The 144179-nt window shown below is 34.9% G+C and overlaps 1 long non-coding RNA gene across 1 annotated transcript; it reads right to left on the bottom strand.

Annotated features, from left to right (window-relative positions):
- Positions 1-16238: 16238 nt before the first annotated feature.
- On the bottom strand, positions 16239-119397 carry LOC123614017 (uncharacterized). The gene is made up of 5 exons (XR_006721485.2): positions 119224-119397; positions 107266-107326; positions 32145-32214; positions 17006-17095; positions 16239-16371 (listed from the first exon to the last, which is right to left on the bottom strand). It is a non-coding gene; the product is annotated as an uncharacterized LOC123614017 (long non-coding RNA).
- Between the last annotated feature and the right edge of the window lie 24782 nt (positions 119398-144179).

The raw sequence follows: 144179 nt of genomic DNA on the forward strand, positions 1-144179 counted from the left end.
TTTTCTCAGAAATAAGAAAAAAAAATATAGACAATGTAGAAAAAAATATTTTACTTAACAAAAGAAGGCAATATAGCCACAGATAGGTTTTGAACTTAATTCTACAGTACATGTTTCACATTAGATCTGTTTGTACTAACAGCAGACAATTTCACATACAGGTGGCAAACCTAGTGGAAGGACCACTGAACACAGCTAATTTTGCTAATGCATCACAATTACACAGACACCTGTGCTGAACAACCTTGTCCTACTTCCATGAAAATGAATGTTGTTCGATAACCCTCAAAATATCTCATTTCATGCTGATTCAGATTTCCTCTAAGCATTTTTCTGTGACATGGCTTCCATAACAACATAGCATGTTTTTGAAAAGCCAATTTCAGTTTGTTTCCATAGGTATATTTCAGATACTCCCTCCTTCATTTTCCTTTCATAATAAAGCCCTGTTTTTTTAAGCTATCATCATAGATATTCTATAGTTTTTTGCCTGCAGACGGCAAAAGGGTATATACTTTGTTTTAAAGAGCCAATCCAAACAACACCACTGTGCTTATATAGGGCATACACATTGTTAAATTGCACATATAGATTATCAGTGATCAAGAATGTCTTGAAATGCAACTTTCTGTTGAATTTTCCAAAAATTACCCATGCCTGATGATATGTCAAATAGCCATAGCTTTCTGATTGGGAGCTAGAAATTAGAGTTTGATTTACCTTTTCATCAGGGTAGTAAAGTACTTTTGTCCTTCTAGAATCTTTATCCACTGAACAGTAAAAACAAGACAAAGCAAAACAAACTCCAAACCTCTAACATACAAGAGCTTTTGATTTCAAATTAAAATCACCATGTGAAACATAATATTAAGAAATTACTTAACAGCTGTTAAACTCGGGTACAAAGTTAGTATAATATGTATTAAAGATGGATAATATATCTAGAGACAGTTGCCTGGTGAGTCAGCCTAGTAAATATCCAGTTGACAGTATTTATTTAAGAGCGGTGTTGACAATTATACTTGATAAGTTGAATGACAGTATTCAACATCAAATTCAAAAGATGAAGTGCATGAAATTATGAAGTGCATGAAATTATCTGGATCGCTCTGCATAACAGATGTGAAAAGCTTGGGCAATATGCAGTAAATATACTGATTTGGATGCTTGACGCACGGGGAGCAGCTAAAAGATGTTTGTTAACCAACTATCTGACAGAATGAGTGAATATATGCTGTAAGCAAACCCCTTTCAGAAATGAAGGAAATTATTTCCTACACTAGTACATCAAATCTTCATTTTGCTTTCCAAGTGTAAACAAAGTTTTCAATTTGGTAGAGTAAGATATAGTTTTTACTTAATTTCTATATTTATCTTGTGTTCTGGTACAGACATTTGCCTGGAAATGCAATATAATTGTCTGCATCCTTGTCATCACAAAATAAGATATCAGTAAATATTCTAGGATTTGAAACTAGAGTATGAAACAAGAAAAGACTGAAAAACTGAATTACATTAAGGTGGTATGAGATGCAGTTATATTCTCAAATTCTAAATGCTTATTATCAAAAAGCATATACAATAACAGTCATCATCCATAAATTAGGATTTTATAAGCAAGATTCACCTATATGTATTACTACATGTAATCCTGACAAACTCTACAATACCAAAATAAGGAAGCATCATTTAGATTTAATATGTATTTTATATAAAGGTGAAATGAAGCACTTATAGGATTGCATTATCTATAAACTTTTCTGACTATAAACATGAAGTTATACTAAACAACAAAATGACAATAAAAACTTAAGTTTCTTATTTTTGAACTAATTTTTGAATTGAATTAATTAAATTGAATTAATAAAAATTTATAAACGTATCAGTTTATCACCTCTTTTTAAAGTAACATATACTCCCCTACAAAAGGAATGCTGTATTCACAATGATGTTTTGAGCCAAAGTCTTAAATCTCTGAGGTGTATTTTACTATGTAAGAGGCAGAGTTTGGGGTTATGCTGCCTGAAGCCAAGGAATGCCAAAGATGGCTGTAAACCACCAGAAGCTCATAAAGAGGCAGGCAAGTAGGAGGTTTTTCCTCAAGAGACTCCAGAGGGAACCAGTCATGCTGGCATCTTGACTTGGGACTCTGGTCTCTTGAACTGTGAGAGAATAAATTCCTATTTTCTTAAGGCACTGAGTTTGTTATCATTTGTAATGGCAGCCTTAGGAAATTAATATAGCAGGCTAAGGGAAAAGAAGAAAACTATGCATAAAATATAATTTTACCTTTAAAATAACTAATGTTGACAGTAAATGCATATTCTTCCAAGATTCATGTACAGAACATATAAGAACAGTTTTGGAGATCCACGAAATGACATCACGAGATCAATAAAATCCTAATATTGACCTGCCAAATGAGTTATTCCTTCTTTTATGGTCCTTTAGAGCTAATAAGTAGAAGCCATGAGCCCTACGAAAGTACAAGAATTCATCTATTGTTGATATCTATGGTCCATTGACAAATTTAGTTTCTTAATTCTTTATCTATGCAAATTGCATTTTCTTACACTCATTTACTTTTACTGCATTACAAATTTTATATTCCTCATCTATCTAATTTAAATTGTTTCTTAAATGTAAACAGTTTTGCATCAGAAGACACTCCAGACTTCAATCTGTGTTCTCATAACGGATTCCTCTATTTAATAAAGACTGATCTCCATTTTTTTCTTTTATAAAGACTCAATAAAATCTGCAGCATTTACGAAGTTCTGTTCCAAAATTTCTATTTGGTGTTATCTATAATGTAACACAAAAATTCCTCTACCTTCTTTTCCTCTCATTCACTAACAATGCACTTTAAAATGAAAAAAAAATTAAAACAAAGCAGAAAAACCCTTTTATGAGCCAGACACAATGACGGGAATTGGAGATTCAGTATCAAACAGGGAAAATATGTTTCTTTTCCTCCTTAAGCATTTTTCCAAAGAAACCAACTGAAATACTTTTAAACAATATCACACTGTGTCCATATGATTATCTATTCACATTTATTCATTTATTAAAAAGAAGAAAATCAAGAGACAGAAGGCAGAACTGAATGCAATGATTTGGCATTTACTAAATTGATATTTAGGATTTATATCAACTGAATGTGATGATTTGAGCAAAACGTAATGCTTTGAGCATTTCCTCATTTCTTCATCTACTACAGATAAACATATTTTCAAGTAAAATGGATATCAAGTAAAATCATTTTCTAATCAGCTCAAGAATGGCCATCCTGTTCACTGACAGTCTCAGCCTTGGAGATGATTTCATAAATGCAATTGGGACGCAGGGAAATACTCTGCTAAATTTCTACTCACTCATGCAAACACAGACACACAGGTCCCTAGACACCCAGAGGGAGGGGGAAAGAATGCATGAAGTTTTCTTCGGTTGAGGGGCTGAATTAAGACAGGCACAGAGTCCTTGAGTCCGACATGCTAGACGTCTGTCACCACAGGACTTCACGCAGAATCACGGTGGGAGGGACCGTGCTATTTTTCAGAGTTTGAAAGAGGAATAAGTATGACTGAAGTTCATTTCCAGAACACGTGTTGCTAAAATGAAACAAATACAACTCACCAAAAGCATACCAAGTTTAGTTTTATTCCAAATGGAAAAATTTCAAATCATGTTCTTATGCTTCAATTCTCAAATATCTTAGACATGAGTTGCCGGTATATGCCTCTTCCCCAGTAAATTTGGAAACATTTGATGCGACATTCGGGTTCCACGTCAAAATCCTTCTTTCTTCCCTAAAGACTTGTTCTTCTAAAGGGAGTGAGACACAGTCAGGAGTGCAGCTGGAGGCCCACCTGGCTGCCAAGCGTGCCCTCTTCTCTGCCAGCCTGCCACCCAGCGCATCCCAACATACAGAAACCCCTGGTGCCTGCATCATCTGCTTGATGCAGGAGGAGAAATGACTTTTTGAAACTATTTTGTGTCTAAAGGTCATCTAAAAGGCATGAATAAATCAGTCACCCTCATTTAAAATCAACCAATCAATCAAAATTTCAATCCATAAAGCTCATTCGAATGAGCCTTTCCCCTTCTTTTCTCAGCCTACAGGAGTCATCCCAGAGACTGTGCCTTCCCTGAGCACAGTGACACAACATATTCCGCTTCAGTTTTTCAGTGCAAAAAAAAAAAAAAAAAAAAAAAATTCAGCCTAACCTGCTGTTGGCAAGATGTCAAAAAGTAAGCAAATGTTGACTGAATTTTTGATTTACACTGCTGGTAAAAATAACATTATGGTGTCAGGCCGTTGTGGTAGCTACCTGCCATTCTATATCATCATTTTTTGAAAAGTCATCCTTCAAAATGCATCCTTACAATAATAATTCCCCTTGTACATGCTGTTAAGTATATTTATAAAAACTAAATGCAAATTTCAAAGCTTTTCATATTGATCTTGAAAATAAAATAAGGATCATTGCTCATTTCTCTTGCTAAACACAGTAATTCTGAACTGCTTGATTTTAAGACACTTATCCTTTTTGAATATACACTTCATCAATTTCCATGAAAAGAGACCATTAACATATCATGCATATGTAATATTATGGCTCAGAAAAAGGATTCTGCAAGGCAAAAAAAATATTGGACTATCAGGCATGTTTGTTTTAGTGAAAGTACATAATCGTAGTATGTCAGCTAACAAGAAGTGTGCTTAAATATTACCAGTTAGGGTTAATCAGGGTATAAGTCCATGTAAATAGTGTTTACCATCACTATCACACAATGTAACACTTCAATTTAGAATGACTTTCATAAGAATAGCATTATCTTGTAAAGCTAGTATAGTTTTATAAATGAGGTTTATAAAAAAATCTACATATAATTTTCTTTACAAAAAATTGTAAAAATTGAGAAGATATTTTAAAGTTTTATGAATGTTTATATCCTTAAGTCTTAAGTCTTATGCTGCTGTTTTTGTTATTTCTAATATTGCTCCACATAAATTTAATTTTGCATAAGAAATTCAGATATTCCTTTTAATGGCTTCCAAAGGAATGTGAAATCTCTTGAAGTTGCTATTTTACAAAAAACTTAGTTTCTAAATGCTACACGGCATTTTTCCCCCCACAAGACTGGGTAAGGATAAGTAGGTACCCCTACATAGTACATTTCTAAAGCTCTATTAGAGAAAAAGTAATGATAGTAAGAGTAACACAGTCATGAGACTATTCATATTAGATTTTCTAAATCACCTTTCTGAATACAGGGATACTCTGTTTATGATGTGACCTAATTGCTTTTACTTTACTTTGTAGGGTAACAAACCCAGATTTCTACTTTGACATGAACTTTGTCTAATAGACAAATTAACTGAACATAAACTGAAGTTTTTTTTTTTTTTAATACTGTAAACTCAATCAGCTACAGCTATAAAAATAGGAGCATGTAGTTCATTTTTGTCAATGACTTTCTGCATGGCCAAGTGTTCCAATGATAGAAAACTCATACGAAAGGAGAGCTAGCTGTATTTTCAGGTTTGCTTGTAGACATTGTGACATTGAGGTGTCAAAGATCTAGGAAAGGAGGAAGAAAGTGGGCCTTCTGAGAAGGTCCATGATCAATATTTAGTACTTGGGACAGAAATATGCAGCTGTTTAACGCAGAAGAGGTATCACATGGCATGTTATTGAAAGTAATGTATCTAAAATAAATAATTCATACTCTGTTTCAGGCTCCGCCCTACAGAAACTTGAGATTTCCTCTAACAGTTACCAGAATAGAACTTGGCAGTTCCATTTCTAGCACTGACATGATGTTTTTCAAATGAGAGTCACATCCTTTGTGTTTAGATGGTTAAGATGAACTTATCAGCACTCTATACATATAATAGCTGAATTGATGTCAAATCAACTGTACAATAAGACCTAGTTTTTACTCATACATTTGCTCACTTAACAACAAATTGAGCTCTTGCCTATGACATAATTGGCACCATGCAAGACTATAAGTAAATAAATATAAATGACAGGGAGTCATTGCTTCAAAGATACCCATAATTAAAGTAATGACAGCATTAATCTTGAGCATCTGATTATAATATCAGTATAATATAATACCATGTAGCATATACAACACGATACAACATGGCATAACATGATGAAACATAATGTAACGTATGACAATATACATGGTATTTGTGGTACATACAAAGTGCTGTCGGGAACATTTCTCTTCAAGTGAATACTTGAAGTAAATAATCTCCAGTCACACTACAGATAGTAAAATCAACAGAACTTGATGAGTTTTTTCCATAAATAATGTGACTTTCCTACAAAAACCACTCTGTTTTAGGGCCGTTGAGATACGTTAAGACAGTCTTCCTGATGGACATCCTTTATACATTTCATACGGGACACTCGTTAATCTGTGGTACTTTATCCTAGTTGTGTGAAATGGAGAAGATGAAGGAGTGAGTTAGGGGACTCTTAGTTCATCCTATCTCTCTGTGGTCATGGCACAACATGACACACAGTCTGAATGTAGAATGGCTCAGGCCATCATTATTTAATAATGCTTTCTCAGGGTCTTGACAAGTTTTTAATTCAAAATCAGTGATAGCACAGGGAACTTATTCTATCTTGTAATAACCTATAATGGAAAAGAATCTGAAAAACCTATAATGGGAAAAAATTACATATATATAAATTAAATATATATTTTTATATAAATCATATAAATATATATATGAATCTCTTGGCTGTCACCTGAAACTAACACATTGGATATCAACTCTACTTCAATAAAAATATTTAAAAAATAATTCCAGTTCTCCATGTGTTGTCACAAAAACTGTAACAATTTTTTATTAGAAAAAGGTTAAAAGAAAGTTCTTCATATGTATTACTAGTAAAAGAACATACAGTAAATTTTCTATCTTTGATAATTTAAGTAAGTTTTTATTTTCAAATCAGACTTGCTTACATTCAGCAGATGAAAACTATTTTCCTTGAAAAAATTTTAAAATTAAAGTAGTTGTACTGATGCCTTATTTTTTTTTTTAACATTTTCCATTTAAGATTTTATGGTTAAAAGGTAGTTTGTCAGATAAAAGAAATAGTGATATGTCATCATTTTAATATATTGTAACTATTAACAATAGGCAATGAAGTAAAAAGCTCTAATTTAGTTAGTGTGAGTGGACAACTGGTTAAAAATAGTAATCACCAAAGATGTCTAAATTAAGACTTTTAAATTAATTAACTGTGTTTTGGATTTCACATGCATTGTTTCTGATGTCATAATCCAAATGCACTATTATAGTATCACAAGACTACTATAGTAAGAGATTTTATTTTATATTTATCTTCATCTTACCATGGAATACACCAAAAGGTGATACACAGAATCCTGTCTGACATCTAAGAAAACATTTATGTTAACAGAAAGTACTTGGAAATTCTAAGAGTAACAGAAGTTGAAAAAAAAGGAATTCATAACTGAGAAGGCATAACAATGCCAATTTAAAAAAATTTGAGTTATCAGCTCTAGCAGCCTCTTTCGTTACTTTCTCCTCATCTTTTCAAACTCTAAATATCACTACCTTGGGGCTAAGGCCTCAGGTTTCTTCTCTGTCTACTCTTACTGCCCATGAAATCTCAGCTAGTCTCTATTTTGTAAGCTGATGATTTCCAAATATGTACCTCTATCGTGGACCTCCTCTGAACTCACCTCGTAACCCAACTGGTTGGTGGATATCCTCACCTCGATGTCTAATGAGGATCCCAAACGATGGATATAGAAATCCAACACCCTGATCTCCACCTACCCATGTCTACTTTCCCAGTCTTCCCTAAACTCAGTAGATGAATTCCATCTTTCCAGTATCTCAGGCCTAAGGCATCTAGCTAGCTAGCTATCTCCATGGACTTGATCACATCTCACCACCACGGAAGTGCAATGTTACCACACTGGACCTAGCCTCATCATCTCCTCCCTGGATTATTACCATCTTCTAACGGATATTCTTGCTTCTATCCTTGTCTTGGTCTGTCTATTCTCAAAGTACTAGCCCAGTGAGTGCTTTTATGTTCTAGAAACATACTGCAACCTACTACCACTGAGCACTTGGTAAATGCACAATTAATGTGTACACTACACACGAGTAAATTAAAAATAAATAAATTATATAAAACTCTCTATCATACTTGATTTAAAAGGTAGTGATGGCATCTACTAGGAATGTGGCTTAAAGTGTGGAGCTATACTCGTTTCACATGCCAAATATACTACATACAAGCAAAGCATTATTCAGAAGGCTGGATTATCCATTTTGGCCCTTGGTTTCTTCTTTGGTGAAGCAGTCTTAACAATAACTCTTTAATAGGAATGCCAAAGTTAAATGAGCTAACATGTAAGAATTTACATAGTGCACCATATAGTCTCTTATGAGTTCTAAATAAAATATATGTATTTTTTTCATTTCCCTTCAATTACTTTTAGTACTTTAGGTACATCATAAAGTCTGTTAGCTATCAGATAGTAAAACACTTGATAACTGTTCTCTGGGCTTCTAGCGCCTGTGTGATATTTAATAGTGTCACTCCGTATTTTTGGCACTGAACAGAAGTAATGAATTTTGAACTTGGACTCTGATCAGGAAGTGACTCTTGCCGTCAAAGCCAGATGCAGAGACAAAGCATTAGGAATGGAGAACACAGGTAGGTAGGTGGCTCGGGAGTTTCTAGGTCTGAACAAGACGAAGCTGCCACAAAACGGAGAAATTCTCATTGACGTATAAACCAAGCAACCAATGTTTTGCCAAAATTAATGGAATGAAGCAAAGCCTTTTGTAGAATCTATTGAAAAAGATTTATTTCTTAATGTGAACTTTGAGCAATTTTATAAGAAAAAAGACTAATGATTTCCCGAAATTAGTCAGGGCTCTAAATCAAGAGGCGGATGTTTCAGAGAGATGATTTGAGACTTTTAAGGGATAATCAGTGGGTCCTAGAACATTAATTCAGAGAATCAGAAGATAGACCATTTCCCTAACTACACTAACTGAAATTTTCACTTGTTTCTAAAAGATTAATTGTTCACTTGTAAAGCTTTCTATGTTTAGCTTTTTTATGTGTAAATCTACGCAGGCAGAGGTATAGTTTCCTTTTAGGATTTCCACTTATGGTTGAGGCTAGACAGCAGTTATCCTTATTATTACCAAACGTGGCAATTCCAGCACTGACCAATGTTCTCCTCCTTAAAACTGAAGGTTCTGGGATCTGTGGAATCAGCAAGACCATCAGCGTGAACACCATTCCCCGGTGCATTTTCTCATTCTCATTCTGCAGACGGCAGACCTCAAGGGACAGAGCCATTTCACTCTCATGTCAAACTCTTCCTGTGAAATACTTCATACTTCCCTCTGCAGTTCCCCAAACATTCTTGGAGAAAAACTGACCCCAAGCACTCAAATATTCTTTTAAAGCCAGTTATTTGTTTCATTACATGTTGTATGTAAAGTTATTGATTATAATCACTCAACCATTTTCTAAAGCTGATCTCCATTATGCTATTAGTAAATCCTGTAGATGAAGGCAAATTATACAAAGTGAGAAATTCAATTAGTTCCAGGTTTGGAAAGAACTTGAGATTTTAAAAATGGCTACAGTTCCTGGGCCTGGAGATCAACTAAAAAAATTCTTGCATAGATTGAGAAAGTGTTTCACTTTCTCTTGAAGTATCCTCAGTGCTACGCAGGCCCAGAAAATTCCAACCCAGCTAGAATCTTGACCATCATACCTACTGACAGCTATCTACAGTCCATGCTGTTTAAATATGAGAGTGAAGGAAACAGTAGCTGTGTTATTTCTCCCCCTAAAACTTTTCCTCCAAAAAGCCTCCTTTCATCTTAGCTGTATCATCCTACTGGTACATGCCTGTGAGCCCTTTGCACAACAAATGTCATAAAATATATGCAGTGAATGACTTAAAAGTATTTTCCCTAACACACACACACAAATTGTTGAATACTTAGTGATTGCAAAAGCAAAAAATTCATAACTGCTTAAAGTATTCACAGAAAAGGGAAAAACGTTTGCCTTTGCACATTAATAACCCAGCCAGATTTGCTATCAAGCTTCAGGGCTATCAACACAAAAAAAAACCTTTTTTTTTTTTTAGTTTTGTTCTATTTACCAATGTTGACACCACTGACAGATGAATTCTGAAAATTTGATTAACTGTGTTCATAATAAATTTATACTTGGTGTGTGTGTTTGTTCATTTATTAAATATTTATGCAACAGTTGGTATTTTAAGGTAATTTTTAAGATGATCAATCAAAAAGGAATCCCCTGACAAAAGGAATAAATTACATATGGCATGCATGCATTTTATGATGCATTTTTCTAAATTGACCAAGAATATTAGGGAGATAAGGTGACATGTTAGAATTCCTATTCATAAATGATTTAATACGTATTAGCTTTCCATGTAAGATATTTCTGCAATGGTATATATTACACAGATGAATAATAATGTATTTTAAAATATCTTTTTTCTTTTCTTTTAAATAAAATTTACTGAGATATAACTTACATCAAAAATTCTACAGACTTTCGATTTCAGACACATAAAAAACATGGAAAGTATCACTCAGGTTCTTAGAACAGCAATAATCTCAAAAAAGAAAGAAAGAAAGAAAATGGCTTTTCTTGTACCCATTAGATGACTGAGGCAAAGAAAACCACCACCATAGAATCTGGAGAGACGGCACAGGAAAGCCCTGTTTTTCCAGAACAGAAGCTGCTGAAGCTAGAGTGGTAGGAGCACAGATGGTAACTGACAAATTGCTGGAGGTGGTGTGAACTAGCCTGCGAGTCAGAAATTCTTAAGCTCTAGTTTGGGGAGTTGCCATGCTGTCTTGAGGTTTGCCTCCAGGAACCTTACCAGGTTCTCATGGTTAAGATTCAAGAAGGACTCACCCCTAGAGAGATGAGTTTCTAGATAGAACATTAGAACAAGATCCATGAAAGAAATCACAGGTAATTTGGAAGTCACTAAAATGAAAAACTTCCAATTCTTAAAAGACAGTGTTAAGAGAATGAAAACTCCAAGCTACAGAATGAAAGCTAGTATTTGCAAAACACACATCGATAAAGAATTCAGACTCAAAGTACACAAAGAATTTTTAAGTCTAAGTTTTTTATAATACTGTATTGGTTTTTACACTTCGGGTCTATTGTCTAGGTCAAGTTAATTTTTATGTATGATGCGAAGTGTGGGCTGAGGAACATTTTTTTAATTGAGATTTTTTTCCCCATAAGTGTCCTAGCTACATTGGTTGAAAAGTAATGCTTTACCCACTGAATTAACTTGAGATCTTTTGGAAAATAAACTGATCATGTATCTCTCACTGTCTCTGGAGTTTCTAACTCATTCTATTATCTGTGTATCTACCTTTATGCAAATAGCAGTCTCTCTTGATTACTAGAGATCTACCTTAGTTCTAAAATTTAGATGATGTAAGTTCTCCTGCTTGTTCTTATTTTTCAAAATTACTTTGATCAATGTAAGTGCTCTGCATTTTCATTTGGATTTTAAAATCAATACATACATTTCATTAAATTAACATATCAATGGGAAGAACTGTAGAATCCTTAGGATTTTGAGGTAAATTATAATGACACCCATGAATAAAGATAATTTTACTTTCTTCTTTTCTGTCATTATGCATGTTTCTTCTTATGTTTTCTCTTTACCTATTCCACTGGCAAAGACCTCCAATAATACGTTGAGTTGAAGTGGTGAGAGGGTACATTCTTACTCTGTTCTTGACTGTAGAGAAAAACATTCCATTTAAAAACATTTTCAACATTAAATATAATGTTACATATAGGAGGGTGTGTGTCCATTCTCAAATTTCTGAAGATCCTGGTTTGTTATATTGCATTTCGCCACTTTTGTCATTTACATTGTCTGCTTCCATTGAAATTTCACAGCAAATTATGTTTTTTCTTCGTAATAATAATTTTGTTATTATTCTGAATTGCATTTCTTCTTTTTCTCATTTTTCCTGAAGTGTAACTTACATTCAGTAAATTTATCCTTTTTAGTTTACAGTCTATTATTTTTGATGAATGACTCCGGTCATCTAACTACCAAATAATCAAAAAAGAGTACTATTACATTACCTAGAATGTCCTCTCAGATTTTTTATCAATGCCTCTCCCAATCCTAGGTCTTGACAAACACTACTGTATTACTGTTACTATAGTTTTTTTCCAGAGATATCATCTAAATGGAAGCATAGAACATGTAGCCATTTGTGACTGGCATCTTTCATTCAGCATGATGCATTTATGATTCATCTGTGTTGCTGTGCATGACAGGTTTTTTTTTTTTATTATTATTACTACTAAGCAGTGGTCCCATTAATGAATATGCCAGAGATTTTTTACTAATTCACCAGTTGAAGGAATTAAGGGTTGTGTCCAGGTTTGTGTGTGTGTGTGTGTACTTACGAATAAAGCCTCCATAAGTAATTTGCGTTCTGTTTTTGTATGAACCTGACTTGTCCTTTCTCTTGGGCATTAGTCTATCCTAGACGCCTAGGAGTCTAATTGCTACTAAGTCTTAGGCTAAGTGTTTCCTAACTTTTCAACAAAGTGCCAAACTGTTTTCCAAAGTCTCCATATCATTTTGAAGTCTAATTAGCATTGTTTGAAAGGTCCAGATGTTCTGCATCCTTGGCAGCACATAGCATTGTCAGGTTTTTGCAGTCTGTTTGCTTGTTTTGTATTCCTTCTAATAGGTACGTGTAGCAGTTTCTCACTGTGTTTTTAATTACTCATGATGAGCATTTTTTCATGTGTTTATTTACTATCTAGGACTCTTTGATGAAGTGTCTAAATTTTTTTTTCACATTTTAGATACAAATCTTATCAGATATATTTTGTAAATATTGTGTCTTGTCTGCTAACAAACTTTTAATTTTCTTAAAGTGTCTTTTGCAGGGGAGACGTTTTAAACTCCAATTTATTATGTTTTGCTTGTATCAACTGTCATTTTGTGTCATTCCTAAGAAATGTTAGCTTAATTCAAGCATATAGGGATTTTCTCCTATGATTTATTCTAGAATATTTATGAAATTAGGTTTCACATTTAAGGTCTATGATCCAATATTGAGTAAATGCTTGCATGTGGTACAAGCTAAGGGTTACAGTGTTATTGCTGGGTTACAGTGTTATGGTTTGGTTTTATGTTTTAGGTGTTTTTTCTTCTTCATTTTCCTTTTTCTTTGCTAATGGATAGCCACGACTTCCAAGACAATCATTAAAGAGACTATTCTCAGTTGAATTGCCTTCACAAATTTGTCAAGAGTCATTTAGCTAAAACTTCTGGTTCAAGTTTGAATAAACAGACTCCATATTTTGGTTCAAAGAGCTACAAAGGTACACAGAACAGCAGTATGCACATAGGAAAAGGAGGAAATTTTGGCTGTTCTGAAACCCTACCATCCAACTATATACATGCATATTTTCATGTGATTTGCATGTGTGTGGGCTTACACTAATGATACATTAGGTCTGTTTGCTTGCTCCTTCAAATGAATGCCTTGTTTATCAAATTGTTAAAACTTAAAAACCTTTTCCTAGACCTTTATGCCACTTTCTAGATATGGAGTTTGCATTAGTTACTTGACAAATTAGTTTAAAAGTTAAACTGAAATGAAATGAAACATCTCTTTCAAATTTAATCTTATATTTTACTCTAATTTTAGCGCTACATATTCTTCATATTATTCAACAATCTTAAACTTAGGAAGATGTAAAATTTTGTAAGACTTTTAAAATAATAAAATTATTTTTGAAACTATAATATTTGGATAGAATGCTTATTCTCTAATAAGTCTATAGATCTGACCCACCGAAAGATTTGTAGCTAACTTAGTAGTTGGTAATGATGACTTTTATTTTGTATTATTAAGTATTTTTTAATATTGAAAAACTCCCATCCAACAAACAAGCTCAAATATATATATATCTATATATATATCTATAGATATATATATAAGAGAGAGAGAGAGATACAAAAATATTACCACTGGTTAAGAAATATAAAGATATCTCAATTTTTTAAGCAACAGCATCCTTAGCCATCTCAGTTAATACCCTGCAACTCTTGTTTCTTATTGCTGTGGTTATCTTAATATCACATTTTAACCAGAATACTGAAAAGCTCTTTATTTACCACTTGCCTTGAAAGCCATTTTAAAGCTTCTGCTGTCAAGAATATTCCAAAAATAAGTTAGCTAAGGCAATTTGGAAAGAAAGCAAGTGAAAATTAGCAGTGTTTTAGGTTTTTTAAACCAAAATGCATACAACAAATAGCTCTTCTAAGCACATTAGAAAAAATTACGCTACATGGATACTGAGAGTATGCATTCATCTACTGAAAATTATGTGTTCTCAAATATATGTGACCAGATAATTATGTAGTGTAATGCTTTTGACTGTAATTTATATTTAAGCAAAAGCTTCTGAATGGCCATATGCTAAGAGGTAGCTATAGCTATAGTTATGAATTCTTACCATGAAACAAGTATTAGAACAGTCACATTCTCACTAAAACGCATTGCCTAAGGAGCATGGTTATGAAAAGGAATTTCATCCTACAAAACAAAGGGAATACTCAGAAATGCTTTACATCACTGAATATTCTAATACTAAGGTCTGGTTTCCAATATATTTAGGAAACACCATACAAAGGGAATTTTACTTCCTGTGCTGTGTTCACTTCTAAATCACAATGCATTTTCTGAAAATAAATTTTAAAATATTTACTTACAGTCTATATAACAGGAATAAGAAATGGTTGAAGCTTTACCAAATGTCCATAAATTAAAGCTAAGTCTCAAATTTGAGGGGGAAAAAGGCTGAATGCGTCATATTCTAAATTTAGAAATACAGTGAAAATTGTGGTTAGCATCCTTTGTCTAGAGTTTACTCTGAGGACTCAATTCAGAGAACCACCCCTCGACAACGCAATCCTTGCCTAAGCTGTTTAAGGAGGCATTTGGGAGAGAAGAAACCAATTTGGAGGAAGTCAGTGACTATAAGGCCATTTCTGGAGGGGCATTTTGTTGGTCTTCTACTTAAAAAGCAGAATTACCTTTAAAGCCAGGGCAGGGGAAAAGAGAGATTCAGATGATTGCATGGTAGAGCCACCATGTTAAGGAGGCCAAAGACTGCTTGCCCTCAGGTCCCCAAGTTCTGAGAAATGCAGAAGTTGGAAGCTACACATGTCTGCAGGCCTGAAAGTAGTTCATGGACAGTGGATGACACTGGTACCAAGATCTGACTAGATGGCAAATTCATGGGGATAAAAAGATACATCTGAAAGAGGAATGCAGATAGTACCAGTGGCTGGTGGTCAGCCAGATGATGTGGTCCACTCTTATCAGAAACTGGGAGTACCTATGATTGCTTCAGGGAAGAGAACCCATCATCAATGAGCATGTTAGACTGACAAACTTTATTCCAGCATCAGTAAGAACTAATACAGAAACTTGTAGATCATTGATTACAATGTTAAGTGATTATAGTAGAAACAGTGGACAATAGGCATGAATCCAAAAGGAATCTCAGTAGAGACGGACACTAATTAAAAAGAATAAAATGGAAATGCTAAGATAAAAAAAAACCCATGAAAACAGACATGGAGATCTTCAGTAGAATTATTGGTAGATTTGACAACTGAAGAAGAAAAAAAGAAAGAAATTTGAAGCCTGGACAATAGAAATTATCTAAAATGAAACATAAAGGGTAAAAAAGATAAAACTGAAAAACAGAATACAGCATCCACTGGTTGGTGGAGAAATACTTACGGAAAATTAAACGGTGCCTATGTACACGTAATTTGAATCTCAGGAGGAGAAGAGTAAATGGAGTTAAAAAAAAACGTTTGGAGGGATAACGACTAAACATTCTCCAAAAGTAAATGAAGTAAACAAAACAAAGAATAATCTCAGGAATCAAGAAGGGTAAATAAAAATGAAACATATCTAGGATCACCACAGTCAAAATTTGGAAAAACAAGTATAAAGAGAAAATCTACAAGGCAATCAGCTAAAAAGAAATACTGTGTAAGAGTGTGTTAGTTTTCTATTGCTGTGTAACAGATCACCATAGACTTACTGGCTTAAAACAACATACATTTATTATAATACTGTTAGGAGTCTGGCACATTTTGCTGGTATTCAGGGTCTTACAAAGCTGAATTTAGTGTCATCCAGGGCTGTTGTTTCATTTGAGGCTGGGAGTCTTCTCCAAGCTCAATGAGCGAGACAGAATTCAGCCCCTGTGGTTACAGAAATGTGGACTCAATTTTTTAGCTGACTGTCAATAAAGAGCTGTTCTCAACTCCCGGGGGCCACACCATCCCATCCCCTGTAGACCTCCCACAATATGGCAGTTCGCTAATTCAAAGTCAGCTGAAGAATCTTTCTCAAGACTTTCTGATCTATTTAAGACTCACTTGATTAGGCCATGACTTTCCAGGATAAATTTTTGATTAACTTAAAGTCAACTATATAGGGGCCTTAATTATATCTGAAAAGTCTCTTCTACTATATAACATTACACAATCGTGGGAGTGATATCTCATCGTAGTTGCAATTTACACACAAGAGTGGAGAGGACTGTACAGGGCATGTATACCAGGGGAGGGGGTCCTGGAAGCAATCTTAAAACTCTACCTACCACAGTCTGCCCTCTGGTCTACAAAGATTTACATTCCTCCCCAATCCAAATACATGTTCATTCCAAATACATTTACTCTTTCTCCAAATACATTTACTCCAAATACATTTACTCTTTCTAGCACATTCCAAGAGTCTCACTATCAGTTCAAAGTTTATCATCTAAATCTTCTCTCCTCAGCTCAAATTTTAAAAATTACCAAAATCACTTAAGCTTAATGTTCAAAATCTTACCTAAATGTTCTAAATCAGGTACAGATGAGTATAAACCACTTAGCGCAGCTCCTGGGGGCACAAATCCTATACGTTTGTGGAACTGTGAACCTAAGAGACAAGTTATTTTTCCAAATAAGCCCAACATACAATAGCAGGACAGGCAAGGGATAACAGTTACATGTATTTGGTTACAAGGGATGCTACGAAAGGGAAGGTAAAGAGGGGTAACTGGCACATGAATAGTTCTGAATTATAGTTAAGCAAATAATGGATTCTTCTTAATTAAACTTCAAAGGCCTTAGAATAATCCCCCATAATCTTTGGCTCCACTCCCTAGGATCTGGGCTCTGCATTCTAAGTTACATTTCCTTTCCGATGAAAGGGTACAGACGTTTGCACCTAAGATATTTTTATTAGCATGCTTCCTCCTAATATAATGTTGGGGGCCTAACATTTTTCTTAAATCAGTACTCAACAAGGACAAAATACTGTCTTATAGTTGGATCGTCAATGAGTACATTCACCTTTTCTAGAAATTTGAGTAAATCATGGTGAAATCTTGGAAAGTTCCATAAATCAAGCATATTTTACATTAAGGATTATGCGGCAATTGGGCTACATATATTTATATACATACTTTAAAATTAGAATTATATTTCATACTGATTTAATTTGCTTTTTTTTTTGCAGTCAAATATGTATTTATCACATGTATTAACTACTCTCATGGTAGATGATTTTGGTAGCAGAAGCCTCTCATGAAGTTCTGTGCTAACAATATTTATTTTTGCATTTATATGACATAATTATTTTGCTGTTGTTACATCACCATAAAGAAAAATTTGTTTTTCTAAGGAAATAATAGAAGTAAAATAACTTTTAAAGAATATGTATTAAAGATATATATATATATATGAATATATAGAAAGATATATATATAAAGATAAAAATATATATTAAAGATAAATATAAAGATACAGAGAAATTTAAAATTAAAGAATAGAAATTAAGGAATCAATTTCACTGAATATCATATATCTGCTTTTATTTGACATCAACTGATGTCTTATAATTGAAATATACATTTAAATAAAATTTATTTTAGAATGTGTTTATTTAAATATATTTTAGAAGTTTGTCTTTTCTTCAGAATACTTTTACCACTCAACCATTAAATAGGTCAAATTAATCACAAATACATTTAGAATAGATATGATGTTTAAAAATCTAATCTTCTTTGAAAAAGATGCTCAAAAACCTAAAGAGGTGAGAGCAATAGCAACAAAATTTCTACAGTTTGAGTTCCTAAAATAGTAATTTTTAATCTTATTGGGTGGTTATTACTTTTACTTGCTATCATTAATCTTTAAGAAGTAAAATATTCTGAGCAGATAAAAAAGACAAGCTTCAAACCCTCTGTAGACCCTCCGTTCCCTGTGAATGCCTATTTGTTATGGTTTCTTTTCTACTCTCCCAGGAATTTTTATTAATTTTGAAATGTGCATATGTTTGTGGTTAATTAGGCTTATATGCCAAATATTTTTCTACAACTTAGAAAATTTTATTTTACTTTATTGAACTTTATTTACTAAATTTCCATATGTATTTGTGTTTTAGAGTAGGATTTAAATCTGTTTATTAGAACTCTGCCTATCCCTGATTTAGCCTAACACTTTAATTACAACAGTTTCATTACAATCTGATATCTTGCCATGATAATATTTTACATGCTTACCAACATGAGTCAACACTTCTTTTTCTTTACCAAATCTTAATTATTAGTTTGATCTTTTTTTTAAAATAGAAGCATTTTTAGGCATTTGAAAAATAACAGTATACTGAACTGTGTTTTCCCTGTATAATTTTTTCCACAAACATTGTAAGAAACTTCCTGTTATTTACATATTAAATTTGGGACTTGGCTTATGTGACTTCAAAACCTTGAGAATGATACATCTTTTTTTTTTTCTTTCTTCCTTTTTTATTTTCCACCATGTCTCCAATCAGTTCCTTGCTCCCTACTTTTGGTAGGGAGTGGCATGAAGATGTCACCTGTCACAAGTGGCTGATTTATCCCATCTGGACCAGAGATGATTGACAGTGTTGTGACTCAGTCTTATATCACTTAATTTGACATTTCAATACTCAAGTTGATCTGTATCTTTTATTACCAACAGTAAATATGGATAAGCAAAATAGTGGACTGATCAAGACTTTAACTGCAGCTGTTCTGGCATATGTGAAGCAAATGCATAATCCTGGAAAACATGCCCATACATCATGTGGGATTTTTATGGAAGGGAAGAAATTGTCAACATTTTATTCCCATGAGAAAAAAAAAATCTCATTTCTATGATTACAGAGTTTTTACTACTCCTTGTAGATGTAAACTCTCAGAGCTTTACTCTCTCTTCCCTGAAAAATGTGATTAAGTGGCTCCTGGTAAAAGAAGAGAGACAATTTCTCATGGTTTTTCATAAATTCCCTGCATTTCCATGTAGCCACACTTCTCAATTCCCGAATTGCTTCTAAAATATTTTCATTTTTACTGTTTTTTGTTAGTTTTAGTACTTTTTTTTGTTAATAATGAAAACATTTCCTCTCATTTTTACATTTGTACCTCACTACTCTCATTTCTTTTCTTATCTAATTGCTGTGTCCACAACTTCTAGAACAATGTCAAATAGTGATATTACACATTCACATCAATCAATTAAGAGTAAGTTACAAATGACAAAACATCAGTAGCCTACATGCTTCCTTCTATTCATGTCCATCTCAGTTGAGCTGAGAATCCTCTCTATGGCTGCTGTGTCCTAGGCTGAAAGCTGACTAAAATTGATCTCAGGGCAGAGGGTACATTAGAATAACAGCCACTGGATAATCCTAAAAACTGTATTCTCCCTGGAAATGGCACAATTATTTCCATTCACATATCATTAACCAAAGCAAGTTATTTGGCCAAGTGGATAGGGAGGGGCATGAAAAAAAGGGTGAGCAAATATTTTGACACAATGTAGTCTGCCACATCATTCTTTCTTCTATATTTAATGAAATTATAGTGTATCTTTCAGTATTGAGAATGATGGCTACTGGTTTCTCACACACAGACACACACACACACACCCCACCCCCATACACATGCATACACATATATTATATATTGATACAAATGGAGAAAACATAAGTATAGCTATTGATATAAATATAAACATGTATTTATATATACATATCATGTGAAAGGATGCTCTGCAGTAAGAGTTCAGATTCTTTTTCATTAAGAGTTTTGATTTTTTCATCTAGAGTACTGAAATAAATTTATTCTAACCTTTAGTTACAATCCAGTGATCTAATAATGCACCTATCATATTTCACATGCAAGTTATATTACTGTATTTCTCAATATTTAAGCATTTGCATTCCTGGAATATACTTCATTGGCTCATTCTTAGTGTTCTTTCTTGTTATTTATTTTTATTAGATTATATTTGTAAATATTTTATTAGAATATTTTATTGATATACTGAGGCTAAACTGAATTTTGAAGCATTTTGTTTTTACAGGAAGTATTTTGCTTTCTTATGCTTTCTCTGACAGATTTTGGTATTTGCTTTTTGCTGACTTGATTAAAGATATTGGAAATTTTCCTAGAAAAGTTAAAATAGCTTTTAAATTATTTTTGAAGTGAAAAGCAATTCACTTTGACTTCATCTAGGTTAACTATTTTTTCTGCAGAAGTGTGCAGACTTCCTGACAATTTTAATGTGGCTCCTACAGTATACAGGAGTATACAGTCTACAGTATATATAACAAATATATTTGTTAATCTTTTTTTGAAAAATTATCTATCCAAGTTTTCCAATATATTTAGAATTAAAGACAATATAACATTGTGATTTATCTAATTTCTTTTGAAACAGCTTTTATATCTCCATTTTCATTTGTGATGTGTTGGGTTATGTCAGTTTTTCTCTACATGAGTTAGTTAGTTATTAAAATTCCAAAAGGGCTAAATTTTTAATTTATTTATCAGGCATTCATCTTTCCAGGTGTTAATCATTAATCATTAATTCTTCATAATTATTAATATTGATATTAATTTGATTATATTGCTAACCAACTGTTGTTCTTCTCAGAGCAACATTCTCTTGGTCCTTCTTTTGTATTTTAGTTTATTTTCACATTAAATGTACTTTTGTAGCTTAGAGTATATTTAGTATATTTGGGATATGAGTCTAATTTCCGGATTCTAGACCTATCAGTTATTAACTGGGATGCTGGGCATTTTTCTGAGCCTTGAGATTGTTTATTATTTATTTTTTAACATTTGAGGAAAAAACTACTTTATTGTAAAGCTTAAATGATATACTGTATAGACATCATTTGATACTACGTCTTTGGAACAAAATAAATACTCATAAATGATTGCTAGTATATTTTATTACCTGTAGAGATTTTTACATAATTATGTAATTTTAGCATTTAAAAATCTTCAATAAACAAATTGGAAAAAAGAGACTCTTCAAATTTCAGTCAAAACTAAGGCCCAAATCACCAAATACAAGAGTTTAGATTTATATGTTTGTAATCACTGTTTCAACTGTTTATTTCCCCTAAGTCAGGAGTATACATTTTGTCCTCAATTCTAGTATCAGCAGGACATTGATAACATATGTATCTAACAGCAAGTCTGAGATTAGCTTTTGATAACATCTTAACCCAATTTGGTATTTCTATGTATGCTTTGGTGTCTATACCAACGTTTCACAATACAAATTCTTCTGATGCTGAAAATGTCCTTTATGAAATATTCTCTATGAAATATGCTAACCACTACCCACATGCGGTTTTTGAGGACTTGAAATATGACTGGTGTGACTGAAAAACTGAATTTTATCTTTGATTTTATTGTGATTAATTTAAATGTTAATGTAAATAGTCACACATGGCCACATGTAAGTTCTGGGAAACAAACACCTAGGCTAATATCATTGGTATTTAGATAGATCAAACAATTCACAGAAGCTTCCCAATTGCTCCCCAATTAATGAATGTCAATCCAGTGGCTCTGCCATTCTATCTCTAAACTTTGAGTTGTCTCTTTTTTCTCACCCTAAAATCTACCTTAGTTGATAACATTACGCCAAAAAAAAAAAAAAAAATCACATAAAGCTAATGGCAAAACACAGTAATTGAAAAGTTTTTCTTAAACTCTTTGATATGGTTCAATAAATAATCATGTTTTTAGTGTAATCTCTGTATCTTGATTTTATTATCTGTAAGATGCTGATAACACTAGAAAAACCTACCCCATATAATTTTGAATTAGCCAGCTGAAGTAACGCATACATCATATCATACCATGCTTTACAAAGCATGAAGTCAGGATAATGAGGTGGTTAAGAGCATGAGCTTGGAGGTCAAACCTGCTTGGGCTCAATGATAGCCCTGCCATTTAATAATTGTACTACACTGAACACACTATTTAACTGCTCCAAGCCTCGGATTCATCATCTGTAAAATATCGGTAATAATGCCTAACTTCAAAGATGTTTGTGTAGATTAAGTAAGACAATGTTGATAAAGCCCTTGGCACAGAGTGCAGAGATGCTGGCGAAACGTAATAGCTCAGAGGAGGAGCTGGGCGAGTGTGGTTGCTGCTGCTGCTGCTGTTACAAAAACATTATAAATACAACTTCTTTTTCTGAGGACTTTTTTAAGTGCTTGTTTCCAAGTTAAAAGAAATATCTCTCAACACAGGAATTAAAAAATAATTTGAGTACATTGTGCTTTAATTCTAAAACAACTACAGACAGAAAAGTGATTGGGTGTCGGAACTGGATCTCTGCCGGTTGACTGGAGGTACACACGTAGTCCATTTTTCAGCAAGCTGCAGGTCCCAAGTCTCCCCTAGACAATAAGGGTAAGGAGTAGAGCCAACTGATCCCAGAAATTGTGATGCGTGGCCTGGCATCACAGTCATTTCTGTTGCCTGCTCTTTGTCCAAATTTAACATGGCAAGTGTCCTAAGCAAGGAAACCGTTGTGAACTCTCTAACGACAATTAATGAAGTGGCTGGCTAAGTCACTTAGAATTTGGGGGTTTGCAGACACACAACAGAAGACTTTTATTTTTAGAGTTGCTCTAAAAATACACAGGAAAGTAAAAGAACAGAACATTTTCTCAGTTCACATAATTTGAATCACTACTTGGCCAGATGTAAAATATTATGGTGTTTCTTAGGAGCTTGAAGGTTATTGGGGGGAAAATGCAGCTTTAGCAAATCTGCAGACGCAAGTCCCCCTTAGCATTCCACAATGAAGCTGATTTAGCCCTCAGCCCTTGAAAGTTCTCCTGACATTTCTATTTATTTTATGGACTCTGATGAGTCATGGTTTCAGCTAACTTTCTTCTCTCCACTTCTACGTTACTGCATCATCTACTTTCTTTCCTGTCTGAGACCTGAACTCCCTTACCTTAGGATTTTTTTAAAAAAACAGTCATTCTCTGTTATAGGGCCCTTTTCTAGTCAAGTTGATACAAGACAGTGATCCAGCCACCTCCCGGCCATAGATCAGCTGCTCAGGTGCCACTTCCTCCCATTGTTCATCCAGCTAAGGTTAGAGCTGCAGGGTTACATGCTACAAAATACAGCAATTTAGGAATAAAGAGACCTCCGGAGCAATACAGTTAGCTAGCATGGCTTTTGCCCTTTCAAGTACAAATACCTTTTTCTTTTGGATAGAACAAAATATGACAGTCTATTTATAGTTTGCTTAGACTCTCATCTGGAAATTTGCTCATTACATGGCTAAAAACATATGAATATTTTAGTCATAAACTCCTCTGGATGTGTTAATGACATGTCAAATATTACATTAAATAAACTTAATTTTTAATCTACTACTTTAAGGTAAGTACACAAAAGTTAATTAGTTTATAAAGAATTAACTAGTACTTATAAATAAGTAAATAGCACCTTATTTTCTAAACAATTAGTTCCATTTTATGATTTTGAAAATTAATTCTCTATTTCAAAACCATATTTTTCTCAAATAAAGTTTAATAAACCAGATTCATGAATAATATCTATTTGTGGGAGACACTGTATTACTTGTCAGTTAGGAAATTAATCAAGGTAGATTATTTAAGATTTTGATACTTAAAGATTATGTAAATGGTATTATTTAATTAATGATATATTAAAAATTACTCATATATATAAATCTAAAGCTGAAATCACATTACCTATGGGTTAGATTTTTGGTGATCTAGATCTGATCAAAGTAAAATTTAGCAATGTTTAAATATGCAATATAATATTAATCATCATCACCATGCTGTACATTACATCCATATGACTTATTTATTTCATAGCTGGAATTTTGTAGCTTTTGACTCCCTTCTCCCATTTTGCCCATCCCTCTCCCACTTCCAGCCCTGCCTCAGGCAACCATCAAACTGTTATTTCTATTTATGAGCTTGTTTTGTTCTTGTTGCTGTTTGTTTGTTTTTTAGATTCCACATGTAAGTGAGATCATACAACATGTCTTCCTTGGTCTGACTTATTTCATTTAGCATAATGCCCTCAAAGTCCCTCTATGTTGTCACAAATGGAAGATGTCACTCATTTTTATGGCTGAATATTATTCCACTGTGTACATATACATATATATACTGCATCTTCCTTATCCATTCATCCATCAATGGACACTTAGGTTATATCCATACCTTGGCTATTGTAAATAACCAAATAAATGCTATGAACACTGGGGTGCACGCATCTTTTCAAATTAGGTTTTTCATTTTCTTCAGATAATTACTCTAAAGCAGAATTGCTGCATCATATGGCAGCTCTATTTTTAATTTTTTGAAGAACTCCCCTACTGTTTACCATATTGCCTGCACCAATTGACATTTCCACCAACCGTGCACAAGAGTTTCCTTGTCTCCACATTCTTGTCCACATTTGCTGTCTCTTATCTTTTTTATAATAGTCTTTCTAACAGCTGTTAGGGGATATCTCATTGTGGTTTTGATTTGCATTTCTCTGGTGATTAGTGACGTAGAGCATCTTTTCCTGTGCCTGTTGGCTGTCTGTATGTTGTCCTTGGAAAAATGTCTATTCAGATGCTCTGCTGATTTTTTAACTGAGTTGTTTGTTTTTTTCTAGAGTTGTATGAGTTTTTTCATGTATTTTGGATTTAACCCCTTTCAGATATATGATTTTCAAATATTTTTTCTCAATCAATAGGTTGCCTTTTCATTTTGTTGATGATTTCCTTTGCTGGGAAGAAGCTTTTTAGTTTGATGCAGTCCCACTTGTATATTTTTGCTTTTGTTGCCTTTGATTTTGAAGTCAGATTCAAAATATCATCACCAATACCTATGTCAAGGAATTTACCACCTATGTCTTCTAGGAGTTTTATGGTTTTAGATATTACAAACATTTTATTCTTAATACAAATACATGCACAGAATCTGTATTGCCAAATTTGAAATCAGTGAATATAGGGTGAATTCTGGCAATATGTCTCTTGAAATTTCTTCATAATTACTTACGGTGTAATCTTTGTTCAAAAGTCAACAGTCATATTGCTCTCTATGGCATCCAATTAGATTAACAATCTGTCTTTTAATAAATATGTCATGTCATCCATCATGAACACAAGTGACAAATTTAAGTAACTATTTTTTACTAAGTACCAAAGACTATGATACACATTCTCCAATGTAATTTTTGTGTGTGCATATATATACATATATATATTTATTGATTGAAGTATATTCGTTTTCATATTCTTTTCACTATAAGTTAATATCCAGTGTAATTTTTAAACTCACTGTCTTCTATCATAAGTTGTTCATATAACCCACTCTTGGATACTGATTTGAGTGTTTTTTTGGCTGCAATTACTTCTAGTACCAGTCAGTCAGTCAGTCTGCCTATCTATCTGTCTATGATCAACTATTTAGTAAGCTCCCATATTCTTCAGGTGCCAGACAGCCAGCGTTCCCAGCAACTCCTGTAGAGACCTGGTACCCAAGCTGAGATTATCTGCCACTCAAACTCAACAGTTTTGGCCTTCCTTTCAAGGTCACTGCCATGCTTGCCCTATAAAGGAAGAGCCCCAGGGTAAAGGGGTCCCTCTGCTGATACACAGTCCTACCCCGTGTTATCTGCAACCCAGTGCCAGCATGTTTCGTGCAAGATGCCTGCAGAATGGAGGACCTGTGCGCATTCGGGCCCTTCTGTACATGCGCTCTAGCCAGCACCAAGCATCACTTGCTGGTGCTCACCCCCCAGGCCTTTTGCTCGATCCTAAGTTTGAGGAGGTAGGATAAACTTAGCCCAAACCTGGAGCATGGAGGAACTATTACAGAAAGGAAAGTAAATAATTCTAGGTAACAACAACTCTCAGCGCCAGGTGGATTCTGGGCCCTCCGTCAGGAGGGCTGTAGGCGATAATGCAAAGATTTGGAATCAGGGCCCAGGAGCTCCCTGGGGGGCTTCCGTAGCTGGAAGGAGACCGCCATCCTTCCCCTAGCTCTGTAGGCACTGGGTGCTTGAGCTTGACTTTAATTTCCTCAGCATTATGCAGAAAGATAGTATCTACCCTTCCTGCAGAGCTATTGTTAGCTGAAGAACAAAAGAAGTGCTGTAAACGTTGACCTCTTGTTGGTTTGAGGAAACTGAGCCACAGAGTTGTTCCCCGAGCTACTCTGCAGAGAAACACGCAGCCCTTGGAATCTAGCAGTAGAGATGGGGCAACTATTTCTAGCACCATTCAACTAATGTTTTGAATCGAATTTGGAAAAATAATTCTATTGCCCAGTATTCCCTCGTATAGTATGCATGTGTACTTAATTTTTATAAATAAAATATACTTTTTTTAAATGTTGTTTTTTATATTCTTTTATCTAGTGTGACTCCAGATACACATATTTTATGCCCTCTGATACAGCCCCAAGCTCTGGTCTTTATTTTTAATTTTTTATTTTCTATTTTTCATATTTGACCATCACTTTTGCCCTATGTTCAGGTTCCCTGGTTAGTTTTTATGTCAGCTCCAGTCCACTGCTAAGCCTGTTCATTAACTTGTGGTTTGATATATTTTCAACTGTATTCCTCTGCTGATATTTCTTACTTTTTCTGTATTGCAAGCATATCTTCCTTTGTGTCACTGAACCTTTTCATCATGGTATCTGTTTTAAAATCCACCCCCTCCTTTTTTAAACTAATTTCAACATTGTTTCTTCTAGGTGATCCAGAAGACAGAGGACCCAAATAGAGAAAATTACTTAACTGAAACCACTGATACATTTTATATAAAGGAAAGAATGTCTCAGACGAAGAAATCAAAAACCAAGAGACAAGAGTCACAGTGAGTCTCAGGCAACAGAATTAATTAAGCCAATATATACCTGCCTAGATTTCAAAATTGATATGAACCAGTGACTTATGCGTACCTCTTGTTAGTTTTCTTTTTCAGTGGAATAATCTCTGGTGTTTTCATTAAGCCTTTTCTCACGCTTATGTGCTGGATGTGTGAAAGGCATTTAACATGTTTCATGGTCACAGGTTTTTCAGATTGGGGTGGGGGGAGTACAGGTAAGGATCTGTCCTTAAGGAATTACAGTCAAGGAGCCTCATATACACTCGGACCTGATCTAGATGATGAGATCTTGATCCTCAAACCTGAGACTGGTGCCAAGATGGGATGAGAATTTGAGATGTCTTGAGAGAGCGATGTTGCACTTTGTTAGTGGGGAGAATGTAAATTGCTGTGATCAGAGGATGAATTGAGCCAGGAAGACTTTTCCAATCACAACCACATAGTATGTATGGTCTTGCATGAACTTCCACAGAGTTGCCACCCACTGTTAGGAGTAGTTTGTGACTTCTGTGTTGATGGGAATGTGGTACGAATTATACTATCTGATTCCCAGGGCTAAGCTATACACAGAGATAACGTTTCTGTGCTGGCTTTCTGTTTTTCACAGCAGTCGACTTTGACCAACCTTTTTGTGAGGAAGCTCAACCCACACGCAAAGGCAAAGACCAGATGTTAATCTAGCCTCAAAATGATTCTAGCCCCTAGTCTTTAAACATCTTTTCTCAACGCTGCCAAAATTTCAGGTTTGTGAACAACCACCAAATTATTGTCATTGTTCTAAGCCTTTCTAAGTTTTGGACTTGTATCATATTCAGCCATAGTAATTGGAAAGAGCTACTTTTGTGGAGGGGAAAACACAGGTAATAGAGGGTAAAAATAAGCTTTAGAATTGTCCATAATATTTTTGCTTTTACCAGAAAAACATATTTATGTATTATGTTTGCAACTCACGTGAAGTAAAAGAGGGGATTTAAAAAGAAATATTTTCAAATGATATAAAAATGTTTACCACACTACTTTTTTAAATTATGAAAGAATTATGTTAAAGTATAGAATTTTAAAATATTATTTAAATTATTCAAATTGTCATTTAGAATGTGAGAATAAAATACTGAGCTGAAAAATCGGCATTAGGCTATATATTCTATGTCCTGCTCTGAGAATAGGTAATTTGATATTAGGAAAGTAAATTAATACCCTTAGTACTTAATTTCCTTAACTATAAATACCATATCCTTTCATTCCATAATTCATTACATATGGTAAATTAATGACCCACACATAGTAAATTAACCAGATGCATCCCTTCAGTATGGCATAACACAAATAATTAGTAAAGTATGTGCTGAGACATATTCAACCCTATTTTACAAACTAAAATTCAAATACATATGGATATATTATCTTTTCTTACAAGGGTCTCTCTATATAGAGACAGAGTCAAAGTTAAAGTTACATTCTACCTTTTACAACGGTATTCGTTGCATGTTTTAATTATGAGAACATTTATATTTATATAGGTCACTTATTTCACAATTAACAAATGGCTTGAAACAAAAAGAAAAAATTAAACTATATATATTAAAATATATTACCTTACAGAAAAATATTTTAACCCCACTGCTGTCTTTTATCAGAATGTATGCTAACGAATTAAATGTTATTTTAAAGGACTTATAAGTGAAGATTAAATATTTTCCAAGTGTAGTTTGTAAAAAAAAAAAAAAAAAAAAAGCCACCCCTTGTTCTTGCTGTTCCTTTCATTTCCTAAATTTATAGCTAATTTTCACGAGTTATAAAGTTCAGGATTACACATCCCCCCACCCACGACACCTCCCAGCTTTTAAAGGAGCTTAACAATTTATTACAGCAATTTAGCAAAAGTACTGCTGCTTCCTGTCAGAATTTACTGGCATCTTTGCTCACAAACTGGACATAAAATATGTCAATGTGACCCTGATTGGTATCCTTGATGCCTGACATTGATTGCACATATTTCCTCTGATTTTATGTGCATGTTTGATAAACCAGGTTAACCTGGAATGCCTTTAAATCTCTGTAATGAAATTCTTGGGTTTGCAAAAAACAAATTCTTATTAGGAAAAAAAACCAAGTTGAAACAAAACAGAAAAACTTAACTAGAGACAATTTATGTAACTTGGTAAAAGACAATAAATATTAAGCTATATTTAATAATCACATCTGACTTTAAACCAAGTAATTTATAATTATACTGAAAGTATACAACCAAATTTATGAGATTCCTTCCTCGAAGAAAAGTGACTTGTGTGATCCTCCTCTAGTCCCTCATATTTCTCTGGCTAAACTGTTCAGGAATAGTAATAGTGCTTTCTCTCCAGCCTCCCTCGCTCACCTTTCTTCTCACCTGCAATGATGTGGACCCCAGTGGAAAATAATATCTAAGGCCACCAACACCTGAATAGTTTGTTCTTATTACTATTAATGAAAACTGTTTTCCAAATGATGTTAATATCTGTCTCTATCACCTCCGTGTCATTATATACGTGATCTTATAAGGTTTAGAAGGACTTGAAGGCTGTTCTTGCTTTTGTTCGCCTGCTAATAGTCTCATGTGACATTAACATTAATAACCTTCACTATTTACATGCCAATAAAACTCCTATATTGGGAAGTTTATGCTCTCAAAAAAATATTGTAGGAAATGAAATTTATTTGATATAATGGGTGCAAAGGTAATGAGGAAATTACCTTAACCATTTATTCTTAATTTTGAAAGTGAAATTTTTTTCAGTAGTTTGATATTTTTATCTGGAAGGCTTTAAAAAAGACCTTTATTAAAGTAAAAGTGTTACGATATTTTTCTTTTATTATTTATTTGTGTAGCCTAATGCCAGAGATGGAAAGCCCAAACTAATATAGAGAAATTCAATTACAAATATGAGAAGAATGCTAGGTTGCCTAAGGGAAGCATTTAGACAACAGAAATACATATATCAGTGCATATATATATATATTTATATATGCACACATACATCCACACTTTTATTCATATTTATTTATATACACATACATATATATGGTGGTGTGTATTGAAATATTTCTCTAAGATACTGATTTTATTTAAAATCTGCAATTATTTTAGTTTTAAATGTAATAAGTTTTAAACCTTATAGAGTGATAATACAATTGCACATGTTATAAAAGGCACACAGTATATTGCATGATAATCCAGTCATTCTGTTTGGAGGCCACCAGCAGTTTGTTTTCTTACTGAGACTTGGAATCTCATTAATAATAATATCCTTCATGCCGAGGGCCATGTCCTGATGAGGTAGCAGGCAGACTGAGGCTGTCCTCAGACTGGGAGGCCCTGTCCACTCCGAGCCACATGAGTTTTCACTCCTCACACGTGCTCTCTTGTGCTTGTTGGTAGCTGATGGAACATCCTCCAAAAGTACCCATGACAAGTACACTTCTCATGCTCTTCCTTTGTTCTCACATAAATACATTAAAAGCAAGTTCAGTTTTTAAAATGTAATTCCACGCTATCTTTTGATTTATATTCCTGTGGAATAATCTTGGTCTATGTGTTTGTGCTATTCCGGGCAGAAAAGGGCACACCCCCCGCTGTGGACTAAGTGCCCACGGCCACTGCTCTTTCACGTGTTATTTTTCTTACGTTATTTTTTTAATTAGAAGCCATCAAACAAACACTAACCACATTTCCTTGCAACTTAGCCATATTTATTTCAAGTGAAAAAGCAAGTATTTGCCTTCTGTTATGAAAGATTATCTGAATGAAAAGCAGTGTATTTCTTAAATTAAAAATTTAATTTTTATCTTAATTAAAGAAATGGAAGAAATTGAATATACCCTTACATTACTACTTTAAAAAAATATACTCTGAGTCATACGGTATTAAAATTTCTTCCAAATTTCATGGAATAGGTATTTAAATTACATCAATTTTAATTCAAAGTTTACAAATTCTTTTGAAGACTCCAATATCAAAATGTACTGTAGTAGAACAAAAATAATGAAGAAACAGGAACAGAATAAAACCAAAAAAAAAAAAAAAAAAAAGATCCTACAGACCAATGTAACCAAGAGCACACACACAAACTCCTGATTCAAAGATCAACAAATCAAATTCAATAACATATGATAAAAACACCCCAGAAAAGTCAAGTAAGATTTATTACACTTGAATGAAATCATGGTTTGAGAGAAGGAAGTCTACAAATTTAACAAATCAAAGGCTGTTTATGAAGAAATTCCACTGCTAATGCTGAATTATCTTGCAAGCCATTTAGTGGAACATAAGGTATTCTAAAAGCAAGAGGTAATACACTTAAAATTTTTATCTTTGAAGTGAATTCACCAAGAAATAACGAGGAAATGAAGAACTGCTGTTAAAAAACATTCAGGGAGACTTGTTTAGATACTGAAGAAGAAAAAGTTAGATTCCACATCACATATATCCAAAATAAGAAATAGAAGATAAGTCTGTCTTTCTTTTGTCCTTTTGAATAAAAGGAGCAGATGTTTCAGTCCTATGCATTTTTTAAAATTTGTGAAATACTTACAGTTTCCCACATTAAAATTTACAGCAGCAGAGCTAATCTAATTAAAAACAGCAAAATCAAAACAAAAAGGATTCTCTAGACTAATCTTTTCTCTTGAATAAAAGATACAACTTTTAAAAGCCTTTAACATACATTCAAAGAAAAAATATTTTAAGTAATTCACTTATTTGAAAATATTTACTGAGCACTTACCACCTGTCAAATGACTTCAACTCCTGGAGATAAAAGCAGGGAAAGCTGTTCACTTTCATGAAGTTCAAGTCTAATGTGGGAAAAAAAAGAATTAAACAAAATAAGAAAAAACAGTAGGAATTGTGAAGATCAAAGAATTAAAAGGGTTTCAAATCCAACAGGGTCTTGTAGGCCAAACTAGGGACTTTGGGTTTTACTTGAGTGAAAAGCCACTGAAGTGGTTTATTTTTATTTGTTTCTTTTTCAGTGTCATGAGATGGCTTAGATTTTTAATTGCCTACTGTAGTTGCTGTAGGGAGACTAATTTCAAAGAAGGGCAATGAGAAAAGCTTGAACCAGGATCGAGTCGGCTATTAGGTAACTTTGAAGATCCCTGAAACAAACTTTTATACTAATGCTTGTTATTTCCCCAGGAAATTTCCACAGTACAGCTCTGCACTTGTGACGGAAGTAGTACAGTTACCGGGTGGTGAGACCGAGGGACAGAGAAAGAGAGCAGTTAACACCAAGAATAATGAGCCAAACAACTAGAAAACGGGAGTCACCATGAAACACGATGGGAAGAGCAGGTCTGGAGAGTGTTGGTGTCATGACCAGTACTCAGGTGACATTAAATACCAGGAAGTTAATGACATAAATCTTAGTCAGTGTAGACAGGAAAGAGAGGAAGTCCAAGTCCGAGCCTAGAGGTTCTCTGCCACTGGGAAAGGAGTCCAGGAGAGAAGCCAGCAGGAGGACAAGGGGGAATTAGCAGAGATGCTGGGACAGTGGGAGAAACAGGGGAAGTGGCGAGTTTTGTGATTCTATCAAAGAAAGTTCAAAAAAAGGAGGGAGGAGTCAACTATATCTAATGCTGCTGCTGATTCCTAAATTAAGGTGAGGGCTGAGAAATTATCCTCAGGTTGATAACGTTAACAATGTGGATGTCCTCTGCATTTTAATAGAAACAATTTTGTGAGACTTGAGCAGGTGAAAAACCTATCGGAGTGGGTGCTTAGACGAATACCCAGTCTCTGGATTCTGAAGGAATCACTTACTGAACAGCAGAGGCACAGATTATTTCTGGCTCAGGACACACTGAACATGTGCCCACACACTCCTTGCTTGTATTAAGCTGCTTAGTCTATTCATTATTTTCAATAATTTCAAAGTCTATTCATTAATTTCAATAATTTTCTAATAATTACCTGTAAAACCACCACACATCTAATTGACAAAGTTTTCTTATAAAGACTGTTACTAGAGATTGCTGGAGAGGATATGGTTCCACATAATTTCTCATGCGTAACAGATGGGCAAGTAAGCTGATAAAATACATTTGGAAAAACTGACAATACCTCCTAGATTTGAATATTCAGATACCAAAGACCCAGGAATTCTATATTTTGGTGTATTTCCAAAAGAAATAATACAGGAGATTTATACTAAAATATCAGTAATATATCTGAAATGACCGTTGGTCACATTTGCAAATAATAATACAAACATTTATTGACTAAAGAGTGGGTGAATAGTCTGTTACAGTCCCAAACTGTAATATTATATATCGGTCAAAGTAAATGAAGAATGGTATCACGGAAAAATCTGTGTAAATCTTAATTTAACATTAAATGAAAAAAGTAATTCTCAGAGGATCATACACACCATAAACTTTTTTCATAAAGTTTAAAAATACTCTTATATACAAATATGTTAACAATATGTTCTCAATATGAATAAAAGATAAAACATATACAATTCAAGCACATTTAACAGAAATACATACAAATAAAATACATTATAAAAAGAAGAAAACATAAGAATGATGATCACAAGAACAGAGTGATAGAGTGGTTGCAGGGGAGGGTGTAGCTCATGTGGTAGAGCGTGTGCTTAGCATGCAAGAGGTCCTGGGTTCAATCCCCAGTAGCTCCTCTAAAAGCAAATAAAAAAATAATCCTAATTACCTCCCCCCATAAAAAAAAACTGAAAAAAAAAAAAAACGGGGTGATAAGAAATAGGGTTTGGGTGGTCGGGGACAAAAGCCTAGTTATTAGTTATTATTAAAGTGTTAGATTTTGTTTTGGAAGTAATGACTTAGCTTTAACACAAAAGAAAAAAAAAGATAATTACCTAACTGTAAGTTAAAGTACCCCTCTTCGAAAAAGTAATTAGTCAACTCAAAATGCAGGTTTTCTCCTCTGTATCTCTACTTCCATGTCTAATATCTGAAAAATAACCTAATAAATTTATCACCGACAAAGCAGAATTTACTATCTCCACCTCCAACTCTGCTCATATATAACTTGAGAACAAAGGAGGATTAACAAAATGGCCACCCTTGGGCTAACAGATTGCTTATTCTCATGCTCGCCCTGAAAACGGTCAACTGACCTGACTGACAGGTTGCTACTGACAGTTCCAGGCCCACTGTTAAAACTAAAGCTATTGATCTTACTGCTTCTACTTTATTCCAGTAATCAAAAGCTATATCATGCTTGGTCTCTGAGTCGATCTCCAAGGAAAAGATCTCAGGACTTTAACCTTACAAAATAGCCTGAATTATCAAGAAGACCACAACTTGGGTGCCTTACAAGATAAAGAGATGGAAAGAGTGACAACCACTAGCCTCTATGGAATCAGTCGCCGCAGGCATCAGGACGCCATTCTAAGTCTTCTGATGAGAAAATGATTCTGTTGACTGTTATCAAAGCTCTATTGTTTGAGCTATGGCTGTATAACCACCCGCCCCATCCCCAAGGCGGGTTCACAGTTTTGAAGGCACCAGCCTGCTGTGAGTCCCCTTTGCCCAGCAAAGCAATAAAATTGCCTCTTTTCTTCTAAGCTCCAAGAGCTTGTCCCTGGGTTATTCGGCTCATCAGGGACGGGGGCGATCTTTCAGCAACAAGAACACAGTTCTGCCACTTAGTCCCGTGCTAGTAAACATTAACGCAATCTTGAAGTCACCCATGACTGTACTCTCTTGCTTGCTTCATATCAAATCCATCCGCAAATACTTGTTCTAAACCATCAACCTCTCTTTTTAGATTATTGTTAACAGCCTTTGCAATTATTTTCTTACTTCTGTCTTTTACCTTCATATTATCTTTTTTCAATAAAGTAGCCACAGTGTTTCTATAAAAACCATTTTAGATTGTTAAATCTGTGTTTAAAAATCTACTTTGGAACAACATCAAAGCCCTTCATAATCCAGCTCCCCACCATGAACTCTGATCACTTAATTTTTCAATCTCTCCCATCGCCTGCTTCCCCAAATTCTCTGCTCATTCTCCTCCAGCCACACTGACCTGCTGGCTCTGCACTGAATTCATTAAGAAACTTCTATTCTCAGGGCATTTACATTCACCATTTTCTCTGTCAAAAACTCTTTTCTTGCAAATAGCCATGGTTTTACTTCATCACTTCAACTCAAATGTCACCTTACTGGCAAGTTCTTTCCAAACCACTACATATAAAATAACCACACTGGAATTCTTGAATTATTTTTATCAGCAGAAGAACCTCAGCCTATATATTATATATACTTTTGTATTAATTCTTAAATTTACCACTCTGAGAGAAGAGACGATATTTTGTATCAATCATGCACCCAGTGCCTAGAATAGAATCCAGCAGATTCCAGAGAATGATTTGTTGAATAAGTAACTGAGTAACTTAAGATACATTATTATTTCAAACATCTATTTATAAATAGTATTTCACCTCAGACACAGTGATAACATTTATTGGTGATCTTCTTAAGAACATGAACCTTAGTTTTTTATTTAATTTTTTAACAGATGGCTTCTTAAGTAAAATATATTTTATGCAATTTTAATACATTAATGAACACTCTCTCAGAGGCAAGGAGCCATCTACTCTACCATCACTAACCTATCCCTTCACCTAAAGCTCACATTGGATTATCACGTGCAAACTAACTGTAAATTTGACCTTGCTATATAGGTAGTACATATAGGTCTGCTTCTGGAAAAAAGTCAGTGCAGAAATTTAACTATGTTAAGTCTCTGGAATTTCTTGAAAAAAGCAGACAAAGAAAATCAGAGTAAATAAAATTGTGTATTCTGATACTGTTTTTTGATGAAACAACTGGATTAATTGCCATGATTAAACCAGAACCACTATGAGCAGCACAAGATTCAAGCATCATCAGAAAGAGGAGGAGGAACGGGAGGATGACTGCCCTCAGCTGGGGAGAGACGCACAGACAAACTCAGGGGAGCCAGGCTTCCTCACAAGGGGGCAGGACCAAGACGACTGTCACCTGAATTAATAAATAGAAATTTGCATAAATGTTTTGATCACATTTAAAACCTAGAAATTTGGATTTCTAGAGTATTTTTGGAATTAACTGAATTTTGAGCTTAGTGATTAACATATATGCTTATTAAAAGTTATTTTTGTAACTAAAGTGAAAATCAGAATAATCTTCAGTTAAAATTTAAAATAAAAGCCAAAAAATTAAATAGCATTATAAAAAAAAAAACAAACCTCATATATCCAGAAGGGGAGGAAGAAAAAAGAAGTCAAATATCTGACATAGATCAGGTTTAGCATCAAATCTGTTCTTTTATAAAACAGTGTTTCAATATGATACAAATGCTGAAGAGGGATAAGGAAGGATATGTAAGAAATGAATAATAATCTGGGTCACTCATGAGTCCTGTTTTTCCTATAAGCTCCAACTATGAGTTATTTTTTGCAATCACTCACGTAGTATTACATATTCCCCATGGTGAAAAATAGGTTTTTATAACTAAAAGGGAAATTCTGAAGATCTAATATTTAGATATGAAGCATTTTCTAAATGATCCCTCTGAATACACAAACTAAAATCTAATTTGTGTAATTAAAGTAATTAATGAACATGTTAATATCTATCTTTCACCTTTCTTATAAACAGTCTTTTAAAATGGAGACCTGTGTTTAAAGGACCATAAACTTGTGTTAAATTTCTTGCCCATTCTTCTATCAAAAATAGCCAAACAAAATGAAAAACAAATTGCTGATTCCACTCATAACATCTGCCAAATTGACAGTAAAACGTAGCGTTGGATACCATCTGTTCTTTTTTTTCCAAGAGATGCTGCTAACAGAAAAACAGTTTTGAATATTTTACTACACAAATGTAGAAGAAATCAGTATTATTTAATTGCAAGTGATAGAAAATGAGAGCCAATACATACAATCCTCTGAAGCAGTCGGATAATAATTTATTTTAACCTCATGCATTAAAATAATGCAACAAAGACAAAAATTTGAACTGTACATAATTATATGCTACATTTTTACATATCTTTATTGAGGTAGAGTTGATGTAGAGTAGGTTTCACGTTAAGTGTATAACGTGATCTTTAGATACATGTACACTCTTGTTAGATCATTATCACAGGTGGGAAAGGCAGCTCATAAAATTCCTCCAAAAGATCTCTGCTCCCTGGATTTACACTCTTGTGTTATCTCTTGCAATGGACTGTGGGCTGGACTTACTGATTTCCTTCTAATTTTTGTGAAACACAGCATAAGTGCTAAGATAGCATTTTTGAGATCTGGTTACCAAAGACGGTGACCTCCATCTTTCTCACACTCTTTCCGGCTTTTCTTGCTTGATCGCTTTGCTGGATGTCAGCTGCCATGTTATGGTCTGATTTTTGGAGAAGCCCACACGGGCAAAAAGTTGAGGACACCCTCCAGCCAACCACCCGCAATGCACGGAGGCCCTCAGCCCAGCCCATCTATTCTATTTCTGCAAGTCACATCCCTGTTCTGCCCTCAAGTGCAGTTGTTACTCTGTATGAATAGTACAATGGAACAGGCAAACCTGTATCGCATATCACAGAAGCAAGCAACTAATACTGTGCATGATATTCCTCAAACCTAAAGGAAAATCGCTTCTTTGGATATTAGTATTGATAATGATCAGTGTTGATTAATTGATTCTCATGTGTTAGGAAACATGCTAGACCTCTACCTCATATTTCCTTTTATCCTATTAAGTTTATGGGACTGTCCATGGCATTTTTCGTTTGGTGTATATATCTTTTCATTTGCATACTATATTTTAACTCAGTTTATGAACTAACACATTGGAATATTTTTAATACTCAGGACTGTATTTCACTGACCTACAATGTCAAAGTCCACATAAATTAAATTAAATTAAATAGTTCATATGTGCTTTCTTTTCCCTAGTTATTAACAGTTACTTGTTTCCAAGCTGATGACACCATAGAGTCAAATAACAAATATCTCAGCAGTAAGACTACTTCATGCCTCGTCTTATATAACATAACCAGACCACGACAGAAGCAGGTCCTTACAGAGAAAGTTACTTGTTTAATAAATTATAGAACATAAAAATAATATATTCAATAGCATTTTGAGTACAGTTTTGTTGGTTTCATAGTTACATTTCTTAAAAACATCTATATTAAAAAGCTTGAAGTGCACGTGGAACTATGCTTATAAGTAATCCTTATTGTATAACTGAAATATATAATTAAAATAAAGATTGTTTGATTTTGTGTCATTTCTGTTATTTTTAAATTTTATACTAACACAGCAAAACCATTTCTAATGGAATGAGTATCTAGGGGGTAAAAAAATGAAAAGCAGAGCTTATTAACAATGGGTTGGCAAAATTCATTCAGAAAAAAAATCAAATCAATGGTGATTGAAATTTGCCAATAAGTTGAAAGTATTTTATAAGATATAAAGGATCATATAAAATGAGTAGTTTTAAATAAATACATTCTATTTTATAGCTTGTTGAATTGTCAGAAATTGCCTAGAATTAGCTAGCTAGTGCATGACCGAGAAGTAATATCTTAAACTCTGATTTCTTATGAGCTGTGTCACACAAGTCACACACATGCACGCACACACACACGCACGCAGACACACGCACGCACACCCTTACCATTTCGTTGAGACTCAGTTACATAAAGGACTCTGAAATGATCAGTCAACAGATTTTGCTTTAGAACTTTACAACTGGAGTAACCACAAAAACTATGGTCAAAGAAAACAACGACAATAAAAAGAAAAACTCAATAAAGATAATTGATGGTGAACGGAGAATTTTTAAGGTTCTCTCTCATTTGCTGGTAACTGTGTATGCACTCATGTAACAGATAAAACATAAAAATGAAATATAAATTTTGAGGTTATAAATACATGCACTTCCTGAAGATATTACCTAAAGCATAAGACTGTTTTCAACCCAAGTACATTTTAGCCTTTTTATTTTCTATTAGTTTCATGGTAGCATGATCTGGTATGGGATAAAATAATTCAGCAAAATAAAAGTCTTCTTTCTTGAAAAATGGCCCTATTCTTGCCTGTTTAACATTATGCAAGAAAAATAAAGTGCACTTTTCTTTTCCATTAAATTAACGCTGGCACTGCACTCTCTGAAAACCTGTATTATTGCTTTTCTTAGAAATATCATTTGTGATTTTTTAGATACAACCAAATATATGTATAAAAATATGCCACTTCCTTTTTCTTTTGTTCTCTTGTTACAAGATGGTAGACAGTTTTCTTTTCTCTCCAATATTTCTGTGTATTTATTTTTCTGTTTCTGCGCAATTCCTATCTTAGTATGGAAACCAAATATGCAGTTGAACTACATATACAGGAAGAATTAAAATATATTCCAATAGTTTTATAAACAACTTCTCAATTTATTTTGTAATTATCTTATGTAATAAAATGTCTCCTAGATATATATTAAAAGACAGTGACACTATACTCCATTTTGTCCTCTTCTATCAGATTCATGCCAAATTCTTGTAATAAATACAGAGAAACTGGCACAAATTCAGACATATGGAATCAAAATTTCCACGAGAAGAAAATTAGGACATGTTGACAATGTCTCCCTCAGGTGATTCTGATACGATACGTGAGGCAAGTATAGGATAGATGGAAGAATTACTCGACTTTCCTCAAAACAAGCGTGGAAAACACCGCAGTCAAAGTGATTGTAAAGAAAGAGTCTGAATAAATGGTTGACAAAAGTGCTAGAATATAAGATTCTGCTAAGACAAGAAAACAAATCAATTTAATAAGGTAGGCAGATGCTGAGAAAACTCCCTTCACTGTAGGTACCCAGCTTCATTTTTATAGTTAGAAGAAATACAAATACAATCACCCTCATTTATCACCTCTCCCAAACTTACATTTTAGAGCTCAGTGCTACTGAGCTACCTTAATTTATTACATTCATGATGTACTTTGGGGTATTCTTCATAATCTCCACATCTGGAATGCCATTTTCAACCTACTATCCTGCTCAACATTTTTGATACTAAAGAACCAGACTGGGTTGGTTACTTTTCTTATAATCCTTCCTGACAAGACAAGCTTACCTATAACTCCTTAACGTCATATCTGCTTTGATATTATAGTTATTAACTTATATTGTTGCTATCTGTTTGCATCTTTCTCTCAATATAAAATAAGGTATAGGTGGCTTCTTTTCCTCTTTGTAGTCCTCATGTAAAATTGAGTATATTGTCTCATGTGTGATAAGTTTCAGCAAATGTTTGCCTAACCACTAAACGACACAAGATAACAGGGACAATTAATTTTCACAGAACATTTCTACTGATAAGAGTTAAAAGAGTAAAGAGACTTAGAGGAAGGTAATTTGAGAGCCAAGAAAACATTATTACCATAGTGAACACTGTTTGTCAAATACTAATAGATTATCCATCAATCTTAATTATTCTGATTGTTTATTTGGCTACTGTTAAGTCATTCACCACTAAACATAAAATCTTTCCCTAGCCAATGCTGTAAATAATAAATATAATAAATGCATTTTTGCCTCTATTTTTCTTGTCTTTATGCAGGTTGGTTTTTTGCTATAAAATTTTATGTTTCAAGTGACGAGATAAACTTTTATCTTGCACTAATTCTATGGCTTCTGAATGTGATTTAAGCTTAGTCTCATGATGAGATTTCTGAATTGCCTTGAATCAGTAACATATTTACATACTATCTCTAGTGGCAGGAAACTTCTACACATAGCTGATCACACTAATCACACATCTTGTGGTGATTTTACCAGCTTTCATTTCAGACCCTGTTTTTACTTTGAAGGCATAAACCATGAAGTGAATTTCACTAGTAAGATACATCATGGCAATATTGAGTAGTTTCAACCTTTGCTTAATAGGATTAAAGGTCAAAAATATCAAAATATAAGTCATCCTAAACTTCATGGACAGAATAAACCTCCAAAAGTAACATCTACCATATCATGAACTTTTCTGGAAATGTTAAAAACTCCCCATTATCTCCATGTACACATTTGATATTTACAGCTGCAAAGGAAATTTGTCTTCAGTTTAACAAAATGGTACTCCTTGCTTACAGCAATGCTTTGATCCAGGGAGATTTCTTCTTCCCACATCCATTCTACTTATACTGTCCTTACTCCTGCCTCCAAGTCTTTGCTCTCCTTGCTTTTCCTTCATGTCCTATCCTATCTCCTTTAATGATCCAAATTAAAAAAAAAAAATTTCACATTCAGTTTTAAATTTCATCATTTCCAAGATGGCGCTACATATATGATGCCAAGACTGAAAAAAAAAAAAAAAAAGAGAAGGGAGAATTAGCACAAAATATAAATATCTGAGTACACTTGGAATGGTCCTTAAACTCCATGCAAAAATCACAACAAATAGTTTAAAATATGATGGATAGAGAATGAGGATTTTAAAACATATTTCTTATTACGAATAAGTTTGGAACTTAATGTTACAAGGGTAATCTGTGTTGTTTATGGAAAATTTAGAAGTCCAGGAAATATGCCATACATGTCTTATTGCTGTGAGATAATCACTGCTGTGGCATGTTTCAGTCCAGCATTAATGCCGTGGAATTTTTTAAACCTAATATTTATTTATTTTACACCATATATAACATTGCATAAGCAAGAGAGTACTGTATCATTCACATCTAAATTATAAAGAATTTGATCGCATGTGGTATAATTTTTTTAAAGTAGAGAAGAGAGAAAGAAGATTTACATAATGCAGGTTTTCCTGCTTCTAATTTTATCAATAATCTTATGCCCTTTGAGTTAGTACAGATGAGAGATACTGTTCTACATTTCTTTAAGGTAGTCTCATGTGCCATGTGCTTACTATTGAATATTATTCTGATGCCAAACTACATGCATTTGTTGTAAAACATATCATTAAAGGAAAAAAAAAACCTCTAATTGATTGTCCAGGAAACAAACAAGAATCTGTTCTAATGCTAAGGGAACACCAGACAGTGTCTTCCATGCATATGAAACTATATGTATGAATACAGTATCTTATGGGCCATTTCAATTTTTTTCAAGGTGATAGTTGACTATATATTGTTTGAATTTAATGCAATGATTTTAAGATTTAACCCTTACAAACCGTATGTTGTAAATGTTTAGAAATATGTGTAAAAATATAAAAAGTGAAGACTATGTTATTTTTAAAGATAACATATATTTTACAGTAAACTAATATTAAAAATGAAATTGTTGGTACATTTCTTTCTAGTATTTATTGCACACATAACACATTTGACCTTTATTTTATTTGGCAAGTAAATTTTGTGTATCCACTAAGTATTAGGTTCTGTGTAAGGAATGGAATTCAGAGAGTGAATAAATTAATGGTTTCAGACCTCTAGAAATGACCATCGGGTCATCTATATGTAAATTTCAGGATGATGATTGTGAAGCCTTTTAGAGGTTCTTAGATGGTTACATCAACAGAAACATGAGGATCATACTGTTTGACAATGGACCAAAACAGAGAAAAAAAGAAGGATTGCTTACTTCATTCATTTAAAGTTGCAGAAAGTTGTCAAGTTCCCTTATAACCAAATACACATTCTTTGCTGCAACAATTTATTTTTTTAGTTCAACAACATCAGAATAGTAATGATAAATCTAATTTAAAAACTAATTCAGAAAGTCAAGGTATTATTTCAGGATACTGAGGTCAAGTATATGATCTACCAAAGGAGGCATAGCTGACAGTACTACTGAGTAAGAAGAGGCCTCAAGGAAGGAACATGTTTTTTATTTCATTGATTCAGCATAATACAGCGTATGCTGACTGTAAAATGCATGGTCTCCAAGTTGGGTGGCTTACAATGTGGAGGAAAAACAAATTTATGCTGCTTTTTATTTCTTGAGTTATCACAAAATAAAAAGTTTATAAAGCAGTTAAAAAACAGCAGTTTTGTATACATCTCAGAGAGGTTTCCTTAGAGTTCAGGGCATTCATGGTTTTCCATCCTGGTGGATGGTAGCAGTAGACATCTACTGATGACAGGATGTTTACGATTTTGATTTGAATTAAATCCTCCACAGTTCTTGCAGATGATCACAGCTATCTTCATTTTTTAAAATGAACATAATTAAAAGGAGCTTAAGTAGCCTGCTAGGTGCCACACAGTTAACTGCAACACAAGTAGTTAAGTCCGAATGCATCTGGAATCAAATTCAGACTCGCCTTACTACACAGAAATGTCAATGTTTTTTAAGGAAAGACATTTTTACTCTCTTATTAATACCATGTTAGCAGTACTTATTTCCTCTAGAAATAATATACGAATAAAAACATAGATAGGTGGGTAATTAGCTTAATTTCTTAAAAAAAATTAATGAAGCCACAGACTAGTGATGTATAGATCACTAACCTTTCAGTGCCAACAATAATAATATTCATAAGTCATAGAAAACATCTATTTGAAAAAGAAGTATATGAACTAGAAAAATAATTGCCACCTGGATTAATGAGCATCATCAGAAGCAATGACAAAGATACATTTATAATTAAATTTGAGAAATACAATGTTTAAAATATATGAAAACCAATGATACATGCTGGTGTTAATAAATTAAATTGTTTGAAAATTTTATATAGAAGCAAAAATACCTAGGGATAATAATGTACTTAAACAAGAAGTACAAATTAAAGAAAATCTGAGGTGCTATATGTGAAGAATAAGGATGTATTACCTAAGTAAAAGGAAAATTAATTACTCTCTAAAACATTGAACGACCTGTGAAAATACAGGACCATAATCTCAGTAATTAGAAAGTTTAATTTTCCATACTTAAAAGTCTTGTTTCCTTCATCAAATTTAAGGGTTGACTCACAGAAATAGTCTAAGATTCTGCTACCCTCACTCTGTGGCAAGCATAGAAAGGCTGCTGTAATAGAAATGCAGTCATCTAAACATTATTTAAATAACTTAGTACTATCTCATTTGCCTTTGCATATTTAAAAATGTAAATGGATTTCTCATATTAGGAAATTTCCTTTTTTGAATCCCAGATAAACAAAACGCATAGTAAGTGAAGGACTGCTGTCTTTAGTAGGGGGAAAAAAAACTCTAGCTACTAAGTCCAAAAGACCTATAAATTATTTTATGCTAATACCTACTAACATTTTGTTCATTAAAAAAAAAGTTATAAATATTTTAAATTACCTTTAAATGATTAATCATATTTTGGTTTGTTTCTTCTTCTTTCTTTGGAAACAGTATTTGAATCTTAATTCTAAAAATACTAAACTTTACAAGCAATATTAACACAATATAAAATTGAATTGAAGTATTTGAACATATTAGAATATACAGATTGGGGGAAAAAATGAAGAAATTGTGAGTTGCACAAACAGTCTATGCAAAATAAAGCTGCTGAGAATGTTTAAAGTACATATTCAACTACAGCCTAATGCCTGCCATAAATAACGTCCTTTCTCATTAAACAGAAACTGTTCATGGAAAAAAAATTCATGTTGTATTAGGGAACAATCAGCATAATTCTTCTCATTGTGTACTTAACTTGTGCCTGGAAATTTTATAGAATCTCCTTTTATGTCCACATGCCCTTGATAATTTCTTTTTCAGGTGCTCCCCCTCTAAAATTATTCCTCTAGGAAAGTAGAGGTGGTTACACCACATGTATCATTCAATAGCTAGTTATGCAGTGCAGTGGAAGTTACATAGACAGTATATTTGGAGTTTAAGAACATTAGCTATTAGGCGAAATGGCTCAAATATGTTTTCCATGAAGTGAAATCATTATTATAATTTTCTTTTAAGATGTTGATGAAATGCCTTGTCTTCTCACCCTAATAAAAACCACTGCAGGACAGCTCTCAACACATAAGCTTAAAATGTAAAGAAAAGAAACTCAGAAAGCAGGGCAACATTCCCCAGTTTACGGGGGAATGAGAGGAGAAACATGGATGAGAAAGTGCGTAATCTATTGTTCAAATTCCACAGCTACAAATTCAAAACAAAACAGAAAAACTGAACGTGGGGCAAGTGTCTGGAAGCATGATCATCTGTGTTCTTTCTCCATCTCTTGCTACAAAACCTGTGGTGATCACGGACTCATCTACAAAACTGGGTATAACAGGGCACAGGGGGGAGATGCCCGAAGGGTTTGTCCCCACCGGAAAAAGCAAGAGATTTGATATTTCTCCTCTGACTTCTTCTAGGGTGCAGAACTGGTCAAGAGACAGTTAAGAGCCACTCAAAATTATCCATTTTGGCTGTCTTCACTTATCATCTTACTAAGTTGTCACTTCCTCTAAAATTTGAAGCCAGTCTTATACTGACTATAAAGTCCTAAAATTTTCAGCATTAACATCACAGAAAGTCATACATCTACCTCCCTTGTATGTTTACTACAGAAAATCTCTTTCCAGGAAATGATGGCAGGAGTTTGCAGGGAAAAGCGTCGAGAGAACTTTAAAACGGCAGTTACGGCTTAACGGCAAGGCTGGTTAAATGACAAAGGCAGCGCCACTTCCACGCCAGCCGTCATGATGCCTTCGTCGCGATGTTGTGTTTATCTCCTAACTTCACCATCTGCCTCCTGGTTTTAGTTAGATCTTTTCACACAGAACTTCGTGCTATGAATTTAATGTTTAGTCCGTAACATGGAACAGATTTTCTTAACAATCTTTTTTCACAATCTTTTCTAATATAAATCTTTCTAAATTCAACACCCATTAATGTGTTTCTTTCTGGCAATGTATCTGCCGCTGAAGGAAAGTTCCTGTTGATGGATTTAAATCAGGCACAATATTCCTACATTTCACTGAAACTGAGACACTATGAAAGTAGAAACAATCACAATAAATTGAGCAAACTTATGCAAACCACAAAATATTGTGTATTTGTTAAATGTATTTGTTTTTCAGTCCCTTGCAATTAATTGTAGAATCAATCTTCCTTTCATCATTAAATCTTGTCAGACAAGAAATCTAAAACCTTGGAGTTAAGTAGTAGGCGACTGAAAAGGCTCAAATAATCAGCTGAGTTGAACTGAACTTCTGAAATCAGTTAGACTTCCTTTAGATAGTGATGTTTGTTGTCATGCCAAAAGGAACCAGAAGCAGCATTTGTTTTGTTTGGGTGGTTTGGGGGAAAAAAATCTATAAAATTTTCATATCTTTGTGTGGGAGTTCCTTGTGGAAAGACAAGAAGCAGAACTAGACCAGAAATAGGTCACGAGAAAGTCGTATCACCCTCCCTTCCATTCTGAAATCACGAAGACAGTGTGAAATGTCTTAGCGGGGTATTTCAGTTCTTTTCAGGAACTGAGCAGGGTGATGTTACCAGCAGAGCAGTGCTCCACAATTCCGGCATCATAACTGAGGATGGGTTTGAGGCCAGGGCTCTAACGTCGATGCTGGCGTGGACACCCTCATTTCCTCGCCCTTGCCCCAGAGAGTATGTGAACCCACCAGTAGACAGTTCCAGCTAAGGGGTACGCGTGTAATGCCACCATCTCTGTTTACATAACGAACCAAGCAGATAAATAAATCTCCCATTGTCAAAGCCCATCACTGGTGAATCATTTTCTGGGTTGAGACTCTCACTTACCTTCTACAACTGAATTGTGACCCTTTGCTTGGAAGACGACTTCCCTCTAGAGTTCCTGGTGCTTGTTTTCACTCCTGAGCTGCCCCTTTACCACGAGTGTCAGGCTTATCTTATTCATTCATATTTACTGAATGTGTGTCACGCACAGGGCATTACTGCAGGAGCTGGGTTCAAGACTGAACAATGAAGAAAAAGGTTCCTTCTCAGGGATCTTCCATTTAAGTGCCAGACAACAGGAAATAAAAGAAATATATACATATATTTTATGTCAGAGGGTGCTAAGTGCTGTGAAGTAGAACAAATGCATAAAGAGAATGAAGGGGGTGTGGTATGAGTTCCAATTCAACATGCAGTGTTCAGGAAAGGTCTGTCCATCTGATGTGGACATATTTGAGCAAAGACCCAAAAGAAGTAAGAAAGCTAGTCATTCTGACGTATGGAAGCACATCCCAGTAGAAGCAGAGAAAGAGGGTGTGGGGAACTGTGGGCCTGCGTGGGGGGTGTTCAGGGAGCAAGAAGAGGTGACTGTACGTGACGGGCAGTGCAGGAGGAGACGGAGTCACAGAAGTAAAAAGGGGAGACTCCAGACGCAGGCGTGCTTCCCACTTTTGGTCTCCGTGGGTCCTTCTCACATTTACGACCCAGGATCCCTGCCGTGTCTGTCCCTTCAGCTTCGACTTTCAAGACCTGCCTGCAACTCTCAATAATTTTGGTTTCTGGACCTAAAGCATATTCTCCCATGCTTTTCATGCGTGTCTTAATTTTTGCTAGATTAAATGAAAACTTTGAAGTGGAGGGATGTGAGTATATAATGAAATTATGAAAAGTATAAACATAGCTGGATCTATCGATTCATTTTGTTAATTATTAATGCGTTAGGCAGAGGGAGAAGGCACTGTGTGCTCAAAAGTAGTTAAAGCCAGGAAACTGAGGACTGACACAAGAGATAGTTTAGAGAGCTCACTGAAAGGGCGCTCACTGAGGAAGGAATTAAGAGAAAAAATGAAAAACTTTTCAAGTAATAGTAATACTGCATCTCAAAAACATAACATTTGAGGGAGCCATGCATTTTACACATATAATGTTGTTTAGCTGTAGTGATATTCTGCAATCTGGGGAGAACAGCAGAGTAAACAGTTGATGGGAATAATCAAGTAATTTAGTTTTATCAACAGTGAGAGTGAGCGTGCAACCAGGTCTGAGAATGGGGTCTACTGAAGCCAAGAAGATGCTGAAATACTGAGTAAAGTAAGAAGTAATGAGCAGATAATAATCTTAACATATAGAAAGCAATTCCTGGGAAAGCCGGGGTGATAGGACATACGGCTTCTGCAAATTTTCTGGGTAAGTTCAGGCAGCAGAAACCAACTTGTTAAAACTCTCCCATAACCATCAGTATGATTTGTTTGGATTGAACCATAGTAACATTAGGCACTTTAAATAAGAAAGCAAACCTATCAAATGTGTAAAAGGGAGTTGGACAAAAAGTAAATAGAAACAAATTAAGATATTAGAATTTGAAAACAATGCTATGATTATAACGTCTGTGAAATAACCATGATTATAATAAGAGTAATATAACTAGACAACAGTGTCTATAGAATTAAAGGTATTAAGTAACGAAGAACCATGTCAAGGGCCAACGGTTCATCAATGAAAATACCTAGAAGTCAGCCTCACTTTTTTCTACCTCCCAGTTTATTCAGTTAGCAGGGTGGCTACTTACACACTCCCTAAATATTTTTATATCTATTGTCTTCATTCGAAAAGGTACATTCTTTAGAAAGGAGATCAATTTGATGATTTAAATATTGAATATGAACACGGTGAGCCTTTTGCAATTTCCCCAGACTAAGTTAGGATTTTGTTTCTCCTGTTAATCTTGCATTCATTGAACATTTCACATTGTGCTATATAAAATTTAATGTGTTTCTGTGCGTGTGTGTCCTTCAATAGAATGCGCTCTTTTTAAGAGAAAGGATGTGTCTGATATTTACATGTATGTACATATGTATATAAATACAAACAGCATAGTTATCATTCTACCCCATATCTCACAGCCTAAGTGATGCTCTCTTGATGGCTTCAATCACACAGGATTCTTTTGGGCCTTGTTTCTTTTCCCCCTCTTTCACTTTCTCATTGCACTAAGAGATACACATCATGAGAGTCAATGAGCTGATCGCAGGCAATGATTAACAATTTCAAAGTACATACGGATACTATAGATCTCTATCATTTCTTGGTGACAGGGTTCCATGCTGCTACTACTTTTACTACACGTAACTTAGGCTGAGTGCTACTTACACTGATGAAGTAGACAGAGTTCTTACAGGAGTTTTGTGTATTAAGAAAGCAGGGACCTGAGGGCAGAGATATGAATCATAATAGCATTTAAGAAACAAAGAGGGGAAGGCGAATAAGAAGGTAAGAGAAAACCTGAGTGTTGAGTGCCACAGAAGAAACAGGGTCATAATTTAAGGAGAAGAGAATTGTCAGCCATATGAAGCATTGAGGAGAGCCAAGCAAGATAAAGTTCTGAATGTTCCTTTTCAATGTAATGTCATGGAGGTCATTTGGAACTTTAAAGAGAAATCCTTCATTGGACAGGTAGAGTTTTATCCCTGAGTGCAATGTATTGTGTACCGGTGGGAGATAAGAAAATGAAGAGGATATATTTAAACACAAAATCTTATAAGAAACTGTTCTGCGAAGAGAAAGAATGGGTAGTATCTGAAGCAGTAAATCTTGTTGTTTGTCTAAAACAAAATGTCAGTATCTAAGAAAGAATGGACAGACTTTTGGGGAATTGAAGTTGCTACTGGTTCATGGATTTTAGTTTCCTATATGAAGCTGGACATTAGGTCATACACTAAGAGCAAAGGTAGAGCTACTGGATTAGAGACTTGAGATGTAAAAGAGTTTTGAAGCAGTAATTTTAGAACTTTGAAGAAGATGATGACTAGGAAAGAGGGAAGAACTGTGGAACAATCCTGAGAGCCCGGCGTGAATCTGCCCAGTTACGTGATACTCTCTGGGAATGCGAGCAACCTGTGACAGTTCTGAAAAGACTATACGTTATTGCTCGGAACACAGGGACTATAAGGGTCATTTCTATTGCTTATAACATAAGACATAAAGATGGCACTTATGGTTGCTTAATCCCTTATCATTGTCCCTAATGCAATTTTGCACTTGAATGATCTTGGGAGAATAGCTGTTCTTTCCACTAGAGTATGATGCTTTCCTAATGAACACCTGTGCAGGATATCAGAAACGATTCACTGAACTGCCGACACCAGAAATCAAATTCTGATCTATGAGAACTATTTCACAATCAACCAACCTCTACTAAAATATGCATTGTTGCCTGTCCTGTGGAACTAAAATAAAACAGAAAGAGAAAGACAAACTGAATTTTAGTGAAGTAATGAGAACTAAACATGAATATACTGCATAAGGAATGTACCTGCCATACGACTGTCTGTCCCTTCTTTGGTTGTCATGGTGATCTGGGGTAAAAATGGATACATAATTAACAACAAATATTTGTATAAATCTATACTTCATACATCAAAGTAGGAAAGGTAAGAATGCCAAAACACCATCAAAGCGGCCTGAGAAACTAATGCAAGCCCTCTCCCCTTTGAGAAAATGGTTCTTATTTTTGAATTTACGTTAGAATCACCTCCAGAGTACCTTGAGAATACAGACATTTTGATTCCAGTCACTTAGGAGATGGGGAAGAGAAATGTGAATTTTAGCTCATCACATCAGTTTATTCTGATGCAAGTAGTACAGAAATTGTAACATGAGAAACAGAGTACCAAAGAGCCATTTTAAATATTTTATGACATGCTCCACTCTATTATTTTATTTTTAATATATATTTGACATATAAATTATATTTGGGTGGTGTATCAAGTCAGAAAGTGCAGGAACGGTTAATAATTTCTTCGTATTCCACTCCAAACCTCTTTTAAAACCTTCCTCAGATAAAGAGTGTTGATAATATGATGTGTATCTTTTAATACTTCTATTTATACACACATATGCACACATATACCAATTATGTTGTACAAACATGGGTGTATTTACACATACTCAGGGATGATACCTACCATGAGAAAACTATGAACCTAAGACAATTTATGCAGATAGGGATAGATCACCAACAGCTAAATGACTCACATAATAACAGAACTATCTGGAAACAGAAGGAAGACAAATGAACGCATGACTGACCAGAGACCTAGTAAATTCTATTGCTGTCACTGGCTATTCAGGGAAGAACAGCAAAAAGTAAGAGGGAACTCTGCAGCCTCTAACTCTCTGTAAGTACAAAGGGACAGAAGAATGATCAGTAGGCAACATGAATATTAAAGATTTAATCACTTACATTGGACAAAGGACTGCACCATTAAATATAAACTAGAAATAACATTCAAAATGATCAAGACATTTACAAAAGAGAAAAAGAAAGATACTGTCTAGATAAAATGAGAGAGGTTAGTAGTGGAGGAATATTTCAGCAAGTATTAGGTCATCTTTAAACACATAATGAAAAAAAGATATTTGTAGAGTTATGAAACTAGAAAACAATGCAAAAGCATTGACTGTTGCTTCTCTGCCTAAACTTCTGTGATCAGAAGTCACAACTGATAAGAGAACAGATTCCTGATATTTGACAGGGTGAGTTTTATTCATCCTGGCTCCAGCAAACTCTGTGTAGTTTACTCCAGAACACATGTACAGCTGCCTACCAAGGTGATGGGGTGCGGGGTGGGCTACTGTGCTAAGCACTGAAATTGACCATAATTTACCATCAAATCTTTCCTTTGGAAGTTGCAAGGTTCAAAGCAGAAATTCAAAGCAATACAATAATAGGAGGGGATTTTAATACCTCAATTACATCAGTGGATAGATCACCCATACAGAAAATCAGTAAGGAAGCAGCAGACTTAAACAACACAATTTTCAGATGGACTTAGTAGATATATCTAGAACATTTCACCCCAAAGCATCGGAAGATACATTCTTCTCAAGTGCACATGGTACATTCTCCAGGATAGGTCGCATGTTAGTTCCCAAAACATCTCAAAAACATTTAAAAGATTGAAATTATATCAAGCATCTCTTCCAGTCACAGTAGCATTAAGCTAGAAATCAATCACAAGAAAAATAAATGAAAAAACACAAAAGCATGGATATTAAACAACATGCTACTGAATAACAAATGGGTCACTGAATAAAGTGACAGAGAAATCAGAAAATACCTAAAGACAAAAGAGAACAGAAATAGTTATTGGCGTTGTTTCTCAAGGGGATATGGATTAACAGTGTTGACACTGCTCTACATGTATACTGAGATTGAACAATTAAGCTACTAGCTGGCATACAGTGGTAACCAGATTTCTCACACATTAGGTGAGAATGTACAGATCAGCAAAATAAAGTTAGACTGAATCATTAGCAACTAAAACAGATTTGGAGCCTTCACTAAGAATTCATGGTTAACATAGATAAGATGAATACATACAGAAAGATTTACAGACATGTTAATATCCATATGTTGGTACACATGCACATATTTATTTGATCTGTCAGCTGTGAAGACCTAAAGAAAAATCCTCACTTACAACAAGTACACCTAGCACTAAGATCTCTGTTGCTAATACTGTTCCCCAATAAAATGAGCCAGGAATCCTTACAGACATGGTTGGCTCTAGGACAGAGGCAGAAAACAGGCAAGATGAGGCTGGAGCTTCTTGTGCAGAGAGTAAGGAAGTGCACCTTCCAAAAAAGAGAACACACTGATAGGAATATGCTAAAAGGACGGAGGAGCCAAGAGTCATGCGAAGGAGCTCCGAATGGCCAAAGCTGGAACAGTATGAATAACAAAGTAAAGTAGTACTAGAGTGTAAGTCAAAGTATAAAACAAATTCCACACCGCTATAATTAAGTAATTGAAAAATTAATAAGTTGAGAAGATACGACTCTCTGATGCAGAAGATTCCAAAATAATTTATGTAGCTCTCCACCCTAAGGAAGGGGAACATAACTCCCCACTTTGTAAGTGAGGACTGGACACAGTGACTTCTTTCCAAAGATTACAGTACAAAAGGGGGGGGGGGAGAACAACTTGATAGTGGAGAAATCTGACAAACAGTAGTTCAATCAGGTGATCAAGATCAGCATCAACAGGCATAAATCCTTTGACTACACATATACCTTGGCATGCCGTGATGAAACGGTACTTTAACCCCATGACCTCCCAGTCCAAAACCCACAACCCATGTCTAATCATGAGAAAAACAGCAAATTCCAGTAGTGAGGCATCCTACTGTGTACCTGGCCAGTCCTCTCCAAAATGTTCAAGGTTATAAAAAACAAGAAAAGCCAGAGAAACTGTCATGGCCAAGAGATGTGACAAATGTAATGTGGTTCCCTATATGAGATCCTGGGACAGAAAAAAAAAACAAAAAACCTAAAAACTAGGAAAACTTAAGTAAAGCAGAACTTCAGTTACTAATAATGCATCAGCATTGGCTCATTCATTTTAACAATTATGTCATATTGATGTAAGAGACTTAAAAACAGGGAAAACTGTGTCCAGAGTCTGGATGTTTGCCAACTCTCTATACACACTTTCAGTTATTCTGTGGACATAAAATTGTTCTAAAATAAAGTTTATTAATAAACAGAAAAGCTACGTCAGAAGAGGTCGCCCACACACCCCCCCCCCCCCCGCATCTGTGCGCATGCCGGCACCTGCGCCTGTTTGCTCTGCTTTCTCTCCTGACGTCACAATGGGCCGTCAGTGTCCCTTTTGTCCCCACACAGAACTAATTTACATGAGCAACAGACTTCACCCATATCTCATCTAATGAGGACACTGTTCCAAGAATTCTCTCCTCTCTGGTATATTATTAAATATTTATTGTCTACTAGCTTTACCATGCAGATCATATTAGTTCTCTTCCAACTAAAAACAAACACACACACACATTAATCTTAATAACCTGCTTGCTACTACCACATATTTTTCTCCACATGCAGCAAATACTAAGGTTTATCTATACATACTGCCAATTCCTCTCCTTGCACTGTCTAAAACAAAACAATCTTGCTTTTGCCTTCACCTCTGCATGAAAACTATTCTTAGCAAGATCACCTATAACCTCCACAACGTTACCTCTTGTAGGTAGTTCTCAGTCTTCACCTCAATTGCCCTACTAATACTTAATTTGACACATTTGGACATTCCTTCTTTGTTGCTACACTCATCACTTAAACCCTATTATATTACATCCACCTTACTTATACCTTACTGTTCATTACCTTTTCAGTCTCCACTGCTGTTTCTTCTTCCTGTTCTCTTAACCCTGCAAGGCACAAGATATTAGCCTTAGGTCCTCAATATACATCTCTCCCTTGGTGATCTGCTGCCTTCTTATAGCTCCAAATATAATTTAGATTCTGCTACCATAACGTGTTATCTACAGGCTAAACCTCTCATCTGAAAACTAAACACCTATTCAACTTCTCATTTGGATATCCAACACATTGCTGCTCAATATCTGGTAGACATAAGAGCTGTCTCAACACTACTTCAGAGTATGTTAGAGTCACATTTTCTGAAGCCCCACACCAGATCAAATGAATTGACATCTGCATTTTACCACTATCACAGGATGACTGCACACATATAAAATTTAAGAGGTATTCAGTTAACAGACAGCTCAAATTTAACAAATCAAACCCAAAGTCCTGATTATCCACCCACAATGCTTCTGTCTACTGTCTTCTCAGTTTATCTTCCTTGATTATAGTTGTTGAAGCCAAGTAAGTTAAAATCATTCATATCTCCTCTTTTTTTCTAACACATCTTATTCAAGTCATTAGAAAATCCTCTTGAATCCTCCATCAAAATTTATTCAAAATATGTCCTCTCACATGACCTTCATGGCCTCCACTCTGTTCAGAGCCAATGTAATCTCAGCCTGGGATCATCAACCTCTTAACTAATCTCCCATTTGCCTCCCTACAGCATTCGCAACACATGGATGCAATTCCTTTTAAAATATAAATCAGATTCCACTATTCCTTTGTCCAGAATCCTCACATGCCTGTCTGTTTCACTCAGAGTAAAACCCATAACCTTATAATGTCCTTCCATTCTGATTATACCCACACCTGAACTCTGACCTACGGAGGCTACTTTGCTCTAGTCGTTTACAGAGGCAACTTCACTCCCACCACACCAGCCCACCTGCTATTTGTTATCAACTGCAGGCATTCCATTCCCTTAGGTGGTTGATTCTGTCTCTTTTTACTGCCTGGGATCCTGTACCTCCACATCACCCCCTGGCAAACTCCGTCACCTCCTTCAATCCCTTGATCAAGTGTCTTTCTCTCAGTGGGACCTAATTTGGCAATCCACCATACTTTATACATCCCTTAATTTAGAATGCCTAATATTTATTGTTGGCTTCTCCTCCCATATATAAACCCCCTTAGAGCAAAGGCCTTTGTTTATTGTCTTTGTGAATCTATCTCAAGTGCATATTTACCAGTGACAGGAACTTAGGGTGCTCTCAACATTTGTTGAATAAACGAATGGTTAAAAAAAGTGGGTGCTAGTCAAAAGTGGATCTGGATGGAGAAGTTTCAATAAATTGATGAAGTTAAAAACTCATGGGCATTTTTGTCAGGTGTTAATAAAAGGGGAAAGTGAGCACTGTAGCAACTCATTCAAGATGTTTAACCAGCATAGTAGGTATTTGTTCTTTGCCTCCACAACTATTATAATCCATCATTTAATCAAAAGCACTTTGCTTTTTCTTTGTGAAACTTAACCTCTCACATTCTCACCAATATTTTTCTCTCTCCAGTTCTAGGGACGGTCGCCCAGCCGGTAATTCAATAAGCATAACCCACACCCATAGCCAGGCAGCTGATTCAAGAGTGGACAAGTAACCGATCAAAGTATGACCAGCTGATGAACCGATCAAGACATGGGACTGGTCTATGCTGGAACTGTAAAGATAGAGAAGCATATTGCCTTCCTCAAGTTATGGCCATTGAGGACATGAGAGCTTCAGCTCCTATAACCATTTATCTTCAAGTGGGAGGCTGCCTGTTGGAAGAGACTCGAGCATGAGCATTGAGATCTCCTATTAAGCCAAGTCGAAAAGAGGACCCACATCTTGTTTCAAGGTGCACAAGATAGATATTCCATTTTTCTTTTTGTTTAAAATGATTTGATTTTTGGATTGTGTCACTTGGAACAAAGATTCTTAATTTTGATGCAGCTATGACACAAAGCAGAACAAGTCTGGGAAGTCAGAGGGAGCAAGTGTTCTAGGGTCTTTTGTTTAGCTAGTTTGGTTTGTTTCCTTAATATATTTGAAATTCTTTAGGCTTAAGTGAAAGAGGGAAAACAGAGGAAGGTTGGACTTATGGGAAACCTGATGGAATTCTTAATTAAGAATTCTTAATTCTTAATATAGTGAAATATACAAGGGAGTAACAGTAGATGAAGGTGGCAACACTGGGTCTGGGTTTAGGCACAAATACGCATAACATTTCCAAAAGTACTAGAAAAAACATGGGCAGGGATTTCTTTAGACTGACAGTGACATACGGATTTAGAACGTATCTACAACTACCTCGTGTGTAATAGCTGTTAGAAATTATTTAATGTTTTTAAGTAAGGAGGAATCCAAATACAAATAATATCTAGTATACATGAAATCTGGGGATGACAAGCACTGAGGGAAAAGGTACTGGCAGGGAAACTAGTCTGGAAGCCATGGTAAGTGTCCAGACATGAGAAAAGAGGACAAAAACTAGAGGGGAAAAAAAAAAAGAGAATGGAAAGGAAGGGGCTGATAATAAAGATACCACTTTGGTCTGAGTCATTCATATCCTTTCTGGCCCTATTTTTATGATAAATATTTCAAGCACATTGAACAGAAACCATGCCTGTCTACTGAGCTGTGCGCAGTGCCAAGCACATTTTCTATGCTCAATAAATGTCAAACCATAATATCACTGAAGAAGGACGTGAAATAAGGAAAAAGGCTCTCAGAGAAAAACTAAGTATTAGTAATACTATGAACTAACTCCTTTTTTTTTTTTGAATAATTTCCCTATTATTTCTCTTTTCTTGTTAGGTAATAGCATTTTCATTCATCAACTACATACTCAATGTTAGGAAGCCACCCTTTTAAGAGCCAGGGTGATTCAAATAGGTCTGTAAAATCAATCTAGGAAATTAAAACATATGAAGTGTTTTTCACAGTTCTATGAACTAGTGAATAATACATTCAAACGTGTAGACAGATGTTGCATTACATGGGCTTTAAGAGTAGAAACAATAACACTCTTGCCTGGAATGCTTAAAAATGAGTTTTTGGAATAAGCAAGATGTAAGCTAGCTAGAGCTTGAAGGGTAGGGTAGAATTTAGAGAGGGAAAAATGTGAGGGAAAAAGGCAGTTTTACATTAAAGGGTAATGGTGTAATAAAACAATAGTGGTGAAAAATGCAGTGAACATTTTATGTCTAAAGTAGCCTAGTTCCACTGAAGTACGTTCTCTGTGCAGGAGAATAACGGAAGCTAAGCCTTGGAAGATGGTATTTCCTAGCTCCTTGAATCCAAGACTGAAGTATTTAACTTTTTATTTGGCACTAAGGACCCACTGATGATGTTGACAGGAAAAAGCTATAAGGAAAATATGGCTTTAAAATAAAAACAACAAGATGGGCTATTAAGTTCAGGAAGGATAGGAGAGGGATAGATTAGATGCAGTGAAATTTCAGACACTGTACTAGTCTGGATATAAGGAAACAGGATTAAAATAAACTGTAGACTTGGTGAGACCTGACATTAACAAAAAAAAAAATATGGTGGACAAGGAAATGAGCAGCTGATGATGGCTTAGACAGAGCGTCTGGGGTTGAGATAGGAAAGTGTAGGTGACACTCCTCAAATAGTGGTCCTCTTCTGGTATCATTTTAGCACAGATACTCAACAATTAACTTTTCATTTTTGCACATTTAACCGATTAAAAATGAATACCGGCTAACAATAGCATACTTTATTAAAAAGACAGCATCCTGTAAAGAAATATTTGGCCTAAGTCTTAAAAAAACAAGAAGGAAGGAAGGAAGAAAGGAAGGAAGAAAGGGAGGTCAGCAACTCTCAGTACCTGTCACACATCTATGATCTTGCAACTTAGGAGATCCCTTTCATATTCAAGTAGAAATTATCTACATAAAATTATTTTTAAGAACTCCGTAGGGAAACAGTAGTGCAAACATACTAAACCATCTATACAGCTTTTAGCACAATAATGAAATACACTAAACTTTTGGAAGCCATTTTATATATTAAAAAATAAATTGTTTAGATGACAGCTCTATACATTCAAGAGAGAAAGGGGAATTTATATTGTATCATTTCAAAAACAACCAATTTTAATGAGTAATCTCTGAGGAGAATGGGGCTAGATCCTGGGTATATAGTAAACATTTGTTTCTGATAAAAATTAGTACAACCTGGAAATGAATGTATCACTTGGCTTATTATCATTGAGAAAAACATAGGAAAGTTCCTTAATTAATTGATACTGATTGGCATTAAAGATATACATATTACCACTGTAGTCAGGGCCTGGAACAATATTTTGGTACTAAGTTAAAACTAAATTACACTGGAGGCAATAGAACATATAACAAATTGACAAAATAATACAATATTCTTTGGTCTCTGTGGTCACCATCTACTAAACACTTAAAGAAACCACTTCTCTGTGAGCATTATTTTTTTAATTTTACTCAGAACAACTCTATTCTGAAGGGAAATCTGGTGTAGATTCTGCAGTAAGAAACCAATTTTATCAGTGATGCAAATTTGTTAAACAAAGGCTGATGATACTAAATACAATACAAATATTTCTGCCTTCAAGGAGTTTACCTTTTTAGCAAGTGAGACGTCTATTTTATACTTACACTTGCATTTAGTTTTATTGCTATTATTATGATCATGATTCAACTGAATACCATAAGGAGGTGGGTGAGTTGCAGCAAATTTTTCTTCCCTGTTGGTTTTCAGTACAATGACACTGAGACTAAAATCACTGATTGTAAATTACAGAGGCATCGAGTCAGTCTTTAACTGCACATCATCCAGGTACACGACGTTGGACAACTACTTGAAATACATAAAACTCTTTTTCATTTATTTTATAAAAGGGTAATTCTAATATTTCTCATAGGGTTAAAATTAGTTTTATTAAATATCCAAATATAGTAATTAGGACAGTATTTCTGTCCATATAAAATGCCTCAATAAATATTATTATCTCCTAATTGAAATTAGCAAACTTTAGAAATAAAAAAGAATATTCCATAATCATAAATGCAAAAAATTTTCCAAGGAATAAATTAAAGAGTATACCTTAAATTAGTAAGACTCTCTTAGAGATATATGTATTTATTTTAGTAACTAGATTCAAAACAGTGATTTTGATTTGTTATCTTATTAAAATATTACACATAAATGCTTTGTTATATATACAGTATAGTAAATATAGAATATTTATAGTTTATTTCAAATTAAATGATGATTAGTATGAGTTTAATTAATCTGTGTACTGTGAAACATGTATACCGGATATAATTTTGTCAATGAGCATTAAGAAAACACAATCTTTAATTAAAAAATTAAGAAATTCTGTTCAACTTTCTCATGTGACACTTCTAGTTAAAACTGTCTTACTGGAATTAGAATTTAGTTTTCTTTCCTTTTCAGTTTCTTGGGTTTTTTTGGACTAAGAAGTATGTTTGATTAATTTATCCATACCCTCATTTGATAAATACTCACTGCTCACTCACTAGCGTGAAACACTAATGCTCTACAAACAACCTCTATGAAAACTGAATAACAAAAGTCTGGTCTTTATTCGTGTGCTTGTATCTCCCATGGAGATGCACTCTCCATCCTGCATCCTGCTCTCTACCCTGTGAAGCTGACCCTCTGAGACTGAAACATCACTTCCCCTCGCCTGTGGTTCAAGTTCAGTTCAGCCAAGAGGAGACAGCAGCCAGGATTCCTAGGTGGAAGGAGAAGGCATCTAATACAGTAAGTGGGTATTAAAATAAGTATTAGTATCACATTTGGTTCTTTGTGTATTTAATTTTTTCTTAAGGTTTATTAATGCTTGATCTGTTTTCTTTATAACAAAGTTTTCAGTTCCACATCAGATTCACTGGAGCACGCTCTCTTCCACATGAGAAGATGCTGATTTTGATTTATGGTACGTTCTCCCATACTTAGTGATGGAGAAAATTAGCACGGCCAAGATGGGTATTTTCTCAGCATGAAATACCTCTTTTGCATATTTTCTGTTCTATCTTTATACAAGAAGACTCCACAGAGTTGTTTTAATTTTTATAAACAGGGAAGGCTTAGGAACCTTATCGCAATTCAGCCCTGGAATTGTTATAGGTTACTTTAAAACCACTCGTCTCCACAGTTTCTTTTCACTTTTAGCAATTTGTACTATAAAATGTGACACAGATGTGGAGACCATATTCTCATAGTTCTGAGTATGATTAAATGACTTAATATATGTAAGCCATTTGGTACCATTCTAGGCATATAATATGTGCTATATAAAGTCTGCTGTAATTATTAATAGAGCACACTCCAAAATATTCAAATAATTTAATTATATAAACTTTCTCTGGGGGGTGGGAAGGGACAGACTGGGATTTCAAAATGTAGAATAGATAAACAACATTATACTGTATAGCACAGAGAAATATATACAAGATCTTGTGGTAGCTCACAGCGAAAAAAAATGTGACAATGAATATATGTATGTTCATGTATAACTGAAAAATTGTGCTCTATGCTGGAATTTTACACAACATTGTAAAATGACTATTACTCAATTTAAAAAAATGTTTAAAAAAAACTCTGAACTTAATTCAATTAAAGAGGTTAATATTGAAAAATTGCAACCCTTATAATTAGAAAATGAAAACACACATACAACAATTGATGGGTCAAAGAAGAAATCATAATGAGAACAAAAGACCTCCTTGGATATATGTATGTATACGCTTGACTGGGACATTGTGCTATACACCAGAGACTGACACATTGTAATTGACTGTACTTCACTAAAAAAACAATACCTCCTTGGGACTGTGGATAAAGGGACCAAAACATATGAAAAAGCTGAATGATACACTAACCATGTTTAAACAAAAGGAGATTTGTAGTATTAAATTCTCATTTAAGAAAGGACTAAGACAGAAACTAAAATCACTGAATGTCAAACTTAAATGCCTGCAAAAAAAAAAAAAAAAACTCAGAGAATGAACCCATATAAAAGTAGAGGACAGATTAAACTTTCTAAGAGGAGAAATTAATGAAATATAAAACAAAGGTATAAGAGAATCAGCAAGGCCAAAAATTAGGTCTTTAAAAAGAGTGAAACAATAGAACTGTGATAAGATCGATGGAAAAAAGATTAACTTATTTCATCATATGTACTATTTTTTACAATGTAAAAACTGAGACTTAGAGAAATTAATTCACTCCCCAAACTCACATAAATAAGTAGCAGCTGAACTGCATCCCAGTGGAGTTACACTCTCTATTTGATGGTGCAACATATAAGCAAAAGATCACCACGTACATAGATACTTATTAACTATGGATTATTTCAAAATACCGTATGTTTCAGGCTATTACTCAAAAAATAAGCAATTTTATACTTATATAAGATGCACATTAATGCAGGCAGAATTTGATCTAAACAGTAAAAGTGTGATTTTTTTTTCACTAATTGTGATGTTCTTCATCTGCTGACCAAATTTTTATTTTAGTAGTCACATTATCACCTTCTCCAATTTTTTTTTTTAATATTGTCAGTGAAAGCCTTTCCACTCTGCCTTAGGTTGTTATGCAGCTGCATCTTATGCTCTATTTAAAATGACATGACCAATAAAAATGAGCAATTTATTGACAGAATAAATGACTACTGTATACACTGTAAGCAGAGTTAATAAAATGCTTTATTGATAGAATTTATTTATCCTATCTAAGTAAAACGTAAGGGGAAAAATCTTTTCTTGAAGCCTGCCAATACTGCAAAATTTGTATCACTTGGGGGAAATCCAGCACATTCAAATCACCTCCTAAACTGGCATCATGGCTTTTATGTCCTAGAAATAATTGGAATACGATTATTGTCAGGAAAAAATGATTAGTTACAAGGAGAGTTTGAACAAAGCTATGCTTTGATTTTACATTCCTTGTGAATTTTTATTCATTCATTCTCAAATTAGTTATTAAGCCTGAATACGTGGCATTGATCCTGTCAACATGAGGCTTGTGGCGAGATCCTGGGAGACGGACATGTACTGAAGACACGACAGATGACTGCAATCATGTTATAAAGACATGTGCACAGGTACACACACAGGGACACGTGACTCAGCCGAGTGACAAGTGAACACATTTTAGCTCTGCCTCTGAAAATGACAGACTGCATTTAATGGCTCATTCAAAGTTAAAAAGTAGCTGCCAACTAAAAATTGGCACTTGCCATCTGCCTCTACAATAATTAAATCACAAGCGGCTGCAGCCGCTGACCTTCAACGCACCCTGTAAGGAGTTCAGGGTGGAGATCAGGAACAAGGCGATCTACGCTCTGGAGAATTGGCAGCACAGGCCTTCAGATAATTAGACATTTTCAGGAGAAGATTTTAAGAGGCCAAATTGTTGCATCACTTCATATCTAGAAAAGCAATAACATCATTAACGGTGATATCTGCTCCTCGTGACCAGCAAGAAGCCTCTGCTTACATGTGTGCTTGACTGCATGGACCCCCTTCACTGAAATCACATATAATGCTGAGTCTCCCCGCCCCTTCGGAGCAGTTCCTCAGAGCCATCTGAGATGCTGTCTCCCGGACTATAGTCCTCATGCTCCCCCAAATAAAGCTTAGCTCACAACTCTCACGTTGTGCACCTTTCTTTTCAGTTGACATAGCTTAACAAATACACCAGGAGAGTATGTTTTACAGGTATGTGTCTGAATTTTATTTTGCTGGTAGTTTCAAAGATTATTATCCTCAACAATTATATTTTATAACAAGAGGGTAAGTTTCATAGAAAGCTATGAAGAAATACTTCTAAACTGTTTTTGCTGGAGTACTCCAAATGGCAAAAGAGACTAAATACACGTCTTCCTTTTCTGTAGTTGGTCTGGGATCACAGCTGTGAAGTTTGCTCTCCTTGTTTATGTCGTTGATTTAAAGTTGAATGTGCTTTATCTTAAATGTCACAGAAATGTTTATATACAAGACATTTTTCTTTGAAAGTAAGAGAGTAACATTTAATTTTGCTTAATTCTTACCGGATTTGCTGAGTAATATTTTATTCATATTATTTCCATAGTCTTTGAGTAAATATCTGAGCACAGATTGACCCCATACATTTGTCCTTGAACTCAAGTTTTCGCGTTAGCATTCTGTCTCTTGACAGATACACAAACCTTCACTGAAGAATCACAGCCATGCTTCTGTCTGTTCAAACCACTAACTGCAAATTACAATAGAAACTTGTGATTTGTGACTGTGAGAAAGTGCTAAGAAAGAAAACATTGGCTGTAGTCTCAGAAATCAGCCATATTCAGTTCGTCACTATCTTTATGTCTAACCTGGAAGCATTTCTCACATTTACCCCAGACATTGAGATACACTTGTACCATCATCCATGAAGCATACAAATGCAGATTAAATATTTAACATTGTGGAAATTGGACACATCATAGGAGTTGGACTGCATTTTACCCATTTTTGATACTTCCTGTCAAATCTCGTCCACTTCTTGGTTCTGTCTGTGGCTACATCACCGTTTTCTGATTCTCATTCCTATGTATGTCCAGACTAAACCTTTGCTGTAATTTTGAACTAGTGCTTACTTAGCCCCATCCTTCTATCTACTTTGCTTCTCCTTCCTTCTTGGTATCTAGTCTATACTTAATCTAGTATCTCTTTTTCAATGCGAACGGCAGTATTTACAGTAACCACTGTGATAATTCACTCTACTCTCTTAACCCATCCCATTGGGATATTATAAACACTACTTATTTCAAATACAGTATCAGCTCTATTGCTGAGTGTTATTTATCCCCAAGTTTAATTATCTCCTTGTACATCTTTATCAAAGTTATTGGAATAAATATTGATCGACTTTGCTAAATAACTATTTGGTTCTGCCGCATGCCAGTAAGAGCTTTTTCTCCACGAGGGCATTAAAACAATAATGGATAGTGTTTGTGTAAATTATACATGTACGTCTGTATATACCAAATTTAATAATCCTTCAGTCTATATTTTTTCACTTTGTTAAAAAGAATATCATGAAAAGTTCAAATTATTATCACATTTTCTTAAAGTGATAGTCTGACAGTAAATTCATCCAGAAAGAAAATGTTCAATTGCATGTCTTATTCTTAGCAAAGCCATTTTAACCTCTGGGAATTTTTTTTTTTCTAAAAGCTCCCTTGTCACAAGAAACTGAAGAAATTATTTCTGTTTAAACATAGCAAGCTTTGCACTATAACTTACAAAAAAGTCTAACTTTTAAAATATTTTGAACAATTCTATTTCAAATTCGTGAAAGAGTAGTGACAGTCTCAAAATTTGACATGTTTTTGAAACTAGCAAGTTTAAGTAAAATTGACAAACATTTCCAAGTCATTTATTATAACTGCTCTGATCCGACAGCAGGCATGGTTAGAGACGTGCCAGATGTCAACACCTTTCATTTATTTTCAGAACAATAAACACAGTTTTGAGAAAAGTCATAAATATAGAAGACTATAAAGAAATCTAAGAGAATCACATGGGTTTTTTTGTTTTTGTTTTTTGGGTTTTTTGGAGCACTGATTAGTTTCAAACATAAATTAACTTTCCCATTAGTTGGTGTTTTGGTTTTTTCTTTTGTTTTGCTTTTTCCTCCAGGAACTTACATATGAAAAGCAATCTCAATGGTCTTTCTGAGGTCATAGTGTTCTAAGGATATTTACAGTGGAAGCTTTATCACTAATTGACATTTAGTGTTATTATAACAGACGAGGACCCTATGGAACCTTCCTGGGACAGACACTGCCCCCAAATCGTCTGCTTTAGCTCCTCTCTGAAGGACCTACGTCGTATCTGATGCACATTTCCTGAAATGTTTTACAGGTGCTAAAACCTTCACTAAATTGAAGAAATTAACTACTTGATGACCTTGAGCACTTGGCCCCCAGACCTACTGGTGCCTAAGGACTGATAATGTTAACTCACCCGACACCGCCCTGTTACCTCACCACCACCACCGACTTGTGCACCAGCTGATCACATTCCCTGAGAATCCTCTCATTCACCCCTCCTTTAAAGGTGCTTTGCTGAAACCCATGGGATGTTATGAGCATTAGCTGCCCTGGACTCCTTGCCCAGCACCCTACATCACCTTACAGCAAATGGGCACTTTACTTCACCACAATCTGCTGTCAATAGATTAGCTTTACTGCACATAAGCGAGCAGACCCAAGTTTGGTTCAGGAACATTGTAATATTTAATTTTGGAAGAAGACTTACTCTAGAGTAGAAAGGATCACAAACTATTTTTTGAAGAATATTAGCTTTAATTAATTTCTCTGAGTGGATTAAATCCTCTAGGATTTTTTTTAATCTCAATATCCCCTATATCCAACTGTTATTTCTTATTTCTTCCCTTCCAATATTCTCTCTCTTTTCTTTCCCATTTTTTTTTCAGTTTATGGGTTCGATGAACTTTTCTTTCTTTTAGGAGGTGGTCAGGTTGGATGTGAAGACTGAAGAAAAATATTTTTATTTCTCCAACAAGAAGTTATAAAAGTTATTGAAACTTTGATTAGAATTTAGTAAATAACTTTCTGGGTTTTTTTTTAATCATGGCAAATAACAACCCAAAAGTGTGCTTACTGTAGTGTAATTTACATGCTCTCTTGAATACAATATTTTGGCTGACAGTTGCAGGAGTCATTATGAAACTTCCTCACTCTCAGTCTCAGACACACACACGGCACATTGCCCCTAACACAGACACATTTACACACATATGCACATGCATTTATCATCCTGCTCTAACTTGCATTACTATATTTTGAATCTGGGAAGAGTCAGCGGTAACATAAACAGAGTATTTCAAAAGATACTCAACAAAAACCAAAGATATTCAATAAAAGACAGATGATAGATGTAATGGAGATATGAGCATCATATTAGATGGAAAAAATAAAATGAGTCAAAATATTGTGGTTTGTGATTTCAGAGGAGAAGCAGTTTGAGATGATGATGAGCATAAGTTAATTTCATGATAAAAAATAAATTGAGTGAAAATGAAGGCCACTGCAGTTAAGAAAAAGAAATTGTTGTGTTTTGGTGCTTATTAAAGCATCTAACATTTGATTTATGCAATGTTTAAAAATCTCTTTTGATGTGGATTTGGATTGTGTCAGTTTAGAAAACTGCACTTGCTAGAATTCTCTTCTTTCACGGGCCCCCAGGTATCCCGCTATATGGGAATTCAAGGCACAAGCTGAGCAGCAGCTGTCTTCTGTTTGCACTGGAAGGTGTGTGCAGGGTGTGAGAAGCTGTGCAAAGCTGATGACACATGATGTCATCCTTTATTTGCTGGCTCACTTGGTTGTTGTAGGCAGCACAGGGCCCACAGTTCCCCCATCTCCTCCAGAATCTCCTGCTTCCATTTCTCGACTCCTGGTCCAGCCTCATGAGGAAGGGTGACACGTTGTGCTAGAGGATGCCCCCACTGGAAGTAAGGGGCTTGGAGGCAGTGACAGATTGATTCAGGTTTCATCCCTTCTGGTGGGTTCCACTCTTACAGGCTGCCATTTTCCCTTGCCTTCCCTTGCTTGTATCCATGTTTCCTTATGCATACCCATAGCATGCCCTGCACTGAAACAGCAGCTTGACCAAAACTGTGTATTCAGTTCTATAACTGTGTTGGAAAAAAAAATCCATGCAACAAATCTTACATATTTATACAGATGTAACACACATACACATGTACATCACACACAAACACACAAATGCATGCACATCAGCTATGGTTCCACCTGTTGGATTAAGTCTTGACTGGTAAATCTTCTTATCAAAAGAGTGTGATTTCTACAAATCTGCTTGCCCTAAATTTGTGAAAACCTTGTGCCCTAGATTCTCTATTGTTTTCCTCTGTTTCCCTACTAGGCAGAAAGTACATTTGAAGACAGAAATACAGAATTTCTGTAATGTAAATCATCTTCAAACCTGGAATAACTGAAAGTACATTCCAATTTGAGAGCTATGCTATCTGGCTACCTTTCTGCACACGAATATGATGAGGGCCAGCATCCACACTTAAATACTGTCTTAGGTGTCTTGTGTTCATTAATATAGCATGGAGTAGTTCAAAGAGAGTAAAATACAGAATTCAAGTGCTCTGGATCTAGCACCTGTCAACTGCATGATCATTGAAAATAAGCTAAATGGGTCCAAACTGATATTAATTCATTCTTTCATTTAAATTGGGAACGTAATTAAATTTAATTTCCCATAGTGCCAAACCCTTGTTTAACAGAAAATTCAAAGAATTAAACAGATCCTAACCCTGCCACTGTTTGCATTTTCCTCCAGCCAAAAATGTTTTATCTTTTAATTTTTAAAATATAACCTGTTAAATGTCATCTTCCAACCCAAAACAAGATTAGTAAAGAAATAAAGAAAACATTAGAGAATGTTCCTTTATTACTATAAATATGATATTTACACACAAGATCAATCATGTAAGGTGGAGAATGGTCACGTAAGTACATTTTTGGTAGTGTCTGTTCCCATGTGTGCTACTGACCCCAAGAATCTTTCCAACAAGGTGAAGGTATGTTGATCTCTAGAATTCATTTCTTACTAGTAAGTCAAACATGAGTTTATCAAGTAGCAAATATTACCTAATAAGCTGAAAAACAAAAACAAACTGATCTTAAATTTTTATATTTAATCAGTATTTTAAATATTTTGCATTTGTACCTAGTCACTAAAATCTGAATATGTTGGTTAAAAAGCTCCTAAATTTTAAGCTTATTTAGAGAATTATGATCTGAATTTCATATGCCCACAGTTTATGAATAAGTATTGTTGCTATTTTTTGCAGGTTAAAGACATGCTTTATGAGATATAAAATATCAAAAAATGAAGATTTATGTGATTTGGCTGAACTGATGAATCAAAAGGCAGACTGAAAGAAAAATCATTAAATAATTAATATCCCAATCATAGAGGTACTTCTTAAAAAGTCAAGAATTTTGGAGAAATAATCTGATTATATGTAATATATGTTTTTAAATTTTGGTAACTGAATATGAAGAATATTGAGAAACAGAAGTGGATTAAGCACACTGTCAGGAATTGAGAATTCCAGCCTGACTCTAACTTCAGCAATAACTACTGAAAATGGAAAAGAGGAAATGTTGAGGTGATACGATATTCACTTTGTATATCTGAATACCTGTCATGCTGAAAATTAACTGGAGCATTTCATCTGCTCTCAAGAGAAGTCTGAAAATAAAAGTAACAGTCACTTTGGTTCTTAAAGTGCAGCCAAAGACCACTGGCCTTCATTCAGCATCCTTCAATAGCTTTTGAATATGAAAAACCAACATGGCAAAGAGAAAAGCATGTTAAATTTTGTCTCAGATAATAGATTTTATTAATATGTGAATTTGGGAAAATTACTTACATCTCTGAGAATCAGTTACCTTATATAACAGTATATATTTTATTCACAGGCTACTAGGAAGTTTGAATTACATAATGGAGGTGAAATGCTGACAGATGTTTACTCTTAGTAATGTTATTGTATTTCCACAAATTAACATTTTAATGGGCATATGAGATCAATAAAAGTTATGTTTCAATGTTTTAGGAAAATAATTTTACTACATTTAAAATACTGCTACTTAAACTACATTCTTAAGATTTCCTAAATATCATTGCAACATGAATTCATATTGTTGACATGTAAAAAATTGAAAGCCTCTCTAGTTTGAATAACTTTCCTATAAATGTCCATCTCCCTTAACTGATGCTCATTCATGCAAGAAAATATGTCACACCAATCAAATTGCAGATGTAATAATGAAAAAGCAAAACTGTGCTGTGAGTTCTGAACACCTCTAATTTGACAACAGTTACCTGACTGAGATGAAACAGACAGAATTACTTACAGCTCCAGAAGTCGCTGCTGGGTTAAAACTGACACTGAAGAAGCCTACCCTTTGGCAACCCCCCGTTGGCAACGGTGTCACCATGTCACTGTAAATAACCCTGCTGGGATCAACTGTCATGCCCCCAAGGGACCTGGTTGTCTATAATATCACAGAAAAGTAATGAGAGCAAAAGATTTCTTGCTAGAGCATGAGTCATTTCTAAGCATTAAACTAACAAAGCTTGAACTGAGCCGGCAGAGAAGTACACTGTGGGAAACTGCACAGAAGCCGCAGCTCAGCAAAACATCTTGGCAGGAGGTGGCTGGACATGTAGAGGTGCAATCACTGTCTTATTTATCTGCTGCTCTTGGGAACGGTAATGTGAAAGTGACTAATATGGTATAATAGTTCTCAGAACCAAATAATTAATCATAGCATGTCATTAATAGATGCATTCCTTGTGGAGGAATATTTCATGCTTAGGGAAATTAAACCATTTTATTATGATAAAGTTTTCCCAGTCAAAAGTGTTTTAAATTTACATTCTCACACTGTTAACAAGGTGGAGATTTCCTAAACGAAAGAATTACTCTCATGGGGTCTACAGGTGATTTCTGGAGAAAAGTGTTTGCACGGAGTGGAATTAGAGAAAGATTCTTTTTGTTCCTTTTCTTACACTTTGCATTAGTTGAAAATATTTAGTGTCTTGATCCCATTTTCAAAAAAGCAAACTGTGATCAAGTTAACTTTCTCTTAAAACGTGGTCCAATAATTGTTTTAATTTCAATTAAATGGGACAAAAGTCCAGTCTCTTGATGGAAAAGTGTGAAGCTTGGTTAGCTAGCTTACAACTTCCTTTTTTTTAACACAAATGTTAGATGTTAGTCATTTTTCTTCCTTGGGTTTATGAATCAACTTACACTGGTTACTTAAAATCATGGAGACACAGTTAAGATTTTTTTAAGCACTTGGCTTTGTTCATATTATTGAAAAGCCAGTTGTTTCATTGATGGCAATATTAAATATCCAGACAAGCGTGTAAGGCACACTGACTTTATTTTCTTCGCTTTTTCCTCCCAGGTACACGTGTCCTCTGACACAGCTTGTTTTGCACTACCCTCAGTGCCATATGTCACCTACTTAGTGTGCAGGACGATCAACCTCATTCATTAAATAAAATTAAAGATTCCTTAGTTTGTAGGTTGTACTTTTCTCTCAAAAATGAGAAATTATTTTTAATGACTATCTTTTGTAAAACTCAACCTACAAACTACTAAGGGTCCTCACCACTGGTTTTCTCTCTAGTCCTCAATAATATCATAGTGTATATACTTGTTCTTTGCTGGGCCCTTGTTTTCCTACTTCTTATCTCTGGATATTAGCCTCTGATCTGGTTGTCTGAATTCAATGAGTATTCCCTGTACCCTGTTTATAGCTTTAATGTACTGGATGGGCATTACTTCCAATCTCTAAATGTATAACAGGAAATACCACTCCTCCAAGATTTGTTCTCCTGACCATTTGGAAATATCTCTCTGTCCCCAACTTGTGGACCATTGTTTGACTCTAACAAAAGCAATTACAGACCCGACTTCCCCTCTTCTGACCATTTAGACAGCCTTATGTGTGTCTGTGCTACGTTTCTTCCTTGGAAACCAATTTGTTGCTTTCTGGACACTCTTTGGACAAGACTGTAGTATCTCAAGTGTTCAGTCCTCTCTTTGAATTCACTTCACATCACTCTGTGGCTGTTCCACAGCTGTCACACTGGAGTCTGTCACACTGGTGGGCAGGACAGGTTCTGTGACCAGTACAGATGTCCCTCAGTACGGAGGCAAACCTTGTATGAATATAGGTTGCATGATAATGTTAAAACCGCACCACAGGAAAAAATCACAGCATGAAGAAGAGAGATTCAGAGCATGGGAATGAAGGTCGGTTTTGGATACACATTACTGATCTCTTGCCATAAACTACAGGAGCTGAAGAACTGATTCTCCTCCACCCCGACTCTATCTTCCTTTGGACCATGGCTAGAAAAACTATGCATTTTCCAAATGGTACCTTTTTGAGATTGAAAAAAGTACTACTAATAATTATGCCAGCTCCAGAAAAGATGAAAACTCTAATTTGAAAAGATGTATGCACTCCAGTGTTCAAAACAGCACTATTTACAATAGCCAAGACGCGGAAATGTCCATCAACAGATGAATGGATAAAGAGAAAGAGAAACATCTTTTATATATTTGCATACGAAAAAAAAATAAAATGTAAAAAGTGTGCAAATAATATTAATAGTAGTAGTAGTAGTAATAATAATAATAATAATAATAATAATAATAATAATAATAATAATAATAATAGCATTACAGGCCTAAATCTACACTCCTGCACACAGTCCTTGGATATAATCTCACCTATAACACTTTGCTAATAAGCCTCAATTAAACCAGTAGCTGTTTCCAAAATTTCAGAGCTTATTCTTGGAGAGTTCCCTTCAGTGGCACATGCTAACTATTCCTAATAAAGTGTGATCCAACACACTGGCAAAAATGGAAGGTTTTTCCTAGCTAAACTAATTTTTAAGATGGGCTTTGGCCCAAAACAATAATAAAATGTTGACTTTATTTTCAAAGTGTTTATGCTTGAAGCAAATAAGATAATAATAAAATAGTAATAAGACATTAGTAGAACTAGAGCACTGAACATATACATGAATAGAATTTAATGTCGCAGCAATATTAAAAATAAACCAGTTCATAATACTGACATGCATGATATTGTACTACAGAATGTTGTTATAAAAATGTAAGAAAAAATCTAGCAGTTACCATTACTCTTATGTAATGAAAGAAAAAGTTTCCTCTTCTATTTGGTCGTTGTCCAGAGTCAAAAAGGAGCCAAGTATTAGAAAATACTCAGATGTGGACAATATCAGATTGTAGAGAGTCTTTTGGGTCTCTGTAATAATTCTGAGTGAAGTGGAAACCAAGTGGAGACTACTGAGCAGAGGAATGTCATGATCACTCATTTCTTTGTTGACAATTGATTGAGATGGGCCAGTGTGGAAGCAGGGAAATGAGAGATAACCCAGGTGAGAGATGATGGGGGTTTGGAACATGAAAGTGAATAAAGAGGACAGGAGAGAGAAAAATATAGATTTGGGGCAATTTTTAATCAACAGAATTTCTCAAAAGATGGACTGATTGCTGAAAAGGGATCATGATGACTCTGAGGTTGGTGGAACGAACAACTGGAAAGGCAGAGTTAACTTCAATAAAATGAGGAATGCTTCAGGTGAAGGTTTGACAGTTGAGGACCTATTACGATATTCCGTTCAAGCTGTTTACTGAATATCTAATTGGAGATGTCGCATAGGAATTTGCAAGGATGAATCTGAAGCTCAGGGGAGAATTCTGGCTGGAGATAAAAATTCGGAAATCATTAGCATATTTTTTTCCAGGCATGCTATCTACATGGTTGCAGGCAGGATTAGACCAACAGTTGAATTTAACCCAAACTGCAGTTTTGGCAGCGGAGATCAATAAAGCAAGGGAAGGGCAAATGAATTGAAGCTGCATAAGATCTAGCACTTTTCGTGATTGACCATTAATTTTAGTTTGTGTAAAGATAACAGAGGGGAGCTGAAGGGATTCTGGAGACGGAAAACTTGAAGAGTAAATCTTTGTTCCCATCAGAGCTAACAGTTTCTTGAATTTAGACAGGTAAGAGGAAATACAAAGAGTGATGAGCAGAGAGAGGGCTATAAGAAACTGAGATTGGAGAGAGGCCAAGTGAGTATCTCATACAATTCTTGTCTTTTTTCTTTTGAAGTTATACAAACAAATTTTAAAACTATATTTCATACTTTTATTTAGATACTATATCAAATATCCAAAATAAAATATTTGCAGAATAAAAATTTCATAACATTTTCACAACAAAGTACAATTCTTTTAAAAATAGAAAAAGAAGCCAAATTTTTCTAGACACTATACATTGTTTTGGAGGCAAATGAAGACTGGAGGAGAATGTATTAAGCATGATGTACATTTACCAATTAAAGCTGAAAAATAGAGTTGTCACTTCATGTTATAAAAATTTTAATCATATTTAAGATAAAAGTATTGTGTCTAGATTTACAGAAAATGATTTTGTAACAATCTACTATCACTTACATTTATATATGTGAACATTTATCTAACAATAATTATCTTCACACAAAGCTTTTTGAGGTTAGTGGAAGAGAGGCTTACAAATGAGAAAACTGAGAAACAGTTTAGATCTCCCAGAGCCACTGAACTGGTCTCCTCCATAAAGGGAGGCAGTATAAAACTTAGTGCTGTCAAGGATATAAGATCATTTTATTGAAAGTCCTGAATTTACAGAGAAAAACCTGAGCCACAGAATGGTTAGTGACTTAGCCAGATCACTTGCTCACCATACTGAATGTCAGGAGACTTGCCTTTATAAAGTCAATTTGCCAACCTGAAATGTTGCATGGGAATTCTTACTAGGATAGCAATTTATTTTGAAGAATGAGACTGGATTCACATAATACAAGTCTATCCATAAATCTGTCCCAAATTTCATCTTTTCTAAGTTAATTATTTTTAAGGGAGCTGAGCGGGATGAGGAAGGAAAGGTAGATGATGAGCACAGTCTGAGTCTCTGGCTCTAACGGAGCAGAATGCATGTTTCATCGTGCCATTTTTTTCAAGACCATATAAAATTAATATTTCAAAAAGAAAAGTGATTTGGGGCATTGGGGCAAGCTAATTTGAATTACAATACATGATCCACAAAGTAAACTCATTTTCTTCTCTCAAAATATTTGGACAGTGTTTGGTTTTTGTCTTTTGTTTTTGTTTTTGTTTTTACAGTGCTAACCAAATCAAGTATGTTAGCTTTTTATTTGCATGGTACTGTTTCCAGAAAGAAAATTCAATGCATATTAGAGGTTTTATGGCTAGCTGATTTCTATAATTATCTTTTTCATTGCTGAAATGTTACTACATATTAACAAAAGCTTGCAAAACTTTTTGCTTCACATAAAGCAAAATGCAGTAATCAACTTTTAGAATGTGTTCTCCATTTCAGCTTTATAAGTCTACTATCACACTGCCATAATATTGAAAAAAATAAGGGCTTGGAAATATTTGGAAATGGCTCTAATTTGAGGTATAATTATTTAAGACTAATGTTGAGAAATCAAACAACTGAAATTCCTCCAAGTGGTAACTATATGATAGATACAGATAGAGACAGAAATTTGAGGGAGATTTTATTTATTAGTTTGTTTGATCGCCGGTCACACAATTCCCTTAGTGTTGTCACTTATCTCGCTAAAGATCCTGGAGCAGTCAGTGACCCCACGGCATTCCAGTGGATTGCTGGACTTTCTATGTGCCCAGATATTCTGCTAAATTCATACATTAGGGTGAACAGGTCTATTCCACATAAAAGGAAAAATACATAAAATCAAACTGTGCATTTTCTTTTCATCTATGAACTTGAAAGATATTAAAAGAACAGTAACTTTCCAAACCACAAACTGCCACTGAATAGGAAAAAAAAAAGCCAATTAGTATAAAGCTTTATCTGGGGGAAAAAATGAAAAGTCTAATTTAGCTACGTTCAAAAGATGTTTTCAACAGGTTTCTAATTAATCACTGCAAACTACTCGCTAATGAGTTCCTATTTCAGTTAAGAGGAAGGTAGCAAACCTATATAACCACAGAAATAACTATAGTTGAAAGTCCAAGATGGGATTTTCTGCAAAAATTTTGCTGTTTCTGCTGTAATTGCTATAAAGGCAAGCTGTCAGTTAATCCTGCTTACTGAAACAGTTTTTAACAATATAATGATTTTTACTTTTTGACTTAAGATCTGGTAAAAAATATTAATATCTTATAATGTATATCAATTATATCAAATACGTGCTTGAAAAAAATGTAAAGTTTACCTAACTAATCCCAATATTGAGAAAAAGCTGTGCTTTCTAAATATAAAACAGAATTAGGGCTTATAAATTTTATCTGATTCAAAGGTTTAGTAATTAATTAAGCACAGAATGTAGACCTCGCCTTATACTAAAATAGAAGGGTTAGAATAAAAATAATAATTAACTACTATCATTTTTGTATAGGGGTATGTATATGTTGTGAAATACAGTAAGCTTTTCTAGCCATAGTAAATAATATTTGTATTTGCAAAAGTTTCACAGATACTATTATTTAAAAGTCCTACAAAATATTTTGGGAGGTTAAAAATAAATAAACCTAAGAATGCCATTTACTTTTAGGAACATTTGTTTCTGTCAATGTACAAGATATATCTATGCAACTTAGCACTTAATTATAATTTATATCATATGTAAAATGATATAAATAATTGTTATTCAGAGAGGTAGGACTATATTATATGTGTATGCCAGACAAATCACAGTTATACATCAGAAAGAATTTTAAGGAAATCTTAATAATAGGAAAGTGCATCAAACGCAAATAAAACTTTAATTAATGTAAATATAACCCCCCTTTTTGGACTGATTTTTCAACATTTTATGTTAGAGAATAGGATTCATTTCTTTTACAGAGTTACTCTTGCCCTCATTTTGTAATTACATGTTTCATTTGTATGGATCACTTATGAAGTTCGAAAGTCTTCCCAGGGCACACTGGCAAACTGTCAAATACTCTCCTTTCTTGGGGAGATCCCGCTAGTTGCTAATAATCCTCTCAGGACTAACTTCTGACTGTGACTATTTATAGTTATTATCTTTCAAAGATAACACCTCTGAGATTGTCCACAAGTATCTGAACTGAATAATGCCCAGTCCCTTTTAACAAAGACAGGAAAGAATATTAAATTGAGACAACATGACCTCCTCTGTGTCATGGTTACGATTCTCTGGATGTTATTAATTCCAGAACTAAAACTACATTCTCACACATACTTACTGATTTCTGAAAGAAACCAGAGAAATATACACAAAACACTGATTTTATTTAAATGAATTCTAAGCTCAAGTTTGGCACAAAAAAATCAATAGGTCAATATCTAATATCAGTAGGGGATTTACAATTTCAAAAATAGGGCTTTGAAGAAAAACATTACCAAGGAAACGGCTCAGTAAGTAAATCGAACTCCACGTTTCACAAATGCCATGGCACGTATATTTAGTGACATAATATAAACAGAAGTTTCCTCAAAGACATGGTGCCAAATTCTCCTGATTCAAGATTACATACCTGAATTTTCTGAGTTTTTTCACTTTTTGTTTTAGTTCAAAGAATTCACTTTTTCTGCCTTAGGAAAAATAGTTTTTAGATCTATTGCAATTTTTGGATAAATTTCTGCTGCAGGACAATGTAGCTGTGTGTTGCCCAAGATAAATTTTATAAAGTTTATAAATTAGATCCACCACTTTAAATCATATGCAGACTTTTGTTTTGATTTGTAGAGGGTTGTAAATATTCAAAATAATTTTATAGATGTATTTGATTTGATTCTGAGCTCTCCCCAGACCAAAAATTCAGTTCTAAAAACACTACCCTGCTAAATTAAAATTAAAATGTCATTATATTCCTTTCTTTTTCACATGACTATAGCTTTGTTAAACTATGCTGAAACATGAATATCTACATGTTTAAAATTATTTTTTATGTAGGTTAGGTTGATTTGCAGGATATTTTCTGCATAACTAGTCAAAGGTATTTTTGAATTTTCTAAATTACATTGTATGTTATGAAAAATAAAATATTTAATCAGTATTATTTAAGTAGATCTTTGTTAAAATGTTCTTGAAAATATATATCCTTTGTATTTAGCACCAGTTGATCCCAAACAACGGCTAATAAATCTTAGTCAAATATTGGGGTGTGTCCACATCTAGAGTTATGTAATTCACTGATGTGGTTATGCAGTACTAAAGATCAAATAAAACAGTGAATCATCTCTATTACCAATTAATTTACCAAATATCCCTATCTATGTAATTTGATCTATCAGAGTAACAGTAGAGACTTAATGGATTAGAAAATTTATTTTTACAAGAAAATGAAGAAGAAAAATACAATAACCTTATTGTCAAGATCAGTGCTTCAATCAATTTTAAAAGATGGTAAAAATATTTTGTAATGTTGAAAACTTATATGTAAGTTTATAAAAAGACAAATTTATATGTATGATGATAATTATATATAATATTTTAAAAAATCAAACTTGATGAAAATATTTCAAAATACCCCAGAAACATTTATCTTTCAATGTTCCAACATATTCCTGTGTACTGATTATTCTAATAGGCATGTTAGGCAGTTAGATAGGAAGGGGCACCAGGCAAGGGGAGTAGAAAGGGGAAGGAATAACACACAATATAATGGTACACCTGTGCTCAGAATAAGGGGCTTCAGAGTTTCACTTTCTCTAAATGATTAGAAACCAGTTAGAACTGGATGCTGCAACTGGGCAATAAAGAGAAGGATCCACTCTGACAGGACCCAAGGCACACTACAATGTAATTAGCATTGCAGTTTAGCTCCCCCTTCCCCTGGGGGTTTTTGTGTGCATCCTGAGTAAGAACATATGCAAATGAGACAGGCATGCCTAAGCACTCAAAGGGCTTGAGCTGTCAATCACAAGAACAGCCCCAAAGCCAGGAGATAACACAGGAGAAACAAAGGAGGGGCGGAGCCATTATCCTCTCTTGGATGGGGCTGCCTTCAGTTCTCGAAAGTGTACTTTTGCTTCACGAATAAGACTCTTTAATTATGCAATGCTTTTGTCTCCCATCTAAATTCTTCTCTTTGGGCAAGACGAGAACCGAGGCTTTTCCCCTCAATGGCAAACCTGATCTTAAGGGAAGATTACTCCTGTATGCCTGACCTAAATGCATAGGTTTTTTAATAGTAGAGGATTTTTTTCCAGTTGGTCACAGAAGAAGTCAGAGAGGCAAAGCACTAGAATGGTCTGACAAACATAGGTAAATAGAAAATGAAGGGGACCATGTGGCAACAAAGGCAGGTGGCCTTTAGGCACCCAGAGCAGTCTTCCGCTTACAGCAAGCAAAGAACTGACACAAGCACACACAAACACAAGCAACCAAACTTCCAAAAAACTATGGGTTTAGAATAGCCTTTTGTTTTGTTGTTTTGTTTTGTTTTGTTTTGTTTTGTTTTGTTTTGTTTTCCCCTTAGACCCTCCAGACAAAAACTCAGCCCTACCAGCATCTTGATTTCAGCCTTCTCATGTCCTAAGCAGATAGACCAGCCATACCATGCTGTACTCCAGACACACAAAAATTGTCAGATAATTAATTTGTGCAGTTAGGTAGCTTAGTTTGTGGTAATCTGTTCAGTAGTACCAATTAAAGTAACATAACTATATATTTTTTGAAATGCAGGTCATTTTCTTCTAAGTGAAAAAAAATAATGTTTGCCAACATCATTCAACATTAGTATTTGACAAATAAAATTATTATTTTCTAAAATAAAATGGTCATTTCCTAGTAAACTAGGAAACTATTCTGAGTTTCCTGGTCGCCCTGCCAAACAGAGAAACACAGTTATTCATCATTTTTCATCCTCAGAGAATGAGCAAGAAATTTTTCTCAGCTACAAAGTAACATGAAAGTTTCTATGTAATATAATAGACAATGTAAATAGGTATAAACTAATAGGAAATTTCTAAGGAAAAGGAAATAAATAATTCAAGAAAATTTTCTTGGAAGAGTTGAAAAGAGGATCACCATGGTAACATCCAAGTATTACAATCTTATCATTCTTTAAAGGACTACAAAGACAAAAAAGAATAACAATAGTCTTGCTAAATGATGAATACAACTTAAAATAGCTTTAAATAAGGATATTATCATGTATTGACCAGAAGAGAACAAAAAAGATAGGAGAAATCCAGATTACACATTTCAGGTGTCTGTACAATAAAAGCTATCAAATAGGAGATGCTTTGATACCCATGAAACAATTGTCCTTGACAAATCTGTGAGAGAGACACTTCCAAAGAGAGAGTTTATTCTAAGCAAATGTTGTTCAACATGTTATACAAATTCTCATCATCCCTTCTTTCAGAAACTTATGCTATCCTATCTTTATAAAATATCTCCCAGGAAAGAAAAATGCTCAGAGTGAAGAGAGAAACAGTCATGCAAATTAGAGTGAATTAGAACACAAATGTGCCTGGATATATAAATTCAGTAATGGTTAAAAAAAAATTGAGATGCACATAAAATTAATTAGGTTCTAATAAATTAACACAGGGTCTAGAGTAAACATCAAGTGCTAAAGAGATCATCTTATACTTAATACCATGGAGTAAATTTTGTAAATTTTGTAACATGAATTTTCAACATTAAAACCAAAAGGTGATTAAAACGCTGATCTCTGCATTCACCTGTGAATTTTTAAGAGAATGATCCTTTGGATAATAGTCAAACTTGTAAAAAAGAGAGACAATGTACTCATCAACACAAAATACCTACACTTGTAGATTAAACCTGTAGTTTTTCTTTCTTAGACAGTATGTAATATATAAAATACTGTTAGGCTAAATACAGATGGCAATAGGTAATTAGTTTTCCACAGTGCATAATTCACATATGTTTTAAATTAAAAAGTTTACACAGCACTAAAATTGCAGTACTTTTTAGAAATGCAATTATTTACCCATAACTCAGAATTCTAATTTTCAGGAAACTTACTCTCTTTAATTCTGGAAGGTATTTCTAGTGGTTATTTTCTAGGTTAATTAAGGCAATTATATATATTTAGGCTGGGTATTTGACCTCTACGTATTATAAAATTTAATTACTTTATTTGGGAATAATAAAAAAAGGGAAAAAACGACCTCCGTGCGTGTGGATACCAGCATGCGTGTGGATACCAGCATGCGTGCGTGCATGTGAGCTCACGTGGTTACTACTCTAACAGCTAATCCTGGTATCGGTAATTGTTCCTCATGGCTGCTAATGCAGCATCTCATTGCTGTGTTGTAAGACTGTTCCCCATAGATCTCCCACAATCCTTCGCATCCTGAGAACAGAGGCACCAACTGCTCTTTCATTTTAAACTTTATTTTCAAGGATGTGTGTATAGCAAATAGCCTTGGAAGACAGAGAGAATCTCTTCTGCTACAGCAAAGGGCAGATGTGTTTACTGTCCAGTAAAATAATGATAATGTCTCTTTATGGGGAAAGACTGGACATGTTTGCTTGTAGTCCAATATCAGTGATTTGGGATTCTTAAGTTCAGGATTCCTTCTCTGTAACAAAAAAATCAATGTATGTGAAAGGATCTGCTAGAGCTTGTGGCACTGCCTGTGGGAACTGGGTTTTGGAAAACTGACAAAAGAACAAAATGATGCTCTGCCTACTGCTGTTGTTACGAGTAAGACACCCTCGTCTGTGTCTGACCCAGGAGCCCTGGGTCTTCTGCCAGCTTCCATGATATTGGAGTCTTTGGATTATGGACCCAACTTCACCATGCAGGGGGTGGCTCCCCACACCAACAAGCAATTCTCTGGACATCAACTGGGTGTCCAATGATTTAACTCAGTTCTGAAACTATCTGCCTTGAAATAGCATCAGATCCCACTGGTTAAAGTTCAGTCCCAATAAGAATTACCCCCACTTCAGATGTCAGTAGCAAGCCTGAGACGTCACCTGTGCTTCTGACCGGCAGGATTACAGCCTGGAGATTCCAACGACCCTCTCCAACTCAGAATACCAATCACAAGTCCAGGCTGTTACCCGCATCAATCAACTGGCTATAAATCAGAGGTTACCATGACCTCCTCCTAGGGTTTGATTAATTTGCTAGAGCAGCTCAGAGAACTCAGAGAAACATTTTACTTACTAGATTACCAGTTTATTATGAAACATCATCGTGCATATATATTGCACATATAGTGTTAACCTTGTTTCACTTTTCCAGGTTTATGGGCAGGAGATGGATGTGGTTAAGTTACTTCCTCATCTAACATGCTGCTCTCTGTGGAAACAGTTTTATATTCTCTCTTCCTAGAATATTTTGACCTGAGAAAGGTTATAGAAAATTGAACTGCAGTCACTTCACTGAAGCTGATCTTGCAGGTTAGACTCTTAAAACATGTCTTAGCAGTGTACTTTATGCCACAATAAATTTGCTTCCTCCTCTGAAAAATAACATTAAGAATATAATCCATGGTGCTCTATTCTATACTAAGATAAAGTACTATAAAATGGAATTCAAACTGTTTTGTTTTGTTTTTCAGCTTCAAGGTGGTTCAGAATGTCATGCTGTTGCTTGCAGCAAATGGATTATAGACTTCTATTTTAATATTCTAAAATGAGTAGAAATGTTCTCACACCATGGGCACTCCAGGGACCAAGTACAGTATTGTAATCTTATTTACTTCTTGAAGAACACTGGAGTTTATTAGTCTGGGTGAATGCAGAGGCAAAAAGGATAGTGGAAAATGACAACATGGTTCTATCCGTCTTGTTTTTCTTTAGCTAGTGACTACAAAGAATAAAAATCAAGTTCTTGAAGATATTAAAATGGTCAGTTTCAATGTCTTGTAAATATTACTTTGGCAAGTAGTTTATATAAAAACAATACACGTTATAACATTTTAAATGATTTGCAATTTTCACCCCAAATATGCATTTTGCACAAGGAGATTTTATTTTATTGTGCTTATTCAGGACTCTTTGACTATCTCTCAATGTGAACTTCAGACTATTTTTTTCTGGATTCCTTAGAAAGAAAAGGTGCCAGTCGGGCAGCCTAAACAGAACTTCAAATAGGTATGTCATCAATTTAAAAAATTTTTTTCTTGACCAGATTATTATCACTCTTACAATGGCACTCGCATGATGAAACACAGAGTTGAGTTCGTCTTGAGATATGCTGCATACAAGGCATAATTTATACCAAGAGGCTGCACTTAATATTAATCTGTTTAGAAGAAAGTATCACTATTTTAGTATACAGTTTTACCAAATTAGCAAAACAATACTGAAGTAAAACCTAGGAAATGCAATTTATTTAATTATCTGGCAAATATAATTATATATTATTTGAGGTATTTCATGGACATTATAAAACAGTATTTTACCATACTAGTAAGTACATCAAAATTATTGGTGACCATTTAGTATTAGACTGATTATTTCAATCCCTTCAAATGTGACTTTTATTTTTTAATCCTAAATGTTTGCCTTGACATTTAGGATTTAAAAATATGCAAGAACATTTAAAAATAAGCAAACTCAAAATAACGTAAAGCAATGTGTCATGAGTGGATTAGTAACAGTAACAAAGAATCAAAAACGTCTGGTGGGAAGTAGAAGGCTTTGCCACTTACACAACAACGGTATCACCTACTCTAATAATGCATGTTGATTCCAATACAGAAGAGGCTACAGCTTGAGATATCATAAGACAATATACCATATGGCCATAAAGTATGCCTTCCCACCCCACCATCACTCCAACTCAATAAAAAAATCAGGTTTGAGCAGAAGCAGGATACAATTTCACTAGGCCAAGAGGCCTTACAATAAACTGGCATGCAAGAAACGACGGTCAAAAGACAGAGTGTTTCCACTCCATGTAGAAAACAATTTTTGAAAAGACACCTTTCATATTTTATGAAGAGCATCTTTTGAAGATAATCAGTGAACATTATAGTCTTAGATGTTTTTCTTCCCCTTTTAAATTTTTAAAATCAAAATTATGATGTGTGATACAATAAAATCAAAATTGTGATGTGTGATACAACAGACTCAGTTCTTCCAGTTTCTCTTTCATCCTGGGCAGCTGATTCCACATGGGTGCGTACCACCTTGGGGATGCTCAAGGCTTCACCATGCGCTGGAAAAACCCATACCCTTTAAGAATCTGAAGAGGTATATAGAGGAAGATGAAGTAGATTATTGAAACTATATATCATATATCTTTTCATGCTTGTATAATAGTGTTCATACTTCTGTCTTTTAATTTCTCAACAGCGCATGTGACAGCACATCATTTAGAATAGCTGTAGGTGTTTTGTTACTACTTCATTAAAATGTAAATCACTGCAGGAGGCTTTTACACAATAAGACAAAGGATTATTGAATGTAAAAAATTTGCCTTTTAAGTTTCTCATGTTCTGGAAGTAGAAATGGTAATTAGAAATTCTCTAAATAATGATTATAATCTTTATAAAGCCACTCTCTGTTTCAGTAATTATTTTTCTTCTTTTGAAAAAATTATTAAGTATTTTACAAAAATTAAACAATTGGCAAAATTAGCATAGCAGAAAACTTCACATAGTTAGTTATTAACAAAATACTATCTAGGATTATCCAGTACTTCAAAGTATTGAGAGAAAACTGCCTTGATATTTACTTGATAATTCAAATGAAATTGGTTTGAGCCATAGTTCAATTACTATTTGTCATTTACCTGTTAAAAATAGATTGAAGACAATTTACATGTTATAAACAAACTTTATTTAATACTTCATGAACCCTCCTTTAAGACAACTGCAAAATGGGACAGAAATTAAGAAGCTTTTTTTTATAGGATAAAGAATAAACAACGAAGAGACAAAGTATTTGATTGGCTGGGGCCACTCAGTAAACATTGTTTGGATAAGAAAGCCCCAGCTGGCTTGAGTTTGGGGATTGGCTATCTGAATATATAGCATTTCTGGGCAAGGAAAGCATTTTAAAGGATTCAAAAGTTGTCTAAGTTCTGGTTTGCTAACATGGCACCCTGAGGAGGAATGACTCCATCATGGACTTAGAAAGTTATTTCAACACACCTATAAAACTAAAGCTGCCATCAGGCCTGACATTTAACATTTTTGCATCCTTTAGGCAGAGAGAAAAAATATATTTCAGAAAGTCTCCCAAATCTTCAATTTGTAACTTGTCACAATGTCAAATTTATGTATGAATGCCACTGAGAACTGCTTTTTCAATAGTTTAGTGGATGTACCTTTTTCTCAAAATTTTGATTCAGACTTCAGCCTCTGCACTCAGGAGGGTTTTGCTCCAGCACGAGCTCTTGTCTACATAGATCTAATTTATACAGTGAGTCACGAAGTACAATAAATGATCCAACATAGCCTTTCATTTCCTTTTTTTGTCTCCTCTGAAGTGAGCTGAGTTCTCATTTAAAGTTCCTAACATAGCTGTTTCCCAGGTGTGAAGTTATGCACTCACACGTGCCATTGCCGAACGGCAGTGTGTTCCTAGACTTTCCCTGACGTGCTTTCACCTTTGCTGAATTTGTATAAATAATTGTACAAAAAAAAATAGCTTAATGGATGTAAGATATCAACTCTGTATCTAGATTTTATTGCTAAAAACAAAATGTTTGTTTTTTAAAACACATATTTAATAATAGTAATAGTAGTAACAATAATAATAAGAGATGAAATAGTATTTACTATTTGCTAGACACTGTCATAATATATTTCTTGACTTTTATTCTAAGTAAGCAAGCATTCTGGTTTTTCTCCACGGGTATAATAGAAAAGGTTTAGTCATGGGATGACATTATAACTCCTGCTTTATTTTTTGAGAAATCTACTTTTTTTTTTTTTTTCAGTAAAGCACCATTACACCATTACATTCAAAGTGTCTCTTCAAAAGTACCATATTTAAATGGAAACAAAAATTCAGTGTCCTTTTTATTTTTCTTTCTTCCAGCACAAATCTCAGATAAGAGGGAAACAGGTAACATTTAAGAATAAATTGTATTGCTGTCCTCAGTAGAAGCACTACTCAAATTCTGTGTAAACAAAACTTTCCCGAAAACACAGAATACTTGAAATGTGGGCAGAACTTCTTCCACATGGTTTTCATTTCAGTTTTGACCAAGTGTTCACTCTTGACCATTTCTAACCCTCTGTTTCGTCGTGATCCAACTTTAGTCAGGCTTCTTTCCTCCCCACAGACCCCTGAATCTTAGCTTTACAGCAAGTACTCAACTTGCCCCCTTGACAGCTTTACCCAGACATTCGGCTGACCACAGCGAGACACATTTTCTGTCAAATCTCATGGAATTTACAGTCTGCTAATTCTACTACCGTATGCCCAAATTCCCCTTACTGACTTCTTACTCTTCCCAATAAAAGGAAAGACTACAGTGAATAATTCTGTACTGCATGTTGAACGATGCTCAGACAGCAGACCTTAAAAGTCATCATCAAGAGAAAAAAATTTCTAACTACGTATGGTGGCAACTGACAGATAATAATAATTTTATAAATATAAAATCATGATGGTGTACACTTAAAACTTTAATACAATGTTATGTGTCAATCATACCTCAATTAAAAAAAAAAGTCTTCTCTGTTTGATTTTGAGATAAATGCAGATTTCTGACATTGGAGCGTTCTCCTTACTGCAAATCGTTCTAGATAAAGTTTTATTTATCCAAGTCTAGATTTTTTTTTTTGACAGTTTGATTGAGTAACAAATCTAGGTAATTAAGCACACACATAAATAAGAAAAAAGAAATAAGAAATCAATGGCATGGCTAGAAAGACCATTCATTTAATGCAGAAATACAGTGTGTCTTAGTGGATTTTTTAAAGCTTCTATACACTAGAAACTCATATATATGATATTGCTAAATAATATACCACATTTCCTAAATTGATGTTATTATCTCAAGTCTGCAGGTAAGTAATCTCAGTTTACAGATAAAAAAATAAAGAGAAATTATTCAAGGACACGTAGGTAATAAATGGTAAGGTCAAGATTTCAACAGTGGATCTGTTTTGACAAAACATACAACTTCTCTAACAGACTATACTGACTTATAAAATATCTTGTTGGAAGATATAAATTATGCAGATGAGATACTACTGTCTTCTCATTAGTCCTCCACCGTTGTTTGTATCACTTCAAATTCAATCAACAGACATCTGAGAGTTTAGAATCTCACTAGTAATGTAAAATCTACATATTATGTAATTCTCTCACAAAAAAAGTTTATAAAGCTTGATAAAATTTCAATGTCAACATTTTAAAATGAGGAAAGTAATTCCCGAGGTTTTTGATTTTAAAAAATTATGAAACTGTAAACTGCCAATAAGCAATTTTTTTGCTTTTGTTTTCTCTTCAAAGCTCTACTATGCTGTTAACGCTTAATATGCAGTTATAAACGACAAACTGCTGCTTTCCATAGATATAAATTTAGTTTCCTGATAGAAACACAGAAAAACATTTTTTCTCCCAGTTCTATACTACCAAGACAGACCACTCCCATTATTTTTTTAATCTGTAAAACAGGAAATAGTATTTACTTGAAACTCTAATACTTAAACACTAAACGTGCTACATTATGTACAGCATCATAAACAATGAGGACAAAACAAAACTTCCTGGCAGCCGGGAGTTCAACAGTATATCTAAAAATATAATCTAACTTACCATTTCTTTTTTGGATGGAGGTGGTCAAAAAGTACATTGACTGCCCTTTGCCAATTATAAGATAAATTAAGGACTAGCGATGTAATGCACAACATGATCAATATAATTAACACTGCTGTACGTTATGTATGAAAGATGCTAAGGGAGGAAATCCTAAGAGTTCTCATCACAAGGACAAATATTTCTTCTTTTTATTTTATTTTGTATCTACATGAAATGATGGATGTTCACTAAACTTGTTATGGTCATCATTTCATGATGTACGAAAGTCAAATCGTAATTCTGTATGCCTTAAATGTACACAGTGCTGTGTATATCTCAACCAAACAGGAAGAAATATTAATTAAATTTAAGTATAATAAAAATGCAAGTTTTAGGTCTTTCCTATTGTAAATTACTGATGTCATCTCAGAATTTTAGACTGTAGTTCAATTTCAAGAGAGATTTGTGTTTTCATATAGCAGAATCCATGCAATAATAAATATATATAATTGGTTCTACTTGTGTAATTTCATTTTTCCAAGTTAAACAATTTTTGACTTAAATGTAATTGCAAAAAACCTGAGGCTGCAGTTGGAATTGTTAAATAAAATAGATGTATTTTTTTTCTCCACCAATACTGGTAGCCAACAGTCAAAATAAATAAACTGGTATTTGCTGTAAAAAGGCTCAGGCTTCTCTGGCTCAGTGGAGAAATTAGTTTTCCAAGCATGGCCTCTCTTGATTTATCTTAGCAGAGAAGATGTATTCAGGCCTGCTCTCGGTGCAATTCCTAACATTTGGTTGCACTTTTCATAAGTGACAGATCAGAGGTTTTTTTTCCCCCAAGAGAAGTCAAAGGACAATAGCAATTCAATTGACTAAGATGGTGCAAGCCCCTGGGATCAACACCACTTTATCTTTAAAAAGGAAAAAAATGCATAAATAAATCAAAAGCTGGTAAAAGGTTATAAATATTTCTACATATGGATAGAAGACGTGATAAAATAATTTTATTTCTTCTTCACTAAAATAACTATGACCAATTAAATCCAGATTATTCTATCTTACAAGGAATTGTCAATCAATCATTTATTTCAAAAAAATAAAAATAGTGACCAACATGAAGAACAGTGTTATGACACCTTGACATTATAGGTAACAATAGCTAAAGAAAAGGCAGGTAGCAGGAATAAAAGACTGGACTGAAGTTCAAGACTGGGGCAGGATACTTGTAAGTAAGAATCTGTTGGTCTGAAACCTCTGGAGCTCCCCACTGAAATGTGAAATTGGTCCTTGTACATGAAGGGCAAGGAGAGACCAAAGAATGAGGCCGACCACTCCAGACTGGTAGGTGGCAGGTTTAGTAAGCAAGAGAACTTACAAGGCTTGTCTTGGGTGGCCACAAGTTGAGTAGATTTCTGTTCCCCTCCCCATCAGAATTTTAAGTTTATGTAGAGTCCTTAACTGGGTTCAGTCATGTATACCATCCAGATGGTCTCAACCACACCTACTCTCTCAAGGCTGTGTCCTTGAAAACAGCTCTCACTGTGGGATGATGGGCAGAGCATATATTCCAAGAACAGAGGATGGGGTAAGGAGCCTTAGGTTCCCAAGGTTCAGCCCACAGGTCAACCAGGGTCATGTCTTCTCCATGACCTCCTGCAACAGAACTATATGCAGGCAAGATGCAGCCAGTGAGTCCATAGTCCCTAATATGTAACACAGTATTTGTCTGGAAGGAGGAGGTTAGATCATGGTTCCTGAGCACTAGACAGAAACATGCATAGTAAAAAAACACTGATTCATAGAAAATAAACAGATGTGAACAGGGAATGGCCTCAGGGGGAAAAGCACGAGTTCAAATCTTGGGACTTGTACGCATTCATCACTCTGTTTCCTCTAAATCTGAACTTAGTAATGCTGACTTAGAGCTTTTCTTCAAAAGAGATGCAGTTGCCCCAAATTATGGGTTATTGTTGATATTACTGCATGTGAATTAGGGGCCTTTGCTTCTTTATAGTGGAAGGGTCAGAAATTTAGCATTTTCTTAAAAGTAGTATGTAACATAGTTATTTGCTCCTAGTAATATACAAGCAACAGAATTTTCTTAAGCATTATCATCCCCTCTTCTTATACATTGGTTAGGGTTGTTTTACAGAGGTATGTGTCACATCTGCCAGTGGAGCATTAGTAAGCATAAATATAAAAGAAAAATTAGAAATGTGAGTATTAACCATCAAAAAATCTAGAAGAGAATGTGATGCATTTTGTCAATCTAGAGACTACCTGATGATTAAGGTGGGCAGGGCACTGATATTAAAGTCCAAAGCCCTGGAATCTGTTTTCAATAGAAATGAGTTTGTGAGACAAAAATAAGAATTCAACTTCTCAAATTTTAATATATTTAGAGCGATTAATACTTTGGGATAACAGAGAATTAATCCTTAAATACATCATTAAATTATATTCAAAGACAGAGTAGCATTTGCTAGGAGACTAAAGTTATTCAATAACACACACTTGATACAAAGAAAATTAAAACATAAAATAAACTGTTTCTTTTAACTACCACCATCAAGTGAAAACACTGTTTGCTATTTCAATTATATTCTTCAACTATATATTGACTTCTGCATCATAGTATGTATAAGATTCAAGTTAATCTCAAGAATTAAATACTAAATAACAACAAGACTGTTGCTGTATAAAACGGAGTAGTCAGGGTTTGAAATATTCACATAAAAGTAGCAAGGTGAAGACATCAGTTCTAGTTCTTCCTTCAGCTGTGCTTTATGGACTGCTCTTGATTAAAAAGACGAAAGTACATTGTGTGAGTGTGTCTGTGTGTGCACACGTGCATGCATGTGCTCATATTTGCCACATGGGAGGAAACAGCCAGTTCAAATGAGTAGTAACCAAAACCAACCAAGTAAAAAACGAAAAGAAGTTGTACAATTCTGACTGATTATTCTTGGAGAAATCACATGAAGCTCAGTGCAACAAAGTTCAAATGATAAAGTTTAAAGTTATCAATCAAGTTGTTACCTAACCAATATTGGGTCCACTGGCCTGAAGCCCTGCAGAGACAATCCAGTGACGCCAGGTTGTGGTGAAGGAAAGAAAGTACAGAGTTTACTGAAGGCGCTCAGCAAGGAGAACAGGCAGCTCCTGCTCAAAAGATCCAAACGCCTTCCTGGCTTTCCGGGAAGGATTCTCAAAGGCAACGTTAGGGGTTAGCGTCACAGGGTGGGTGATCAGCCTAAGGGCATTCATCTGATTGCTTGGTGGTGAGGTAAGTGGGTGGTGTTTTGGGAATCTAAAGCATCAGTCTTCTGGCTCCAACCATTCTGGATCTTCATGCTCATGGTCAGAAGTTTCTATACAGTGGGGTCCTGGTTTCTGCAAAACTACTCAAAGATATGCATCACATTGTCATCTAGACTCCTTACAGGGAGCTAGGTGTCCTGTGACTCTGTTTTATTGCTGAACTACAGCTCAAGCTATCATTACTTTTTTTTTTAATTGAAGTACAGTCAAATACAATGCATCAATTTCTGATGTTCAGCACAACGTCCCAGTCATGCATATACACACATATATTTGTTGCTTGACTGTGTTTCCTTTGTTTCTGCATTCCCCAACTCTTGAATGAGTAAATTACTGAGTCTGCTCTGTGGAACTCGGGGAAGGCTTAAGAGACTAAAGACTTTTAAAAAAATAATTTATGTATTTATTTTACAATATCATATTTTTAATTGAAGTATAGTTGATGTACAATATTATATGTTACAGGTATACAATATAGTGATTCACAATTTTTAAAGGTTATACTCCATTTATAGTTAATTATAAAATATTGACTATATTCCCCATGTTGTACAATACATCTTTGTAGCATATTTTATACCTGATATCTTGTACCTCTTAATCTTCCACCTTCATCTTTCTCCCCACCTTCCCTCTTCCCACTGGTAACCACTAGTTCCTTCCCTACATCTGCCAGTCTGTTTCTTTGCTGTTATATTCACTAGTCTGTTGTATTTTTTTAGATTCCACATGTAAGTGATATCTTACAGTATCTGTCTTTCTCTGTCTGACTTATTTCACTTAGCAGAATGCCCTCCGAGTCCATCCATGCTGTACACCAGAAACTAACACAACATTTTAAATCAATTGTACTTCATTTAAAAAGCAAACAACGAACCAACCAATCCATTTAAAATATGGGCAGAACTGAACAGACATTTTTCCAAAACAAGAAATGCAGATGGCCAACAGGAACATGAAAAGTTGCTCAACCTCACTAATAGCAGGGAAATGCAAATCAAAATCACAACGAGACATCTTCTCACACCTGTCAGAATGGTCCTTATCATAAAGAACACAAATAACAAATGTTGGCAAGGATGTGGAGAAAAGGGAACCCTTGCACACTGTTGGTGGGAATGTAAATTGGTGCAGCCACTATGGAAAACAATATGGAGGTTTCTCAAAAACCTAAAAATAGAATCACCATATGGCCCAGTAACTCTTCTCCTGGGCTTTTTTCCTATGAATAAGGGTTACCCAGGGGTCTGCCACTGGGAAGGCCCCACAGTGTCCTGCTTGGTTCCAAAGCCTTCAGGTATTTCCACCTGGTATCCGAAATCTAAATTACAAAATACATCCCCCTTTTCAGTCACAGATTATGTTTCCAGAAAGAGAAATAGAATAAATCCATGGGGGTAGGGTCATGAAGGACCTATTTTTAAGACAATGATGTTTACATTGTCTTTTTCTTTTCTCTCCTTCGTCAAATTCCACCTCTTATTTCAGTGCCATTTCTCTCTCAATCTCTACCCCACCCAGTAGATCCTTTCAGCTCATCTGCCATCCCCATTCTCACTACTTCTATAGAATTATTTGGTCTCTCAGTATCACACATTTTGGTATATTATCTGATTTTTGTGAATACACAATTCCTCCTTAGGTAAGATCCTAGATGACTTATTAAAATATGTTATAATCATGATAGGATGATATCCTATTAAGCGTGTATTAGAGAGCTATGCTCACAATAGATGTTCAGTACATAGTTGTTGCTTAAAGAAAGAAATGATCTCAGCCTAGGATCAATCATTTCCACTTCTTTGTATTATGCAGGGATAACACCAGATGTTTCTCTGCTAAGTAATCTCTAGCTTAATTTAAGATTTGACAAGATGAAATAAATTTATTCCATCACATTATTTAGCCAGCTAAAAGCTACTCACATTATTGTGAATGTCTTTGCCTTAAGGTCCATTTGAGTTGAACATTTGTATAGAAAATACATTATATTAATCACTTCCCAGTAGACCTTAACTTATAAATACTGGATTCTTGAATATATTACCTATATGCATTAAGTAATCAATTTAAGTAAAGTAATTTCACACCTTTATAGATTAGAAAGTTCAATCTTCAGCATATAACTGGTGGCATTAGGTTTTAAACTCAGGTTATAAACACATAGTATTTTTTTATTAAAACATGCTGATTCTTTTGGACATTAGTCCTGGCTTCTCTATGAAGTTTCGACTTTAAATCTGAATTGCTGTTCACATATTTTCCACAGACCCTAAATCTCAATATGATGAGTTGGGGATATATAGAAATTAAGATCCCAGGAAGATATTTCATCAGACAGCAATGTACTGTGTTCAAATCTTAGGTCCATTATTTATCTTTTGTGAAATTTTGGTCAAGGTAAGAAGTTGTCAATCTCAGTATTCTTACCCTTAAAACAAGTAAAGTAACAATACCTAATCCACAGGTTTATTACGAGGAATAACTGAGATAATATAAATAAAGTACTTCAAAGGGGTCTGGTATACGATAAATGATTAATAAAGACCATTATTAATACTATTATTATTATTATTTAATTTATTGATAGAATTATTGGGGGTGTTGGTTTCAATTTTCAATGAAAACTAAATTAGTTATGTTTGCCCAAGGTAATAATTTAGTCTACTTCTTTCCCTTCAAGTATGTTTCTATTACAAATTTATTCTCTGTATAAATATGGAATAGCTGAAATCACTATGACTAAAGGTTTCTGTAACTTTATAAAATCATTTAAGTATTAGTTTTCTTTTGCTTGCTTTTCAGATTCCCCAAATTAATGTGAACAACAGGTAGACATAAAATAAATTTTCTAAATATGGAATCAATAAGAGTTCAAAGACTGATGCAAGCTACATAGTTATAAGGGTCATCAAAATGGATTTATTCTTTTTCTGTCAGTCTCTGCAAAATAATTTCAGTGTAAAGGTTAAAAGCTCATCTATAACAATCAAATAATAAATGACAAGAAGGAGCTTTACAGGCAAGTGGTTAAAAAAAATGTAGATAATCCATTAAATGGATTTAGTTTCTTTTATATACTTCTAAGTATGTAAGCATATGATGTCTGGGCTCCTTAATTTAATACAAGTAAATATAGCTTTTATAATGATGGTATCACTCAAAGTTATTAATTGATTGGTTTTTATTTTCAGAATGTTTATACTGATTTGACAGTTTTACAAAAAAGGAGATTAATTTAAAAATATCTGAAAAGTAATTCAGGTGTAAAATGCTCCAATTTTAATTTTAATATGAATAATATAAGAAGTGGAAAGGCTCTCTGATTCCTAGAATGACAACATTTTTGAATACTAATTCAGGCAAATCTGACTTATAATACACATGATACAAATACCACAGTTACATCTTCAGAGATGAGAGTATGTGTAATACATGTAGAAGATGGAAAAAGACAAAATAATAAAAATAACTAACAGAAGAGGGACTTCCCGCTTTCTTTTCTTTATAAGCCTACTTTACAGAGGCAATATATTATTGTGGGAAGGACGGGGAAAATAGAGAGGTTGGTAAAAGGGTATAAACTCTCAGTTATAAGACAAATAAGGCCTGAGAATCTAATGTATAACATGGTGTATGGTTGATAACACTGCACTGTATAACCGGTATTTGCTGAGACAGTAGCCATTCCTTAGAGGGTAATTATATTTAAATCTCTTTAAAGTCACATTATTTCCTGTGCCCTGTATTGTATTTCTTGAAGGGGACTTACAATTGTGCAGCTAACTGCGTCTATTTAAACACTCAGTGTTCTGTCTCATGTGTCTTCTTGGCAAAGCTCAGACAGAAGACTCAGGACTCGGGATCTCCTTAACATCATTCTGCACATGTAGCTCACTTCATTGTTATTTCTTCCATTTCTCTCTATGTATTTATGGTCTTCTGTGTAATCTAAACCAAATTATTACCCAGAGAAGTTCCTTAATTTTTCAGTTAAATCCATTAAAAAAATAATCTGGAGTTTCTATTGCGGGGCAAAGTACTTAAGATGTAACTGCTGGTCTCAAGAAAGCACAAAAATCATGGGAGATATACTGACCCAGACTGGGCTGATGATTCCAATTAATGTGTCATGGTAGTAAAACCGAGGTACTGCTCTAAAAGCAAGATGAAGTTTTTCGTTGTTGTTTACTTATTTTGAGGCGGATGGAAATGAGAGGACTGTGGGTTAAAGTATTTGCCCCCCAGTGGAGAGATTTTTCCTCCTCTATCTGACCCTCCCTCTTCCTGATTCCCATCATAAGATTCTGATATCTGATTAGAAGTATTCAAATAATTAGAATTGCAGTGTTCTGGACCTAGCAACAAAGCACAAAAGTAATCTTATTTGTAACCGTGTCTGAAGGAAGGGTAAAAAGATGCAGCCATGTGGAATGTAAACAGATGAACTTGCGGAGTATAAGAACCATGTATGTTTTGGTCACTCCTTCCTGGCATGTAGTCAAGCATAAAGCAGGCACTCAATAAATAAGTCTTGGTTCAATAACTGAGCTTTGCCCACGGTCATTATTTTGGTTGCCAAAAATGTTATTTTTCTTACTTCTGTGCTTCAAACTGAGTTGCAAATTATTGAAAAGATGATATAATTATAGCCAAGGCAAGGCTAGGTAACTTTTACTGATCAGGTGAATTTGTCAAGGTCTGCTCTAGCTTTCGACATGGACTTCCCAATTTAGCATAAAAATATTCTTTTATGGTACATGCTATTCTGATTTAAACCTAAGGAAACAAGATTCTGTGTTTTTCTTATTTAAACGATATAATAAATAACTCATAACAAAATTCTCTCTTAATAGCTCCGGTCTCATCACTTTGGGCCAACAGTCTGATCTTCTTCAGAATGAGTACAATTTAATGAGTGAACTCACTATATTCATAGCTTGGTTTCTCAACTCTTCTCTTCTATTTTCATTGCTATTTTAAATTTGCACTTGTAAGATTAATGCCAGTGACAAAAAATTCATTTAAAGTCTTTTTGCAAATACTAGGTCCTCAGAAGACAGCGAAATCTGCATCACTGCTGTGATGATTTTAATCTTCCAACGAAAGTAATTTATATCCTTTAATTCTAACATTAATGCTAATATTTTTTCCTGGAATATTTTGCATGGGAAATATGACTGCATAGTTCTTGCCAAGCTCAGAAACACCGAGCCTGTGTGAGGAAACGAAAAATTAATAGCAGAGCAAGAGTTCCATGGCAACCGCGTGGCTTCATTACCAGAATCACACGCACAGCTCTGCCTTCATAGTTTCTTACACATTAAATAGCATAACGACACTGCATGGCTCATTTAGTCCCTAATTTTTCACTTGGATAAATTATCTAGATGTTCCAATTCACATGGAACTCGTCCTGGGGAGAAGCAGCACAGCTATTTTAGAGAAAGGACTTATTTCAGATCCTGTATCAAACTGACTTCTTATTCTACAGTGCCTGAAAATATTCCAGTTGTCAATAGAATCAAAAGTCAAATCCGAGGCAAATTAATAATGCGAAGAAGAAAAAAAACTCAAACTAGCCAGACATGGGCGATGCCACACCCTTTTTAAAATTAACTATAAAGCCCCTCTAAATTTTTGCCCATCTTCTCCCTCTGGCAACCCTGTCCCCAACTTCTCATCCCCCTGCTTTCCCTCATCCTGTTAAAGCACAGTATGTCTATATAGTGTAACTCATGAACACTTAACTCTCTTGTGAGATTTAGTTAAATTTACTTATTTTAAACTTTTTCACTACAGTAGCTTTTATTTTTCTTCCATATGCTCTGTGGGGTTACTAGAACATTTTGCAGATACTTTTGATAAGTAATACACGGCTAAAATCATTATTATATATGTCTTACATAGTAAAGAAATACACTTTATATGTCCCATCAGATATAACATATTAAGTAAATGATGTGGAAATGTTTCTACTATAGAATATTTTGGAGGAAATCAGTTAAACTAATATATTTAATAAGTGAAATAAAGAGGCTCCAAGTCTGTTGTAACAAAATGTACCTTTTTTGTTACCCAGATATGTGCAAAGATGCTTTTAAATTATACAATTTGTATACTTGTTGGCATCTGATGCTAGTGTTGTTATTAGGTGGTAAGAAAAAAAAAATCTAACACAAATCTCTCCCTCGACTGATTTGTATAGACATAGATATTAATATATATGCACATATACATTCACATGCATTCACAAAACATAGTAGAGAGTGGGGAGATAGTGGGTTATTTCCCTCTACTCTCATCTACAACTCCGAGCCATCCACTTCTCCAGAGCAAAGACAATACAGAGGCAGCAGGGAGGCCGCCCTGGAAGGTATGTGTGAGCCCACTCTTCTTGGACCTTCTCCACTCTGAGTCATATTTCCCTATGTGGAAAACGCCAGGTAAAAATTACTCAGTGGAGATGTCCATAAATTTTGCAGAAAGGCTGGGAGACATCAGGAGACTGAGTAGTAAAGAAGTTTGTTCCTAGCAGTCAGGGTTGATAATCTGCTGGTTTATTAACTAATGGCCCCTGCACCTTCCATATGTCTTGAGATACCTGAGCCTGAAGGTAACGGAGCAGCGGAGCACCGCAGCGGACAAAGACAGCTCATGGTACGTGCAAGGTAGAGCCGACAGCGGGGAGAGACAAAGCTCCAGCCACGTCACTAGGAGAGGCCCCGAACACTAACGACACGCGGAGACTGAGAGAAACACTCTGATACACTCATCTGAGAGAAACAGTCAGGAAAAGACGTAAAAGCAAATTTATGAGCAGAGACCTTGAGATTTTGCATGATGAAGAAAAGAGGAAACAGCTTTATTGTTCATCTGCTTTTCTACTTTTTCAATTTCCTGACAATTCAACAATAATTATAACAAATATGTTGCCCACGGTGTTTAGTATCAATAACATAAAATACTATATATAATATTAAAAATATGATATATAATATAAAATCACTACTTCTTTCTGACGTTTTAGGGGAAAAAAGCAGCCTTAGATGATATGAAACTGCATGGTCACTGCTATGTTCAAATAAAATTGTATCTTTAAGAGTGAATGGCAAGCCACCTTTGGCCCACAGACTGTTTTGCCTACTTGGATTTACAGGAAACTGAAACAACTTCAAATGGTTCTGATTTATGAATGAATGAGTCCTAAAAATATTATAAAAAAAACTTGTAAATAGACTTTCTTTTCCTATTTCATTGAAATTTTACTTGTGTTTTGTCATTGGAAAACTTGGAATAACATATAATGGGGGTCAGCCCATACACAGGAATGTAATGATTATTCAGCCACAGAAACTGATGGAAACGACTTCTTATTAAGCAACCGTGCTTTCTAGGGCATAACCACTTACAAACCCACTTATAGTTCACTTTTTTTATTTGGTGACTCTCTTCAGATCTTTAGATTCTCAAATAAAACTAAACACAGTTCACTAGACTTTCATATGCAAAGATAGACTGTTATTGTGTGAAATTTATCACACATTTTTAGATATACATCTTTCCAAACATCTAAAGATTAGATGTAATACACTAGCATTAATTTCAGCCCCAATCTCTTGATCAACTATTTTTACTGATGACTTTTTGGACCAGAAGGTGTCAAGCATTTTTTCTTTGAGCAAAAATGAATAAATCAGAATGGGGTTGGAGCCAATAAAAAATATACACTCATAGAACTAAAATGAAGTAACCCAAACTCCTACTAAGATACCCCACCATATGACAAGATACATGATCAATGCACGGTTCTCACAGATTCAAAAGCAATTCACATGCAGATAAAAAGTAATATTTCCAGCAGCAAATAGAAGTCATCTTCCTAATGATCCTAATACATACCTGACTGAGCCTGATTTTCAGTTCAGAAAAGACAAGCTGTGAATGCTGAAACCGTTAACGTTTTGTCAATTTCTTATGCTTCAAGCCTTTTCACTTAAGCATTTGTGAGTCTAAAAAGCAGAGGTTACTCTGATTTCATACTTACTAAATTAAAGCTTGAGGTACATTTCAAAGCCCCCTCTCGTTTCTACCATAAGTGATTGATGGGAGGCTTTATATGCTGAAAATGATATATAATCTACCTGCTTGAGTTTGTGAGAAACTGTCTTTACCATTGAACAATTACACCTTTCAGGATCGTTACTTCCAAAAGTTGGATTAATTTGACTTTGGCTCAAAGTAAATGACTATTCATATTCCTTGGTCATTAAATAATTGTATTCTGGTAAAATACCTCTACTAGTTAAATGTGCATAATTAGATGTCATTTATATGAAATCAATAAGGAAATCATTATTTTGATTTCTATAATTGAGTTAATAACTTTAACCCAACACCTGAGTGCCTATAATATACAAGGTCCTATGTAAGTACCTGGGAGAAAATACTGTTTATTGATCACTTAGAAAGATAACCTTAGAACACCAAGCCCATGGCTTTCAACTTTTTTCATCTTCTAGTTAGTTGCTCTGTATTCTTACTGGGTGACCGAGGAGACTTCCTGGGCCGGTCATAAACTCTCTCAGGCAAGCTTGCCACGTGGGTCCACACAGCCGAGCTCCCCAGCCCGTCCAGGACAATCACATGAGCAACAAGTCAGTTGTTTTGGGGCAAAAGTGATACTGGAGTCTAGACAGATAGTGATCTAGGTTATGCAGTAACAAGCCATTTGAAGAAAGACTTGCTGGAATTTCGTGGCTCACACATGACTTTAACGGAAGGAGCCAGATAACAAGCCTTTAGTAGTATATATTTAATAGTCGCTTTGGGAGAAATAAAAAGGAATAGAGAGAGCCCAGAAAACTGGTGTGTTGAAGAAAACTTTCACACAACTCAAACAGTTTTAAGTATGACTGAGAAAGACTTGATGCAACAGAATCCCAATTAAATGTCACTACTGTTTACACTGCATTAGGTAATCTTAGAATGAGGCTGGCGCTAAGCCAATCATTTCATTTGAATAAAATGACTCAGGGAAAAGATCAGATGGCGGTAATGCCCTTAAGTACCAAGAGAAAGGTGTAAGGGTGACAAAGAAAACAATTATAGGTAATATGAAAACTATTTCACCAAGTAAACTGCGGGAGTGATTACTGGAGTATGGAACAGACCAGCAGCCAACAGAATAGAAACGGACTACTAAATTATCAAGAGTATTGTCCTGATTTTTTAAAAAATTAAAAAAACAAAAACAATGTGGGCCTGGACAAAACTGTCCTGTAACTAAGAGCTGACATGACCCTTGTTACCATAACATAAACCCCTGACCCCTGACCCCTAACCCTAACCCCTAACCCTAACCCTAAAATTAAAGAGACTGACAACCCAATGTTGTTCAGGAAGTGATGCAACCGAAAATCTCATACAGTATTGGTTAGAATGTAAATTGGTACAACCACTTTGAAAAAAAAATAGAATTAGCTTTCTACTTAAGAAAATCAAACAAAAATAAAACAGAAAAAAATACCTATTTTGTGAGTAGAAATTGTATTTTTACTCCTAGATGTTTACTTGAGGGGAATGAAAGAATATGTTAACAAAAAGATTGTATAAGAATATGTATAGCAGTTAATTCATAATCATCAAAAATGGAAAAATGAAAAATTGGGCAGGTGGCCATTAACGGAATAATAGAAAAGCAAAAATGTATATTCAGATAATGGAATATTACTCAGCAACGAAAGGAAACACACTACTGAGACCTGCAACAGCTTGAATGAAGCTCAAAAGCATTATACTGAGCTTAAAAAGCTGTAGAAAAGAGTGCTGGATGATTACACTTATGTAAAACTAGAACACATCTGTCTATGGCAGGGAAACTCTAACGTATAGGGTACGGAAAAAACACAAGGAAACGTTCTGGAGTGAAGGTAACAGTCAATAACTTTACAGGAGTTTGAGTTACAGAGATAAATACATCTGTCAAAAGTCAGCAAATAAACAATTAATGTTTCCCATTCTCACCCCTAGCCTCAGACAACTTCTAGTCTATGATCTATCACCAAAGTTTGCCATTTGGGGACATTTCATATGAATGGAATGTACTATGTTAGTATGCAGTCTTTTACCTCTTTATTTCAAAGATGTTAGCGTCACCATTAACTGTCAATAGCCTCAGAATGAGGGCACTGTTTCTTCATCTTATAGTTTAATTCGTCTAACACAATGCCTGTTACTTAGTGGGTACTCGAAAACAGAGTTGATGCACAGGTGAAAATCTGCCTCAGGTTATCAAGGGTGGAATAAGCATTCACCTTTCTGATTGAAAAGTGGTACTTCTGGTGCTGGTGAGAACAGTGGCTATATAACCCCTCCAAGAGAGGATAACTTTAATAAAATTTATTGTAGACATACTAGTAATAATCCTGTAAGAAATCTTTCCAAAAGCTTCTAACCACAGGGGCATTTGACTGTTTCTCATGTTCGGTATGTTCTTCTTTTGAAATATGTACATCATTTGTTCCTGTTGAAGATATGCCGCTGGTGTTTCCACACAGCCACTTTCTCTTTTTAACAAAGACTGAACAGGATGGATTTTTCCCTGAGGACCAGCTGCTGCTGTTTGAAGTGTTAACACGGACGCACTACTTTCACCTAGAGATGATGTCTCGGCATTTTTCTGTTGTGCCTTTTTCCTGGTCTCTCTCTTTCCCATTAATTCAGAGTGCATTTATATCATTCTGTTTGATCCAAATACAATCACATTTTATATATCAAATGCATTCACTGTATTTTATTTCTGATTTCTCATTGATTCTAGTGTCACAATATTTTCACTAAACTATGCCCACCAAATTGGACGATACTGATCATTCACTTGAATACACTGTCAGTGAAGTAGTGTGTACTCTTACACAGTACGGTGTGAGATAACAATTGTGTAGATTACACAATTATACAAGGTATAATTATAACTTCTGTTTGAGTGTGCCACCATCTTTCATTACCATATAGTCCAGTTTGATTTCTGCACCCTCCTTTTCTTTTTATTTCTCTAAGGTTGAGTCTGAGAAGTTGTACGTTAGGTTCCTTTCTACCAAAGAAATTTTCTTATTTTGCCAGGCTTGTTACTTAACTATATTTTTCTGCCTCACTACTCTTAACTGTCCCCTCTGTCCCCAGCCCCATTTCACCCTGCCACGGATGGTTACGTAGCAGATCTTTCTTCTGTTCGTTCACCCAAATTTCATCTTAAAACATCCTTCAACAAACATTCTTTTTTTGAAAAAATTATTTTTTTCTATCAGAAATTTGGATTCTATGGATATATTCCTCTCCTATTTCCTTATAGATCAGTTTATTTACAATACATAAAAGAAACATTTTCTTGCACAACATGAAATATGTTTGCTCTAACATCCTACCACGCAAGGAATAATATTGGATATTTGGATTTATGTAGGAAGAAATAGAGGAACTACAGAATCTTAGACGCTAGACAAGGATGGAACTGAAGATAGCAAGACAACAGGAAGTCTATCCTGGACTGTAAAATGAAATACTTTCTAAGTTACAATCATCTTAATGGGATCATCTCTTTCACCATCAAATGCGAATGACTTTGTGTACAGTGTTGAATGCTTTTGATTGCTCTTGCTTGAGAAAAGAGAAGGGGGAAAAAACTTTCCTTAGAAATCTTTGCAGCAACTTATAAGAAAATAGGGATTATTTTAACCCTTGAAGGAATCTCAGAAAGCATCAAGCTCTAATTATTTAAAGTAAACTCACCAATACAGTAACATTATCTTTCTCAATTTGAGTATCAGGGTATAAGAACCACTAAACTCATCAGATGTCCAACATCTGTTTTCAACAATGACTTCAAGAGAAAATTTATGGAAATCTTGTCTTTTTTACAACAACTTCAAAACATATATTCAGAATATCTCTCAAATTAATGCAACAATGCCCTCAAATGATTTATGTTACTAAGCTTATGATTTTTAGCCTTTGATGTAAGATATTCAATTCCTTCATCAAATGAATATTGAATATTTACTGATTTTCTACCACTGGGTGGTAACTGGAAAAATACTGGTATGATATATGTCCATAATTAAAATATTTAAAACCAAGGGCTGTCTTTATAAAACAAAGCAAACACATTCTTACTGAATTCATTTAAGTCTGCTTTGGGTTTTTGTTATTAGGATGAACTCAAATTACATTAAGTGTTATGTTAAATACTAGGGTAGTTGTTTTTATATGAACTTTCACTTAATGCTCCCAATAATCTTATGAAACAGTGTTATCACACCCATTCAGAATAGAAAATAGAAGATCTGAGAGTTGACGTAACTTACATACAGTTGACCACATAACTAAGTGGACGATCTGAGTCAAAGCCAATCGTCTTATTCCAAAGCCATGTTCTTTTATTGTCTTATCATGAACAATTTTTACTTAACCTCCCAAAGAAGTCATTATGCTTTAAAAACATGTCCAGTTATCTTTCTCTGCATTATTTTGAGCAATTACACAATTAAAGTGGTAGCAGCACTTCCCAGAGTGTATACCTTTTGGTTTGATGGAGGTTCTAAAACTCTCTCTCCTTAAAATGAAGTCTCCTGATGTTAATTTCCTCATATTTTCTTGCCTCACCTAATTCACTGTGCTGTTTTCAGGATCAAATAAATTAATACATGTTGGAGTTGCTGGAGTAGCAGTGAATTATTCCTGCTCGCCTCCCCAGCTGCTCGGGCCAGTTCAGAAAATAGATATAAAAGGTAAGTACTAAAACACAGATATATTTTTTTTAATAACTGGATTGAAGACCAAAGCTTGGAATTGAAATCAACAAATGTACCTGCTCCCAAATTTGATGTTAATTCCAACTAATGAGCTGATTAGAGCTGGTGATGAACTAAAACATGTGCACGAAGGACACTGCGGCCCGCCACACTCTCTGCCAGACGCAGAAAAGCAGGAGATGGATGAGAAGAGTGTGTTCTTTGGCCAGAAACCAGAAAGGAAGGCATGAGCTCTGGCCCAGCTTCCCAGTCATTTACAGAACATAGGAGAGAAATAAAATGACCCTTTTGGAAGCAAATCAGGTGCCACCAGAAATGCAGTCCAGGCATTGTGGTAGAGATTGCAAATTGTTGCACAGTATCAGTCCTCCTCCTCTTCTATGACAATAATACATGCATACACACATACATGCATACATACTGAGAAAATGACTTCTCTGGCAAAGTCAGCCATGTGGCAACGTGATTAGGTTTGGACAATGGCATAGGAGCAAAGGATATGAGTAACTCTGGATTTTGTCCTTATACTGAAAAGAGTGAGCCCTTCTCCTCCCCCTCCCTTCTGCCCACTCCAATCACGGGCTGGAAGGCGGAAGTGGGACACCTGTGATATTAACAAAAAGGCCAGGATGGACAGGAAGAAGTCTGGGAACCACAGGATCTGAGTATCAGCCCTGGATCATCTGCTCTGCCTCCTATGCTCAGGGTGAAATCATTTGTCACATGAAAGTCGTATATTTTGGAAGTCCTTGTTAGAGCAGCCTAGCAAACAGCCTGACTAATATATATAAGAACGATGACTATCGCTCCAATATTTCAATCAGGTAAGTCACCTGTTCTCCCATGAGCAGGAACCACTGAGATGGCGCTTCCCCCAAAGGAAAAATGCTCTATTATTTAGGATGGATTTTACCTTTAAGTAACAGAAATTTCAACAATTTAATTGTGATTAAGAAGGTTAATAAATTGTATCAATTTTTCCTTCCCAAGTTTGAAAATAATGGATAGAAATAAGGACCCAAGCAAAAGGCTAACAAGATATTATCAGAAGATACAGGTCTTTTGGTTCCTGAACATCCTGGTCCAGGTCCTGGTGGCCCTGTGAAACAACAGGTGTCATCAGAGTGAAATCATGCCTCCTGTGGATGACTGCTTTCTAAGAAAATCATGACTCAGTGGTTGAGCACATGTCCAAATCATTACTCCAAACACACCTAACACGCGAGTACTTCTTCTTTGCTAGAAATGAGTGTGTGAAGGAACTGGAGGAGGCCAGGGAGAGTACGCTAGCAGATATCCTCTGTGTATCTGGAAACAGCCGGTGTCAAGAATAATTCCCTCTTTCCCACTATCTCAAAGCTCTTGTCCTGTTAACTTATCTCTGTAAAATACTGGCCTATAAACAACAGAAATACTGTTGTTGTATGCTGTAGTATTTGAGGAGCCTTTCTTGGACCTTTAAGAGGTCTTTAAATTCATACAAACTACTACTCTGCAGCGTACTACTAAGGGAGAACTGACAGGCAAGATGGATTGTGTCTCCATAAGGCAGAAAAACACATCCAAACAGCTTGTTTACTAAATTGTTTCCATGAACACTTCAAGTCTGAAGATTTTACTTCCAATTTTCCTTTTCCTCTCAAATTGTATCTACCTTTTCTTTCAAATATGTTGCACCCGTGGTTCAGCAAAGACATTAAAAGTGAGCAGGAAAAACAATCTGATCTCAAACAGTAACTGGTGATTTTGGACTCTCATCAACTTGGCTAAGACAGAATTGGGTTTCCCAGAATTCCTTCCCTTCAATGGTTCCGAATCAGAATTGGCCAAAAGAAAAATATATATGAGATGTGGATAGTGGAAATAAAGCGTCATCCGTATTCTCTTGAGGTCCTAGTGATTAGAAGCAGGGAGAGCCAGCTGCAGGTGTAGCGAGTGGGTGGGCTTCTGCCCTCAGTCTACCCCAAAGTTAGAGGAAGATGCTGCAGCGTGGTCAGGTTCATGCCAGTCCTCATTCCTCCTGCCTTACATCTAACCCTTCCTCCTGGTGACCACAGCCCCAGGCCCACAACAGACACAGAGACAGCAGCCTTTCTAGACCCCACCATCTGCTTCCCTTCTGGGATTCCACTCAGGCAGGTGGAGATGCCTCACTTCCCAGATTTCTCTGGAAGCTCCTACTTGTCCACATGCTTTGGGGGTTAATAAGGGTTGGCTGGTGACTTTTCTCTGACAATCCAACTCTCCATTCCAGACCATACTTTCCCTCTTCCTCCCTTAATGATGTAAGTTCTAATTACTATAATAAATCAATTATTCTATAGTGTTCATAGTGTTGTTGCCTCTCTGATCAAACATTGAGTGATCCAGGAACCACAGACAAGTCCCAAATTGAATACAAATTCTCTAACATTACTGAATTCTGAGGGAGAAATTCAGTTGAAAGACTAAATCTCTTTGAAAGTTCCATTTCAAAGGAATACACCCCTAAAAGAGTTAATGTCTTAAATCAAAACCTATTGCCCTTGTAAGTTAAGGTCAAGGAAATTAAAGCCCTGAATTCAGACTCTCCAATTGCTTGTTCTTATTCTCAGCTAGAGAGTTTCTTGAATAACTGGGTAGAATTAGGTTTCTCTCGGCAAATGCAAGCCTGGACACCCTTCTTGGAATAACTAGGGTAACCCCAGGGCCTCAGAGAGTCTTTGACCAATCACGCTTCCCGTAAGTCTTGCTGAACAGGAGAACAAATGGGCACTAGAGGACACGTGGAAGTGAGTGTCATTGCCACTTGGTGAGGGCACGAGCAGCACTTTAAAATAAAACTTTGTATTCTGAAATAATTATACATTCACAGGAAACTGTGAATTTAGCACAGAAGGGTCTCATGTAATTTACCCAGTATTCTCTGGTGGTTACATCTTATCTAATATAATAAACTATCAAAATAGGTATTTGACAATGGTACTTTGTGCATATTTATATATATAGAGTTGTGTAATCACCACTGCAATCAAGATACACAACATTCCATCACCGCAAAGATCACCTCAGTGCGAACCCTTTATAGTCACACCACACACACACCCCCTCACCAGGCTTAAACCCTGGCAAACACTAACCGCTTTTCCATCTGGATAATTGTAAGAATGTTTTATCAGTTGAATCATATGATATGTGATCTTTTGAAATTGTTTTTTTTTTTCACCCGGCATGGTGTCTTTGAGGTCCATCCGAGTTTCTGCGCATATCAATAATTTGCTCCTTTTTTATTGCTGAGTACTATTCCATTGTTGGCATGTACACCTTTCTCAATTGGTTTATTTAGTCCATTTGCATTTAATGTAACCATTAAATGCTTAAGCTTACATCTGATGTTTTCTTTTTTGTTTACTCTTTGTTTTGTTTTTCTTTTTTTTTTCTATCTTCCCTTTCTAGCCTTCACATGAATTATTTGAACTTTAAAAAAATTCAATCTTGATTTCTTCTGTTAATGAATGCATTATTTGTAACGCTTTTCTTTAAAGTTTGCTTTACATTTACACTATATACACACAACTTACAAAGCATATTGGTGCTGACATTTTACCAGTTTAAGTATATAGAAATCTTACCTAAGTCCCTTGACCTTCCCCAACTTGTATTGCAATTGTCATAAGTATTTCCCCCATGCATATTTTTTAAAAGTGTGAGAGAAAAAAAGCAGCAGAAATTTAAGGAGGTGTTCATTACAAAGTGAGTGAGAAACCATTTTGCAAAGATTACATCAAATTGTGATGGGTCTTTTAAAACTCTACTTAGCTATGCTAAGGGATTTCAGTTTCTTTGGGTAGTAAATTGTGAAATATTGATTTTGCAGGAGAGAACATGTTAACAGCACTTTGGAGTACATGCAAAAATCAATATTTTACAATAATGAGAGTAATGCTCACATATACCGGAAAGAGGAAAAAAATGTAGGCTGTGGGAAAATTTTAGTTTGAAGTCCCAGAAATAGTAAGTGAAAAGCCTTCTAGAGGAGACAGGGGTGGAAACAGTTCACACAGAGAGGAATCTGAGTGAATAGAGAAAGCAACAGGGTCTTTTCCTAGAACCGGGATCTGGAGTTTAAATATTTGTTATCTGTGAGCTGAAGGTCGGTTTGGGTAGTCAAGATTTTGCTTCTAGCTTTAGAATGATTTCATACCAGGAGGAGCAGCGGGTGTTGCTTCAAGGCTTTGCTGCTGCTCACAGTTCAACGATCACAATTATTCATGAAATGACAAGGTACCACCTAAACAGCATTAAAATTAGTAAATCAGTCTAAATGCTCCTAGAAAACATTGTATTCCATTGTACTTACTGTCATGGTGTTGCACTTTGCTGTGATCAATCTTCTTTATTTGGGTATGGAGTCTACTTGCCTATTGAGAAAAAGTAAATTACACAAGAATCAAGGTATTGTAAGGGTGTCATTCAGAGCTGTCAACATGAGTAACAAATACAAATATTTACTAAGAAACAATTATTACAAAGTTCATTTTCACAGTAATATCATATAGTCAACAAGAGAGACATTTGTATGCTGGATACTCAATTTTATAATTTTCAAGTAAGTACAGGTTGAATATATTTATAGCATACAAAATAATTCTACAGAAGAGCACAGTGTTATAGATTCCCCAGCATCTGGGGAATATTCATTGTCCACTTAACGTATATTGCATAAGTTTCACAATTTAATATTTCAGTGACTAAAAGATTGGCTTAAATGGGATTGTTTACTATACTGAATTAAGCCAGATAACTTAATGATCTTTTTATAGTCCTCAAAATCGAAGAGATTCTTAAGACATAATAGAGATAAATGCAATTAAACAAAAATGCTTTAAAGCTGTTATTCTTAAATTTATTACTTCTATAGCTATAAAAACTCTCTTTATTTAAAAGGCTTTCAAATAAAAGTTATTTAGAGTATAACACATTTTTTCCCTAAATTCTATACCAAGCAATAAAGTAAAAGTACTAAACATGGAAATTAAATGAGACTAATGACATTTATTAGATTAAATATCTAATATCCCAGAAAGTAACGTGACTTCTTCAAAATAATAAAAATGGCAGGCTTGAAAGTAGAGCTTCTGACTTTAACCACAGTGTTCCTTCCATTATGACATCCATCCTGAGAATTAGCCTTCAAAAGAAAGAAAAAATATTTCACCTTGAGATAAAAAAGAGAAGAATATGGGTAAAGAGACACAGAAATGTTGATGTTGGGAATAAGCAATTTCAGTTAACTGAGTTTTGCAGACCTGAATTGTTTTTAGTAAAACAGAAGCTAAGATCCCCTGAAAATAGGTCTTGTAAAAAGTGAAATGTTTTGTAAAAATGGTCATAATTTTAGTAGGGAGAGAACTGGAGATGAATGATACGTATGTCAGCACTGAGTCCTTTGTAACTAACCTCGATCCAAACAGAAAACAAATGGTAATTCTAAATTCTAGTTTTGTCTGCAAATCTGATTACATGTAAACAAAAGGGAACTTAAGGTTACAACGTATGATCAAGTGGAATTGCAAAAAAGCCAGAGGGCTAAATGTAGGGTGAGGCTATGTGACTTGATCTATTAAAGCGTAATATAGTTGCTATAAAAATAAAAGACGATATGGAAAAAAGCAGACATTCATAGCCAGAATTAAAAATTAGAAACTTAAGATGTGGTGGATAGATAGATACACACACTAGATAGATAGATAGATAGATGAATATTATTAAGCCATGAGGAGGAAGAACAGCCTGCCATTTGCAACATGGGTGGACCTTGAGCACACTATGCTAAATGAGATAAGTCAGACATAGAAAGACAAGTACTGTATGATATCACTATACGTGGAATCTAAAAAAGCCAAACTCATAAAATCACACAGTAAAATGATGGTGGGGGTTGGCATGGAGGAAAACAGCCATTGTTTAAGGGGACCAACCTGCAAAGAGTACATAAGCCCTAGAGATCTAATGCACACCTTGGTGAATATAGACAACAATATATTATAATCATCTAACTTGCTAAGAGACTAGAACTTAATTATTCCAATCACTGCAAAGAAATAGTTATGTAATGTATCTAACACAGATGCTAATTATTGCTGCAATGCAACCATATTATAGTACATAAACATATCAGATTAACCTGCTGAACACCTTAAATTTACACAATGTTATGTGTCAAATACATTTCAATCAAAAAGACAGTTTTACCCAGTGTGTAATGCATATGTGTGGAGAAGTATTTAAGAACACTTGTAATAAAGATGTTTCTAAAAAGTTGAAAAAGAAAGGAAATTAGAAGCCTAATTTTAGATTCTAGGTTTGGAGTATTAAAAGTAAATAATTTCCAGTTGTTAACAATGTATGATAGATTCATTCTAAAGGATGACAAACCCAGGATGTAGAATAAGATGACTGGTTGTTGGTAAAGCAAGAAACAGAGAGGAAAAAGAGTGAACATATTTTGAATCAGTATTAACGACAGTTATTTTATAAGGACCACTGTGAACTAGATGCTGAAGCCCTCAAGAAAGTTAGAAACCCCGTATATTTGCTTGATGTTTGGGAGCGGGGACGTGGGTAAGTGTAATCACTTCCAAAGGCAGAAGGATAGAGTATTAACAGCAGCTGAATGATTACTTGGGATCCACAATGAATAGCAGAGAGAATGCAACTTCTGCTTCTAAATCCCCAAGTACAAGAGAGAAAAAAGAAGCAGCAGGTCCACTGAAGAGAGCTCAAGCCACAAGTCATACAAAAGGTTTAAGAATAGAAATAACAATTCAGGAAAAACAAAATCCATACTGGGATGCTTGTTGGGGACATTATACTTTCCACAGAGTGCAATGACAGTAAGGAGCGCCAAGGCAAACAAAAGGGGAAAACCCAGGAGGCGCGGGCTCAGACAAAGACGTCTCAACTGTGAGTAACTAGCAGCAAAGACACTGTCTAGGCTCCTAAGAACAAGAGGGAAACAAACGCCCTCTTACCCATTCATACAACCTGCCATGATCGCTGTCAACTGCACACTCCCTAAGTGCACGCTGAGCAGGCTGAAACTGGAATTTGGGTGCAACCAAGGGAACAATATAATAATCATTTCTTTTCAATCTCCTTTTTATTTAAGTTAATGACTGTTCATATTTAAAAAAATAATAAAGACCTCAAGAAAGGAGATGACTCCAAGTTCCACTTAAGACAATAAATGGATAAGGTTTTAAACGTTAATAAAACATGTTGTGTAAAATACTAACTGAAATCAAGAGAACAAGTGTCACATCACATCTTTCATGATCAGACCCAGCAAGGAGCACCGAGTTCAGTTCTGGGCAGCTCATGTAATATCTGCTTTATGTGTCCAGGCTGATGAAGGATCTGAAAACCTTATTTAAGAGGCAGATAGGAGAAAAAAAGAAGAAGCAGAAGAAGGACAAGAAGGAAAAAGAGAAGAAGAAAGGGAGAAGAAGGCGGGAGATTTAAAAACACTGAGCACGTTTACCCCAGAAATTAAAATTAAAGCTTTAGGAGAAGATATTGACTTCCTTCATTAACTAGGAGAATTTTTCAGGCTTTTTTTTTTTTTCAGGCTTTTTCAGTATCATTTAAGGGATGACAGAACAGGTTGAAGATCTACTTGGATGCTCTTTAGGTTAAATTATGCAAATATTTTCAAAACAATAAGGTGTGTAAAACAGACTCCCTGAAACTCAAGGAAAATAACTTGTCAGGATCATGAAGAAATCAGAATTATTGTAGTCAATGGTGGTATTTTAGAACTTAAATCACTAATAATCTCTATTCTAAATTTTTAAAAATAGTTCATTCTGTATTTGCGTAAAAAGTGATCTTTTGCAATACAAGTTTTTTTTATTACTTTCTCTCATTCATACACTTGGACCTGGATTATGCAAATAGAATGCCCAATGTTGAACTATTTATACCCAGCCAAGCTGTACTGTGCATACTGTGGGAAAATCTCAAATAATTCTAAAAGGCATCCATTTCTTCCTATAAATACAAAATCAAAATTTGTTTTCTTATCTAAAACAATTTAAAATAGGGACTTACTACTTACACGAGTCACTATTAAGTCAAAGTGTGTTTATTTTCCCACATATTAAAATAATGCAGCAAAATATACAACTTTCTAAGTCCCTGAAGATCATTATCACATCAAAATGTTTAATTATATAATGACTTTGTTTCCAATTCCTTTTCTTGCTTTAATCCATCTATCTTACACTGATGGTCTCAAGGTCCCCTGAGAATTTTCCTCCCAGACAAACCTGCTTCTGAATCCCTTTTCTATAGCTCTGTCCAAAGGACCACTGTTGGATATTCTTGAAGAAAATAAAGAGGTCACAAGTAGTGACCATTTATTCTTTTGGTAAAGTTTTGCTTTAGGATCTGACCCTCTTCTTCTCTATTCAGCTCTGGGAGTGTTTAGGATCAAATAACCTCCCCTACTCTCCACAGGGACAAAATATGACCCAGGGTAAAAAGTTAGGTTGCTCCAACCACTTGGTCAGAGCAGAGTAGAAAGTGGATGATATAAAGACTCTGTTGGTACCATATGAGCCACACCAGCCACACCTACCCCATGTGTCAGAGCCCTAACTAGAAGAAGGCTGTAAATCTCAAACATTTTTAATTGTCTGACTTTGATACCATGTGGAGAGAGCCTATTTGGGAATGAAACAAACAAGGACAAAAGAAGGAACCGGAGAGCTAGAGAAGTAAGACATAGACCTGAAGACATCACTGATTTCCTTGATGCCAACAGGTGTTACGTCAGGATCAGCCCCCTCGAACCAACCACTAGTGTGAGCCAAGAGTTAACTTCTTGCTTAAGCCGTTTGAGTTGTGTTATAGTCACTTACAATTGAAAAGCCTTGACTAATGTACCCCCTATACCCTTTTCCCCTTAGACCTAGAACCCAGAGGAAGCACTCTGCCATCCTCTGGGTCAGATTAGTTCTAATCGATCCCTAACTTCCTCCACCTTTCCTAACCCAGCAGAACCAAAAATGCATCCCATGTAAAAGGTGTTTCCCCAAATCTTAAGGTCACGTTGCTTTCTGTTGACACATGATTTTCCAAGGCAAGGCCTCAGATGAGAAGAGAGAAAGGAGAACATGGTAAAAAAATCGTATTTCCTTTTCTTCTATAGTGTAGAGTGATACTCACTTTTAACACTCTACACAAATTGATTACAAAACTAGATTTAAAACTTCTAGTATCCTTGCTTAATTTTGTGTATCTTCAGAGAATTTTTCCCCCTGTATTATACTTTTGTGTGGTCTTGACAGTCTCCAGAAAACCTCCCTGGTTAACCCAAGTTAGGATATGGGTGTAGAATGTGATCAAACATTAGACTCCCAGAACCTGACAATTCAAGTCTGTGGGCTTTTTTGTTTTGTTTTGTTTTTGCCATGCACTTCCAACCAAGTGAATGGGTTATTTCTCAAAGGGAACATAAACATCCAACTAATTTTTTAAAAAAATTTTTAATTAATCTTTTTTGGGGGAGGAGATAAATACGTTTATTCATCTATTTATTTGATGGAAGTGCTGGGGCTTGAACCCAGGACCTCGTGCATGCTAGGCATGCACTCTACCACTGAGCTACCCTCCAACCAATTTTTGCATTTCAAACACATGCATTTGTTTCGGTGTTCTATGGTTAATTCTGTCACCATCCTTTATTTATCAGCTTAACTACCCTCCCTGACTGGTGGTGTCTGCCTCACACCAGGGAGGAGCATAAAGTTAGTGTGAGAAGAGAGTACACAGCAAGCGCCTCCAAGCCACCCCAACTAGCACTAAAGTGCTTCTCTTCCCCATGATTCATAAACAGGTAGCTCACAGTGGGTCACACAGAGATACAGCAGAGACAAAATGTTCCTTCAACATAAACTAGTTTCACGATGGCAGTAACACCTAATTTGAACTTGCCCACTCTGTGTACCTTGGACGGTTTGGTATGTAGATAAGTTAGCAAGTGAAGTAGCACTGCGTGTTCACAGCTGAATTGATCATTTTCGTAACGGGTAATGTCTCTCTCTCACCTCCATGTCTATTCCCTGGCTATCAGGTTTAGTAACTGACATCAAGCTATTTGATTTCACATTGAGAGACTCATACAAATGTGAGGACAAAAGAGGGGTGACAGTTTCATATAAAAAAGCCAGGTATTGTTTATTAAAGTCGCTAAAGATAATTTTTATCACTGGCAAATTAAGTGTTTTTTCATAAACGAGCATCCTCCATTCTTTCTACCTACATTATCTTTACTAGCTATGTAATCACATATTTAAAATCTTTTCTTATTGTTGCCAGTTCATAAAATGATGAAATCCTTATTTGAATAATTTCCACCTATGAAAACTTCATTAATCATCCAAAAGCCAGCTCAAAAACACATCTTTTGGAAAGTATTACTTGTTTCATATAGTTTATGCTAATTTTTCATCCATTTGGCCTCTATAATTTATCATTAATTTAAATGTTACGATGCTAATTACATATTTCATATATATTTGATCAAATACTAACCTATAGGCTCCTTGAAGGAAGGGATTCCTGTGTATTCTATTTTTTACATCTGCATTTTAAGTATTAAGCATGGAACCTAGTAAGCTACTTACCCATGGAAGTATGTAAGCATCGATGAAGTATTTGTAACTTAAGTGTTGAGGCATGTTTCATTTTGGGAGCATTTGAACACTTTTGGAGGAGCCTGAACTTATTTAGAAAGCAATTTTACACTCTCAAATTAGGGATTTTGCCTATATCGACAGGAAGAATGATTTATAGACACACAGATGAATATAAAGGCAAAGCCACCTGTTGCCACACCTACCCACACAAAGTAAAATTTGCCATTGTCCATACATCTGAAGAAGCCATCCTTCTGGCCCTTCTGTAAAATAGGTTTAAAGATAATGACAAGTTAGATAAAAAGGCAATTCTAAATAAAAGGGATAAAGAGCAAGGAAATAAGTAGAATGTAAAATAAGGAAGTAACAGGAGACTTCAGCTTTTTTGTTGCTGAGATTTTTGTGGGTCAGAGGGATAGTAACAAATGAAATTAAAGTGTACCAGTAAAATCGCAATTTGTAAATCTCTCTCACTATCAGTTTCTTCCCAAAAAGTACAGTGACAATAACAACAACTTCGTAGGATGACTCTGGGGTGTACACACATGTCCACATACACATATTTATCAATATGTAGTATTATCACAGTGATTGAAGTTATCAAGTAGTAACAGCCCACAAAAAGACAACAAATAATTCAGGTAACTAGCAAGCATGTCCCATTCAGGAGGAAAAGCTACACTCCTGATTACTGTGTCTTTCCCGGTAACACTTCCCACACATGTGGAACTTGAAGGGGACTGGGAAATAGCCGCACTGCTCTCCGAACATTTTTGAACATCCTCATTGTCAAACCAAACATCCTAAAGTCAACAAAAGCTGCTGAGGGTCTCTGAGGCATTGGTTCTCTGAAATACCTTGGTAATGGAGGGAGCTCCTGGGGAACATAGTAAGCTCCCGAGTAACAGGATTACAGTATTGAAGTATCATGTTTATATGATGCAATATTGTAATTCTAGGCCCTTCCTAAAGGGTTTTCTCCTTTATTGCCCATCGTTTTAAAATAATAATGCCCTTGCCATCTGCAATGATGTCAGATTATACAGCTGTCACTCAGAATTATTCGAGTGCAACTTAAATCCTGAGACACTTAAAATAAATATCCTCCTTTTTATAAAAATCAGTTGTAATTCTTAGTGGTTCTAGATGCTCCTGAGGAACATAACACACAGATATTATTTCCTGAGACTTATCTGGCCATGCATTCGACATAGCATTACATCAAATTTGATTTACATAGATACTTAAGTTGATTTCCTAAGCCTAATTAAGAATGATTTTTATGATGATCTTTTAAGAGGTCACTGCATTTAAAAATATTCCTTGGGGGATTACCAGATATTTAGTGTTCAAGTACTCGGAAAAAAACATCATCAACAGCTTCAAGACATTAAACTAGCCTGTTTACCTCACAGTAATAGCAGTGGGAGGAAAATCCAGTTATCAGGTGTACCAGTTTTCAAGTCCTGCGTTTTCCCTTTAGCTCAGCGTGCCAAAATGACACTCCTTTTATTATGAACGATTACAACAGGCTACTTCAAGAAATGAGTTTTTAACACTTACATGACCCAAGATGCACTGATGCAAAGAATCTTATTATGATTGGGGAAGAAAAATTTTGGTTCTCACATGTCCATTTCCTCTACTGTTCACAACAAGGTTATTATTGTGAAACTTAATGACCTGTTCACAGTGAAAAACCAACAAAATACCTATATTTTCTTATATAAAGCAAGTTACTTAAAAGTATGCTTTATGACATTTTGTTATTTTCTTTTTTTTTTGTATTTTTATGTTTTGGTGCATACAAAGGAGTTACTTCTGGGTTAGGGGGTAAGAAATAAAAATGGATAAAGTTGCACCTAGGACAATGGATGAGAAGATAATGTTTTATCTTTATAAATGTTTCTAAGTTATAATGTTATAATGATTAGAAAATATTCTAAGAAAAAAACACAAAAAGTTTTGGCTAAAATATGTATCCAAGTCCCTTCTCACTTTCTCTTTCTCTCCATATAGACACACACACACACACACACACACACACACACACACATTCCAGTGATTTTCACATTCAGATGGACATATATAGCCTCCAGTGTATGTGTGATACAATATGGTTCATAGCCTTTTTACATCAGAATCATGGATGAATAAATGAAAAGGGGTTGGAAAATCAGACCTCACCATTACCCCTAAGAGTGGTAACCATCCTGCACTGGTTTGCCACCATTTAAAGGAACCAACAAGTCGGAACGGAACCACAGTGACGTCAAATACATATAAACACATAATTAAGGGGAGGCAGAAGCTAGAGGGAAGAACAAGACATATGCTTATACAATAGAGGTGGTGGATGAGAAAAATGACAACATCAAAGAAATTATAAAAGCCCTCAGGGAGATGCATTCAAAGTATCTAAACAATATGATGAAATTTAATATAAAAAAAACTCTTCAGATTAATTGAGAGAATAGTCACTGTTAAGATACTAAGCAGAGGCTTAGATAAACAGAAGAAATAGCTAAAAATACGGAACCAAAATTGTGAAGAAGGAAATCATGATGAATTTTTTTTTTAAAAAAACCTTGAGAGATACATACAGGTATTGTAATATATAAATTTAAAAAATTCAAAAAGAAAAACATCAGAACTTTATACATAATCTTCTAAGCCTAAAAAGAGAAAGAACGGTTTATTCACAAGGAAAAACAATGTGACTGCAACACAGGGAAGATCATCTACAAGGAGGTTAGTCCTGAAACTCAAGGATGCTCAGCTAAGCTCACATCCCACTGACAGTTTATAGTTTGTAAGAAAGATTATTATAAGATTCAAGGATTCAGAGAATATATCACCTACATATCTTATCTGAGAAGTATCAGGAAAAACCTAACCTAACACCTGCTAGTCAGAACTGAAAATTTCATCATAGGAAAAGAAAGGAAGGAAAAACGCTATGAAAAATGAATCTTGAAATTATTCACAAGTATACTTACGTTTCTACTCTAAATCTATAACACAGAATTGAATCAAAAAATATAATCATAAACTCTCTGGACGTGTATCTTACACTTTAAATATTTTTAATAAGAACCATTTACATGCAGAATCTAAAACAGATCCAGAATTAAATATACTATCCTCTCCCAGCCAAATCTAAGGACTGTACTGGCTGAGAGAGAAGTTTGAGAGTTGAAAAGAAAATAGGAAAATAAAGCTCTCCCAGAAGTGCCATTTTATTGGAGAGAGAAATGAAGAGGATTTTTTTTAACTGTCTATCTAGATGGGGGGAATTTTTTATCACTCATTCATATAACTATAGAGAAATATGTTTAATTTTGAGCCTCAGGAAAGATAAAAGTTATAACTAAAGACCTGGAAAACAGTAACAGAATTAACAGATGAACAAGAGAAATAGGGGAATAAATGTCATCATGATTAAACTAACATATAAGGAAAATAAAAATAAATAAATACATCAAGGGAAAACCATAAAGTAAAATAAATAATTCGAAAGTTAGGTCATGAAAGTATATTCAAGTGTCCATTACAAATGTTAACAACAATGTCCAATTACAACAAAGACATTGTATATGCTAAACAAAATTGGGTATAGAAACATACTTTTAAAGAGTAAAAATTGAGAGACGAGAGAGAGATGAAGGGGTACAAAAAAGTTATCAGGAAAACACAAATAAACATAGCAGTACTATATTTTTTCTAACATTAATATCAGAAAATGAAAAGAGAAAAAACATGGGCATAAATATATACAAAATACTATGAAACAAAAATACTGGCGTTTAAACAGTTTAGAAATGCAAGAGAAACAATAAAGAAATGGCTGTTTAAAATTTAATACCCCTACATTCACATAGAAGGATTCCTCTCTGATGGCCAAGAGCTAGAACTACTTTGTGGAACCATCTTATTTCATTAAAATAACCAGAGGATGCACTTGCCAAGAAAAAACATGAAATGAAATGAATGGCCAAACGAGCAATGCGGCCACTTGGAGCAACATTCTTACAGGACTCAGGAACCCAAATACCAAATTAAGGACAGAGAACTGGGCGAATGTCACTAGAAAAAGTTTCTCCTAGCCTCACATACTGTAAAAGCAGCACATATTGACATATTTGTTCTGTAACTAGTCATAGCACAGAAAAATAAGGCAACACAAAGATAAAGCTACCTTTTGTAAAACAGGATGGATACTTGTGTATGTGTTTGTGTTTCTCTGTGTGAGTGTGAAGGAATGAGGCTGGATGAAGCTTCTTTTATACTTGTAACTAGAGAAAGTTTTAAGATTTTCCCCAAAATGGAACACAAATACTGACTTTGTGCTAAGCAAAAAGAATAATCCTTTATCATTTTCTCTGTGTTCATTATTACATAAGACATATTTAATATGAAGGTGTTTACTATATATAAAAAACATGGAAAAAACAGCATAAGTTTATGTAGTATACAGGAATAAATTAAACGAAATGACAGAAATTAATAAAATGAAAGATACATAAAGAATAGAGCACTGAATAGATAAATATAAAGCAGATTATTTGAGAATACACAGAAGCTAATCTCATGAGATTGTTAAAGCAAAACATTTATTAAAATGAAGAAAATCAAGAATGCAAAAGACACACAGTCATAGACAGATAAAAGATGAAAATGATAATTCTACATGTAATACATTTGGAATGTTAAAGGAAATGCATGATTTAAAATTATAATTTAAAAATAACACCAGAAGACAGATTTCATTTAAATAGAACAATTTCCTTAGAAAAGACTGGAGCCATTTTTAAAAAGTTAACAGAACTGATGATTCTACAGGCTAATTCTGTCTAATATCTAAAGATATATAAAACCATTCTAGGTACAAGAACCATGAACCCTCCACAACTCACTTGTGATGCTGTCTTATATACCCAAATTTGATGAATACAATTAAAGAAAAATGACTACAGCCAGTATCATTTATTTGTGCAAAAATTATAAGTAAGTGCAGCAAAGGTATATTATCAAAAAACAAGTCATTATGTTCAGTAATTCGATAAGCGGGGCACCGGGCGGACGGGTGGAGGAGAGGGAGTAGGGTCTGGAAGATGGTGCTGTGCCCACCTCCAGCATAAAGGGACTTTACTTCTAAATGAGTGCCAGCAAAAAAAAAAAAAAACAAATAAACAAACAAACAAACAAAAAAAACACCGTTAAACCCTATAGCCACGACTGCCCGGTCCCGAAAGGGACTTAACCAGACATGACCAATCTTCACTATATAACAAGAAACATTGCAGTTAAACCCCCGCAATGGCTTTTTCTGTGTGCACCATGGGTAAGGACATGCGCAAAGGGGCCAAACATGACTAAGCACTCCGGGGACAAGAGCCCTCAATTAACCAAGAGACCCCCTCTAAGCGAGGGTCTAAGACAAAGGGGAGACAAAGACCACCGCTTTTTCCTCTCTTGGATCAGACCACCTCCCATTCTTGGGGACGTACTTTTCCTTTCCTTTTAAATAAATCTTTGAAATCTTATGCTACACAACGCACCACCTCCCAACTGCGACCTTGTCTTCCGGGTATGACAAGAACCGGGGTCTTTACCTGTTGGGGTAACAACTGCAGGAAATGCGCGCCCGCAATCACGCACCGGGTGAATCTGCAGGAAGTCAACGCACTTCACCGAAACGCCATTCTGGAATTAGGCCCTCATAGCTTTCGCTCCTTTATTAACTTTATCCTCTCAATATTGATCAGTAAGGCTATAAAACAACTGTATCCTCCAGAGGGTTCTGCAAAAAAAAGCCACAAATGAAGTGGCACAGATGTCAGACACTCACTTTTCAGTTGGCAAAGTTCCAACGTTCAAAGTTCTGAATTTCACTGTGCATAGTATACCAGACTGCGAGTGAAAATGTGAGTGTAGCCAGATTTCGTAAGACTGCAAGACACTTCCGAATTATTGAAAAATTGTGGACCACGTCACCCGGGAGGTTCTTTTCGTGGCTTCTGAGGCCCCTGCAGAGGATGCTATGAGAGCACACAGGCTCCTCACCAAAATGAAGATTTACGACCTGCCTTCTCCTCCTCCCAGGGCCCTGCTCAAAGCATAGTCGTCCCTCCGGCCCCGCAGGGGATTGGCCCAGGAACCCCGGCCCGGCCCGGCCCATACGAAAGCCCACCGCGTCCAGCGCCTACGGACGCTCAAACCCCTTAAGTAAAACAGCGCTTTACGGCGGCCCTTCGTATCCACCGACTCCACATCCACAGATTCAACAGACCGCGGAGCCGACGGTTTGTTGAATCTGCGGATGCAAACCTGCCGACAGGGAAGACGAGGGTAATGCCTTTTCCCAATGATCCACCAAATCCACTGACCCATGGGTTACAGACGTTCAGCCTTACGCCCAACTTTGGGACAATTGTGCAGAGTCTCCCCCGAACTTTGGAACTTCGTGAGGCCTCTGTTGAGTCTGTGTTGCAGCTCTACTTCTGCCCGATCCCTTTCCCCTTCCTCCCGCAGGCGTTAATTTCAACGCACTCGCTAATAAATCTCCCGCACGCTTATCTCAGTCTCAGAGTTGGCTTTCCTGGGAACCACGTCTGCAGGCAGCGAGTTCCAGGAGGGGCTTTCATACACAGAGTCTGGAGTGGGATTTTGCAGCTGGCAGAAAAGACCCTGCGACCTGTGACTGACGGTAGGAGCACGAAGAGCATCTGGCCGTAGGTAGCAATGCAGTTTTTTAACTTTTCGTAGTTGCTGGACTGTGATGGTAGTTAACCTGCATTGGCAGAGTGGTATGTCACACATCTGAGAAAGAAGGGGGAAATATTAGCTATATATTACATGGAACTAGGTGCCTAATGCATAGTTTGCTTAAACTCGGGAAAAGATTATTAAAACCTAAACTCGATTAACTGAAAATAAAGACTAATTGTGAGAACCAGGACTTCTTGGGGGCACATATTTCCTGCCTTAGAGGCCAGAGAAAGCTAAGGCCCAGGGAACCACTCCCACGGTTTAAATGGAAGAATATTTAAACCTCTGCCTAAGGCAGGACTCCTATTCCAAACCAGAGCCTGGTTGGGGAAAATAGCATTCTGATCTATTGAATGAGTACGTCAGGATTGCGATGCTCAAGAATTCTAAGTTGTCGACATTCACTGGACCTACCGAGCCTGCAGAAATTGCCTACTCCTTCACATTCACCCATATCTGAAGAGGATGCAGAGGCCTCTCCTTGCAAAATCTAAGTCAATGACTAATACTTACAACTCAGCTGACAACTAAGGTTAAGTCACAACATCCAGACGTAGGCATATTAGGGACAGTGATTTATTTATCTGACAGGATTAGATACATTTTCCTGGTATGGGATTTCCTTTATTCCCTGACTTGTCTCAGTGTCTTTGTAAGGTATTGTATCCCCAAATAGATAAAAAAAATACACGGATCAGGCAACCAAAATGAAATAGCAGCAGTGGTCTTGCCTACCATCATTCCCAGGGATCCACTTGGGGAGCTTTTGCCTTGAACCTACACCTTTGGACTCTATGAGTTTAGAGATTCTCATTTCCAGTGAAAGAATTACACTGTGAAAGATACGAAAACTCCCTATTGAAGTATTGGCTAAAGAGCCTTCCTGGGCATTTTAGACTGCGTGTCCCACAAGAAGAACAGGCAAGAAGAGGAGCTGCCATCTTGGAAAAAGTCATCACCTCAGTCTCTAGGGGGAGATAAGGGATTTCTTAAACAATGGGGCAATATGTGTGGCAAAACGTTCGCTAAATGACCCATCTACTTGAGTGCTTCTTTGTATTATCTTACCTAATTTTGATAATAAATGGACAAGTACAGCACAATGGCTTGAGAGAGTCATGAGGACCAGGAGTTCAGACATCTCAGTAATGAGGATATGGTTACAGCATTATGTAGAAAATTGAAACCGGCAGTGATGCTAGCTGAGTGCCAGGGGAGGGGAGAGTAGACAGCAGGAGAGAGGGACAACAAGCATCAGTTGTGGTCCCAAGACCAGCAACAGAGGTGGATGCTGTAGTTTGTTTTACTAATCTTCTTGTAAGTTCCCCCCAGAAAGAAATGTTCATTGAACTCATGGAGGAGCTTTCAGAATTTATATGGAAAAATGAATCCAGGTAACACAATGGGTGAATTATTGTGAATGCCTTTATGTTCTACCTGGATGTTCTTTCAGAAATATTTTCCTCCCCTAGATGTTAGGAGTTATCCCAAAAGAGAACTCTCAGCTGTTAGCTATGTGTACACCAAATCTGCCTTACCCAATGTCACACCTTTTTTCCAGAGTTCCCCATATCCAATGACTGATGAGGATAAAAGTATGAAGACCTCACCCCCATACCCCAAGTAGGGGCAGTCTCTCTACACTGCCATCCCAGCCTCAGAAATCTCCATCGAATGGTGGGGTGTCCTCCATTGTGGCTGCATCTCACCAACACTTCTTCTTCCACCCAACAGTGATGTTCTCTCTTCCCTTCGATAGATCACGACCACAAAGGCATTCCTGAATGTTAACTCCTATCTCAGGTAACCAATCTATGATGTACCTTTTCACTGTAAAAATATAACTGGATTTCAAATGTAGTAAAGAGGATATTTTTCATTTCTTTTGGGGGAAAAAATGTTCCACTCCATAACTGGCCCTCGCATACTCAGATGGGGATAATGCAAAACAATTAATCTCAATAAAAGCTTATTTTATGGATTACTTATGTATACCCAGTGCAGAAATACAGTTAGAGACTAAGAGTCAGATAAGTATCAATAATTTGTGCAATATGTTTCACAGCACTGCTTCTCAACCATGAAATAACAGTTTATCTACCATATGTATCTGATTTGTGGACTATTCCCAATTATGGGAAATTTTGCTCATCATAATTGATAGAATACACATTAAAAAGATATGTGGTCTTGTTTTCATTGCTCATTTTGCTAGTAGAAATACAGATACATATTAATAATGGAATCTATGTAGGCACTAAAAAGCATAAGGTTTTAGCTTATCTTTTTTGATAATGAAACTATACAGCATGTAAGACGTTCTCTGAATCAGCAGCAATGCTAGCTGAGTGTCAGACATCACTTTATTGAGTTGATGTTCAGTGTCTTCAAAATGGTCTAAAGGACTTACGGTTTCTGGGTTCCCCAAATCTCTTGGTTTCCTGGCAGGGAATTACTTGCACAGGTGTTGAAACATCAAAAATTCCTAATCATTCTCTCTAAATATAAACGAATTAATCAGGTATCGCTCTTTTGCTTTGATAAATATGATACACGCAGCACTGTCTGAAAAGGAAATGCAGCATGAGTGAGAAGAAAATAAATTATGTTCCTTGAGAGATCATTTTATTTTTAGTATTTGATAGTCATAAGTTTATGTAATTCATATAATAAATTAAAACAATAAGTTTCATATTTTTATACCTAATTCATAAATGAAGAAACAGAGATGCAGAAAGGCATCCAACAGCTGCATAAAGATGTCCCAGATCATGCTGAGTCTTTCCTAAAACAAACAGTGCGTGGCTTCACAAGTCCTTTCAATCCTATCAAGAGCCATAATCTCATTGACAGTTCCACTGGAGCAGATATTCAGTGAAATTTTTCATCAAACATAGCTGGTTAATAGTTCACAGAACATGTCTTGGTCTGAACTCAGGTATCTCACAGACTTTCTTATAAAAAATTTCCCACAAGAAACGTGTAAGCAAAAATGTTCAATAAGGCTCTGAAAAGAAACCAACAAACAAAATAACACGAGGTCATCTCTATTTTTGTCAAAGTAAAATATGAGAAGATTTCAGTACCAGTTTTCCAACGCCTTCCAGAGGCAGACATTAGAGACGGCAGCATTCAAAGCACCGTTGTGTTACAGTGTTAGGATCATGTTCTCTCTGCAGAGCTTAATAAAGTACATGAATGAAGGAGCAGGAGAAATCACTTTATATTAATGCTTCCAAGAAGGTCTGGAAACTAGCTATTTGTCTAAGTTGGCAGACATTTCTCCTACCTGATCACAGTTTATTTCCTTCCTTCCTTCCTTCCTTCCATTCTTTCTTAGCTATTTTAGAACATTTAGGAGCCTAGCTTTAGCTTCATTGCACTGTAGTTAATTGCTAGCAAAGGTCAATAGAATATATTTCTTTTCAGATACATACTCAAGACAGGTTTTTACTAGATTCTGACTTTACTGAAGAAAGCAGAACTTGGGAGGAAATGTATGTGTGAGAATATATTAAAATAAAACCATGCTCCTTCTTGCTCTGTGACCTTGGTGTAATAACCTCATCAGCAGAATAATGAGTGTTTTCAGGGATATTTTGCAGATTAGAAAAATGATCGTCAAGGCATGTTTCAAATCGTAGACAAGGAACTGTATGGATTGAGGCTATTAGTTTTTCTTGTTACTGTTATGGAACCATTTTCAGTTCAAATACATTTATCAATGCTTTTTTTGTAGGACATAATGTATTACATAGAAACAAGAAATACATATAAAAGTAACGAGATGAAAATATTTGAGGACGAACATTTTTAATGAAGCTGCTTTTAAGCATGGTGCAGTGTTCTGAATTATATTTAATTTCAGCAGAGGTCAGTCAATCTATGCTCCTCCCAAGATTAATATGAAGTGCATCCTTGAGCAGTTTTAATCATTGGAACCGAAGTGACCCTAGAGCAAAAACAAAGGTTAGCTAGAAGTTTTGCTACAGATCAGCATTTTCTTTGAAGTTCAGGATGCTGAGCACAAATGCCGCTTATAAGCCATGTTTATACTTTAAGAAGAAAAATACAAAACACTTTTAAGAAAATACTTATTTCATCTAATTAGAGATAAAGTAAATTTTTAAATATATGTAACTAATTAATTTGCTAATTCTTACATAAAATACATAGTTTCAAAATAGCTCTTATAAAAATATACACTTAGACTGCCAATAAACAAATAATATTAGGCCACTGTGTCTGGGGAGCAGGGCTACTGATACATCTGTGCTTATGTCAGTCCAGAGCTCAGGAATTGACAAAAATAGTCAGACAACAAACACTGGTTGCATATGTAAGTAAATGAATTAAATTATTAAGCTTATAAACATTGAATCTTTTAGGATCATTTTGCTCTTGAGTCTAATCGCAAATTATAACTGCTACACCTTGAAAGAGTCACACAGATTTCAGGGCAGCCAGAAGCCCCCTTGGGTCTACAGAAAACCTCAGTCTTGTAATAGATAGATGTAAAAGGAACTCTCAAAATCACTGGGCTCCAGAAAAGTACTGGTAACTCAGTTGATTTGCAAAAGATTGGGAAGTGGTTTGGAAATTGTAAGTAAAAATATAATGAATTTTTACTAATGCCTAGTGACCACGAGCAGCCTATGTATATTAAATAGCCTTATCGGCCAAAATAAAAGTCGTCTGAGCACGGTATCATGCTCAGACAGCTTTGTATTGGATTATCTTTACTTAAATCAAAGATGTGTGTTCTCTCTAGCATAAAAATGTATCATAGAAAATGCAGACTAAAATCACCTTTAAGTGAGTTTTACATTATTTCAGACCCTGAAATTAAAGCATATAACGTCTAAACCGTAATTTTAGAAATTTATGTAATATGTTTTAAAGATTCGATTGCCCTAAACTCTACAATGCAATGTGTAGTACTGGAATGTAATAGAGGGAAAGCCCACAGTTTGGACATGTATGGAATAAACACTATGGCCTCTAATTTAGGGACAGGAATTAAAGGTAAAAAAAAATGTATGTACAAATAGTATAAAAATATCTATGCCCATCATCTCGAGTAACTTACGAGATTGAGCTTTATCAAGGAGAAAGGAACTGGGTATCACATTTTGGCAACATCTTTCAAAACTGGCATATAATATGAATATTAAATTTGACACTCTCATAAAAGCTTGCTTTTGTATTTATAACATGTCACTTTCTAATTGCTTTTTTAATACTTTGCCTCCATAGTAATTTCTTTATCCTGACAGTTTTCATAGACTAAGTTTGAAAACATTTCAAAAGATTGTTTTTTCCCTCTAATAAGCAAGGAATTATAGCTGGACTTTGAAACTGCAAAGTCTTGCAATTCTGAGAAATCTTATCCACTGGAATATTGAAGAAAAATGCTAAAGACCTTTTAAAAATTCAGGATAGTAGACTGATCGTTACATGTATAATTGATTCCAGGTGTTATGTTATATTGCTTTCTTTCTAAATATGCAGATAAATAATTGGGAAATTTAGAAATCATCTAGTGAAATAATCCACAATATCTCTCAATATTTTAATATACTTCATTTTACCTTTTTTGATTGTTTACCTACCATATTTTAAAATCAACATTAGCCGTGAATATTATTTTTTTCCGCAGTTATACTTACTAACGAGTTTTCCTATTTTGCTTTTACGATTTTCTGATTTAAACTCATTGGCCTCTGTTACATCCTTTGAAGAATTTCTGAGAAGCGTTATACATCTGTGTTTATCCTTCAGTATTTGAACAGCACAAACATACTTTCATGCGTGTGTGTGTGCACATGTGTATGTTTCACAGGGTTATACAGTGCTGATAGTGGTGTGACCCTATGCATTCTCTTGAAAATTATGGTCCAGGGAAACACAGCTGCTTGCAATTTCTGATACTCAGGGCAGTTTTACACCCGTGTTCATTTAAACTCACTGCCTCAAGCAAGGTTAGTAGTATTCTTGCCAATCACCAAACTATATTTTAATGTAGTAAATATCTATGAGGTCTAGCTGCCAATCATAGTATTCTTCCCCTAGGTTTTTACATTTGCTCCTTTTTTTCTTTATAACTTAAATATTGATCTAGAACATTTCTTTTAGCCTTTCATGAGCTTTTGAAAACCTGACCCACTCATAACTTCACATGTTCTATCAATACCTAAAGTCCTCAAGTGAATTTTTGAGCGCAACATCAAATGTGACAATACCAGGTATTTGGACTCTGAGAAGACAAGTTCCTCTCCCAAAGACAAAATGTCAAACAAGACTAGAAAATGGTGTAGCCTGGTCCACGTGAAGACCTAAGCTTCAGGAAGCTATGGGAAAGAAGAGAGAGACGGCAGGAACAGTAACTCTGGGTATGTGGGATTCAGAGTACTCCGCACATGGCGCCTGGAGAGACTTATGTGATACGCAAAGTGTGATCACAGTTCCGCAGATTGTACAGCACTAGTAACGAGCTACAGAAACAGGAAGTTAGGTTAAGCTAATTTTTTTTCAAAACATATTATATATATTGTATATCACTATCATTTTTCCTCCATTTGCCTCATACATTTTAGGTTCATTAATGGCTGCCCATTGCCTGGTAAAAAATATCTAGTGGAGGTGATCCTCTCCATCTGTTCCCGGAGAGCACCTGCACTGTATCATTTAGGTAGAAAGGCTCTATGTGTTGATATCAGAAAATTTTATTTGAATTCGAACTTCAACTGATATAAGCTGATATTTAATTTAAACTTGATACATTTTTTTCCTTATTGGCCAAAGAATGCCAATTTAATAATTCAATTAAAATGATTCAATGAGGTTTAGCACGGTACCATGGGAAAAATATAGCTTTGGTTTGTTATGTGATAGGGAAATATTTGCCTGAATCTGATACCTATAGGATATGTGATCTTTGACAAGGAACTTGGCCTCTTGAAGCCAAAAAAGTAACATAGAACAAGAGTAACTTCCATTGCTGATGGGGATGCTTTCAGATCATGTCTTTAAAGTGCCTTGCACACTATGAGAGCATCACAAAAGGTAGATGTAACTGCTTTGTTCTTAATATTTTAAATTAAAAACTACTTGATCATAAGGAGTCTGATATGTGCTAGTATCCTGTGTCCTTGTTTGGCTTCCTTGTTTTCCTACTTACAAATATCTGCTTTATTAATCTCACACTTTTTCAATGAGAATTTGAAATGTTAACACATGGGAAGGAGCTTGAAAAATGGCAGGCATTCTTGTGATAATAAACACACAATGCTTGTTGAACATATGAGTATGAAAGGAAATCAAATGAGGAGCAGACAAAAAGCCCTGTTGAGAGCTTCAGAAAGACAGACCCACATATTCAAATTAGCCCTTTAGTTCTTTAAGCTTAATATCAATGAAAAAGAAAAAAAACCCACAGGCGTATTTTGTATATTCTTGCCACTTCAATTAAGTGCCAAATATTTTCAACTCAAAAAATAACTCAAAAATAATAATAATAGTAAATAAATAAATAAGCAAAAACAAACAAAAAATTAGCTCAGATTTGATGTGTAGAGGTGACTTGATATGTCTTTAATCCTTACAAATATTAAACCACCTATAAATGAGGTTAACACTATTTAAATTTCTACACACTTTAAAAACAGGAAGTTAAAAACATCAAAACAATGTATGGAGAAACAAACCTAAAAGATAGCAATCAAATAATTATGGACAAAATTTTTTAAAAATCTCCTTGAAACAAGCAATATAGAGAAATATATATGTATATATATATATATATATATAAATATGTATAAATGCAAATATAACTATTCTTCTGTCAGAAGCATTTGATATGTTATAATGTTAAGAATAATTCAGAACTGTCAAAGTTGTAGGCAATATACATCTTTATGGGCTTAAAATGATATAATAAAGATTATTTGCTTCTAAACAATAGTACCAAATGTTTGTCTTACATAAATTTTCTGCTATTTTCTGTAACATCAGAAAACTAATTAGAAAATTGAAAGATATCACCAGAAATAAGACAGAAAGAGTGTTTTGTCTTTATTAAGACATGCCTTCAGGATAATGAAAATTAAACTGACAAAAGGACATCTTGGCTGAATGCTCTCTATTGCATTTGATTCAGATGATGAACATAAAAGAGTAAGTTACTTCAATCTTTAGAAGAAAACATTACAACGTGTCACATATACCCTTTCATATTAATTCTAATTTCTATCATCTGGAATAGGACATGAATGTAATTTGAAATCTGTTGGGAAGCACTGTACAATAATTGAAAGGCATTTTATTTATCAATGTCCATAAAAATTATAATAACTCCCTGGGCAGAGTTATCTTTTTTAATCACTCCAGAGGGCATCACTTGTTGCCATCACTCTAACAACGTTCCTCAACAAAGTACATTTTTAAAAATTAAACTTTTTTGACCACTAAACTCTAACCAAAATATTTTACAATGGCATTTGAGTAAATTAAAATGATTAATTTTTCTGTGATTACATAATTATTTAAATGCAATCTAATGAGCTTTGGATTTGCCATGCAATCTCAGAGAAGACAATGAATAACTTTGTGTCTCAGTATCTTCAACTTATCAAGTTGCAAGGATTTGGCACTAAATCCTATTCCCATGATGAAGTTCCCTGACTCACATTAGTGAATAGACAAGTTATTTGAATATATAACATTGTTTAATAACGATAAAGCCAAAAGAGGGTGTTTGTTTTGAGAATTGTAATGTCAGATTGAAGATACGAGATTCAATGCTCATTAAGAAATAAACAGAAGAAAATGAGAAGATTAGGAAGTGGGAGAGAGAGTAACCTACTCGATAGTAGTTAGCCTCAAGGGAGAAGTGAAGAAGTATGATTCTGAGCACGTGTGGATTATCCTGGGATGGAAGGAAGAACCCCAGGTCTTTGAAAGAGTGTGGGAGGAAGCTAAGTAAGGGAGGTTCATTTCTTTGTAAGTATACTAAAAAAAATTTACTTGAGACAGTTTGCTGATTTATATTTTCCTCTGAGTAAAACTGCCATTTGCTGGCCATAAAATGAGAGTTGGGCTGGTAAAATCTTTCGACTATTTCCAGAAAGCTTTGGAAAGACTAGAAACATATAGAAGGTAACTGTGCATCTTGTGATATCAATTGAGATCGGAACTCAAAAATAATTGTATAAAGTACATGAATATGTAATTATACAGTAGAAGTTTACTAAATTCTAGGAACGGAAATGGAGAAGAGTGTTGGTTAATTCAGAGTCTGAAAGAATGTCAGTGAAGCAAAGGAGTCATTAGAAGACTAATTGATTGAATTGGTCAATATTTATGTTATTGATCTGGTAAATATTTTACTTTATCTATATTGAGCCCATGAGGCTTTCCAGTTCCTTAATTATTTGATTTGCTTTCTGATGGTTACTATCAATGCAGTTTCTTCCCAATGCCCTTTATAGTCCATTCCCATTACTCATATATTCACTTTAAATTAATTAACTTTAACTCCTTTGTGCAGTTTCCCTTCCCAGAAATCTGTATTGCAGGTGTTGGAAATGTTGACTCACCATAAAGAGTGGAGACACTATAAACTCATGGTCTTCACCCATCAGAAACTGCACAGCAATCTTCCATTTCCCTCCAAGTCACAGTTCTCTTTCCATCTTTATGATACCAATGCAAGTTTTCTGGTAATTCATTAAGTTGCTTATTTAAAATTTATCATGTAATTCAAATCTAGTAGGGGAGACGCTTTTTTTTTTTTTTAATCACTTTTATCAAAATATCGTAAGTGCTCTGATCAGAGAAAGGCAGTATGACATAAGGATACGAGGCAGAAGCTACTCACAGAGAAGTGCTGAGTCAGGGAGAGGAATATCTACGTTGAGCAGTGTGGTTGAGATGGCTTATCTCACTGATAAGTGAGGGATGTCAGAGGATTCCAGACAAAGTGGGAAGTTCCAACATCAGAGCTACCGTGATGCACTTAAGAAGGGACAAGTTTAGTGGTGCAGGACTTGGGAGAAACCTTTCTGGGAAAGCGCAAATTCTCCGTAAGCGTGTTTTGATGGACAAAGAGCAGTTAGGTTAATGGAGAAAAGCAGGTTCCTAGAGAGAAAGGAAAACATGATCAAGTTCATGTGAAAATGAAATGTCCCTACTAGACTATCCACGTGGTCTGCTCTGGCATGTTCCGTCCTGAGGCATGCGCAGCCTGAAACTTCTGTGCAGCTGTTGTTATGGTTGTGAATTGTATTTTTAAAAAGTGAACAGAGAAGATTTTGATTAGTACAGAAGAATCTAAAGAAGAAATTAAATCACCTGTCATTCTACCAGAGTTGCCTACATTTAGCATTTCAATAAATTTTCTTGCGTTATTTTTCTACCCATGTGAGAAGATATTTTTCATTAGAAGGATCACTTCTGCAGAGGTATCCATTAGCCCTTAGGAACTCTTCAATTTTACCAAAGATAGTGAATCCTAAAAAGCCACAGTCTTTTTTTTTTTCTTTCAGTTGGCATATGTGCAAATTTTTTGTAATAACAGACTTTGAGAAAGACAACTTCAGATTGAGGCTTATTTCAGCGTATTTCCACCTAGAAGTTATCTCCTAATGCAATTTCCTCAGATATGAATTAAATATCCTCTCTAAGTTGTGGTTCAAACATGTTTTCATAAAAGGGCACTTTGGGCTACTTTGGAAATTGCTATGATAATTGTCAAAATATTTGACCACTTACAATCTCTTGATGAAATTATACTAATCACATTTTTCACTGCCTCTTCTCTGTCGTTCTTGCAATTAGACCCTACTCTGTCTTCTTTCAGCCTGGACAAAAGTGAAGATGAAATTCTACAGGCAACACGGCATCTATCCTTTTCTCTAATAAGTACGGTTTAAAAGTGTAAAGTATATAGAATAGGTGTTCTCCACGGACCGTTGTAAGCTCTGGGAAAGTGTGTCCGCTGCTCTCAGCACCTCTAGTGAATTTAGAATTAAGGAGGGAAACAAGCAGACAAACAAAATCTGCTTTGGAATAGAAAGACTCTGGTGTAAATCAGGCCTTCACACATACCCTGCGATAACCGGCAATTTGTTTAACTTCACGTATACTCTGCTTCCACATTTCTAATATAGATTTAATAATTCACATTAGAAATTTGTTTTTAATATAAAAAGGAGTTGTTATATTTGAAGTGTATGGTATGTAGTAAGAACTCAAAAACGCTACTTTCTATCTTTTTTGATTTTTGATCTCCCAAGCCCACGGTTTTGAATCCCCAACTTTTAATTACAATGCCTGATACATGCATGATACTCATGAAAAGTTTGTTATACTAAACTCAGCTAAAACATTTTAGTGTAGGCTTTAAAAAAATATTTTATTAATCATATATGAAACTTTTTAGCCTTTAGACTTTTATTTTTGCCATAATTCTAATTGATTTTTTCATAATAGTTGCTTTCCCAGATTGTAAAAAATAGTACACTTTATAGTCTGAATGCCTGAATGCCTACTTACTGTTTAAAAGTTGGCTCAGGGTCAGCTCAGCAATCATCTTTTCCAACATCCTGAGTCTTTCTGAGAACTCTCACCCCCATCTTGTCATAACACACTGTTTCTCTTTTAATACACTTACCAAATTATAAAATATTTTACCATACACAGCTGATTCTAGCAGCTGGCAGCTCTCCTCAAGAGAAAAATACTGTTATCACTGCAGGGTCTGGCATAGAGAAGGCTGTCAATTATTTTTCTGTAACAGCTGAAAGAACATAGAGAAAATAATTAGAATTATGAAGAAAAACTTCTAAGGAAAGTAGTTATAAAAATAATCAGGAGAAACAAGTTTTATAACAATTGTTAAGATAACCACATGAGTGCATTTGGTACTTGATAAAGATATCAGATACATTATTTTAACAGACAATGTTAACAATTTGAGGCTGTTTCACGTAAAAGAAATATTCTAAAATATTCCAGAAATTAATATGGCTTACTACTACACATTACACTACATGATTGAGTATGATTAATATGTTCCTGTTCTAAATGAGAAGTGATTTTGTGTAAACTTCTTAGTGATTTGTTTGTGATTATTTCATCAGATGAGGAAAAGTTAGCGTCATTATCAGTCTAATCAAAAGGAGTTTTGGCAGGCTGTATTAACAGGATTTCCTTCCCTTCAGGGCTGGGAAAAGAAAGCGGTACCGTGTGGAGTATTAAACTGTGTGCACGCATTGTTTTAACATATACAACACATCGAGAACAGTTTCCTACAGGCCAGCATGTCTTGGCTAAAAGAATGTTTGTTTGCTCACAGTTACCAAACTCTGCCTACATAATACTGATGTAGTAATGGAGCTATGAATCATTTAACTTCCAGTCCAATGAATAGGCCTTTGAAGAAAAAAGATCGGTGTGTTTGATGTAAGCCAGTTTGAGACGTATCAGCATTAGTGAAGAGGGACACATCGTTAGATGTTGTCACAGAGGAAGAAGGAAGGATGTCTGAGACCAGTGTTCTTATCCCGGATGCTCAGTAGAATAATTTGGAAGTTTTTAAATTATCAACGTAAGATAACCAGTGACACTGGTGATTGAATTCTTCGGGACCTGGGATGGACATTCATATTTTTTAGAACTTACTAGGCAACTTCAAGGGGTGGCTTGGCTTGAGAACTGCTGGCTTAGGCGAAGAAGGTAGAACTCCCAGCTGGAGACGGATGGAGTCCACTCCTTTTTCGGATGCTGTTTTGACTGACTCCTACTATCTCCCACAGAGCAAGAACCAAACAAGAAGACCAGGGATTGGAGACTGGAGACTGGGGGTGTGCTTGAATAGGTACGTGCGCTGTTTTTATTTCTTCTCTGAAAGCACGCATTTGGTGAGTTTTTTCTCTTTCTCTCCCCGTCACTCTTTTCTGATGCTTTGTACAGTTGCATTATATTCATAAAAATAGTTTATAAAAGCCTATTTTGTATTTTACTATTTGTGAAACAAATTAATAAATGACCACACAACATTGTATCTATAGAATGAGCAATGGCAATTACTTGATTGCAATTTAAAAATATTATTTGTTATTAAATATAAAGTAACAAAAATAAGAGTTCTATAAACGTATAGTTGTATAGATGTATAGAGCAATATGACACAGTAGTCTATTAATTTATAAATAAAAGACCTTGAGCACTATCAATTATATACACATATAGTTTTAAGTTCTGTGTTTGAAGTTTTTCAGACAAAGCCAGCCATATGTAAATTGTATTTTTAAACTTTTCGCGTGGCACACAAATCACGTGGAATTCATTTCCTTTCTTAAATTAACAGGTTATCAGTCTGACACTTTTGCAGTAACAAACAATTTTGCCTACAAGAACCTGACTTGTTAGACCTTCATATATGTTACCAACATCTGTTAATTACCAGCAAACTATTTCCATACTTGCTGTTATTATAACAATAAATCATGTTGCAGTCTGTTCTAGCTCTACAAGATTATAAGTTCCTAATTATCATTTCAACAACTTAGTAGGAAAGTGATTAAGCTAAGAAAAGAAAAATAAGAAACAATCACTGAAGATTTTAAGGATATAGTGATATTTATTGTATAGTGGAAGGCTATAAGAGGAGATATAAAAACTGGGGGTTTCATCAGAAGGAAGTAAGTACAAAGAAATAGATAATTGGATTTGAAGTGTATTTAAATGATATGATAAACATCAGAAAGATTTAAGACATAGAATTAAGCAATCTTTCTGGATAAGTGGATTCAGGGACTGGAGAGAAAGATGCTTATGCTATTTTCAAGTTCCTAATTGGTAAAATTGTGTGGACAATAATGAGCTTGCATCTTCTGTAATATTTATTCCATTTTACATTATTAGGTAGAACATGCACAATCATTTGTCATTAACCCATATGAAATCTCATGAATAAAAAACTAACACCTAGGTAAGGTGAATCATAAGCACAACTATGTTCTACTTCAACAAATTAACAACTATAGAAAAATAGTTGAATAGAAACAGGGAAACATCTAAGTATAGAAAGTACACTTTTAGTACAATTTAATTAAGGGCTACAGTACGTTCATTGTAATATACTGCAAGGTTAATTGACACTACAGTTAAATTTTTTTTTTAAAGATTTAGTTGAGGTATAAAGTCAAGAGAATAAAAAGTAAAGTGTGAGGGAACTGAACACTAGGGATTTTTCCCAAAATACAGAGCCCTTTGGTAAAGAGTTAGAGGAATTGGGTAAATTAAAAGTATTGAAAAAATGATGAAAGAAAAGCTTTCTATCACAAACTTTCAGTTGGATTTTTTTTTTAAGTTCGTTTCTGATTTTCTTGGCTCAAACTTTGATAAGCAGTAGGTGTTTCTCCTGAAACCTATTTACAGAAAAGCTGTAAAGTTTGGGAAAATGGGAACAAGATGTTCTTACTAGATCTCTTCTCCTTCCTCAATAGTTCTAAATAAAAAGAGCTATTGGTGATCTATAGAAAAATGATGTATTTCATTTTGTAATTACATTTAAGCATTTCACATATAAATGCATGTGCAATAAATGTGTACACATAAGAAATATTAACTCATGCTAAAAAAAAAAAAAAGTTCAAAATTTAATCACATTTACTTCCCAACATGCTGATAAACTGGAGACCATTTCTCACAGATAGTTGGTGTTTTTTTTATTTGTTAACTCTTGTTTATGTACTTACAGTTTTTATTCAGGTAAATTATGTACAGTGAAAGGAAAAGACTGTAAGTGTAAAATTTGATGTTTTGACATGTTTCCACAAAGCTACTACCAAAAATAAAACCAAGGCATGGAACGTGTCCCGTCCCTCAGAGAGTTTCCTCCGACTGCCTTCAAGTTAGTCTCTATAATCCAGAGGCAAAAGCTGTTACTATTTCTATCAGATCTTGCTTACACAATAACTCCACATAAATAGAATTATGCAGCATATATTCTTCGTATGTCAGTCTATTTACTCTCAATATAATGATTCTGAGGATAATCAGTGTTGTGAGAAGCAGTAGATTTATTCCATTGTGTGCTATATAACAATATGTTTACCCCCTCACCTGTTGAAAATGCTTCTTTTCATTTCTAATTTGTTGTTTTTTTTATTATTATTAAGATTTGGTGTTTTATTATGAATTTTCCAAGTGATTTTAGTGCCTCTATGGAGATAAAGATTTTTTTCTGTCTAATAAAGGGAATTTCATTGATAGACTTAATTTTGAATATTTAATGAATTCTGCATTCCAATCATACTTGGTCATTGTTGTATTATACTTTTTATATAGGGCTGAATGCTCTCAAATATACATACATATATAAAGAAATAAAACCTACTCTACATAAATTATTCCAGAAATTAGAAGAGGATAGAGTATTTCCTGCCTCGTTTGACAAGGAGAGCATTATCCCGATAATAAAGCCAGAGTCATTAAAATAAAAGAATCTATAGACTAATATCCTTCATGAACATAGATGCAAATGTGCTTAATTTGGTTTTATAGCATTTCAAATTCAGTAATACGCAAGAAGCATACTACATCACCACCAAGTGGTGTTTTCCCAAGAATGCAAGGTTGGTTTATCATATGACAAAAAAATAAACAAAAACTCAACTATGTAACCATATGTGATAGCCTGAATAATTGCCCACCAAAATGTCAGTGTCTGAATTCCTGGAACCTATGAATATGTTAACTTACACGGTCAAAGGGACTTTGCAAATATTGTTAAATATCGTGAGATGGAAGATTATCCTGAATTATCCAGGATAAGAGTCTTTTAAGAGTCCTTAGAAGAGACAGGTAGAGGGAGATTTAATCACGCAATAGGAGTACCAGGATCATGCAGTATAAGAAGGATGCAGCAGTTTGTTCTAGGCTTTGAAGATGGAGGAGGGGGCTGTGAGCCAAGCTCATGAAAGGAGTCCTTAGAAGATGGAAAACACAAAGAAATAAAATTCACCACAGGAGCCTCCAGCAGAAACAGAGTCCTGCCAACACTTTGATTTTAGGCAAATGAAATCCATTTCAGACTTCTAATCTCCAGCAATGTAAGAAAATTAATTTGTGTTGTTTTAACACAGAAATTTGTTTTAACACTAATTTGGAGCCATTTATTACCACAATAACAAGGAACCACATTAATAGGATAATGGTGATCGACATAAAGTTAATAGAGTGAAACTCTGATCAAACATTACAGTCAAAATGGCAAAATGAGAAATAAATCCTCTAAACAGCTGTATGCATATATAATATAATGGAATAAAACAAATCAAATTGTCAAAAATGTTTTAAAATAGTAAAAAGAGACATCAGATAAACAGGAAAAAAGGTGTAATTATTTGTCACTTGATATTGTTACTTAATATAATATTTATATACAGCTGAGAAATAATTAATTAAGCCAAAAAAAAAAAAACACCAAAAAAAAAAAAGAACCAGTTATAATCATGTGGATTTGAAAATGACTAGTTAAGGAGATTAGTCAGGTTGCTTGAGTTATCTTGCATGTTAATATTATACTCTTATAATTCATATCAAATATAAATTATTAAAACTAAAATAAGTTGATTTTGTCATGGTGATCTTCTCAAACAAATATTTTTTAAACTATTATTGGTGGATTATTGTAAAATATCTTAGCAACTATGCTGCTAATTTATTTCAAAGTAATAGTTTTTAAAATTGTTATTCCAACTTTGACCTACTAAGTGACCAAGGAAAATCTAGTATTTTCAAGATTTACATTTGTCACTACTTGAATTACTTGCTAAACTGTTACTTCTTGCTCCCTAATCTTATTGGAATATTTTTTACTGATAAACAAACATTTAATGTATAATGTATAATACTTAACATGTAGTTTTTAGGAAGATATAGTTTGGAACCAGAATCTTGTCTTTGAGCCCTTGCTCTCAGACTTCTGGATGTTTAACTTTAGAAAGTGCCTTTACTTCTGGTGATCCCAGTTTTCTCAATATAAAACAGGGTTAAGAGCCATGAGCTATGCACCTGAAATTAGTGATGCAAAATTAAAGAACCAGTTACTCAGAATAATCAAACATATAGAACAGAGTGGTGGCTGCTAAGGGATGGGGGCAGGGGAGATGGGGAGTTGTTTTTCAGTGAGTACAGAATTACAATTGTAGAGGTGAGGAAGTTTCAGAAGTCAACTCTAGGACACCACACCCATAATTAACATCATTCCATTGTACACCTAAAATTGTGTTAACAGGGTAGATCTTATGTTATGTGGTCTTACCACAAAACAAACAAACCATAAAGAGGTACAAGGGGACTTTTAGAGGCGATGACTACTTTCAGTCCATGATTCTGGTGACAATATCGTGGGTGGGTGCATATGCCAAACTCATCAAGTTGTATACACTAAATACGTGCAGTTTTTGGAATTTCAGTTATACTTTAATAAACCTGTAAGTACTTTAAAGAGCAACCAGTTACCCTTCCCTTTCACTAACTGAATGAGTGTTTTATGGCACTGACAGTGATGTCACGTGGCAGCAATGTCCTATAGCAGTGTGGGGAGCGTTTTCAGCCATCCGGTCCCACTTAGAAGTTGCTGTGTTAATCAAAAACTCTTAATTTTAACAGATACACGTTACTATATATAAAGTAGATAAACAACAAGGATCTACTGTATAGCACAGGGACCTATATTCAGTATCTTGTAATAACCTACAATGGAAAAGAACCTGAAAAAGAATGTATATATATATGTATATATATATACACACATATATATATATGTGTGTATATGTATATATGTGTATGACTGAATCACTTTGCTGTACACCTGAGACTAACACAACATTGTAAATTAACTGTACTTCAGTTTAAAATAAAATGGTTAAAAATAAAGCTGTTGTGATTTCTGAGTTTCGGAACTACAGATTTCTGACTTGTAAGATTGGCCCCATTAGTCTTGATAAATTCTAGGATGTCTCAATATCCTTTTAATAAATTATATTATCTTGCCTCAGATACCTAAAGTCGGTTTCTAGTTCTTCTGACCAAGAATTCTCCCAGACATTAAATAAAATCTCCAGTCGTAGTTGTAAATGACATGTCTCGTGTACCAGCCTTTGGTGTGGATGATGATCCTTCTCGAGTGGGATGCACTGGGAAGGAGGTTCCCACCCAGTTATTCTGGCAGTGCAGCTTCTGAGAACTGTATTTTAATATATCTAGGAAGACATCAATTTCACTTATTCAGGATTTTTACTTCTGGGGATTGTGGGGGCCCTGAAGGGGAGCTGGAAAGTGGAGCAGCGCTAAGGAAGATTAAAGAAGTTGTCATTGCTATGTCAAAGTCGATTTAATGTGGGGTCACTACTAAAGCAGGAGATGACCGGTTCATGGATGTTCCTCAGTTAGTCTTAGAATTTTAGCACATATCTGTACAGAAAAATAATTTCTGGGGCTATTCTTCTTTGACTTAGGAACATTTTTATCCCAAGTTTTGTTTCAAATACATTCATCCTTCAGCTGTTCTCATTCTGAATTTTATGTTTATTTCCAACCTTCAGTTTCTTCTTATTCTTACCTGAAAAGAAATTTGATTTTGACCCAAGTAGGGCACAACTCCCTGAATGGGGGTTTGCTCCTGCTTCACAATGGCTCTTCAACTAACAGCGCAACAGAAGAAAGCCCCTTCTCTCATGTCTACCCAGAGCTAGGAAATTTCACAATAGTCAAACGACAGGCATTGGACTGTGCGAACAAACTTGTACATAAAATTCCTCATCACAGGCAAGGCAATGGAAACCACAGCCACGAGCTTACCACTTTAGCATGCAAATCTATTACTCGACTCTAGTTCCACTGATATAATAATAATACAAAAGTAACTATAATTTTCTAAAAAACCTACTCATTTTCAGAAGAATTGAAATCCTTTTCTTAGTTTTCAAAATCTGACCTTTTGTTAAGAGCATTTTTACTTTTTAAATCTACTTTTCTGTTAAAACTCATATGACAATGATTAAACAGTGTTCACAAAATCAAAATTATTTCCCCCATGGTGTATTTCCAAAGGTGCTTGGGAAAAGGGCTTAATATTACCCGAAGAGTTGCAGTCCCATACAAAAAAAATCTAGTAATATTTGCATATGGACATGTCCAATTCATTGTATTTTGTGCATACAAAGAAAAAACAACACTGTATTCCACGTTCTTGAGAGGGAACTGAATGGAGTGATAAGAAAATAAATTAATATTTGCATTAATGTTTTTAGTATATGTCAGACATTGCGCCACCACAAAGAAATCATCTCACCTGGTATGGGACAGGGAAAATTACCAGAGTTTTCCTCTGCGAGCTGCTGTGTAACACATCCCTTGGAAAGAAACAGACAAGAAAAATGTGAGCAAGAAATAATGAAGATCACCTTTGCTTCTCACCCAGCTCCTCCATTTTAGATACTGTCACTACTCTCAATGAATGAATTTTCTAACTTATTACAAATAGATGCGTTTTACGTTTTGAAAATAAATGTTCAGACCAGATAACTTACCATTTAAGAATAGTTTTAGTATTAAGAATTTTGGAATTAAGAAATTTCCAAATTAATTCACATATAGTAGAAATATTTTTAGATTTTTTTTCCAGAAATGGAATGTCAAAAAACAGGGGGGGGAAGTGAAAAAAAGAAACATGAGATGTGAATGCATGACTGAGGTTTGTTCTTCAGTGAATGTCCCAATGCCAGTGTTGGTACAATGCATTCCTAATGTGGTTTCCCTCAGTTACATTACACTCTCATTCATTATGCTCTGTATTTCTCATTCAAGGATATTAACCATGCTATGTTTTTGCAAGATCTTAACAATTCAGATGTCTCTTAACCAAGTCAGAAATGTGGCTTGTTGTATTTAATGACATCTCGGATTTGCATCTTAGGAAGTACAACCACATTGTTGCTAGGGGGTGCCATAGAGGTGGAGGACAATGGATACTTTTGCATATTTTACTTTAATACTTTATTGCCTTTTGAAGAAAATGCAGAATTATAAAGTCTGGAGAACACATACTATTTGTCCAACATAAATTCTCTTGTTACATGAATTATGACAGAGATAAAAAGTTTTGCCAGTAAAACACAGGAGCTACATAGGATAAGTAAATCCATAGGAAGCCAACAAGCTGATATCCGATGATCATTTCTGACAAAGTATTTCCTTGTGATATCAAAGCCAAATATCAAAGCCAGTCATTTTCTGAGTAATTTTATTTAACAAGTTTCTTAATCAAAAGTGGATATAGAATGAAGATTTTCTTTTTACTCTCTGTTGACTAAGTACCCTTATACTTTCTATGATTCTAATATTATTTAATATGAAGTCTATGATGAAACTGATCTCCAGTATATGCTCTGAAAAGAAAAAAAAATACTTTGATCATTATATTCAAGCATGCTGCTGTGTTTGTAGGAATAAATTCAAGGTTGTGGATGATCAAGAAGAAGACAGAGAATATCCCAGTATCTGTTTTCCACCCAAAACTTCTAAGCATCTATCAGTTTGAGAAAGAAAGATTGGCAGTGAACCTGAAATCTGTTTTTTAATTTTTTTCCTTAGAAACTTAACCAGGAAAACGCTCTTCAAAACATGTAATCCATACTGCTTGGAGAAAGCATGAAAAATATAGAAAACAAAACAGATTTTTTAAAAAAGTTAGCCAATATCAGCAGAAAGAGAGAAATCCTGTTACTTCCTTTCCAGTCTGTTCTGCTTCATTGATCTGCATTTTATCCATACTTACTGATTATCCCTTTCCCCTTCAATTACCTTGGTATTTTTGTCAAAAATCATACTCCAACACAGAACAGACTAAAAAAAAATGTTTATCTGCAGGTGACCATGAGCTATTCTTTCTATTGCCAAATATATTTTAAAATCATTTTCTTAATCCCTAAAAAATATTTCTATGTAATCCTTTTACAAAATAGTTGTACCAGTTTATATTCCCATCAGTGGTGAATGAGAGTTTCTATTGCTCCAATACTCAACAAAATACAGCAATCTGTGTGTGTGTGTAGTGGTATAACAATGAATAAAAGTGGTGAGAATGGATATCTAACTTTGTTCCTGATCTTGGACCTTTAAATCTAAATTCAATAGTATTTTTTAAAAGATACCATTTATTCACAAACATGCCTTCTATTTTCTATTTCCAGTTTGTTGAATGTTGTTAACATTTCATTCAAAGTTATCTTAATTTATTTAATTGCTTTTTCTACATCTATCAAGATGACCACATATTTTTCATCTGTAAATGTAAGAGATATGAACTGCTTCTTAAACCTTAAAACATATTTCTATTCTAGAATAAACTCAAGTTGGTTATGATTTGTTGCCCTCTGTTATATATGGCCAGATTTAATTTACTAATATTTTCTTTTATATCTATACCTATTTATATCTATTCATATATTCATGAATACTTGGGTTTGTAGTTTTCTTTTTGTATAATATTTTTCCTGATTTTGATATCAATATTTTATTGGCCTCATATAATCAATTAGGATGAGTTACTTCTCTTTCAGTACAGTTACTTCCTCTCTATTTCTAGTAGTATATTGTGTAGAATTAAAGAATTATAATGAAAAACAGTGCTATCTGTCTGCTGGGGAATTGGCACATTTGGGGAATAGAACATATAGGTAGGCAGATTTTATCAAATTAATGTATTTGTAATCGTCCATAATGTTGGATGAGCTCAGGAATCTCACACGTATTTTGTATCATTTTAGAGGTCAGTATAAAGGGCAGCCAGTCACCACAACCATATCCAACTATCTTGTAGATACAATTTAATGCCTAATATTTACACAATTTTTTTTTATTTTAAAAAATAAGAATTATTTTCCAAGCCTCTGTTGTTGTTATTTTTGTGTTTGAGGTACTTTTCTTTCTATATACAAATAATACAGATCTACCATAATACTTTGTCTAAAAGTAAAACCTTAATCTATAAGAAAAACTGTAACAATTATATGTACTTTATTAATTGTTACAATTGATTGATTTCTAAGGTGTGACAAAGGGCAAAATTAAGGTGTGGCAAAACAAAGGGGAGATAAGAGAAATCAACGAATTGTGCCAACTAGTATTTGGCACTTAATTATTTGTAGTATGTTTAACAATCCTGTTGTTAAAGGGAAAAGTAACTTGAGTTTATAAGTCATCCTTCAAATTAACTCGGAAAAGACAAGAGCTAATGTTCAGAGAAAATGTAAAGAAGTACATTTTTGGGGAATGCTCAGATATTTATAAAACTGAAATCAGACTGTCAAAACAGTTGAAATATACAAGCGTTTTTGATTATAGATAAATCTGTTGTGACTATTTCTATAAACTCTACTCAGTTAAATAATCTGGCAATTAGAATGGTTACATGATGATAAGCAAACGTTTTCAATGAATTGCCTCCTATCAGATGACTGCTTGTTAATTTATTAAATTGGTCATTATTTTGATTCCATGTATGCAAAGCTTTCGTTCAGTTAATCAGAGTAAGCATTTGAGATATTTCCTTCCCCTTTAAACTCTCATTTTCAACTTCATTTCACTTGAAACAAAGATAATTAGTATAATTTGGAAACCAGCTTGTGTGTGTAATATACATACATTTGAACACAATGACACATTAAAAGTTCATTTGCATGTGTAACAATTCAGAATAAATTGGTTCTAATTCTTTCTTAAAAATTATTATTTCTCATCCTCTGGAATGTTTTATGCAGTTCTAGTAAATAGCATTTTACGTAATGAAAAATTTCCAGCCAAGATAAAAATGATGAGAGTGGAAAGAGTGGTATTTTATGAAGGAGTTTATTATTAAGAAATCTTTCTGGAAAGACAATGGGATATAGATGATTTTATGTCATGAAAAAGGAAACAACAGACCTAAGATCCACTTCTTTAGACTGTGACGCCAGGAATTATTTCCAACAACATCAATTGCCCTACAGTCCCCTGGAGTGGAAGTGCAGCTGTGAACATAAGCCAGACACAAGAAGAGATCAGTACGTATGTAGGCAGAGACAAGCTGGCCGGCCATTTAGGTTGAAGAAGGAAGTAGGGAGCGGCCTGCTGTTAGGAGCTGGCCTTTGAAATGACTGACATCAGTCTGACAGAGCTGTCAGGGGTTCTTAACAGGCTGGAAGCATCGTAGGTCCTAGAATGAAAAAATGGGTTCTTAACTAGGAGGTTGACCTCAAAATGCTTACAAAGAATTATGGAAATAAGTCAGATAGCTCATATACAGAGAACTGTCGCCAGTGCTAAGGGAGTGATTGCAATAGTTGATGTGTTTAAATACGTGAATCTGAATTGCCTTAGAGGTTAGGGAAACGGAAATGAAGATATAGATCTAAGACTTTGACAGGTAGAAAAGTGATGTCAGAGTTGGTAGGTAAACTGCATAGAGACTGATAACTAGCTTATTCTTAGGAAGTAATCTTTAGGAGAAATTTTTAAGGAGGAAATTGTAAAGAATTTGGTTTGTTATCTATCTGTGTGAATTTTAGAGTTAGGTATATTTGAGTGAATGGCTAGCACAAAAATGCTGGTCTTTGAATATAGTGTCCACCACGAACAAGAAATGGCTTTTTGTTGGAGATATAAGTTATAAGTAATTGCCCATTCTTAAGAAAAATAATTAATTCCAATTTGGGACTGTTAGATCTGGGACAGTGGTAGTGACATT

The sequence above is a fragment of the Camelus bactrianus genome, chromosome 23 (assembly GCF_048773025.1).
Source record: "Camelus bactrianus isolate YW-2024 breed Bactrian camel chromosome 23, ASM4877302v1, whole genome shotgun sequence".
Classification (NCBI taxonomy): domain Eukaryota; kingdom Metazoa; phylum Chordata; class Mammalia; order Artiodactyla; family Camelidae; genus Camelus; species Camelus bactrianus.